Source organism: Cervus canadensis, chromosome 14, assembly GCF_019320065.1.
Source record: "Cervus canadensis isolate Bull #8, Minnesota chromosome 14, ASM1932006v1, whole genome shotgun sequence".
Lineage (NCBI taxonomy): Eukaryota > Metazoa > Chordata > Mammalia > Artiodactyla > Cervidae > Cervus > Cervus canadensis.
The window spans coordinates 12,631,818-12,775,228 of record NC_057399.1 but is presented as its reverse complement, the minus strand read 5'-3'; the positions used below and the strand labels follow the sequence as shown (position 1 = coordinate 12,775,228).

General features: G+C 40.7%; 1 protein-coding gene across 4 annotated transcripts; it reads left to right on the top strand.

Annotated features, from left to right (window-relative positions):
• Positions 1-55,757: 55,757 nt before the first annotated feature.
• On the top strand, positions 55,758-128,425 carry MELK (maternal embryonic leucine zipper kinase). 4 transcript variants are annotated; one of them, XM_043487080.1, is made up of 18 exons: positions 55,758-55,879; positions 60,963-61,058; positions 62,679-62,764; positions 64,541-64,657; positions 65,540-65,683; positions 66,871-66,939; positions 68,701-68,793; positions 73,835-73,933; positions 89,706-89,774; positions 91,305-91,403; positions 96,875-96,961; positions 104,643-104,771; positions 108,888-109,010; positions 115,245-115,476; positions 118,384-118,480; positions 119,650-119,818; positions 122,974-123,077; positions 127,900-128,425. In XM_043487080.1, the coding sequence occupies exons 2-18, from the start codon at positions 61,001-61,003 to the stop codon at positions 128,075-128,077; spliced, it is 1,953 nt and encodes a 650-aa protein (XP_043343015.1). In that variant the 5' UTR covers positions 55,758-55,879; positions 60,963-61,000; the 3' UTR covers positions 128,078-128,425. The 4 variants fall into 4 exon arrangements, with proteins under 4 accessions (XP_043343015.1, XP_043343019.1, XP_043343017.1 ...); XM_043487082.1 differs by having other exon boundaries at positions 55,808-55,828; XM_043487083.1 differs by lacking the exon at positions 55,758-55,879 and adding an exon at positions 55,899-56,062.
• The last annotated feature ends 14,986 nt before the right edge of the window (positions 128,426-143,411 follow it).

The window sequence follows — 143,411 nt, the reverse complement described above, 5'->3', positions numbered from 1 at the left end:
TAGTCAGATTCTAGTTAGGGCTAGAGTCATCTGACAAAGTTCAACTAGGATAGATATCCAAGATGGCTTCCTTACTCATCTGGTCCCTAATCTGATGGCTGAAACAGCTGGGGCTTAGCAGGGTATCTCTCTTTCTCTCAGTGTGGCTAGCCTGGGCTTCCTAATAGCTAGATGGTCTCAGGGTAGATAGGCTTCTTACATAGTGCCTGGCTCCCCCTAGAGTTAATATTCCAAGTGTCCCAGGTCAAAACTGCAAGACTTCTTATGAGACAATTAATGATTTCTTTCTCATCCAGTATGTATCATCCATTATGTCCAGCAATGGGCCCTTTAGAGGGAAAAAGAACTAAAGACCCTTCCAAAGTGGAGCGTAAAACTCATCCTTATTTTTATTGTTTCATTTTTAACTATGTGTGTACCTATATCTAACCCCAAAGCAATTTTGAAATACTCACTTTATATCAAGTCTTTCAAAAGCATTTTATAAATTAGTTTTCATACAACCAGGAAGCCTTTCCTTTAGCATTGTGCTTCTGCAGTTACTTAATAGTTAATTAAATAACATAGTTTCAGTAATAAATACAGCTAACATAAATGGTTTGGGGAACAAAGTACCAGAATAGTCTATTGACTCTTTGTGTTCAATATACAAGGGCATAAATCAGTATTTTACGTACGGAATGAGTAACATTGGTTAGTCTGGTCAATCAGTTAAAAGGGTTCCTAATTTGTCTTTTACTGAACTTTTTGAATTGGAAGTAACAGACACCACATTTAAGAAACATGTAGAATTTATTGGCTTGAGTTGGGGGCTCAAATGGTGTCACCCGCTCCCGATATTTCTCCATCTCTCAGCTGTGCTTGCCACCACGTTCAGTTCAGTCAGTTCGGTAACACAGTCGTGTCTGAGTGTTTGAGACCCCGTGGACTACAGCACACCAGGCTTCCCTGTCCATTACCAACTTCTGGAGCTTGCTCAGGCTCATGTCCCTCGAGTTGGTGATGCCATCCAACTATCTCATCCTCTGTCGAGAGCCACAGGTTGGCTTCATGCAAGATTCCATGTGGGGGCAAGATGGTAATGGCGGCTCCTAGTACAGAAGAGAAAACATGCATTCCTCTCAGCAATCCCACCAACGCTCACTACTCGTCACTGGCGAGTAGTTTTGGGTGTGCCCACCCCTGAACCAATCTGTGGCCGGGGCAATGTATTAACCTGATTGCTTAGGTTCCCTTGAAACCCAACCTAACCCCATGGAATAAGAAAAAATGCCTCCAAATGTTCCATCATGCAACTATAGAAGTCCATCCCTGCAGGAATGATTGAAGGAAGGACGATGTGCTGCTTGAGGGCAAGTATAACTTCTTGTTCCTCCCTGTATTCCCTCCCCAACTAACCAGCACCTTGCCTGTTTTCCTGAATACAGCAGTCCTTACTTATGGTGGACTAAAAATCGCATTCATCTTTCTCTTCATTTACTGTGCATCTTAAGGCAGTTTACAGAAGACTTGCCCTTGGTGTGCAAAATGCCAGTCCCCATTTGCCTGAATTTTGTTATCTTTTGATCTCTCATGCTGTCAAAAGGTCTCAAGCATAGGTTTGAATGGAGTTTGGATTGAAAGGCCCACAGAACTGAGCTCCTTATTGAACGCTCTGAGTAAAGTCTTTCCTCTCCAGCTCAGGTCTTGCCTGTTGCTCTATAATGCTGGTGAGGCAGTTTTAATTTCACCTTCTGGGTTTATACCAGAACCACTTTTAAGGACTCTCCTTGGGTCTTTCTGGTAGTCCTCCTCTCTCCCTTCCCCCTTCGCTTGGTCCCTCCCTTCCCTGCAGCCACAGCTGCCTGGCTCCAGGGCACTCAGACGGCACTGTTGCCTAGGCAACGCAGGAGGGGGCTTCAATCTCCTGTCTCCCCAGAGGGGCTGGGCTGGCCCTGAGCCAGAAAGAAGCAGGGGGCAGGGGACCCAACTGGCCCTGCACAGAGTGTGTTGGGAAGTAAACAGACCATTGGTGTGCTGCTACCAGAAGAGATGGGGAATGTCATGGGTGTGATTGCGTTATACAAGCACTCTGTGGAGGATGCTATGGCTGACCAGGAGAATAGGAATGGGATAGGAAAAAAGGAGGCCTGACACATCTTGGCCTGATGCAGTATCAGGGGGTAAAATGGCTGAGGCTTGCAATAGTTTACTGGAGCTGTGGTAAAAAGTATTACAAACCACTTCTGTATTACAAACAGAATGGTATTGTCTCACTGTTCTGGAGGTTAGAAGTCCCAAATCAAGGTATTAGATGGACCACTCTCCCTGCAAAACCTGTAAAGGCACCCTTCCTTGCATTTTCCTGGTTCCTGATGTATGAGTGCATGCTAAGTTGCTTCAGTTGTGTCTGATTCTTTGCAGCCCTGTGGACTATAACCTGCCAGGCTCCTCTGTCCATGGGATTCTCCAGGCAAGAGTACTGGAGTGGGTTGCCATGCCTTCCTCCAGGGGATTTTGCCAACCTAGGTATCAAACCTGAATCTCTTGTGTCTTCTGCATTGGCAGGCAGGTTCTTTACATCTAGCGCCACCTTTCCTGGCAATCTTGGCATTCCTTGGCTTGCAGCTCAATAACTCCAACCTCTGCCTTCGTGGTCACATGGCATTCTCCCTGACTGTCTCTTCATGTGGCCATCTTCTCACAGGGACATCAGTTATATTGGGCTAGGAGTCCATTCTACTTCTCTATGACTTATAGCAATGAATCACATCTGCAGTAATGCTATTCCCAAAGTCACATTCTGAGGTTTGGGGGGTTAGGACTTCAACACACATTTTCTTAGGGGACACAATTTAACCCCTCATGACTTCCACAGACAGGTATGAATGATGGGCTTAGAAGTGAAGTGAAGTCATTCAGTCGTGTCCGACTCTTTGCAACCCCATGGACTATGGCCTACCAGGCTCCTCTGTCCATGGGATTTTCCATGCAAGAGTACTGGAGTGGGTTGCCATTTCCTTCTCCAGGGGATCTTCCCGACCCAGGGATCGAACCCAGGTCTCCCACATTGCAGGCAGACGCTTTACCATCTGAGCCACCGGGGAAGCTGGGCTTGGAAGTTCCTGTCTTATAAAACAAAGGCCTAGAAAGGTTATTTGAGCTAAGGAAGAGATGGAACGCCAGGCTGAGGAACTTGGCCTTTATTTAGCAGAGAGGAGTCACGAAGGGTTTTGGAGCAAGTAGCAGTGAAAACACCTGTTTGACTACCTATGAGACTCGAGATTTTGAGTCCTTAGTTGCTTTTTATTTCTTAGTACCAGAGGAATGAGCCCCTTCTTTCTTCAGTGCATAGTCATGTTCCCTAACTGTCTAAGTCTCAACCTAATTACGTAGTTGAAGCACGGATAAGCCTCCAAAGTGAACAGCACAGAGTTTGAGACACGCGCACTTTTGGTCTTCTTCCCTGGCGGCTCAGCCTGCAATGCAGGAGATCAGGGTTCGATCCCCGGGTCGGGAAGATCCCCTGGAGAAGGGTAAGGCTACCCACTCCAGTATTCTGGCCTGGAGAATTCCGTGGACTATGCAGTCCATGGGGTTACAAAGGGTCGGACACGACTGAGTGATTTTCACTTGGCACAGTTCAGAAATAAGAGTGCCATCTGCCAACCATGTCAGCCTCGATTGCCTGATAGTCAAATGAAGATGATGAGAGTATCTACCTCATAATATATATCATGCGTGCGTGCATGCTAAGTTGCTTCATTCATGTCTGACTCTCTTCGACCCTATGGACTGTAGCCTGCTAAGATCCTCTGTCCATGGGATTTTCCAGGCAAGGGTACGGGAGTGGGTTGCCGTGCCCTGCTACAAGGGATTTCCCGGCCCAGGGATCAAATCTGAGTTTCCTGTGTCTCCTGCATTGTAGGTGGACTCTTTACCCAGCGAGCCACCTGCAAAGCACAATAATACATATTTACATATATTTGTAATCATATCTTAGAAGAATGCCTGGCAAAGTAAGAACTCAATAAATGTTCACAATTATGCAAAAATGGACAGTTCATTTGGTGAAGAAAGGCAGGAAAACAATTTTTATTAGTGCTCGTTGTATACTTTAGATCCTGGAACTACCATTCCTTCTCTGTTCCAGGAATAACAGTCTTCCATGTCTACACAGCACTTTTCAGTTTTCAAAGTACTCTGCATTCATTCTCCTCCTGTGTAATCTTTGTGACAATCTTGTGAGACGATCAGGGCTTTCATTGTTGTGTCCATTTTGCAGATGAGAAACTGAGACCAAGATGGAGTAAATCAACTGCTTTTAATTTTTTTTCTTCTGGGACATTTTGAGAGATGCTGCTTTCAGTTGCACACAGTTCCCACTGTAATTCTTGCCGTATCTTTATCCCTTTCTCGCCTATTGTAAAGTATTTTATGTTACACAGCCTTAAAAGAAGGGTAATAAGAACTATATGCAATTCATGTGGAACTATATCTTTGATACATTATTGATGAAAAAATCAGTTTGCAAATGTACTACCTATTGTAATATTCTATGTATGTTTACACATGTATCAAGTTATCAGTGAGCCCATATAGGAGAGAGTTCACAGTGGTTAACTCTGTAACTAAGGAGTAAAATGTGGGCAGAGTGGATGGAGGGAGCATTCACATTTACTTTATATAATTTTTAAATAATTATGTATTATTTTTATAATGAAAACCTAAATTCATTTTGAAAATAAAGTATTCAGTATGCAAAGCAACGTTATTATATGCATACCTTGAAACTGCTCTAATTTTCTTCAAGGAAATCATTCATGAATATTCATAGACTGTCTCTGGAAGGGTATTTAAAAAACTGATGACAGTAGTTGCCTCTCAAGAGGAGGAATGGGGGACCAGTGTCCGGACTCAGGGATGAGAGGAAAATGGACTTTTCACTGTACACTTTTCTATAAGATTTAATTTGTTTTTTAACCAAATGCATGTGTTATGAATTCAAATGAATGAAGAGAAAATTACTAAAAGCTTCAGTGACTTATAATTACCAATGAATAATTTGTAACTCACCTCAGGACCAATTACCACACTCCAGTGCTTCCTCCTGGGTTAGATACTGAGCGGAGTATTAAGATCCAAACTCAGGGCTCCTGACACCAAGTCTGTGACTGTTTGTATACCAGGAGGAGAAGGGGATGACAGAGGATGAGATGGTTGGATGACATCACGGACTCGATGGACATGAGTTTGAGCAGTCTCCAAGAGCTGGTGATGGACAGGGAAGCCTGGTGTGCTACAGTCCATGGGTTGCAAAGAATCGGACACGACTAAGCAGCTAAACTGAACTGATCGCTTTAAGGGCTGCACCCTGCCATTCCTCAAACCCCTAAGGCCCAACCCCCAGGCTCCAGAAACCAGGCAGCAACATCACAATTATCATGGCAGAAGAGTCAGGCCTGTGAAGTTAACTCCCCAACTAGTCTTTAACCAATCACACTTCTATATTGTTTCTTTTTTTCACAATGAGAAATAACTCACATGGGACAAAATGTGCACATGTTAAATGTTCATCTCAGTGAATTGTTAAATATGTTCAACTGTGTACCATCCCAGTTCAAAATAAACACCATACCACCTTTCTAGAAGGCGCCTCCTGCTCATACCACCCCCTAAATGTAACCCCTATTCTGGCTCCTAGCCACTATAGATTAATTGTGCCTGTTTCTGAACTTCACATAAATGGACTCATGAAACTTCTACTCTTTGGTATCTAGCTTCTTTTGCTTAACACAGTTTTGTGAGACCTATCCACGCGGTAGGTAGCAGCTGTTTGTTCATTCCAGGAATGAAAGTGCTGAACCAAAGGGTCTACACACACCTGACTTTAAAAATACGACAAACGGCTGTTCGGTGGTGGTGTAGTTTATACTCCTACCCATAATATGAGAATGTTTTAGGTGTTCCACATCCTCCCCAACACTTGATATCGGCAGTTCTTTTAATATGAGCTATTTTGATGGGGGTCACTGACTCTATCTCGATCTCCCCTCACCCTCCCAGCCTCGGTTCTCTGGTTCCCTTTCTGCTCAGTCACCTGGTCTAACTGCACCTCAGTGGCCTTTTCTGACTCCTGATCAATGTGACCAGGCCTTCTTTCCCGGAAGACAGCCGTCTTCTGCTATAACCTCCGCTATGGGTTGAATCATAGTGGTTACCACAAACAGATCTGATCTCTGCTACAGGCTAAGACCCAATTCTGGAACAGACTGAGGCCTAATGCTGATCACGGACAGGTCTCTTCCCTAGTCACAGACTATACACATGGCCCACCACAGACTGAGCCCTAATCACAGCTACACGGTGAATCCTGATACCAATCACAGTCTGAGCCATGACCCCAGTAGCAGACCAACCTCTAATGTCAGATATAGCCTGAGCCCTGAGCCTACTCAGACCAACCTGATCCAAACTCAGAGTGATAAATAAAAATAGATCAAGCACAGCATTAGAACTTACGGTTGACATTTGAGCAACACAGGTTTGAGCTGCACAGACCTTATGGCATATATTTTCTCGAATACTGTAGGATCCACTGTTGGTTGAACGCATGGTTAGTTGAATCAGATTCACTGTTTGTTGAATGAGTGGTTAGTTGAATCAGTTGTGGAACCGCAGATATGTAGTAACTGGGAGTATGAAGGAGCCCCTGGTATGAAGGAACCCCAGGTCAGGAGCACTGACTATCAGTTATAGAGGGATTTTCAGTTGTGTGATGGGTGGGCACTCCTAACTCCTGTGTTGTTCCCGGGTCAACTGTATTAGAGAAAGTGAAATTATAAGAAAATGCCTTGTGAAATGGGTTACAACCTCTATGGTCTCTTCTTGGTTCACTTCAAATTTTAACTGTAACTAAATTTTGCTAAGTTAGGGAAAAAGACTATAACCAACCTCACCCTGATGTGTTGTAAGGAACAGGTTGGAGGCGGGGGAGTGTGGCTCAAGGAAGCCTAAAGCTGAGCTAGCCCTGCAGATGGTGGTGGAAAGACGGGCAACCTTCTTCCTGTCCTCACAAGATGGCAGGTTTATTTTAAGGCTGTTTCTAACAGCTTAAAAAAACGGATTCAAAGAACACTGGGGGAAGCCTCTGATTTTTGGGCTTCTGCCATGGTACCGTTTTTTGTTTTTTTTTTAACAATGGTATTTGACTCCTAGTGAGATTTGTTCCTGCATTGCATTCTGATCATTTTGCTTTTCACATTCCCCTCCCTGCAGTGACTGTTGGAAGGGAAAAAGGAACCAGAACTTTCAAGAATGAATGCTTAGAGGTTCTGTTTGCTGTTTGTCTGCTAAGAACAACAAGCTAAGAACATAAGCAGCAAGCTAAGAACATAATTTTCGCTTCTCATACCCTTGAGAAAAGTTTTGATTTCCCCCTTAACACTAGGTGAAGTACCCTTAATGGACTGTGTTCTGTAAAGGATGGGTGGTAAGTCTGCAAAGTGGACTTTCACAGTGTTTTTTCTCCTGGATGAAAATCCTACTTGGTTTGAGATTTATGATTTTTTACACATAAACTGGATAAGGAGCCTTGTGGTACTACGGACAGGCGCTGGGCTGGGAGTCAGGAAACCTAAGTGGTTCTGCCACCATTTGTGATGTGGTGCAAATCCCTTTCTCTCCCTAAGCTTCCTCTTGCCATCGATAATAATAAAGTTTAAATGTAGGCTGTTTGTAATAGCTTTTATATACTTCATCGATTTAATCCTTATGGCAATCTTATAGATTGATAATCTTATAGAGATGAGGAGTATTATTATTCTCATTTTACAAATGAGGTAGCAGGGGTTTAATGGAAATTAAGACTTGCCCAATATAACACAGAAGTCAAGTAGTTTTATTATTTAGTCAAGCAGTTTGTTGTTATTTATCATTAATTTGCTCATTGACAAACATCTATTAAGCACCTTTATGTGCCAGATACCGTTTTCAACTCAAGGAAAAGGGACATTTTCAGACCTAATCTGAACTTGTTGGGTTTTCTATAAGGGTTAGTATGTTAGCTAAAGGGGGGTATGAATAGAGAATTTACTTTCTCCTTCTCTTAGGACCAATCTGGGCTAACTTTATAGTTCTATTCCCCTGGAAATGTAATAAAGGTGAAACGTCAGCTATAGCATTAGGCAGCATTGGTTATGGTAAAAATAACCCCTGGTTGGTAAAATGCATCTGGGCCAGGATATGTAAGTACCTGATGCGAAGCCAAGGCTTTGGGCCTCGCTAAGCACAGTGACTCTTGTAAGTAGGTTCGTCTCCTCCAGAGAACCTGAAAGTTATGCCTGTGGGACACACGATATTGATTCCTATTTGGGACAGGGTATTTCTTTTTTAAAAAAAAAAAAGATTGATTATTTATTTATTTATTATTTTTGACTGCACTGGGTCTTTTCACTGCGCCCGGGCTTTCTCTAGTTGCGGCGAGCAGGGGGCGAGCAGGGGCTGCTCTTCTTGCGTGTGGGTTTCCTGTTGCGGTGGCCCTCTTGTTGAGAGCACAGGCTCGAGGGCACGTGGGCATCAGTTCTTGTGTCCCGTGACCTTAGCAGTTCCGTCTCTCTGGCTCTGGAGCACAGTCTCAGTAATTGTGACGCATGGGTTTAGTTGCCCGAGGAATGTAGAATCTTCCCAGGGCAGGGATTGAACCTGTGTCCCCTGCAATGGCAGGCAGACTCTTAACCACCGGATCACCAGGGAAGTCCAGGGGCAAGGGCATTTCTAAGCTGAAGTTGTCACAACACATTCACTGATACGATTTTTGTCTCCTTTGGCCCGGGGAGCTGGATTACTGGATTACTACAAGAACTCTTGATGAAGAGAAGTACCAGGTACTGTCTTGCCAGCATGCTGTTTCTTATTCAGGCCCCTTGTAAATTAATCTGACGCCAAGTGAGTGTAACTGAGTGAAGCTAAATTTCCAGTCGAGCCCAAAGAGCATCTGATGATGGGACATTTCAGGAACAAAACCAGGTCATGGAGACAGGAGTCCAGTCTTATTATTTTTTTTTTTTTCTGACTCTAGAGCCATGGTTCTCAATCTTGACCACATTCTAGACTCAGAAAAAAATTATTTTTTTTACTGATTTATTTTTGGCTGTGCTGGATCTTTGTTGCTGTGTGGGCTTTTTTCTAGCTGTGGTGAGTGGGGGCTACTCTCGAGTGTGGGCTTCTGATTGAGGTGGCTTCTCCTGTTGCAGAGCGTGGGCTCTAGGGCAAGCAGACTTCAGTAGCTGAGGCTCCTGGGCTCTAGAGCGCGGGCTCAGCAGTCATGGCACACAGCCTTAGTTGCTCCGCAGCATGTGGGACCTTCCTGGATCAGGGATCAAACCCGTGTCTCCTGAATTGACAGGTGGATTCTTTACTACTGAGCCACCAGGGAAGCCCTAGACTCAAATTGAAATCTTTGAATCACTTGCCACAGTGGGCACAGCAATGGAAAAGAGCAAAATGCTGTTACACACACAACGCAGATGAATCTCCCTGACATAATGGTGAAAGAGAAAAGCACCTACAGGCTAATCCCACTGATCCGAAGTTCAAAAGCTAGCAAAACTACCCAGAATGGTACCAGTTGTTGAGGAGTGGGTATTGGTTAGAAGGAAGCACAAAGGAGCATATTTGTGCTCAGTTGTGTCCAATTCTTTGTGTTCCTGTGGACTGTACTCTGCCAGTCTCTTCTGTCTGTGGGATTTCCCAGCAAGAATACTGGAATGGGTTTCCATTTCCTCTTCCAGGGGGTATTCCCCACCCAGGGATCAAACCCTCATCTCCTATGTCTCCTGCATTTTTGCCGGTGGATTCCCTACTACTGAGCCACCTGGGAAGCCCACAGAGGAAACTTCTAGGGAGCAATAAATATTCTACGTCTTGGTCTGTGGTGGTTACATGAGTGAGTGTATATATTCATAAAATATGTGAAAGCAAAGTTAACACAGGAACTCAGAAGCAGAACAATAAGCTGGACTCAAGGCTGGGTGGGATGTTTAATGGGAGATCAGGCAAATTTGAGGCCTTGGGTTAGAGGCTGTATCTTCTAGGAAAGCTCCCACTGATTCTGCAGGGTAGAGAATGCAAGCCCCATGGTACAGTGTGTGAATAGTGTTTTGATCAGAGAGACCCAAGGCTTTGAAGAGAGGAGAAATAGGGGTACATGACCTGGATGACCAACTCCCAAAGGAAACAGGAAAGCAGCATCTGGGGCTGGAACCAAAAGGCAAACCTCCACCATGCCAGGCCCTATTTGTAGAAAACACAGGGAGATAATAGTTTATGAATATCAAGTAACAGCTTTTGGGATGGTGTTTTACTTTTCATGTGTCTCTCTTTTGCCCCCATCTGTTTTGTAAGAGTTTTAATTGCAAGGAAATTTAATAGCATAATTTATAAGGCTTCATGTCAGTCAGTTCGGAGCCCAGACAGTACCTGAAATTAAGTCCTGCCCATGGTTGTAATGGATTCATTCATTCCTGGCTTCAGGCTGGGACAAAAGTTCCATAAAACCAAACTGAGGGACTTGCATAGTGGTCCAGTTGTTAAGACTGAGCTCCTAATGCAGGGACCCAGGTTCAATCCCTGATTGGGTCACAACTAAAGATCCCTCACGCTGCAACAAAGAAACCATGTACCACACACAAGGAAGACCTAGAGCAGCCAAAAACAAACAAACAAAAATTCAAACAAAACAAAAAAGGTAAAGAATTGCTAAAAATTATGTTTAAAAAAAAAATTAAAAGGGAGAATCCAGGAGTCATGTGTTATGAGAAATGGTCCTGGCAAAGTAAAGCTATGGGGGAAGAGGACAGAACATGAGAAGTGTCTCCAGATATCTAAATGCTTGCCATGAAAGGAAAAGGTCAACCTGCTCAGGATGACTCAGAGAGGAACCAGGACAAGTGAGTGGAAATTCTGAGAAATAGAGTGCAGTGAGGAGAACCTTCCGTGAAGAATTAGAGGCCTCATAATTTTCCCCAAATGAAATTTATTCATGCACATTTTCATTTACTGTGCTAGGCTCTGGGATACAGGGAACATGACCCCCAAGGTCCCTTATGGAGTTTACTAACTGTATCAGAGACTGAAGTTTGCCTATCTAATATTTCCTCTCCTCTTCTGCCTTACTGACAAAATTCTAATTTTGTTATGGGCTTTAATATGTCCATCCAAAATATTACATTTTCCAATCTCTCTTGTAGCCAGGGATGACCAGTGAGATGTGAATGGAAGTGGCAGGCGAACTTCTAGGATATCACCTTAAAAGAGGCTCACTTAGATAACAGGGTGATAACATTATCACCCTCTTCTTTTTTTTCTGCGTAGAAAATGACTGAAGTTTGAACTGCCATCTTGGGTCCTGAGTTCCCCCCTCAAAATTGAATGCACTAAGGACAGTGGAAGAGAAAGAAATAAAGATCTTGGGTTTCTGATGACTGTGAAGTCTCCGTATCAGCTCTGTATTGACTGTCTCTGGACTTCTCTTACAAACTTCTACCTTGTCTTTAAGTTATTTATTTAGGTTTTCTGTTGTATGCAGCCAGTTCTACTGATACAGTAAGAAAAACTTTTTTTCAAAACCGAAATTGTATAAAAGGACAACTGAGATCCCTTCTAGCTCAAATAGCTGTATATTATGGCTTTTATTCTCTGAGGTCCCAATGTGGTGTCACCTTTCTATATGAAACTTTTCCAGATCCTTTGAGAAGGTTAAATCTCTCCCTCTTTGGTTCTCCTGCAGCTCTTTGGTTACTCTGCGAGGATAACACTTGCCTAATTGAGTCTTATAGCAGGTCCCTGACACACACCTTTATATTCCTGCTCGTTATTAACTGTATACGGCAGAGTATGAGGAGAATGTTTAAATGGGGAGGGCATTTGTGTTGCTGTCCAAGGTTCTGAAACTTCAAGCACGCTAGGACACGGTTGTTTTTTTCCAGTCTCTGAGACACTCAGTCTCTTTGACCAACTCACTAACCAATTCTGATGAAGCAAGAAGGAAGCAACAGCAAGAAAAAAAAACAGTAAGGGCCAAAAGAGAAAGAAAGAAATGGACAGAGAACAGAGATTTCTCAGAACATTGCTGATGAAAGAAGGCCAGAGAGCAAACAAAAACAGAAAAAAAAAATTTTTTTCTTTTGACAATTTCAAAGAATGTCATCAGAGTTTACAAATATTGGTAGTTAAGAAGAGTGATAAATATGTGTTCTAAATGATGCAGAGTTGTGCAAGTATTGATATGAGCAGCCATATTTATGCAGGCAGGGAAGCAGAACTTCCCCTAGATGGAGACGGCAGGAGCAATGATCTTCACTGTATTTACACCAGGGTGCTCATACTTCTTCTTTTCAACCTTAATGAATACTTTGTGATTTTTAAAAATAGTGCCACACAAGTAATTGGACCATGACTTATGTTTTACAGTTCCTATGATCAATTAATATTTTTTCACGATCTACCATATTTTTATTGGTTACTAGCAATGTTATCTCTCACCCAAACTTGGAGAATGGGGCATTCTGCGCAGATTCCCTCCTCCTTGCAACTCATCCCAGTTACTTACCCTCTGATTGGCTTGGCTAGCCAAGTGAGTCCCTCTTATACAATATTTTTACAGTGCTCTTGATTTAAATTCATCCTAAGTGTTTAAAAATGCATTATCTCAGTTAATCCTTTCAACAGCCCATAATATCAGAATAATTATTCTCAATACAATTAAATTCATGTCATGGATCTTTGAGGCTGTTTGTGAATTGAATAGCTGAAACAAAGAATAGTAAATCACAAGTGTCAAGGGTCTGTTCTAATTTACCTATCTCCCAAAATAGCCTGTGAAACCTTTAAAGTTGTGAACCATTTCTTATTCATCATCATATTTTCAGCAATATCTAGCATGGTTTCTGACACATAGTAGGGGTTCAAAAATATTTCTGTAATAGATGAAAAGAATTAGTGGAAATATTTAAGTGTTAGCATTGCATTTAAATCATTTAAATAGGATGCATTTATGAATAATAAGTCAAAGATACATTAAGGAAAAGAAAGGTACGTAAGGGAAATCTCAAAATAGTCTTAACTATGGTGAAGTATTAGAAAAACATCCTACATGATATTTCCACTATATGAAACAATGCATCATTGAAAATTAAAACAGGAAACAGGAATAGTGAAAAAATTCCCTTCACATCTAGGTGTCACTCCCATATTGAACCAAAATGATTTAGAGAAATAAATCTGAGAAATAAAAGGGTATTCTGAGACTGCCTCTTCTAGGAATATTCTGAGTAAGGGTATTTCTGTTTTTCTGAGAAATAAAAGGGTAAGCCCTTCGGTCCCATCTCCTTGCTTTCCCTTGAATTTCTTCCCCATCTCCTTTCCCTTCTGTTCCCATATTCAAACATTTACTGAGATCCTGCCACATTAATGTACTGTGAGGATTCCAGTGCTTCCCTTCAAAGAGTTTACTCTCTAGTCAAGAGCGGGAAACACTCACAAACAGCAACCGTGGTGATAGTATCTGATTCTGAACAATAATGTCAAATCCACAGTTTTGCCTGGAGCTGCCCTCTGGCCCAACATGAACCCTGTCTTGGAAGATTTACTGGATCTTACCTCCAGAGCAAAGGACAAAGAAAATTCTCTTCCTCGGTATCTATTAATAAATACTCATTTGTATCTGATTGGATTACAATAATAGCAAGGCTTTCCTTTGGGATTAAAAGCCGCAGAATGATATCCAGAATGACTAGAACTACTCGAAAAAAGGATCATAGTGACTAAACAAGGATTTTAAAGCTCTTCCAATTCAACCACCTTATTTTTTAGATCTGGAAGATGGAGTCCAGAGAGGGGGGAGGATTGTCCACAGTCACACGGCAAATCAGTGACCGTGTGCAGTGGGAGCACAGGTTCACAGGCTCCCATCAAACACTCTCTGCATTTTCCACTATTTTTAAGGTTTCCACGGTTTTCTCAGGGTTAATGTGTATAGCCACAGGCTGTGCCCTGACCAGCTCTGACGTGACCGTGATGCAAATGGCAACAGCCCTGGTTTCACCAAAGTGCTCCTGAGATCATTTGAAGTAGTTCAAGACAAATATTTAAAGATACTAATAGTTATGCCTTTATTTAAATGTTTAGGAAACATAAAAAGCACTTCGATTTTATGGATAGGGATATTATACAGAAATCTAGAGCTTCCTTTAAAATTTAAGTTGAAGGAATTTCCCTGGTGTTCCAGTGGCTAAGATTGTGGCTCCCAGTGCAGGCGGCTCAGGTTTGATCCCTGGTCGGGGAACTAGACCCCAGAGGCCACAGCTAAGAATTCTCATGCCACAGCGAAGATTGAGGATCTCGCATGCCGCAACTGAGAACTGGCACAGCCAAGTAAATAAAATAAATATATATATAAACAAACAAATATTAACAAAAAATTTAAGTTTAAAGGTGGATGAATTAAAATATTTTTTAAAAGATGTGCAACTGGTATAAGCATGTGATAAAAATCATGAAAGAAGTATACAAATTACTAAAGTTTAGGAAACACTGTGTTTATTATATCATGCTACATCCCTGCAAGATAAAACAAAGTACTTTTACAAATCTACCTCCTCAGGATATTGTCAGAAGGTGACTTTTTGATGTGAAAGTGATGATGGAGAGTTTGGACATATGTACCTTTAGTAGAAACAGGTTAAAAGCAGTTAGGAGAAGATATTCTATTCAAGGGCAACTAGAGGGCAACTAGAAAGGAGAGTTAAGTCTGAGTTTTGGAGTGTTATGGAAATGATTATATTTTCAAATATAACAGATTAGCAAAGGGTTAGGTAGAAACCTTGTGACTTATTTCCTATAACTGAATATGAATATTTATCAGAGGAGATAGGTTCAAATCCGACTTCTGTGACTTCTGAGCTTGTTCCCCTTGCTTAACCCTTTTGAGTTTATTTTTTTAAAAAGGCTGTGTTGTGAGGAATAACCATGAGAATGTAAAAATGCCTTGAAAGGGAGATTGAGAGAAAGACTGAAAGAGACAGAAAGAAAAAGTAAATGATGTAAGAGAGGAAGCCAGGTTGGATGGACTGTCAGAAGAATGGGAGCTGGTGAGATTATCTCAGACTTTATGTGCTGAAATAGTCATTCTTGTCACAAGCTGCTAAATTTTTTTCTTATGAAAACATTTCTAAGGTGGCAAATGAATATATTTTTAAATTTTTTTCTTGAAACATAACACTCCAACAGGATGTGTTAGAGAAATGCCAAGAAAAGAAGACAGAAGGAGGTAAAGTCTTTGGATGAGAGGAAGATAAAATAATTTATGCATGGACCTATGGAGGCAGAAGTCTTTCCTCTTCCTCGAGCCTTCCTGACCTCCTGGGCGGAGTTATTTCCTCCTGGACTCCCACTAGACTTGCACACTTTCTACTAGGGTTGGTACAATGGTTTAGGAGGTTCTCTGTCTGTCATTCCCATTAGATAATAGAGGCATGGCTTATTTTATTGCACTTCACTTTATTGTGCTTTGCAGATACTGAGGTTTTCTTTTTTTTTTTTTTTAACAAATTGAAGGCTTGTGGCAAATGTACATTGAGCAAATCTATTGGGGCCATTTTTCCAACAGCTCAGTTAGCATCTGTTTTGGTAATTCTTATAATACTTCGAAATTTTTCATTATTATTATACTCATTATGCCGACTTGTGATCAGTGATCTGTGATGTTACTGACGTAAATTTTCAGGGATGCTGCGAACTGGGTCCGTATTTAAGCCACTTGAGTACTGGGACTACATCTTATTCACCTTCTGTATTCTAAATTACTCTTACTTTTAAGTCACTCTTCTGTATTCTAAGTTATGCTTCCATGGTGGCTCAGAGGTAAAGAATCAGCCTGTCAATGCAAGAGGTACTAGATCGGTCCCTGGGTTGTGAGGATCCCCTGGAGAAGGAAATGGCAACCCACTCCAGTATTCTTGACTGGGAAATCCCATGCATATAGATACTGGTGGGCTACGGTGCATGCAGTCGCAGAGTCTGGACACGACTTAGTGACTCAGCAATAGCAACAACCTACAGAATCTGGCACATGTGTATTGCCTGACTAATGTTTGTTGAATAAATAAGCCTGGGTCAAGGGACTTGACACCATGTCTGTTGAAAGATGAATACAGCCCAGAGGATAGTTAACCTGGAGAAGAGATAACTCAGGGGATATACTCACTATTTTCCAATATTTGTAGCACTAACTTGGGGAAGTATATTTGAAATAGGCTGTGTGGTCCCCATGGCACTGCTAGGACTAAGAAAGCAATCTCGACTCATTATAAGGAATTCTAGCCATCAGAACTGGCCAAAAATGCCATGGCTTATCTCACTGGAGCAAAGGCTCATTTCTACAGACTAGATATCTCTTTTCAATGTTTTAGATACTGGATTAGGTATTCTCTGTAGTCTACCTGTCTTCTACTCTTTTATTCTTTCTTTCTTTCTTTTTTTGCTTGTTAGCTTTCTTGCTGGTTTAAAAACATCTTCCCACTGGGCACCTCTATCTAGCCTTAGAAATATAGACCTTCGTGTTGGAAGGAACCTCATAATGCATTTGATCTAATCTTTTCTTTGTACCATTCTATATATGAGAAAACAAAGACCAGGTCAAACGGCTAGATTATGGTGGAAGATAGCCTGAGGACCCAATTCTGCTGGGTTTTCTTCACTGCTTACCAAAATATGCTGCCCCTGTGTCTGAGCAGCAGGACTCTTTTCCCTTTCCTTGTGGGTGTCAGTGGGTTGTTGTTCAGTTGCTCAGTTGTGTCTGACTCTGCGACTCCATGGACTGCAGCACGCTAGGTACTTATTTTCCACTCTCCCACTTCAGAATAAAAATTGGAAAATTGCATAATTAATACACACTTATCTTGAAATAAGACAAAGATAAATGCTACATGATATCACTTATATATGGAATTTAAAAAATACAGCAAACTAGTGAATATAACAAAAAAGAAGCAGATTCACAGACATGGGGAACAAACTAGTGGTTGGCGTGGGGAGGGATGCGTGCTAAGTCGGTTCAGATGTGTCCAGCTCTTTGCGACCCTATGGACCATATCCTGCCAGCCTCCTCCATCCATGGAATTCTCCAGGCAAGAATACTGGAGTGCGTTGCCATGCCCTCTTCCAGGGGATCTTCCCGACGCAGGGATGGAAACTGAATCTCTTGTGTTTCCTGTATTGGCAGATGGGTTCTTCATCACTAGCGCCACCTGGGAAGCCCATGGAGATGGGTAGAAAGGGGCAACATAGGGGTAAGGGAGGGGGAGATACAACGTACTGAACGTAAGCCAGGTTCAAGGATGAAATGTACAACACAGGGAATATAGCCAATATTTTGTAGTAGTTGTAAATAGAAAGTAAGCTTGCAAAGTTGTAAAAAAAAAAAAAAAAAAGAAGAAGAAAAAAATACAGCCATCATAGTGAAAATATCATCATTCTTTTCATAAACTATTATTGCACAGAGGTTAAGTGGACATGGGATTGAAAGTTGAGGGTCAGAGAGACCTGGGTTCTATTGGTAGTTACTCCACATTTCTAGTAGTGTGACACTGGATAAGTTAATAGGCCCTCTAACCCCCAATTTCCTTATTTCTAATATGAGAATAACTACCCCAGAGGAGTGGTAATACTTAAGTAAAATAGCAATATAGAACTCTGAGCACAGAATCATAGTTCGTTGGGAAGATCCCCTGGAGGAGGGCATGGCAACTCACTCTAGTATTCTTGCCTGGAGAACCGGGTGGAGAGAGGAGCCTGGTGGGCTATAGGCCATGGGGTTACCATGCAGGTAGAAGGATTAAGAAATGGATTTCACCTCTGGACTACCAATAGGATCCAGTCCCAGAAATCAACGTAGTTGGAAGTGGAGAGAAGCCTAGAACAGAGTTGGTCATCTCCCTTAGCTGGAGTACAGCCTACCTTTTTAATTTGAGTGCTCTACTTCACGATTTCACTCTATTATTCTCATCTAGAATCACAGTTCCTTTAGGGAAATCCAGGGTTCAGTTAGAAAAGTACAGACTTAAAGTACACAAACTGGGTAATAAAGAAACCAAGTTTCTACGGAAACTTTGCAACAAACCCTGTCCTCATTCTGATCTCCATTTTTTCTCAAGAGCCAAGTGGCCCATTTTAATAGGGGACATAAGGTAGTTACCCTAGAGATTTATATTTAAATGTTTCAAAATTTAAAAATCAAGAATATACAAAAGGCATTTCTAGCTTCTCTGGGAATAAATACACAAAGTCCAGTAACAATGAGAGCACATTTTCTCAGGATAAAATTGACTAGGACTAAGCAGAAATTCCCTCTTAGGGGCATGAAATCTCCATCTGATCAGTCTCTGTTCCTCCTTTAGATCACTTGACTCCCATGGTCAATATCAATTTTATACTGCTAACCATGGCCCACTTCACTAGCACCTGATCCCCATAGACATGTAAGTTTATGACTCCAGGAATAGATTATAACTGCAATTCTCTATGTGTGAATCAATAATCATATGAAATTATTTGCAGTCAATTAGAAAAAAATTAAATGCAGTGAATGAGATTACAGAATGTCTAGACCTGGCATATTATAGGCATTCAACAAAGAGTAGTTGCGATTCGTAGTAATAATATCAAAAGCGTTATGAGACATCCCTGGTGGTTCAGAGGTTAGGACTTGGCGCTTACAGTGCTGTGACCTGGATTCAATCCCTCGTCAAGGAGCTAAGATCCTGCAAGCAGTGTGGTGTCACCAAAAAAAGAAAAAAAAAAGTACATTCCAGTATTAACTGGAATGTATCTTATTGCTTCGAGGACAAAATTAGGTTAGTGATGCATTAAAGAAATGCAACTTCTGAGAAACATTGAAAAGTAGTATAAATCTTTGCAGAATATCCTTGAAAACAGAGGGGAATTATATCACAAAACATACAGCTGTTTTCTGGAAATCCTTCTTACAAAGCCCTGCTCCTACAGTTCCACTCTTGAGGGTGACAGTTCATTTGGCAGTCTCCAACTCTTCTCTTCCTCAGCCTCTACTGATTTCCCTCCTCCTCCTTCCCTGCTCCCATCCTTTCTCCTGAAGAGCAGTTCTCTCTGCTCTCAGCTTCTGTTACTCTCCTGGAGAGAGGGTGAAGAGAGGAGGGCAGAAGCATTTGTAAATATTGACATTCAATTATCTCTTCTATCATCCTCATCTCAATTATTAATGTTTATCAGATGGTTCCTGAGAAACTGCAGAAATCATTCATTCTTTGTCAAATATCCCAGAAAAGAGTTCTTTTTTTTTTTTTTTTTGTTTTTTTCAGAAAAGAGTTCTTAAGATTTAGACAGAAGTAGGTTGTTAAGGCCCACGATAGAAGCCCGTATAAAGTGCATCACGAGTATAGAGAAGGGGACGTAAATGATGTCAACTGGGGAAATCCAGGCAATGTCCTTCTCCCTCCCACAACTCTGCTCCCCCAACACATCACTCTCCAACATTCATAATGAGTTCAGCGAAAAGGAGTGGGAATTTCAGGCTCAGAACATCATCCCAAGCTGGTTTCCAAGAGGAGGGAGGGGCTCTTAACGAACTACAGCTGAATTTTGCCATCCAGAAACTTCTTTAATCCTTTCCCTTCCATTTCACAAGTCTTGCACCCCTCTCCCTTCACACTTGGTTTGTTGGGATTTCTTTGCAAATAGGCTGAAAGTGTTCTCAGCAAGAAGCAAACTACTTTTAACTTCATCTCTGCCTAGGAGTCTTTGGTGAGTGCAGGCTTGGGCCGAGTCTCAGGAGACAAGAGTCTTTTGAGAAGGACATTGGGGAGTTTTGTAACAATTCTCTGTTTGAAATACAAGGATTACTTCCTTTCCGTGTGAATTTGGGCTCATTGCTCTCTTTCTCTGATTCTGTTTTCTCTTCACCAAAACGAAACTACAGTCCTATCTCTGAATGCCTCAGAAAACTGTTGGAAAAGTAAGCTATGAAGTGAGGTGTTAGTAGGGTAGTTATTGTCTCCTTGTTCTAATCCTGCTGTGCCACGCACAGTTACCCAAAGTGACATTTCTTCTTGCAGTGATACTTGAAGACTCCTCCCCGCTCTGTCCATTATTTGGGGCAGAGGTTGGCGGGGGGAAGGGGGGAGTGGGTGTTGGCAGTCTTGCCAAGTGAAAGTAGTCTCTCCCTTGGATGTTGCTATTATGAGACCTAGGTCTGGTTTTTCAGAAAGACCCTTAGATGAAGTCTCTGCTTTTTGACTTAAGAACACTGGGAATCTCCCTCACACATTCACTCCAGCATTCATTCATTTGGCTAGAAGGCAGCCGTCATTCATCCAGCGCTCTCTCTTTGAGCCTTTCATCTGTCTGCTGTGTTGGGACAGAGTTAAATGACCAAGTTCAAGGCTCAGGATTCAAGGAGCTCACAGCCCATCAGAGAGGCTGCTGAGTAACCAGACAGCCTGCAAAGCATGAGATAAGGTCAATGGTAATAGATTTTTTGTGAAATGGCAGTCAAGATGTTGGCGTGGAGGCTGGAGGATCCACTTCCAGAATGGCCTCATACAGCTGCTCAGAAGGCCTTAGATTCTCACCGTGTCGACCTCTTTATAGCGCTGCTGGAGTGTCCTCACAGCGTGGCAGCTGGCTTCCCCCAGAGTGAGAGATCCAAGAAAGAGCGAGGCAGAAGTCACACTATCTTTTATGACCTCATCTTGGAAGTCACTCTCCATCACTAGCATAACATCCCATAGATTACACAGGTTACTATTCTTTGTAGAAGGGAGTGAGGGCCAGGAGAGGAGAATCACTGGGGACCATCTTGGAGGCTAGTTACTACAACGCCCCTTGGAAAAACCTTTGGATATCTAAGTGTGTGTGTTCTCTCAGCACTGGCACAGTGCCTCTATTCTGCTCCTCATCAAACCTGGTCTTGGCTCTCTGGTCATCACCATTTTTACATATAAAGATCCAGCTAGGGTTGGGACTTCCCAGGTGGTCCAGTGGTTGACAATCTGCCTTCCAATGAAGGGGACGTGGGTTCTATCTCTGGTTGGGCAACGAAGATCCCACACACCATGGGGCAATTAAGCCCATGAGCCACAACTATGGACTCTCTGGAGTCTGCCTGCCACTACTAGACAGAAGCCCGAGGCCTGCAGCAGAGAGCCCTGTGCCATAGCCAGGACCCGACGGAACCAGAAATGAGTAAGATGTTCTTAAAATTCAATTAGACATTGTCCTAGAGTAAATGGAGATGAAGGGCTTCCCTGGTGGCTCAGATGGTAGAGAATCTGCCTATAGTGCGGGAGACCTGAGTTTGCTTTCTGGATTGGGAAATGGAGATGGATGTAACACATAAAGTGTAACTTTAATCTGTCTCTGAAACTCCATCTGACTTTTCACCACCTTCTACAAGTGCAGAGCAGTCTCAACATATTCTGTGCTAATCTTCCAGGAATTCTGAGTATAATTATTGACATCTTCTTACAGAGGTGTTTATAAGGTGGGAGTCCAGAAGAGTTATGAACTCTGTGTGAGGATGAGGGTAAACATCACAGGAACTGTTGAGGAAGGAACCTCCTTATCCCAGGTTTCATGCATTCTCATGGACGGAACACCTTAAATGGAGAAGTAGTGGCTTATGATTGGATATTCTGAACTGTTCCTTCATGCCTCATGTATTACAGGAAATCAATGATTGCTGGGAGGTGAATGAGGAGAGGGCCAGGAGGTATGTTAGAAAAGAGTATAGAATGCTTTCAGAGGTGATGGATATGTTCATTACCTTGATTTTGTTGATAGTTTCATAGGTGTACAGGAATGTCAGATTGTACACTCTAAATATGTACAGTTTAATATATCTCAATAAAGCTGGGGAAAAACTAGATAGTAAATGCAGGGAGAACAGTGAAAAAGCATTTTCTGTAATAACATCATTCTATTGTAAAAAACCAGTGAGAGTCACCTATAAAATTTACTTATGCATAGATAGCAAATGGAAAAAAATTATTAACCAGTTTTAAAATCTTCAAGATAAAGAGCATCAGTGGATTTTTAAAAACTCATTTGTTAAAATTATTGTAATGCTACATCTTGCAAATAGTTTGCAGGAAAAAATTGATTAACATAAAGGAAAATGGAAATACTAGCTAAAGTTTAAGAAAAAGCAGTAGGAGTGTATAGTTAAAAGAAGAAATCAGGTTTTGATATACATAACAGAGTCTTGGATCTACATATCACTGTGAGGCATCTTTTTTAGCTAGGACAACTTCAGAACAAACATTTAAAAAAGCTGACATGAGCATAGATCATCAAATTTCTATATCATAAATTATTTTTAAAGTTTTAAAAACACTAAAATACATTCAATCATAAGATATTCACTAAAATATTATCATTGGTAAAAAATGCTTTTTTATTTACCTAATAGGTAAAATAAGGTAAAACTCATTTTTAAAATAATGTTTGGAATAGTACCTTTAATAGATAAAAATTTTTTTTAAATGTTTGACTCATTCCATGGCCAAATATTAACAGTCATTTGACCTCAAACATAAGCTATATTCCCCAACCTAGACTTTATTAATAATAAAAATGACATGTTAATCTCAATCAGCCAGTCCCTCTGTCTACATCTCAAATAGTTCTGAACTGTGTAGGGAAAAGGGGAGAGTCATTTATTGACTTCCCAATAGTAGTGACATTTTGCTTGATTTTTGAAGACTGAATAGAAGGTTGCCAAGTAAGGATGTGGGAGAGGGCATTACAGGTATTAATAGAAGAAGAAGCATAATCAACGTTATGGGAGCATTAAAGAACCTGGTGCACCATGGAAGTGCATGGCAGGAAATTTAGGGTGTATGCTGAAAAGTGTCAGGAAAGCAGGCTGCTGAGCCATAGTATTGGGTCTAGCTCAATGCTTAACATCTGAGTCTTGAAAGCAGGCCATCATTCATACTCTCCATTGACTGTCTGCTGCCTAGAGCAGTGTCTGCTCAGGGGAAGGAATCAAGGTTATTCTCCTATGTTTAATGGATTTGAATATTTCCGTAAGAGGTGGTGGGAAACATTCCCTGTGGATGAACGTGCTGTGTGAAGTCGTTTCAGTCGTGTCCTGCTCTGTGACCCCATGGACTACAGCCCTGCCAGGCTCCTCTGTCCATGGGATTCTCTGGACAAGAGTACTGGAGTGGGTAGCCATTCCCTTCTCCAGGAGATCCTCCTGAACCAGGGATCAAACCTGTGTCTCCTGCTCTCCTGCATTAGCAAATGGTTCTTTACCACTTAGCGCCACCTGGCCTGTGGGTGATGGGTGAGTTCAATTCTTCAGCCTTTCCTTTTCTGCTGTGAGCTAGCCCATATAATTTTTTCTTAAGTTAGCCAGAACTGATTTCTGTTGTTGGCAACCAAAAAATCCTGCCTGGTTCAGCTCCCTTAACATCTCTTCCATGAAGTATATCAAGGATGTCCAAAGTGCTTTCATCAGTGGGCCCTAAGTTCAGAAATCCCTGGGCATGTGCCAGTGGCATTTGAATTAATCAACATAGAGGATAAAGAGGGTCCATATGTGTGCTAGATGAAAGTTAAGTGCGTGTGTTTAAGTCAAGTGTGCGCAACATATGAATGAGCAGAAACATTAAACATAACCTTTAGGAAAAGACAACAGGCAAGTGCAAACACAAAAGAAAGCAGAATATGCATAATTCATATTACGAAATAAATTCAAGGAAAGCAAAATCTATTTAGATATTTTACCAAAGGGAGAGCACTACATAACAAAGCTTATGGGAATGGGCCAAATCTCTACTTACAGGAAGATTAACACTCTTAAATTTCCTTATTATAGAAATAAGGAGATAGCTGAACTGAGCAATCCAGTTAAGAAACTTGACGAAGAGAAGGGAACAGATAGAATAAGAAAGGTGTTTGACTGCAGTCACGTCCATGGTAGGGGCAGAATGAGGAAGAAGGGCCTCTCAAATGCATAAATCATATGGCCAGAGGGGTTCAAGGCAACCAAAAGAGCTCAGTATCACAGAAGCAAGGGAAACATAGTTTTAGTGAAGAAGCAATGAGTTGCAAGGGGAGAAACCAACAGCATCAAATGCGAAAAAGAGATCCAATAACAAAATTACTTAAACTTCTACAATGCAAAGAAACAGAGGGGGAAAAAAAGACCAATGCAAAGAAATAGAGGAAAACAGTAGAATGGGAAAGACTAGAGATCTCTTCAAGAAAATTAGAGATACCAAGGGAACATTTCATGCAAAGATAGGCTCAATAAAGGACAGAAATGGTAGGGACCTAACAGAAGCAGAAGATATTAAAAAGAGGTGGCAAGAATACACAGAGGAACTGTACAAAAAAGATCTTCATGACCCAGATAATCATGAAGGTGTGATCACTCACACTCACCTAGAGCTGGACATCCTGGAACGTGAAGTCAGGAAGCAGCACTACGAACAAAGCTAGCAGAGGCGATGGAATTCCAGGTGAGCTATTTCAAACTCTAAAAGATGATGCTGTGAAAGTGCTGCACTCAATATGTCAGCAAATTTGGAAAACTCAGCAGTTGCCACAGGACTGGAAAAGGTCAGTTTTCATTCCTATCCCGAAGAAAGGTAATGCCAAAGAATGCTCAAACTACTGCACAATTGCACTCATCTCACACGCTAGTAAAGTAATGCTCAAAATTCTCCAAGCCAGGCTTCAGCAATATGTGAACCATGAACTTCCAGATGTTCAAGCTGGTTTTAGAAAAGGCAGAGGGACCAGAGATCAAATTGCCAACACCCGCTGCTTCATCGAAAAAGCAAGAGTTCCAGAAAAACATCTATTTCTGCTTTATTGACTATGCCAAAGCCTTTGACTGTGTGGATCACAATAAACAGTGGAAAATTCTTCAAGAGATGGGAATACCAGGCCTACCTCTTAAGAAACCTATATGCAGGTCAGGAAGCAACAGTTAGAACTGGACATGGACCAACAGACTGCTTTCAAATAGGAAAAGGAGTACGTCAAGGCTGTATATTGTCACCCTGCTTATTCAACTTATATACAGAGTACATCATGAGAAATGCTGGGCTGGAGGAAGCCCAAGCCGGAATCAAGATTGCCGGGAGAAATATCAAAAACCTCAGATATGCAGATGACACCACCCTTATAGCAGAAAGTGAAGAAGAACTAAAGAGCCTCTTGATGAAAGTGAAAGAGGAGGGTGAAAAAGTTGGCTTAAAGCTCAACATTCAGAAAACTAAGGTCATGGCATCCGGTCCCATCACTTCATGGCAAATAGATGGGGAAACAGTCGCTGACTTTATTTTTCTGGGCTCCAAAATCACTGCGGATGGTGACTGTAGCCATGAAATTAAAAGACGCTTGCTCTTTGGAAGGAAAGTTATGACCAACCCAGACAGCATGTTAAAAATCAGAGATATTACTTTGCCAACAAAGGTCCGTCTAGTCAAGGCTATGGTTTTTCCAGTAGTCATGTATAGATGTGAAAATTGGACTGTGATGAAAGCTGAGCACTGAAGAATTGATGCTTTTGAACTGTCGTGTTGGAGAAGACTCTTGAGAGTCCCTTGGACTGCAAGGAGATCCAACCAGTCCATCCTAAAGGAGATCAGTCCTGGGTGTTCATTGGAGGGACTGATGTTGCAGCTGAAACTCCAATACTTTGGCCACCTGATGCAGAGAGCTGAGTCATTTGAAAAGACCCTGATGCTGGGAAAGATTGAGGGCAGGAGGAGAAGGGGACGACAGAGGATGTGATGGTTGGATGGCATCACCGACACAATGGACACGGGTTTGGGTGGACTCTGGGTGTTGGTGATGGACAGGGAGGCCTGTTGTGCTGTGGTTCATGGGGTCGCAAAGAGTCGGACACAACTGAGTGACTGAACTGAACTGAAACTTCTACAGAATTTGGCAATTACCAGTAAGAGTTTGTGAGAGTTTCTTCTAGCTTCTCACAGAAATAAAAGACTTGAGGAATTTCAAAAGACATGGAGTTAGTGGTCATTTTTCACGCTTGCCATCCAGCATTTTATTAGCCTTCTTACAGTAAGTGACTCCAATTTTGTTACAGAAGACACAGCCCTTCTTATTGGAGCCATGTGATTCAGATGAAGGTGACAAGTCTGGGACTGAAGTGGGTTGAATAACCTAACATCATTCCCATCCCTCTTCTCCCTTGCTTACCCCCTGCCCCATACTCACTTTCCTGATTGCTTTTACAGCAAGCAGTGGCAATGTGATGTGAGACACAAAGGAGTCATAATGTCTAGTCAGACATGATGACTAGAGCTGGGGCATCTATCTTTTGAGAAAAAGTAGAAAGATCAAGAGAGTCACAGCTCTACCAGCCCTGAATCATTTCCCACTGGATGGACACCAGTAGCTGTATGACTCTAGGCTTTTTATTTTTAATCTTTGGGCCATGCTGCATGGCTTACAGGATCTTAGTTCCCCAACCAAGCGTTGAACCCATGCCCCCTGCACTTGCAGTACAGAGTCTCAGTCACTGGAGCACCAGGAGAAGTCATGACTCCAGGCTTTTTATGATGTGAGAAATATAAACTCCTGATGTCTGAGAAGTATAGCCTCACTTTTCAGTGGGTGGTGTATCAGTCACATTGCAAGAAGAGAGTGTGCAATGAGATAAATAGATGGATGCAGCCATCTTTGGAATAAACCGTCTGCTGCAGACTCTAACAGTTTCATGTTACAAAAAACCCAAGACTAACTGGCTTAAACAAAGAAGAAGTGTATTGACTCACATATGTGAAAACTCCAGGGGTAGGGATCATTTAATCTCTGTTGCAGAAGACTTGTGACTTTGGGTGATGCTGACCTTGCCCCTAGCTCCAGAGGTTGGATGTGTGACTCAAGTCTGAGCTGGTTCATACAGAATATTTCCTTGACAACAGTAAATTGTTCAGGGATGGGCACAAGCCAAGTCCTCAGGACAATTAGAGCCAAAGAAACTCAATTTCCTGGATATTTGTGTGAAATATCAGAAAAGCAGACTTTTCTTTTCCTGAAGTAGTTGAGCAAGAGAGGATATGTGGATGGAAGATGTGTGGCAGCATCTTGTCATTATGAGGGGGGGATTCTGAGACAAAAGCTAGTACAGAACATGCTGAGCCCAGAGATGAAGAAAGAGAAACCAGGTTGGAATGACAGGCCCACCCCTGGAGTTTTCACATATGTGACTCAATAAACTTCTTCATTGCTTAAGCCAGTAAGTCTTGGATTTTCTACAACACAAAAGCTAAAGAGTGTAGCAGATTGTTTTTCTCAAAGATGGCTGCATCAGTGTATTTATATCCTATTGTACATTCTCTACACGCAATGTGACTGTGTCTGTGTTCCCATTCCTTGAGTCTGGGTGGGGTTTGTGACTGCCCTAACCAGTGGAGTTTGGCATGGTGATGCTGTGTGAAATCCTATGTTACGGTATGAAAAGGAAAGGATTCCACCTCACTCTCTCTGTTTGCCTCTGCAACCCACCCAACTATACTGTAAGGGAACCTAAGCCACTTGGAGAGGCCATGTGTAGATATTCTTGCCAACAATCCCAGCTAAGGTCTCAGCTGACAGTCAGATTCAATCACTAGACATGAGTGAATGAGCCTTCAACTGATTCCAGCCTCTAGTCTTCAAGTCTTCTAGCTGCAACTCAAGACCTCATAGGGCAGAGACAAGCCACTCTGGTGGTTCCCTGTCTGATATCCTAATCCACAAAAAACATGAAAGATAATAAATGATTATCACAGTTTTAATGAAACTGAGTTTGGGGTAATTTGTTCTACCGTGCTAGATAAACTATTACAGAGTCTTAATTAATAGGGTTAGCATTCTATGAGAGTGGTTTAAGAATAGTGGAAAGAGAAATAAGATTGCAGAGTGTGAGGGATGAATTGGAGATGAGGAAAATGGACTCAGAGTATAAGCTTCTCGGGAAAATTTCCATCAAAGCATCTCCCTGGTACTGAGAAAGGATTAAACAAGTCTGAATCCAAAGCAAACAGCAGCCTTCATGCTTTTGCTCATCAGCAGAAGACTAAGGTTATGAGTTTGATAGAATCCAGGAGGAGGAACTTCGGCTAATAAGTTTTATGAATTCCTTTGAATTCAAAAAGGCATTAAGGAAAATGAAAGGTGAATCAGTGAAACCTTCAAGAAGAAGGCATTTATTTGAGAAACTCTCTGCTCAAAATCTCCAGCAGACTCCATCACCTATGGTTAAGATCAAGTTCTTCAGCCTGGCATTCAATGGCCATTTCTGTTTCCCAGCCTCTCCTTTACACACCCCAACCTCCAGCAGAACTGCAGAACGGCATACTTGATAGACTCTGATTGCTCCTTCGCTTTGCCACTGCTGGGTTCTTGCCCTTATGTGGAGGAAGATTTGGGACCCCAGCCTTGCCCAGAGTGTTGTTCAGAGCCTGTGCCCATCCTCACCTCAGAGAAGGTCGAGAAGCCTCCTGAAGAGAGGAATCAATGATATGTGGTCTTAGGGACTGCAGCCTTCTTCTTTTATGATTTTTCACTTGAGGTACAATGTATATACAATAAAATGCATGGATCTAAAGTGTACAGTTCTATGAGTTTTGACAATTGTATTCACATGGTAAATACCAGTCTAATGAAGCTTTAGAATTTTTCTATCACTCCAAAAATTTCACTCATTCTCTGGCCCCCTTTCCAGTCAATCCTGTGCACCTCCCACCTCCCAGAAAACAACTGCTTTGGTTTCTATTACCATAGATTAGTTTTTCCTCTCTTTGAACCTCATATAAATAGAACCACACAGAACATATTCTGTGTCATGTTTCTTTCACTCAACATAATGTTTCTGAGTTTCACCTGTGTTTTTGCATGCATTAATTTTTCATTCTTTCTTATTGCTGTGTAGTATTCCATTGTACAAATATAGCACAATTTGTCTATCCATTTCCCTGTTGGTGGATATTGGAGTTGCTTGCAGTTTTATTGTGAATAAAGTTACTATGAACATTCTTGAGTATTTCTAGTGGATATTTATTTTGATTTCCTAGGAGTGGAATTGCTGGTTCATGGGATAAATGAGGGTTTAAGTTTAGTAGTTGTGCCATTTTATGCTCTCATCACCATTGTACGAGAGTCCCAGTTGCTATATCCTTGCCGATAATTAGCACTGTTAGTCTTTTGGTATTGTCAGTAGTTGTGAAATTATATCTCATTTTGGCTTTAAAATGTATTTCCCTGATGACTAAAAATGTTGGGAAACTTCTTATGTACTTATTCATATACCCTCTCTTGTGAAGTGTCTGTTCCAAGTCTTCTGCTATTTTTTAAATTGATTTGTACATGAAGAATTCTTTGTTGCCAAGGTTACCCATAATCCAGAAGACCGCCTGGAGTTCACCTGGAGCTGGCACACAGGTTCAAGGCCAGAAAGGTGTTTATAATCAAAGAATCTGAGTATACTTAGGAGTTAGACTACACAAGATTATGGAAGCACTGCAAATTGTGTCTTTTGATATCAGACATGACACAGTGCACCTGGTAAAAGAGAAGAAATTCTGAATATTATGCCATAGTAATGGTTCCCAATGTTGGATACACATTCTCCAAAATTCTGAAGTCTTCATCCCAAGATTCTGGTTCAATGATGGTGGTGTAGCCATGGAATTCGGAGCTGTAAAAGTTTCTAGGTGACTAAAATGCAGCTAAGGTTGAGAATCACTTCTCTAAAAGGAATGACATTCATTCACTATGGGACATCTTATATGTTACTTTGCTAAACCTTTAAGCTCATTTAAACAGAATATTAGGTGTCTTTTTCACATAGGTAAGTTATTCAGAGAATAACATTTATCACTGTCATTTATCAATGTCAAGTATCAAACTGCAGATCATGGTCAGTTACTTTTCTTTCTTGGCTTCGTCATTCTCTCAAAAATGCATCTCATCTATAATAATAATGTTTGGAATAAAGTGAGGATTTAGCCCTCAGTTCTAGATACATTCACCACCCAACAGTTAAAGTGAGATGAAAGAGTCAGCTTTATTTCCTGTCCTAAGCTGGTGAAGGACAAGGAAGCCTGGCGAGCTGCAGTCCATGGGGTCGCAAACAGCTGGATATGACTGAGCAACTGGACAACAAGAAAGCTGAAGTGGACGCATCCTGTTACTGAGTCCAGGCTCACTCTGCTCGCCGCACAACAGGCCAGTGTGTCCAAGAGATGAAATGTGGAGGCAAGGAATATGACTTTGTTTGGAAAACTGGCTGACCAAGAAGATAGCAGACTAATGTCTCAGATTAACCATCTTGTCAAGGTCTGGAGGCCAGGTTCTTTTATACAGTCAGAGAGAGAAAAGCAATGAAGAACTAAAGTCAAAAGGTAGAATAGAGAGGGAGAGACAGTGGGTAAGTAAAGTGAAAGCATCTTCAGTCTTCCAAAACATTTCTGGGAATGGCCAGTCTTTGGAAGGGGGTTGTTAATCTCTTCTTCTTGTTGTAGCTGTTCACAGGTGGGCAGGGTGAGATTATCTCTCTAGGAGCTGAACGGGCACTTTACAGTCAGGCAGAGGGGCAGGGTCCTCTGAAGCAGGCCCTTATGTATGATTATCATAACAGAAACAATGAAAAGCAAGTCAAAGAAACAATTTTCGACAGGAAGTCAGAACTGGCTTCTTCTCTGCAACAATCCCATGTGCTTGTGACTTACTATCAAGTTCAAGTTCCATCCCTAAAAAAGCCAGATTTCAAGTTTGGGAAACGTCGTGCAGAAGTTATGATCTAAGGTTAATGGTGAGCAAATTATGGCCAGTAGGCCAAGTTCTTCCCATGGCCTAAATCCAATCCAATCAGTGCCTGTTTTTGTAAAGTCTGTGAGCTAAAAATGATTTACAATTTTAAATTATTAAAAAACTCAACATGAGACGAATAAGGAGACCTGGCTTTGACTTCTGATCCGGGAAGATCCCACAGGCTGCGGAGCAACTAAGCCCCTACAGCACACCTACTGAGCTCGGGCTCCAGGGCCCAGGAGCCGTGACTACCGAGTCCACGTGCGGGCGCAGCAACTCCCGGAGCCCGCGCACCTAGAGTCCGTGCCCGGCAGCAAGAGAAGCCCGTGCAACTAGAGAGGAGCCCTTGGTCTCACAACTGGAGCAAAGCCTGTGCAGCAGCGAAGACCCAGCACGGCCAAAAATAAATAAAACTGTATTAAAAAAGAATTAATCAAGGTCCATAACGTTTTTTGAAATGTAAAATCACAACTGTTCATCTATCTAGTGTTAATGGCTGCTTTTGCACTCCAATAGCAGAACTGAGTAATTACAACAGAAACTGTATTGCCCACAAAGCCTAAATATTTATTAGCTGGCCTTTTACAGAAGAAATCTGCTGATTCTTGGTCTAGATAAAGATTCTCTGGATGGGAGAGGAGGACAGCTGGTGAACTGAGAAAAGGGTAGATTTTTGGGTCTTTCACAAAGAGTGACCCCAGTCTCCCTACCTCCCCGCTAGACCAAGCCGGGGCAGGTAAGGAGTAAAGAGTATCAAATAACAGAACTTCCAGTTTGGGTAATCTGAATGCAGGCAGTCGACCCCGTTACTGGTGAGAGCCCCAGAGAGGGGTAAAACTGGAGAATTTAGTGACTGCCTAGTAAGTCCAGGCCCCTGGTTCTCAAAGCCTTATCTTCATACATGTAGCATCAACATCCCCTGGAAGCTTGTTCGAATTGTAGATTCTTCAGCCTCATTCTAGACCCACTGAATCAGAAGCCCTCCTGGTGGTGCTAAAGCACCAAAGAATTTGAGAAGCTCGGTAGGCAGGGCCTCAGCCAGCAGCTCAAAGTCCTTGTGACTCTGCATGGCCTTGAGATGCTGCCTGATCCCCATGGACCTGAGAAGGGGACAGAGGCAGCTGAAAGAGAGTTGAGTTCAAAGTCACATGATTGGGATCAAAGGCAGATGTGATAGCAAACGTGGGACAAGGACTGCAGCTCAGCGGGGCAGAGACACATCTCAGTGAGGGCAACATTTAGAAAAGGAAAGATGCAGGATTCCCAGGTGACTGAGAGTGGCTTTTGACAAACAACAGAAAAAAACAGAACTTAGGTGCAGAAAAAATAAATTATTTTTTTTCCCCTAAGCCTTACTGAGGTATAACTGACACGTAAAAATTATATATATTTAAGGTATACAATGTGATCATTTGATTTACATATTCATTGTAAAACAATTACCACAAATAAGCTAAGTAACACATGCATCACCTCACATAGTTACCTTTTTTGTTCTGGTAAGAACATTTAAGATCTACTCAACAGATTTCGAATATACCATATAGTGTTATAGTGTGTGTGTGCATGCTAAGGGCTTCAGTCATGTCCAACTCTTTGCGACCCTATGAACTGCAGCCCACCAGGATTCTCCAGGCAAGAATACTGGAGTTGGTTGCCAAACCCTCCTCATAGTGTTATAGTGTTAATAGCTATAGTCACCACGCTGTACAGTAGACTGCCATAACTGACCCATCTTACTCATCAGTTATGAACGTTTGTGCCCTTTGGCCAATATCTCCCCATTTTCTCTACCCCCAGCCCCTGGCAGCAGCCATTCAACTCTCTGCTTCTCTGAGATGAACCTCTTAGATTTAAGTAGAAATGAGGTCATGCAGTACTTGTCTTTCTGTGTCTGGCTTTTTTCACTAGGCATGTGTCTTCCAGGTTCATCCATGTTGTCACAAATGGCAGGATTTCTTTCTTCTTATGGATGAATAACACTTCCCTTTATAGAGCTGACTTGAACAAGGCAGATGTTAAGGACACCAACCCTCTTGCTGTCAAGAACATGCACATAGCTTTACAGTCAGCCCTCCTGGTGAGAGTCCCTTCAGATTCAACCGATCACAGATCAGGTAGTACTGTGGTTGTGGTTGCTTAGTCGCTCAGTTGTGTCCAACTCTTTAGCAACCCCTCTTTAGTGACCCCTTTGACCATAGCCCACCAGGCTCCTCTGTCCTTGGAATTTCCCAGGCAAGAATAACAGAGTGTGTTGCCATTTCCTTCCCAACCCAGGGATTGAACCCACCTCTTCTGCATTGGCAGGTGGATTCTTTACCGCTGAGCCGCCAGGAAAGTCCAGTACTGTGGAACATATTTATTAAAAAAAAGAATCTAAGTTTAAGGGTTAACTTATATGTGTAAATAAACATATATGTATATATCTCACAGTTTCTTTATTCATTTGTCTGTTGACCTGTTTCTTTTTAAAAATCACAAGAGAAAAAGAATAAGAAAAGTCCTAAGTATTAAAACTGGTTCCGTATCTTGCTTACTGTGAATAATGCTACAATGAACATAGGACTGTAGATATCACTTTTAGATCCTGACTTCAGTTTTTTGACTATATACTCAGAAGTGGGATTACTGGATCACATGGTAATTCTCATTTTAATTAATTAATTTATTTTTTTGGCCATGCCACGCAGCTTGAAGGATCTTAGTTCCCCACTATTGATTGAACCTGGACCCCTGCAGCAAAAGTGCTGAGTCCCAACCACTGGACTGCCAGAGAACTCTCAATTTTTAATGCTTTAAGGAACTTCCTAATGACTGTGCTAACTTACATTCCCAGCAACAGTATACAAGTTTTCCCTTTTCTCCACTCCCTCACCTCACTTTCAGCTCAGTCGCTCAGTCTTGTCTGACTCTGCCACCCCATGGACGGCAGCACCCCAGGCCTCCCTGTTGCCATCCTAACAGGTGTGAGGTGGTATCTCAGTGAGGTTTTGACTTCCAATTCCCTGACGATTAGTGACATTGAGTACCTTTTCATTGACCTATTAGCCCTTTGTATGTCTTCTTTGGAATAAAGTTTCTTTTCTTGAAACGTAAATTTGAGAACTGAAGTTTCTACCTGCCATCTCCTTAATAAATGTTGTTTGGTTGTTCAGGGGAAATGTGGGGATATGAGGACTACTCTGGGGGAAAGTTCAAGATCCTAGGCAGTCAGCTGGTAGTGAACTGTTTTGGAACTCGGATCCCAGACTCTGAATTGAAAAACAAGACCTTGCTATTTGTAGCACCTACACTGCAAGAAGGGAGGGAAGAAGGGAATGCTTACTAGACAGAGGTTAGGACTATGAAGTTTTAATTCCCTAACCCATCAAAATAGAGACTTCCCTTTTATCCAGTGGTAAAACCTCAGATTATCCTCCAAAAGCACCTGTGATTGTAGTATCAAACTGCAGGAGGACCCTTGTGACATAAGCAGGGCAGATGAGGCATTATGACTCTCCGTGGTGGACATATAGCCAAAAGTCAGCCAATTTCAAAAATTGTCATAAGTTAACCAATTTAAAAAAGACTATTTGATTACAAACACTATAGATAATTGGTCCTATTTCTTATTAAAAATCACAAGAGAAAAATAATAAGGAAGATCCTATATACTAAAAGAGATTTTAGAAACTTGCCACCAACTACAAAGTATAGATCTTTATACTTTGAATCCTGATTTGAACAAACTGGTAAAAATGAGACAATTGAGGGAATGTACACTCTGAATATTTGATTATATTAAGTAAGTTTTATAAACTTTTTTACATGTGAGAATAGCATTGTGGTTATGGTTTAAAAATAATTCTCATTTTTAGAGACATCTAAAATATTTATATGAAAAGATATAATATCCGGGCAAGGGTACTAGGCAGGCATACAGATGAAACCAGAATGACCATGAGCTGATAAGTGTTGTAGCTTGTTGATGAGTGTATGGGTTCATTATACTATTCTGGTCCATTGTTGCACATATTTCAAAATTTCCAATATAAATAGTCTAGCTTTGTTTTTTAAAAAGCATTTTTGAAAGAGTAGCAATAACATTAACTTGAAAGAAGTCACAGTCATTTGCCCAGAAAAATATTTAGAATTTCTATAAAAGCATTACAGTATTTGTGCAGGTGAGTAAAACATTAGAGATATTTTTGACACTTGAGTTTTGCCAGCCTGATATTTTCCAATGTTTCATTAGGGAAGGGCTGCTTTCCCCATCATTTTCTCCCCTCTTGGGATAGATCAATCCACGAATTCATATCTGTGCGTTCACTAGGCTGTGGGTGTGCCTTTCTAGGGATAACTGCTATTCACCATCACTGTATGATGGGGAAGGTGAGTGGGGGGAAGGAAGACCTTCCACGTAGGCAGCAGCAAACTACCATCACAAGTAAGGTAAAGACTGCAAGGAATCCTATAGGCAGGATTCTCTCTGAGGTGTCCCAGATCACACAGCTAGTCCTCGGGTTATTTATCTGCATATCCACACAATTCTCCAAGAACTCTTCACAGTGGCTATTTCCTAGTTAGTTATGGATGTCGCTTCTCTTTCCCGGTGAAAGCTACTACAGAGCAGTGAAAACTGAGGAATTCCCTTTCTGGCTCTCATAGTCCTGGACGGTACTGTGATCTGGAGAGGACTCAGGAGTACTTGGTTTTCAGAGCGTTTTGATATGGCTGTGGCTTCTCAGCTCTTAGGACTTTTGATGTGGCTGTGGCTTGTCTCCAATCTCCTGGCAGGCTTGCAAAGAGATGCGCGTATCCACATGGGTGGTCTGGTACAAAGTACAGTCACGGGAGTGGCCAGAAGAATTTCATAAGGTGGAACAAATCGCCTTGGCAGGTCTTTCTCAATAATTCCAGTTGTGTACCTAGTTTCCCTTTCTGGAATGAATCTGCTGAAACGGAGTCCAATTTTGACCTGGAAGCCTCCCAATATATTACATGCCTCCCAATAATATATCTATATATATATTATATTATAACATACAATATATGTTGGAAAATTTTTACCCGTACCTGTTTATTAAAGTAATAGTACTTGCTTTTCAGCAGGGGAGGCCTCGAGCCATTGAGAATAGCTATTTCTTGCTACCTAACACCCCAAAACTCAATGATTAAAACAATAACATATTGTTCTGAGGTCTGAGATCACAGTCCACCAGAGGATTAGCAATGACACTCTCCTGCTCCTTAACTTAACTTTACACTTTTAAATCTTCCCATCCCCATCTTGCTTTGTCCAGACTCTCTTTTCCATCCTCAGCTGCTATGAGCAGGTGACTTTCAGAGACTCAGTTTTATTTACCTACAAAATGGACACATTAATCCCTGCTCATTTCATAGTGAAGGTCCACGAGGATGAGGACATGCTCTGGATATTGTCAAGGGCTGGGCGAGGTGGTGTTGAGGTCGTGGAAGACACTATAGGGACCTGCTCAAGGCCACCTCGAGGTGGCGAGTGAACAGGTCTCCACCTCCCATCCCTGGGTTCTGGCCAGGAACTGTGAGTGAGTCAGTGAGAGTATGTGAGGGAGTGTGAGTAGAGATCTCCCTCCAGGGGACTCTCGGAGGGGAAGAAAACCCCCTCTGCTTCCAATTGTAAGACTTCAGATTTATTAAATTAAAAAGTAAAAAAAAAACCAAATCATTCTCATGAGTCTATGGGTCGGGAATTAAGTCCAGGCTTGGCTGGGTGGTGCTTCTGTTCTGCATGATAATAGCTGGGTCACTCAGGTGCGTTCGGCTGGCAATTGGGCAGTGGAAGCAGCTTCAGCGCTCCTCCACAGTCTTTCTCCAGGTTTCCTTGGGTTTCCTGTGAGGAAAGGTATCTTCACAGGATGGTGGTCTCAGGTGAATCTCATTCTTACATGGTGGCTGGCTTATAAGAGGGCATCAAGCAGGTTCTGCTAAAGTGGAGGCTCAGTGACACACTTCTGCCATATTCTTTTGGCCAAAGCAAGTCTCAAGGCCAGCTAGATTCAAGGGGTGAGGAAGCAGAATTTACCTCTTGATAGAGGGATGGCATGCAAGGACAGGGAGGAAAGGAATGAATGAAAGCCACATTTAGAGACCATCTACCAGTCACTCCTCTGACCACAACAATTCACATCTCTCCCGCACATAAAACAGACTCACATCCTCCCCGCAAAGTCTCATTCTATTAAGGCCTTGGTTTGAAGTTTAGGAGCTTATCCTTTAAATCAGGTCTAGCTGTGAGATGTGCAACTCAGAGTGGTGAAGTGGGGATAAGAGGGATAAGATAACCACATCAGACCCCATCCATCATAGAGACAGGGATCAGTACGTGGCAGTTGTTGGTTCCCTTCAATCCTGAAATTCAGCCAGGACACACATCTCCAGATCCCCCAGAACATACTCTCTCTCATTCCTTCTATATATACATACAGATAGATACAGAGAGAAAAACATATACATATATATATATATGTATGTATGGAAAGAGATTGATTTATTATGAGGAATTGGCTCGTGCAATTATGGTGGCTGAGAAGGCACATAATCTGCAGTCTGCAAGCTGGAGAAAAAGGACAGCCAGAAGTGTAATTCAGTCAGAGTCCCAAAACCTGAGAAGAGGTGAGCTGATGGCATAAATCCTAGTCCAGGGGTAGAAGATGAGATGGGACATCCCAGCAGTTCAAGCAGTGAGGCAGGAAAAAAAGGGCAAATTTGTTCTCCTGTGGCCTTTGTTCTATTCGGGCTGTCAGTGGATTGGATGATGCCCACTCAAACTGGGGGAGTGGGGGGGAGGGGTAATCTGCTTTGAGTCCACCAATTCAAATGCTGATCTCATCCAGACACAACCAGAAACAACGTTTAATCTGGGCACCCTGTGGCTCATCAAGCTGGCACATAAAATTAGCCATCCCGCATGGTGTGGATGTACCCCAGTTTATTTAACCATTCATCTGTTGAGAGACACTTGGGCAGTTTCCAATTTAGGGCTATTGTGAATAAAGCTGCTATGAACATTTGAACATTCATGGACATGATTTTGTGTGAAAATAAATAATCGTTTCTCTGAGATAAATGCTTAAGAGTGAAATTGCTGGGTCACATGTTAAGTCCATTTTTTATTTTAAAAGACACCATCCAGCTATTTTTCAGAGCAGCTGCATCATTTTGCATTCTTACCAGCAATGTACGAGTGATCCATTTTCTCTGTATCCTCACCATCACTTATTTTAAATTTTAGCCATTTTTAATATTTTGGCAGTCAAAATTCCTCCACAAATTTCTGAAATGTTTCTTAGGTAGCCCTGCTTCCAATGAGAATAGCTAGGTCACTTGTTCTCAAACTAGACTGCCCATTGGGATTGCCTGGGGAACTTATGCTTGGGTCCTTCCCTCAGAGACTAATCCCACTGGGAATTTTTAAAGTTCCCCAAGGGATTTCAACACACAAATTCATGAAACACTGATGTTATTCTCATAACTTACTCGTTTTAATCCTAAAGTTTCAAGATTCTGTGAATGAGATAAATTTAAGGATTGAGGTAATTGTCTTTTGAATAAAGAAAGATTGAAAAGCTGGAGCTGCATTATATTCCCAGCAGGGTGTCAGTAGAAAGCAAAGGGGGAAGTAAAAATAACTGGTCCAACAAGCCCTATTATAAGAGGAAACTTCAAAAACAGACGTATAAAAGACTAAAACCCAAATCAAATTATATAAAAACAAACTACAAAAACCAGGGAAACATTTCAATTCCTAGAATTATAGTGTAGTGGTAGAAAGAGAAAGGGTTTTGGAGTTAGAAGTCCTGGATTTTTCCACTTAGAACCTGTGAGATCTTGGATGAGTCACGTGGTCTCTCTAAATTTTATTTTACTCACTGCTGAAATCTGTAGCAAAAGGTTACTTTAGAGGTTTTTTGCAAAGATTAAATATACTGATATGTGCTATATTTTTAACCATAACACACTGAAGTTGTGACATATTTATTTTTTATAAGAAAATTAGAAATATTTGCTATCTGAGCAGCATCTGGTTCATCCCAACCAATATCTAATGAGCATCTTTGATGTAATACTTGCTATACAGTACACATTTTCTTTTTATAATTTCTTAGTTTTTACATTTTTACCGTGGAAATCTCAAACATACACAAAGTAGAAAGAAGAATGTAATCTGATGCTTCTTAAGCATTAAGTGTCCCTATGATTCACCTGGGGAGCTTGTTAAACTGCAATTCTGACTCAGCGGTCTGGGGTGGGGCCTGAGACTCTGCATTTTACATAGCTTCCCTGTGACTGACATGTTGCTGACTGCAACTACCGTATGTTTGCACTGCCCTAACAAAACACCATAGACTGGGTGGCGTAAAACAGCAGACGTTTATTTCTCATAGTCTTGGAGGCTAGTCCGTCAGATCAGGGCGCTAGCGTCGTCGGGCTCTGGTGAAGGCTGTCTTCCTGGTTTGCAGACGGCGGCCTTCTTTCTGTACCCTCACCAGAGGGAGATCTGGTATTTCTCCCTGTTCTCATAAGACCACTAATACCATCATAGGAGCTCCATCCTCATGATCCCCTAATACTCCTTAATATTATTACATCATAAAGGTTAGGGCTTCAACATAAGAATATCGGGGAGACACAGATATACAGCCCATAACACAGGGATATAATAAACCTCCAGGTACACCGCTTAACTTCAACAGCAGTTAACTCATGGCCAATTTTGTTTTCACTTCCTCATCCATCTCCTCTTCCCCTTGCCCTCTACAGATTATTCTGAAGTGTTTGCAGACATTGTTTCATTACATCTATATTTCAGTTATGTATCTCTAAAAAGAGATATTAAAATACTCCCTTTGAAAAAATATAACTACCAGACCAACACTCTCCCCCCTCCAAAAATTAACAGTGATTACTTAATATCACCCCAGATCCAGTCAGCATTCACATCTCCCTCAGGGCTTCTTTATTGTGACATGTTCAGTTTGTCTCTTCCGTCCCTTTTAATTGGAAGATTCTTCTTCCAGCCTTGCTCTTTCCTCACTTTTTTTTCCTTTAAAGAAACCAAGGTGTTGGTTTTGCTGCTTTGCATCCTCATGAGGTTGATTAACACGGCTCTTTCTTTCCTGTATTTTCTGTAAATTGGTAGTTGGATCCAGAGCCTGATTTGGAGTCAGGTTTGCTTTTTTGGCAAGGCTGCTTCAGAGGTGGCGCTGTGCACGTCATCAGGAGATCCATAATGTCTGGCTGTCCTTCTGTTCAAAACCTTTTATTTTATTTTACTTTTTAATATGTGCATTTTATTTTTTAATTAGTTAATTTACTTATTTTACTTCACAACATTGTATTGGTTTTGCCATACATTGACTTGAATCCGCCATGGCTGTACATGTGTTCCCCATCCCGAACCCCCTCCCACCTCCCTGTTCAAAACCTTTTAAAAGGAGTCGGCTCTTCAAAACAATGAAACCGTGATTGGGGCATGCTGCCCCCAGGCGGTAGCAGGACGCATAGCCGCAGGTTCAAGCAGCAGAACAAGAGCCACTATTGGGCAGAGATCCCAGAGGCGGGACATGGTTTCCTCATTTTGAACCTACATTAAATCACTGTGATTTTTAAACATGATACTAATGCTTTATCTTTATAGCATGTTTATAGCATGTAATAATAGCTACACTTCACTGAACTCAAGAACCTTCCATCTACAATCTCATTTAATATTCACAACCCCCAGGAAAGTTCATCACTGCGTCAGTAGCATAACAGTGGCGAGGCTGGGGTTTGATGTCCACACTGTTCTCTTGAACATTTCTGTGCCTTGCTGCATTCTCTTTTGGTTTGTGCTGGAGTCACCTGTAGTTGCTGTCCTCTCCCTCCCCGAACTTACAGCTCTGCTAATTTTTTTTTCCAGCTCCCTTCCCACCCTCTCCTCCATTCTCTCTCCACCCGTCCCTGCCCCAGGAAGCTGGTTTCTGTGGATTTTATCACCAGGCTTCCTTACCTGCTGGCTTCCAATGGCTTCCAACTGAATTCACCCCAATTTATACTTTGTGCTTCTCCCCCACCCCACGGTTTCCAAGGGCTGCTTCCCTCAACTACAACTTCTGCACCAGACTGCCCCTCTTCCATGGCTTTTCACCCAGCTTCAGTTAATACAATCTTCTCCTGCTCCTTAGGCTTCAGCTTCTCACTGTTCTATTTCCTGGGAGTCTCAACTTCCCCTTTAATAGGCTGACTCCACCTACCTCCGTAAAGCGCATCTTCATGACAACCCCCCAGCTGCGGGCCTGTGCTTCCTTCTGGGACTCTCTCATATTCATTGATGTCCTCACCTTTCATTTTCTTCTCACTTCACTTCAGTGAGGCAAGCTCCCTAGCGCTTCTCTGAAAGGTTGCCACCGTTTCCACCTTCCCTAGTGAACAGTTAACTCTCCATTCTCATCTTATTGTTACCTCCTAGCAGCTTTTTTTTTTTTTCCCTCCTAGCAGCTTTTGATGCACTCCTTGAAGCACTTCCTCCCCAGGCTTCCCAGTGACCACATGTTTGTCCTTGTACCCTCTCAGCCACTTTTTGTCTTTCTGACCACATCGTGGTGGCATGTCCTGGTGTGCAGTTCACAAGCCTCTTCATCTCCACTGTCTTCCTACTCGTCTCATCTAGCCCTGGAGCTTAAATACCACCTCTGCACAATGACTCCAGACTGTGTGTAGTCTCAACCTATCTCCCGAGCTCCACAATCATGTATCTAGCTGCCTACTTGTTGTTCCAAAATTAACAAGCCTCAGATAGAATTCTTGATTCCAGACCTCCTCCCACCCCGCCCCTATATATAACCATCTCAGTTGATGGTATCACGATTCACCCAGTTGCTCAGCTCAAAAACCTTGGAGTTATCCTTGATTCTTCTTGTTTCCTCATTCTTCAAAAAGTTTCCTCTTTCAAAATATGGAAAGTGAAAGTGAAGTCACTCAGTTGTGTCTGGCTCTTTGCGACCCCATGGACTATAGCCTACCAGGCTCCTCCGTCCATGGGATTTTCCAGGAATGCTGGAGTGGGTTGCTGTTTCCTTCTCCAGGAGATCTTCCCGATACAGGGATTGAACCTGGGTCTCCTGCATTGTAGGCAGACGCTTTACTGTATGAGCCTCCAGGGAAGTCCTTCAAAATATACCCAGCGTCCCAGAATCAGAAGGCAGCTGTGTAAGCGATCAACTGGAAGGGGTAAGAGTTTAAGCAGTAAGACAATCAAGAAAGACCACTACTGTTGTCCAAGTGGATGATAGTGGCTTGGATCTGAGCGACAGTAATGGATGGTGAAAAGCTTTTGGGACGCTGGATATATTAAAAATGTATCCAGTTGATTGCCTGCACAACTGCCTTCTGCTTTTTAAAAAACGTAAATCAGGTCATATCACTCCCCAAGCATGACTTTACATCACACGTGCAGTGAAGTCTGAAGTACTTCACTGGGGCTTCAGGGCCTTATGCAATCTGGTGGCCCCACCTCGCCACCTAACTGCCAGCCTCTCGGCTCTGTCCACTCCAGCCACACGGGCCTTTGAACGTGCCGAGCCTTGTCCTGCTTGGAGCCCGCCTTTGCTGTCCCCTCTGTGTGGAATGTTCTCTCCCATCTTCACTTGGCTCTCTCTATTTCTTCCCCTTCTTACCTCCACTCTCCTGTCATCTCAGAGGGGACATTCTGGATGGCCTTATCAAAAGCAGCAGCTCTCTATTTTGCTACACACATTTGTCTCTTTTATTTTTTAGATTGCACATGTAAGGGATATCACACAGTGTTTCTCTGACTTATTTCACGAAGTATAATATTCTCTAGGTCGATCCACACTGCTGCAAATGGCAGAATTTCATTCTTACTTTTCAGCTAATGTTCCATTGTATATGTATATAGCACATCTTTTTTTTTTCCCGGCCACACTGTGAGGCATGTAGGATCTTAGTTCCCTGACCAGGTATCACACCTTCACCCCTAGTATCGGAAGCTTGGAATCTTAACCACTAGACCACCAGATAAGTCCCCACCATATCTTCTCTATCCATTTGTCTGTTGATGGACGCTTGGGTTGCTTCCATTCCATGGCGGTAGCAAACAGCGCTGCTATATATGGCAAAACATGAACAGGTTCAAGATACAGAAAATAAACCAGGGACCACCAGTGGAGAGAGGGAAGGAGGGAGGGGCAAGATAGGGCTGTGAGATGAAGAGACACAAACTACTGTGTATAAAACAGACGAGCAACAAGGACATACTGTATAGCACAGGGAATTATAGCCGTTATCTTAGAATAACTTTTAATGGAGTATAATCTGTGAAAATCCTAAATTGCTATGTTGAACACCTGAAACTAACATTGTAAATCAACTATATCTCAATAAAAATAAAAAAGAGCAACTCTCTCTTTGCATCACTTTCTATTCTTTCTCCCTACTTATCTTCCTAGTCAACAAACGTCACCCTCTGAAATGAAATCACTTATGTGTGTGTTCTCCGAAGTGGGTATTTGTTGAGTGTGTTAATGAGTGAGCAGAATCACGTTCACCTCCTTCTCTGTCCACAGCAAGCGCTCAGCACACGCCTGCTCACTGCAGAATCTTAGAGTCCAGGCCCTGATTCGGAAACCTCCAGGCCTGGCGCAGCCCCTTCTGGACTTGGGGGTTGATGGTGTGTGAGCTCCCTAGGATCCCCCTGAGGGCTCTGCATGGCCTTCTACAGGGCAGGGTGGGTATCATGACTACGGGATTGGAGGTTTAAAAAGACTGTCAATGAGGCTTCTTACTGCGGCCACGGCCGTTTCTTAGTCACAGCCCTTCTCTCTGTCCTTCAGCTCAGATCTACATACATCCCAGAGGATGCAGAGTGGAGGAAGCTCTGCTGGGATGAACTCATGACAAGGAGGGGTCCACAATATCTGTTACAGAGGACTCAGTGCACAACAGAGGCCAAGGAGACAGGCCAGAGTGCCTCAGCCGCAGCCCGTCTGGTCCTAACGTACTGGCCCGGATCTTTCTGCCCTGGGACCTGCTGCCTTGCCTGAACCTGGAAATATTCTTCAGAATGAACAAGTTGGGCTTTCCCCCCTACAGCCCAGTTTCAGGGATTCTGGGACTCTTGGCTGGCACGAATAGCTTCTGAACGGAGAGTTAAAGCTATTTTAAGAAGGCTGCTCTGTGGGCTCGGGTTACTGAAGATGACCCTCCAGACAATCTGTTCTTCTGAAGGCCATGATCTCAGGCACACACATAGTACTGCAGCTGAATTGGAGCTGGGAGACAATGCAAGATCCCTGTTTCCTTGGTAGGTGTGGATGTTCATTCATTTACATGTCATTTAAAATGCATTGAGGTTTTTAAAAAAAATTATTTAAAAAATTGAAGTACAGTTGTTTTACAATGTTGAGTTAATTTCCACTGTACAGCGAAGTGACTTCAGGTATACACATATATACATTCTTTTTATATTCTCTTCCATTATGATTTATGTATTGAATTATTACGACCTAACACTGCAGATGGTGACTGCAGCCATGAAATTAAAAGATTCTTGCTCCTTGGAAGAAAAGTTACGGCCAACCTAGACAGCATATTAAAAATCAGAGACATTACTTTACCAATAAAGGTCCATCTGGTCAAAGCCATGGTCTTTCCAGTAGTCATGTGTGGATGTGAGAGTTGGACTATAAAGAAAGCTGAGCGCCGAAGAACTGATGCTTTTGAATTGTGGTGTTGGAGAAGACTCTTGAGAGCCCCTTGGACAGCAAGGAGATCCAACCAGTCAACCATAAAGGAAATCAGTCCTGAATATTCATTGGAAGGACTGATGCTGAAGTTGAAACTCCAATACTTTGGCTACCTGATGCGAAGAACTGACTCATTGTAAAAGACCCTGATGCTGGGAAAGATTGAAGGCGGGAGGAGAAGGGGATGACAGACGATGAGATGGTTGGATGGCATCACTGATGCAATGGGCATGAGTTTGAGTAGGCTCTGGGAGTTGGTGATGGACAGGGAAGCCTGGCGTGCTGCAGTCCATGGGGTCACAAAGAGTCGGATACGACTGAGCAACTGAACTGAACTGAACCATTTTTGTGATGTTTAACGATATTCCTTTCTCCATGTGGTTTACTATTCTCCCCTCAACTCATCCCCCCCAACACCCTCCTTCATTCAAAGTGCTGCCCTTTTCTGTTGTTTATGTCCCTAGGGAAGGAATATGATAGATATGAAAGAAAAATCAAAGGAGTCTCTCTTGCTTTTGTGTCCAAAAATGTGTGCCTTTCCATAAAGAAGACTTCAAGAATTGATAAAACCTCTGCGGGAGACAGCAGGGCTTCGCAAACCCCTCCCTCAAACAGAAAAGAGGTTTCCCTAAGGCTGGAAGAAAGAAAAGACAAAGCAGAAGTCCTGATGATGCAGATTTTGGTGGCATTCCAAGAGATAAGACCTGCCTTCTGTACAGAGCCCCAAGAGGCAAAGCTGAAGTCTGGAAGGAGGGAGCAGCTTGATTCCCCTACTGTTAGATGGCACAGAGGGGAAAAGAGCTTCTGGGGTGAAGGTCCTGGCTCTCAGGAAGGAGAGCAGTAGTGACAGTCACTGGCACGGGCTGTCACTATGATGACCAAGGCTGTCATGATGACCAAAGGTCAGATGCTCACCTCCATCATCTTGATGGGATGGGGAGAAACTGAAGGGTGGATTCTAAAGGACTATGTTTCTGCTACTTTGGCAGAATGGAGATTTAAATTAAAAATTAAGCTGAGTTCTCTTTCACACACACACGCACTATTTAAAAAAGAAAGTTGACTAAGCTTCTACCGTGTATCAAGATGGATAAGCCACACAGACATGGATTCTGGTCTCTAGAGTTAGAGTCTCTCTGGGGGAGCACCATTCAACCAGCTGACCTTGCTACCAAGTGCACTATTGGAGATGTGTACATAAGGCTATAAGATCACAGAGGTAGAGTGTGCATTCTCCTAGGAACTACAACTCAGGCGCCACAGACTCAGAAGACCCCAGTTTTGGGGTGCTTACAATAGTCACCAAACTCCTACAAGACTCCTAGAGAAAGCTGGAGCTTGCAGATTCCTTCACAGGAGGACAGCAGACATGTGGGGACTGGCCACTCTCAGCTTCCAGAAAACTGCTCAGAGAGGGCAGGTTTTGAGAGAGGCAGGGGGACGGGAGGCTGCTGTGGGGCGGTCCCTCCTGGCTCTGAAAGGGTTCAAAGTCCTCCCTGCCATCCTGCTCGGCCTCTCCTCTGGGGACAAGTCTTCCAACCACGGGCACTGGATACACAGTGTTTATTTCTTAAATGTTGGTCTTCTTTCCTTGATGTGACACTCAGGTCCCTTTCCTTCTCCACTTCTAAAAGAAAATTGATGTGTTATTTACAATATTATATGGTTTTAGGTATGCAATATAGTGATTCAAAATTTTTATAGATCCTACTCCATTTAAAGTTATTAGAACATATTAGCTATATTCCATGTTGCTATACGATATACCCTTGTAGCCTATTTTATACATACTAGTTTGTACCTCTTAATTCCCTACCCCTATCTTCCATCTCCTCACTGGGAACCACTAGTTTGCTCTTTTTATCTGTGAGTTTGCATCTTTTTTGTTATATCCACTGATTTTATTTTTTAGATTCCATATACAAGTGATATCACACAGTATTTGCCCTTTTCTGTCTGACTTATTTCATTAAGCGTAATACTCTCTAGGTCCACTATGTTGTTGCAAATGGCAACTTTTCATTCTTTTTTATGGCTCAGTAATATTCTACTGTGTATACATATCACATCTCTATCCATTCGTCTGTTGATGGACATCTAGGTTGCTTCCATATACTGGCCCTTGTAAATAATGCTGCTATGAGCACTGGGGTTCATGTACCTTTTTGAAATAATGTTTTGATTTTCTTTGGCTATATACCCAGGAGTGGAAATGCTAGATCATATGTAGTTCTCCTTTTAGTTTTTTGAGGAATATCTCCATACTGTTTTCCACAGTGGCTGCACCAAGTTACAATTCCCACCAACAGTGTACAAGGGTTTCCTTTTCTCTGCATCCTCACCAACATTTGTGCTATTTTTGATGATAGCCATTCTGACAGGTGTGAGGTGATATCTCATTGTGGTTTTGATTTGCATTTCTCTGATGATTACCAATGTTGAACATTTTTTCATGTGTTTATTGACCATCTGTATGTCTTCTTTGAAAAAATGTCTATTCAGGTGTTCTGCCTATGTTTTTAATCAGGTTGTTTTTTTGATACTGAGTTGTGTAATTTCTATATTTTGGATCTTAACCCCTTATTGATCATATCATTTACAAATATTTTCCCCCATCCAGTAAGCTGTCTTTTTGCTTTGTTGATAGATTTTTTTTTTTTTTTTGCTGTGCAAAGATTTTAATTTTAATTAGGTCTCATTCATTTATTTTTACTTTTGTTTATCCTCCCCCACTTTTGTCACTGATAACTTATGTTTCCTGGATTAGTGTTTCTCTGATCATTGTGACCATCTTAATTGGCTGGTTTCTGTTCTGGTAAAGATTTGAGGAAAACATCTTTATTTTGTTGGCAACACACACAATTTAATGCCTTGAGTGGGCAAGATTTCTAAATTTTGGTGATTTTCATAAATTCTATTAATTCCAATCAGAGCAACAGTTCCTGCCCAGGTTCCCAGGTTCTGGGAGTGCAGACCATTCAGAGAGGATAATCTAGTTCTGAAACCACTGTCCACATACAGGGATTTTTCTGTTGTTTATTTCATACAGAAGATTACTCATACACATTAAAAATTTTTTTTAAAAATATGTACTAAGTCGCTTTAGTCACTACTCTATGGACTGCAGCCCACCGGGCTCCTCTGTCCATGGGATTCTCCAGGCAAGAACACTGGAGTGGGTTGCCTTGCCCTCCTCCAGGGGATCTTCCTGACCCAGGGAATGAACTGTGTCTCTTGTCTCCTGCCTTGGCATGCAGGTTCTTTACCATTAGCACCACCTGGGAAGCCCCTGTAATTTTTTAAAAGTAAAATTATTTAAAAATAATTTTCTTTCTTTATTTTTGGCTGTGCTGGGTCTTTGTTGCTTCCCGGGCTTTTCTCTAGTTGTGGTCTTCGGGGGTTGCTCTCCAGTTGCGGTGCACAGACTTCTCATTGCAGTGGCTTCTCTTGTTGCAGAGCACGGGCTCTAGGTGCCCAGGCTTCAGTAGTTGGGGTGCATGGGCTTAGTTGTTCTGTGGCATGTGGGATCTTCCTGGATCAAGAATCAAACCTGTATCTCCTACATTGGTAGGCAGATTCTTTACCACTGAGCCACCAGGGAGCTAATAGCCCCAAACTGTGATCATCCCAGATGTCCTTCAACAGGTGAATGGTTAAATAGATTGTGGCACATCCAACCATGGAATGCTACCTGGCAATAAAAAGGCATGTACCACTGATACATGTGACAACTTGGATGAATTTGTTTTGCAAAATGTTACCACTGGGGCAATGTGACATAATAAGAAATACATATTTGGTGTCTGCCTTCCTCACTTCCTCTTTTCCTGGCACACAGCTCTTAAAAGCCTTGTAATCTCTGAAGAGATAAGTGTATTTTTGTATGTTAATGAGATGACTTGTGGCTGGAGGCATCTAAAAAAGCTCTTAAGGATGGGGGACTGATTTCCACTTGGAAAATCAACCACATGATTAGAGGGTTGGAAGTTTGAGTCCCAGTCTCCTAACACCCAGGGAGGGGACGAGAAGCTGGAGGTTGGGCTAATCATTAGTGGTCAATAATTTAATCAATCATGTCTACATAGAAAAACCTCTATCAAAAACCCTAGCTGAAGCATTTACAGTAGCTGCTGAACACATCAAGGTGCCAGGAGGCTGATGGTCCTGGAGGGGGCATGGAAGCTCCGTGCCTCTTCCCACACATCTTGCTCTATGTTTGGCTCTTCTGTTTGGCTGGTCCTGAGTTGTATCCTTTAATAATAAGTCAGTAATGTAGTAGATAAACTATTTTTCTGAGTTCTGCGAGCTGCTTTATCAGATTATCCAACTCAAGAAGGGGGTCATGGGAACCCCTCCTTTACAATTGTTTGGTCAGAAATACAGGAGGCCTTAACTCCAGACTGGCATCTGAAATGGGACCAGTTTTATGGGACTAAGCTCTTACGCTAATGCTAATTTCAGGTAGAAAGTGTCAAAATGGAATTGAATTGTAGATAATTAATAGGTGTCAAAAGTGTTCAGAATAAGTAGCAGTCTAGAAAAAAAGAGGGATTTTTTTTTTTCCAAGTTAGAGAGAAATGGAGCAAAGCATACAAGAGAACTCTCTGCATTATTTCTTACTGCTGCATATGAATCGACAATTATCTCAATAAAGATTTCAATTAAAATACATGCAATATAGTAAGCCTCAATATAGTAGTATGGAAAGTAAAAACTAAGTCTGTTTTCCATACCTTACCCTAATTCCATTTTCTGGAGAGACCATTAACACTATAACGTATAACCTCCCAGACATTTTCCTATATTACACATTCCTCTAAACACAAATGGCACTGTACAATTTGTTTAAGTAAGCAGCTTATTTTGTTTACTTAAAAAACAGACATCATTTCATGGCATTTAGGGTTGCCAGATAGAGCAAATAAAAATACAAAATGCTGTTAAATTTGAATTCTGGATAAATAATGGATTTTTTAAAGTGTAAATATGTCTCCAGTATGTTGCAATTTTATCTAGCGAACCTAATGGCAATATATTTACCTAATTCTTTTGAAAAACTGGTTATGTAGTATCCTACTAATACTTAGCCTTTGCCTATTGATGAAGGTGCTCTTTAGGTCAGAGTGTTCATTATCATTCTCAGTAATTCATAAAGTCTCTTGTATTTGTATGGCACCTGAAATTGTTCAAACTTCTCTAAAATTTCATTCAGCAAAAATTAACTGAGAATTATAGCCAAAAAATCCTGGGCTTTGGATTCCTGACTCATTCTTATCAGATATCTAAACTTCTTGAAACTTAGTGTCCTCATTTGTAAAATGGGAATAAGAATACCTATTCTGCAGGATTAGAAATAATGTATATACAACCTATAGTACACTGTCTAGCAGAGAATGGAATTCAAGAGCTAAAAACATTGTAGGGACTTCCTTGGTAGTCCAGTGGTTAAGAATTCGTCTGCCAATGCAGGGGACACAAGTTCGATCCCTGGTCCAGGAAGATCCCACATACCACAAAACACTAAGCCCATGCACCACAGCTACTGAAGCCTATGCCCTGGAGCTCGGGTTCTACAGGAGAAGCCACCCCATTGAGAAGCTGGAGCACCACAAAGAAGGGGAACTCCCCCTTGCCGCAACTAGAGAAAGCCCGTGTGCAGCAATGGAGACCCAACGCAGCCAAATCAATCAATAAACACACACATCAAATCTTTTTTTAATATTAAAAGAAAGTGATAAAACATTTTTAATTATAGCAATTTTAAGACCCTGTGGGAAGTGCTAAGGGATAAACAGAATTAAGAAACATATTCCTAAAAAAAAAAGAAACATATTCCTGGGATTTCGCGGTGGTCCAGTGGCTAAGACCCTATGCTGCCAATGCAGGGGGGGCCCAGGTTTGATCCTTGGTCAGGAAACCAGATCCTATATGCTGCAACTAAGAGTTCGCACGCTGTGACTAAAGATCCTGCATGCCAACTAAAAGATCCTGCGTGAAAAAAAAAAGATCCTGCATGTTGCAGATGAAGATTGAAGATTTCGAGTGCTGCAGCTAGGACCTGGTGCAGCCAAATAAATAAATATATAATAAGAAAAGAAACATTGTTGACATTTGGGGTTACTTTTAATTTCAAAATAATTTCAAAGTTATTAGAAAGTTGCAAGAATAGAACAGAGCAAGGAATTCCCATATACCCTTTCCCCAGATTCACTAATTCCACATTTTGTCCTATCACCACCATCATCTTCCCACCATGCTTTCCTGTGAACAAAGACATTCTCACACACACCCACAATTTATCAAAATTAGGAAATTTAACAAAACTCCCAAAGTAGCTTTCACATTCAAATTCCTGAAGTATTTTTAACAAGTTTTTTGGCGCTATCTCCTCTTCCAGCAGAACGATGGCCCCAAACTGAATTTTGTGTGGTTTCCCATTTTCTCTTGGATTGGATATAAGAATCAAGGCATGATTTGTAGCCGGAGGTGTGCTAACCTCAACGGATTCAGAAGAGAAACAACACTGTAATGAACGGACCTTTGCTTCCCGTCCCCACTGATGACTCAGCCACAAATGGTGCTGACACTCAGGCATTCATTCCTCCACCGGGGAAGCACAGCTCTAGGCACGGATACTCATGTGGGCAGAGGGGATGCCTGGGCTTTCTGTGAAATGCACAACTGCTCATCTCTCTTTGCTGGTTACACCCCTCCCGACTCAAGCATGGCACCCAAGGCCGGCCCTTCACCAGGAGTGCCCTGATTACTGGCTCTTCCTCTCCCGCCACACCCATTTCCTGTACTCCATCCAACAGAACTTTCTTCCAGGAGACTTGTGTTTCCTTGCCTCTGTGCTTCTGCACACAGAATTCCCCATCTGGGGAATGCTCTTCCCTCGTCAAAATTTTCTATTTTTTCCCCCAAGGCCTAACTCCAGTACAAAATACTTCAGTCCCTTTGTTAGAAATAATTGCTCCCCATTTGGAGTTTGAACCGGCATGAGTGAGTGCACTGGTATTAACAGTGCTTCTGTCTGGTCCTTTGTTAGAGTTGGTCGCTCTGTGGATCTGGCAATTCTGCGTTTGAGCTTCCTTGTGCAGAAGCCATCTCTCTTTTCTTTTTCCTTAGGCATTGTCCTGAACAGGGTGAGGCACAGGGTAGACACTGGTGACTGATTATAGAATGAACAGCATGAATTACCCTGTGTGGGAGGGGCAGACACTTGGTTATAGAGATGATGCATATAAATGCATATTAATCATTCAAAAAATTGTAGAGGGTTTTATTATTGCTGCTAATGGTGTTAATATTGGTAGAGATGTTATACTCCAAATAGCCTGACCCACCCATTTAATGGCTCAACAAACAGGGAGCAGCAAAATCATATCCAATCTCCTTACTGTCCACTTGAGGAAACGGGTTGACAGAGGGGCAAGCACTTCTTTCAGGCCAGGTCCCACAGTCAGGCCCTGCCTCCCTGCACTGAACCCTTTCCTCTCGCAGCGTAATTACTCTCCTTAATTCAGCAACACTCAAATGCTTTTGAATACGCACACTCAACATGATTTTGAAAAACTTTTAAGTAGACATCTAATTTTTCACACCATACTTTTAATTATAACCTCCTTTACTTATATAGAATTTTAAGTTAAAAATGGTTATTTTCCTTAGTACTCATAACCATATGACACAGACAGCCTAGACTATATTAACCCCATTTTACAGGTAAGAATGGGAACATTCTCATATTTAGTATAAGATCCAGAATATAAACCCTGGACTTCCACACTTGCAACTGCTCTTTTCCCATGACTTTTTGATACATCATTTTAAAAGTAACCTGATTTCACAATGCTTCACAGTATAAGAGTAACATCTGTAACATGTAATCCCGGCAGGTTAACTCTGGGGGTAACCAACATAATTACTTCATAATCTGACACATTTTAAGGCACTGTTAATACCTCCAACTCAATCTCACAGCTATGTGTGTAACAGGGAAGAACATTCTGTATTCTATTACAAGTTCACCACTAAAGGGATGTTGCCTATAAACTTAAATTATACATAACGGCCCATGTCTGGGAATCTGCTCCCAGGTAATGAGCATTAAGCTAAGAAACCTTTGTTTGCTGACCAGGCCCACCTGTGAACAACTAACACAGCCCCTTTGAAGGCTGATGGGAACCCAGAAATACTTGACTTTACTCCCTCTCCTATCAATATAAAAGAAACCTGAATTCTAACTCAGGCAAGACAGTTTTTTGGGGTACAAGCTCACCATCTTCTTGGCTTATTGGCTTTCTGAATAAAGTCCCCATTCCTTGTCCCAACAACTCATCTCTCCATTTATTGACCTGTCAGGTAGCAAACAGTATGATTTTGGACTAACACGTTTGAGTGCTCCATGAACCCAAACTGCAGCAGAGCTGATCTTAAAGGACCAGGGAACACAATAGTTAAGCATGTTTTTAGCTCTTAAGCTTGGCCTGGCACACTCTCACCACCTACTTAGATGGCAAGTTGAAGCAACTATGAGTGATAGGAGCAGAGGCAAGGCCCATTTAGGGATGGACACCAATGACAAACACAAGCATGATCAGAACTCCTTTTTAGGTCTAACATCTCCACGAGTGGGCAGAGGGCAATACTTCTGGATTCTAGAATATATAAGGAAAGGGTCCAATTGTGCTGCTTGTCCGGGGCCTGAAAGACCAAATGGTGCTAATTTCATCCATACCAAACCAAGAAACTGGCTCACTCTTTCCTGACTTGGGTTTTAAGAAACCATCAGGAAAACCAGAAAATTCCATCTTGAAACCCAGCAGAACTAAATGGTGGGCATTTCCCGGAGTCATAGATGGCACAGGGACTCAGTAATCTACCATGGCATTCTTTATTTTTTTCTTTTTTCCTCCCCACCCCTACCATGGCATTCTTAATAGGTTCAAGTACGCCCCCTGGGGTTGGTCCACTGCTGTCTTGTATTCATGCTCAGGTATTCATTCATTAACCCCAGGATACAAGATGTGACAAAGCGTCCCTCCTCCATGGCATGAGTCTTTGGCTGGTTTCAGAGGTGGAAAGCGACCAACACAGAAAACACACAGGAATTTTTCCTTGCAAATGGGGTGCCAATATCACCATCTTTTCCCTGAACTTTCCCCCTCCAGTTTCTGAAGATAGAGGAGAAAATAAACTCTAAAGATATTGGGTAACAATTCCAGAAAACAAAAACACATGCTTCCAAATGCGCTATGATTTCAGATATTCTGGGTTTATTTAGTTCAGCTGCTGGTTCACCTGACTTATGCGTTCACTTCCATAGATGAGTTTCGGAACAGACTTCAGATTTGGAAATCCCCAGGCCACATGAGGTTCCACAATAGGAAGGGTTTTTATGGTTTGAAGGGTTACTTTCACAAAGACATCACTGAAAATCTTATTCAGGCTGTCTTGCAATGGTCCACTGCACCAGTAAACTCACCCCATTAATCCTCTAGATGACTACAACAAAGGCCAAAGAATGTTTACCTGGCACTTTCAAGCCAAGGTTTCACTTTCAGTTGTCACACAGTTCGGCTAGGAATCATGGAGGAACCATTTCAGTCGCTAAAACTTGACCGCTTTTCCATTCCTCTGTTCCTTCTTTTGCAAAAGCTTTGCCTGGATGGCTCCGAGGACCTGATAAAACTTCCACTTTTTCAGGAGGTTTTCTAGAACCAAAAGGATCTTCCCTCTTAGCTCCTCCTCCGCCATCTTTCCGGTCTGCGACTACTGCTCATGCGCAGGTGGGGAAGCGAGGACCCGCTCTCTGTTTACTGGACCATAGAAACGTCTGTTCCGGCTCTTGGCTGGATGACCAGGACCGTCCGCGCCCTCTTAGCAGCGCTGAATCGCTGCGATCTTGCTAACCCTAATTCCTGGCGAAAGTTGCATAAAACTGCCTTTACAAAGCTTCCAAACTTTTTAGAGCTGTGCCATCTTTAAAACCTAGCCCTTTAGGTTTCAACTGTATTGTCATAATGCTGGGGCGAGGCTGTAAAACCGAATTGCTTTCCACCGCGCACGCTCTCTTCATGATTTTCATAGTCCACAAAAGTTTTAATTTTTGGGTTAATTGTATTTATGTATTTTAGAACAACTGTTTACTGTAAACCTCAGAAAATGAAGCAATAACTCCTTTGAAGATATCCAATGGATTGGAAATACCAGATGATTTGATACCTACTATTACTTAAAAAATACACAAAATATGCGATTTCTTTTTTAACTTGCTTATTTTCCCTCTAACTCATATTTCGGTTCCACACATGTTATCTTAGTGTAATTTTTTTTTTTTTTTTGCTTGAAAATCTTTTACTGTGGTATGCCGTGCTGTTAGTCGCTCCGTGTCAGAGTCCTTGTGACCCTGTGGACTGCAGCCCACCAGGCTCCTCTGTTAGTGGAGTGGGTTGCCATGCCCTCCTCCAGGGGATCTTCCCAACCCAGGGATCGAACCCAGGTCGCCCGCATTGCAGTCGGATTCTTTACCGTCTGAGCCACCAGGGAAGCCCCTAAAATCACGTGTATAAATTTATACTTAATACTTTTTCTTTCCTCTTGCTATAATGTTTTTTTACGTCAGGATCGAGTTATCATGACAACCGTAATTCATACATCGGGTGAAAGTCACCTAAATAATGACCAAACGGTAAAACGCATTAGAAGGACTTTACAGTGAAGCTAGGTTGGTGTTTCTGGTACCTTGAGTTATCTAATGGCTCCTGGGGATTTCATTCCTCGCGGCAACACAGTTGATAGTAAGATGTGGAGAGGGCAGAGGTACACTTGTCTTTCGCTGGATGAGCGAAGGGCCGTGAGGCTAGAGGAGGACGAAAATGAGAACCTTCACCACTAGTGACTTCTCTGCAGATTAATTTTAGGAAAGAGAACTTAAGAAAGCTTAAATATGTGGAAACTCTGTACGTCCACCCCACCAGGTAAGTCTTCCCGCGCCCTCAGTCACACTCCAGGCTGACCACAGAGACTTGAAGTCCCCTCTCCGCCGGCGAGCGACCCCGCCCCCTCCTCTCAGGGGCCGCCCCGCCCCCGATGAGCCCCGCCCCCGCCGCGCCCCCGCCCCTTCCGGCGCGCGAGGTTTGATTCCCTTGGCGGGCGGAAGCGGCCAGAACCTGACCATCCCAGAGGTTTTCCGGGATTGCGGTCCGGTGCGTCTGTCTTTCTGCCTGGTTCAGCCCCTCCCAGCCCTCCGCCCTCAGGTCAGTGCGTCCCGCGTGGGTGAGGGCCGAGGTCCCGGCAGTGCGCAGCGCGGGGGACAGCGGCTTGAGCCCACGGTGCTGCTGGCTCACCGGAGTTTTGGGGAACTTCCTGGAGCCCCCGCCTTACGAGTTCGGTTCCTTGGATGAGATAATTAGCCTTTCCGACCCCCGTTTTTCTCCGCTGTAAGTGGGGATAGTGATCGTACCCGCCTCCGGTTATCGATGAGGTATGCAGTGGAAGCGCTTGCCACCTAGGAGGCTGGGATAGATGTGAATTCCCATTCCACGTTTGCACGACCTTGACGGTCTCCGAGAACGACGTTCAAAGAAGGATTTCAAGTTGTTTCTGTTCCTACAACTCAGTTTACTGGGGCAGTTCAGTGAAAAAGGAAATGTGTTATGTCTTATCACCCCTCTTTCAGAGTCCAAAGGCTTCCTCTTCCTTCACCTTCTCAAAGTAGTGGCTTAAGAGACTTACACTAAAGGGGAGTATACACCGAATGTTATAGGAGTAAAAGAAGTGGCCCTCACCGAAAGACCAGGGAAAGGGAGACTGCCAAAGGAGGGCGTCCCAGGGGCGTGGTCCGGCCCCTCTCATTCCTAGGATGAGTAACTATTGAGCGTCACCATTGGTATTTCTCTTTGGTAATGCCAAGGTAAAGGGGGAAGGTGGGGCAGCATCACAGGTGCCTGGAGTTTTGCTCAGAGACTAGTGTTCCTCACTTTTTTGTTCATATTTTGGTTTCTATTTCTGTGCTGTGTGGGATAAATCAGAAACGCCCTCACTGCATCTTCATGGGCTTGTCTCACCAGTGGATCCATCCTTTCAGTATATCCACTGTGGACCAAGGAGATGATCAGATCAATCTCTTACTGCCTTTGGGAATGAATGCCTCTCTGTTGGTGCTCCCAGAAGCCTCTGCAAGGGAGCAGAACTGGATGTTAATTAAATGTATTACAAGGTCACATTGTAAGACATTCTATATTCTGCTTCTCATGTGAAATATCCTCAGCATCAATGTCTTACCAAGCTCACTAGATAACGTAAATGTACTACACAGCAGGTAATAGCATAGCCCAAATAAGACTATGTTGGTAAGAAAATACCCCCAATTTGTTGCTATCCTATAAAATTTACTCATAAACTTCCTCCCACTATCTAGGCAGTTCCTTGTTTCCTCAGAAAAGTTCAGGTCCACAGTTTTATATAGCTCCAGTTCTATTTAGTCACATTCAGAAGGACAATCAGGTGTCTGATTGGGGTCTAGTCCCCTTCTTTAACCACAGTTCGGAGGTTCCCTTCCACATTTAACTAATCATATACCTCCTTTAGCAGCAGCTGGATAACTCCAGTCACATGTCCTTATTCTGTATTTCCAGACTCTAGAGGATAAACAGCGAGGAGACTTAAGAATATTTAGAACCAATTCTACTTCCACAAGCCAAGTAAAATCTGCTATCCTTATAGCAGTTTGCGATATAAACACTAGTTTTCTTTTTTTTTTTTAACATTAGTTTTCTTATACAGTAGCAAAAATAATGTTAGCTGGATTAAATAGATATAATTTAGGCCCACATTAGTTTTACTTCTCTGAAGAAATGGTATGATTTGAGGGAAGGGAGTAGATAAGCAAATGGAAGGTAGAAAAAAAGAGGAGGTATGTGATTCAGTCTTAAACTGATGCAGTTCGATCTCTGCTAGTTGACTGAAGGCTATAACCTGAAAGTTCAAAACTCATTTGGGAAAAATCTGTCAATACATTGATTAAGATGCTCTTATGTCCTTTATCTGGGAAAATCAATTCCAACATCATACCAATTGCTTTCTTTTTCTGAGTGGCAATTTAAAATAGCCCAGTCTTTGGTATGGAATTTAGGCTTGTGCATGGTGGCAATTAGAATCTTATATTTCCTAAGACCTGTTTCTTTTCCTTTGTCTATTTTCATCTCATGATCTTTTGTTAGTTTGTTTTTTGGCTGTGCCATGCGGCTTGCAGGATCTCAGTTGCCCATCAGAGCTTGAACCTGGACCACAGCAGTGAAAGGCTGGAATCCTTATCACTAGGCCACTGGGGAACTTTTTCCATTTCATGGTTTTTAAGCTCCATAATGTCTGTTTGTGTTTCCTCTTTAACCCCTATGTTCTGAATACACCAATACTGCATTAGTTGGGGCTCTGCTCTCTAAGGAACATGATAGCCTACTTTTATATCAGACAATTTTCTAAACAGGTTTATAGCCTAACATCCCTCCATTTCCAATATCCTGGTCACTCTCTTCTCCCTCATTAGGATCCCAGAGATTTCTTAGCCTTGTATTGACCTCTGTATTTTACTGCTATTTTTACCTGTTTTAAAAGTTCTTAGTCCTGTAATTCCTGTCTTTGGGGGTGTGGTTCCACTTTATTCCCAATTTGCTCCAGTGACAAATGCGCTTTTAAAGGTTTCTGAATTAGTACTGCTGTTAAGGATATTTCTCATCCTGTATCTCAGGTGCCCAGGAAGAATAAATATGTCCTCTGTACTGTCTCCTTGCCTGGAACAACTTTTGCCACTCGAATGGAAGCAGAAATATTTCATTTTATGTCACCAGCTTTCTATTAGCATCAGGATCTGACTCTCCTTCTTTTGTTTGCCTACGCCATTCGTGCAGATTCAGCTAGATTAAAAGTTCAACCTGCTTATTAAGTTGGTCCAATGCCAGTTCTTCCTAGAAAATGACTAATATTGTTTACTGGATCTCGGTCTTTTTTCCATTATCTTTATCTTTCTTGCTATTTCAACTTTGACATTGCTACTAAAACCATTTTTTAAGCTGATTGTTTTCTTGAGTTTTGACATTTTTCCCTCCAAAACTTTCGCTCTAGGGTTTATTTCACTGACCAAATTTTTGAAGGTTTTTTTACTTGCTAAATAACCTACCTTTTATCTCCAAGTAAAATGACTCATGGAATCAGAGTGCTTTAAGCATTTTAAGAGGATATTTAAAGAGATATTAAAAAAAGATCAGTGGCTCTTGGGCTTTTGATAATTTCATTCAGTGTTTTCTCCACCTCAGTTTAAGAAGATGGCCAATCTTCACCATAGTAAAAACCTTCCCTGTTACTCTGTCTTTTCCTTTATAAACTCACCATAGTCCTGAAGTCGAGACTAGACCATGCTCTAGGTCTTCCAAAGTCACCACCATTATTAAGATTTAATAACATGCTGGTCACTCAGCTCTGGAAGAACCAGGATGAAGGACAGAGAACTTAAAAGTTAGTGAGCATGATGCTGGCCACATAACTGATCCCAGAGCCTTCAGCAGATTTGCTAAAACTCTCCGTGTTGGTAAGGGAGGCTATCTGGCTCTAGAAAGGAGCACCAGCCCCAGGTTTCCACTACGGAGTGGTAGCAGTTACGATAGGCATGAGTTCTGTCCTCTCCAGGTGGAACTTTACCCGAGCCCCAGTTGGCTGTGCATATACTTACCTAAGTGGTGCAGAGAGGGGGGTCCTGGGGTCTTGAACCCTGTACTGCCATACCCAGTCCGCTGCTAGGTCGCAGGAAGCTCTGGGCTCAGGAGTCATACCAGCAAAGGAGGCGTTCATCACTAGCTAGGTCTTGGCTCAAAGCCCTTTGTGATCTCTAGATCCCTTGGTGTGCTGTGCTGGTTTACCTGTGAGAAAGCTCCACTTCGCAGCACCTAAACTCAGGTCCCAGGACTTGACCTGTATAGGAGCGCTTCCAAATTTATTTAGAAATCGGCTTCCTAGAAGTTTTCTTTTACTAGTTTTGCTTTTTTCCCTTCCTTCTTGGCTTCCATGAAGCTATATTCTTCTTACTTTTCTAATTGTCATCTTCATGCTCTTCCTCTTGCCACTCCTAGCTATAGGTCTGGTATGAATAAGGCCTTATCTGTATATATTTTAAACGTTTGTCTTTAAAGTCTTTACTGTAATTGATTTTGTGTGTCGTGTGTGGTACAGTGTTCTTTTTCCCCACATGCCTAACCAATTGTCCCAGTACCACATCTGCGTTTCTTTATGCTGGTACTTCTGAAAGCAGCTTCAGTTCGGTACATGTCAGCCTTTTCTTCCTCTGGGATCTTTGCATCTACATTCTTTTTTTCTGGAATTCTCTTCCTCTCATTCTTTTCAAGTTAGCAATTTTTCTTAAGGCCTATGAACTACAAAACCATTAGGAACACATCTGTAATTTAAAAACATTAGGTGTCCTTAGCTTGCTGCAGCAAGAGGATCCCTGCTCCCTAGGATCTTGGACATCTCAATAAGAGTGAGTTGAAAGGGGCTTATATATAGGTTTGGGCTTGTGCTGGGGAAACGAGGACCAGTTTTGGAATGGATTCTATCAAAGAGCAGGAGCATTTCAGCTTTTGTCTATCTGAGGAAGAAGAAAGTGGGAGCAATGAGATAGTGCTAGGGGTGTCATTGGTGAGAAAGCAGCAGTCTGTCAAATAAAAGGACATTATCATTTTAACTGCTTCAGGGACTTCCCTGGTGGTCCAGTGGTTAAGACTGTGCTACCGATGCAGGGGGCCTGGGTTTGATCCCTGGTCAGGAAACTAGATCCCACATGCTACAACTAAGAATTGACATGCTGCAACAGCTAAAGATCCTGCAAGCAACTAAGACCCAGAGCAGCCAAATAAGTAAATAAAAATTAATGTTAAAAGAAAATAGTTTTAACTGCTTCACATAGGAACATTCTTTACATGGTCATGGATAAGTCCTGTGGGAAACATTGTTCAAATTTTGATGAGAACATCCCAGTCTGATTATTTTTATGATTAACCATTTCTCTGCCTACTTAAAGGACCCTTTTCTATCCTGAAATGATAACAATATTCTATTAAAAGTTTTTAAAGATTTACCTATCATATTTGTCTTTATTTGATCTGGAATTGATTTTTATGTATGGAGTCAGAGGAATCTAGTTTTATCTTGTTTTGTTTTTTCCTATGGCTAATCAGTTTTCTCAATATGGTTTATATGCCTGAGACTTATTTATATTTGTAGTTACAAGAGTAAGGAGATAATCTCTTAGTATTTCTCTTTTTGATTGTGTACTGTTTTGTCTTACAGGTTCTTTTTATAATTTTGAGTAAACTTCCAGGAGGACCATGAAAGATTATGATGAACTTCTCAAATACTATGAATTATATGAAACTATTGGGACAGGTAATTAATTTTTTCTTGAAGAGAATAGGTCATCCATTTGAGAGTAGAGTGAAATGGGACAGCCATGAGCTGTTTTTCTTTTTTTTTTAATTTACTTATTTTTAAGGAATCTCCATACCATCTTCCATAGTGGCTGTATCAATTTACATTCCCATCAACAGTGCAAGAGCGTTCCTTTTTCTCCACACCCTCTCCGGCAAACAACAAAATTAGGTAAAGCAATTATCCTTCAATAAAAAATAAAAAAAACAAAACAGAAGCAATATTATAAAAAATTCAATAAAGACTCTAAAAATGAAAAAAAAAATTTTACTTATTTTTAGTTGAAGGATAATTGCTTTACAATATTGTGTTGGTTTCTGCCAAACCATGAGCTTTTTAGCCTAACTTACATAGTTTAAAAATTTTTGAACTTATTTTAGTAAGAAAAAGTTGAGCAAGAGAGGTGAGTTGTAGGAAAGGTCTTGCAGTTCATTTTATTAAGAATAAAAGTCACTGGAGAGTTTTGAGCCAAGGAGTGATCTGACCTTTTGTTTTTAAGGATCACTCTGGCTACTTGATTGTGGAAAAAATGGATGGGAGGGGGCAAAGGCAGAAGCAGATAGATGTTAGGAAGTTACTGCAGTAATTTAGGTGAGTGATACTGGAGATGCTGGTGACGTGGATGGTGATAGAACTGAAGGTCGTGGGATTCTGTGTATAGAAAGGGGTGGGCTTCTGCATACAGACACACATGTGTGTATATATAAATATAATTTATTGAGACATAACACACAGTAAAATAAGCAAAGTGTAATACATTTGGTGGTGTTTTGGCTCACATAGCCCATATGTTCAGATCAGGACATAGAATGTTTCCATTTAGTGCCTGCCCTCTCTCCCCCAAGATAAACATTAGTAAGTTTTTGAAGACAGAGCCAATGGGCTATGTTTTTTTTTGTTGTTGTTGTTATAGTGCCTAGGTCAATGGGCTATGTTAATGGGTTGGGTATGGGGTGTGAGACAAAAGAGAAGGGCTAAAGATGACTTCCAGGCTTTTGGCCTGATCTGGGAAGATGAGTTTGCCATTTACTGAGATGGGGAACACCATGGGAGGGACTTTTGGGAACTTCTTTTTAGAGGTACTAAGTTTGTTTCTTTCAGATACCTGAATGTAGATATTTACCCAGCTTTTGAGCCAATTTTGAAACATAATTGCTTAGTTTTTCAGTTTTAAAACTGAATAGAAGTTTCATATTATTTGTCTTTTGTCTCTGCAACTTTATATGGTGTTTTGACAATGTTAATTAAAAAGCAGCGTTAATTGCAATGTTAATTATAAAACAAATTTCTAAAGAATTATAAAACAAATCTCTACTTCTTCCTAATTGCAAAATTAAAGATGTCCTGTAATGGCAAAAAGGAATCTTTAGCCAGTCATTGGATAAAGAGAGGTTAGGATCATGGCTAACGCTTTGGAAGCAATATGTAAAAAAGGGCCACAAACTTCAGGAAAATATAGCTCAAGAGAGCTTTATAAAGTCCATGGAAAGGTATTTGTGCTTGAGTTTTCAGTTTGCTCTGCTGATGATATTTAAGTTAGTTCGCTTATCTCTTCATAATACATTTTCCTTTACTTAGGTGGCTTTGCAAAGGTCAAACTTGCCTGCCATATCCTCACTGGAGAAATGGTAGCTATAAAAATCATGGATAAAAATGCACTAGGGGTAAGTTTAACATTATTTTAAAAATATTTATGGATCAGTTTTGTGCATTACAACCTGAATTTTCTCTAATGTTCTAGTTATTGCCCTTTTATTAAAATAACATTTCCACAGCCAGTTATGTATAAATCTGTGGTTTTAAAAGGGTTTCCCTGGTGGCTCCACTGAGATAAAGAATATCTCAGGTAAAGAATATTGGCAGGCAGATAAAGAATCTGCCTACCAATGCAGGAGACCCAGGAGATGCAAGTTCGATCCCTGGGTTGGGAAGATCCCCTGGAGAAGGAAATGGAAACCCACTCCAGTACTCTTGCCTGAAAAATTCCATGGACAGAGGAGCCTGGCAGAGTTTAATATGAATTGTTACTTTATTTTTAAGGATGTAAGTGCTGATTAACATATATAAATAAGTTGAAGAGAATGTCGTGTTATAGTAGTATCACTCAATTCTCTGAACTCCTTCTGAAATACATGCCAAAAATCACGAAGTGATCTATATCAGAATTATTTTAAATAACCTGTCAATTGACAATTCAGACTCTCCTTCAGTATTTTTGTTTTCAGTGCTCAATACTATGTTTATTAAACTAATAAAAAGATATTAAAAATCATTTGTCTTGATCATTTAAACGTTGGTTATAAAACTGATTAATTCCCTTAAGCAATTTAAACTTCGGTTATAACTTTGGTGTACCTTATTTACTTGACCCAGCAAACACCTTAATAGCAGATAAAATGTGAATTGTTATTATCAAATGTAACATACTAGTACTCAAAACTTATTCTAAAGCATCAATATGATGATATTAATTCATTAATTTTAAACTGGCTTTTATATTTCCTTTTGTTATTATGCTTATTTACTTCCTAGGACTTTAAAAATATTTTGATTACTTTCAGGGTTTTAGTCATCAGATTACCACATCCCCCCCAAAAAGAAGAAAAGATCATCATATCAGAATAGTTAAAGTTACAGCTTCTTGGTTAAGAGCTAATATCAGGTTGCATGGCCCTAAGTTAATTGGATCTTAAACCACTGATCATTAGACTGAGTCCCTTTTTTTAATAAAATATTACTTGTTTACTCCATGGATATCTGGATTCTTACCTTTACTATGGACTTTAAAATTTTTTCAACTTGGCTGTCCTCCTCCCAGCCAACTTATTTTGAAAGATTTCAAGCTCTTTGAAAAGTTGAAAGACTGAGATAGTGAATACCTTTTATCTACACTCACCAATTTTTAACTCAGCAGGCTTCTTTTTTTAAAAATTTATTTTTGATTGAAGGATAATTGCTTTACAGTATTGCACTGGTTTCTATCAAACATTAACATGGATCAGCCATAGGTTTCATCATGCTTCTTTTTTTTTTTTTTTCCATCATGCTTCTTAATGGACATTGCGGAGACCGAAGGGGTAGCCTAGACACGCACACTGGATAGTGTTCCTGTCATTTTCCTTGTTTGGAATGCTAACCTTCTAAAGGGAGTGAGGTTATTTTATTTTTTCTGGATGTTGTATTCTTGCCTCAGATTAAACTTTAAACTTTTCTTTTGTAAAACCCTCAGGTCCTCTTGAAAATGTACACAGAAATAAGCCTTTGTTTTCTTTCTTTTTTTTTTTTTTTTTTAGCCTTTGTTTTCTATTTCTGTATTGTTGAGCAAATTGTTTTGAGGCCATTGACTGCTTTTGCTACTTAGTATCAGTATTGTTGAGATTGAGGCTTGGAATATTTTCCAAATAAGTTTATTGCTCGTTTAATAAAATGTTTTGTCACAGAGTGATTTGCCTCGGGTCAAAACAGAAATTGATGCCTTGAAGAACCTGAGACATGAGCATATATGTCAACTCTACCATGTGATAGAGACAGCCAACAAAATATTCATGGTTCTCGAGGTCAGTAATAAGTTCCAGAGACCTGAAGTTATTTGTCTCTGTCTTAGTCTGTTTGGGCTGCTGTAACAAGTATCACAGACTGAGTAGCTTATGAGCAACAGCAACTTATTTCTCACAGTTCTGGAGGCTGGGAATCCCAAGATCAAGGCACCAGCGTGGTCGGGTGAGGGTCCTCTTTCTGGTTCGTAGCTGGTACCTTATTGCTGTGTGCTTACGTGATAGAAAAGGCTAGGGATCTCTCTGGAGCATCTTTTATGAGAGCACTGATTTCATTCACGAGGACTCTGCCCTCATGTCTTAATCATATCCCAAAGGTTCCACCTTCTAAAATCACCATCTTCAGGGATTAGAGTTTCCACACAGGAATTTTTTTGGGGACACAAATGTTTGTTCAGGTCATTCTCTTTCACTTTATGATAGTTATGAGAGAGGTATTAAATTCATTTCACTTGCAAGATTAAATGCTAAGTGGCTTACCTGTTTAAGTTCTATCTGTAACCATTTAGACCAAGTAGACATGTATAATAAATTGGAGATACATAGTAAATATATCCTTTGTGATATCCTCCTCATGTGATGGTGTACTTTAGTGGACAGAATAGGTTAGAATTTGTTCCTGGAGAAAACCTGCGTGAAGCATCAGAGACCCAGTGCAACTAAAAAATAATAAATAAGTTAATTTAAAAAAAATAGCTCAAGACCAAACGTATTCCAAACGCTGAAATACTGAGAGTGTATTTTTGAATATACCTAAATTAGTTCATTCCTTTGCTTGTAAATTGAATTAACAACATCTCTGAGTTAAGTATGATTTTTTAATTTTAAATTCCTCTGATTTTTGCAAGTAATAATGATATTTATGTGACTCTGCTGCTCTTGCAGTATTGCCCTGGAGGAGAGCTGTTTGACTACATAATTTCCCACGATCGCCTGTCAGAGGAGGAGACCCGTATTGTCTTCCGTCAGATAGTGTCTGCAGTCGCTTACGTGCACAGCCAAGGCTATGCTCACAGGGACCTCAAACCAGTAAGTGACTGCATCACAGATGCTCACCTGAGAATTTGACATCATTTACCTGTCATCACTGTTTCCAAATGTTCTTTCTGCTTAGAATTTATCTGGGCTTTGCTTATTTTTTTGTTCCATTCCTAATGTATCTTTCTTTTTCCTTTTTGACTTTTGACTCCTGCTAGGCTCTTCTGGATGGACTTACTGGCGTTCTATTTCTTTGTCAATTTTGTGTGACATTATAAATGTCTTTGTGATCAGCTGCAGAATATAAACCTCAGGTTTTATTCCTAAGAAAAAAGAGTTTTGAGTATTTTCTTTGAGAATATTGTATTTGAGTATCTTCCTCTTGATACTCTTTTCCTGACATCATCTTCCTTTAATTTTAATTCCATTGTGCTTCAGAAATGAACAGTTCAGTGAAATGGGCAGACTCTGCTTTTCAAGGGCAGAATAAGAATTTGCTACCCTTAAGTGTGTAGGCTCTGACTAATATGCATGCTGGTGAACATGAATTTCAATGTAATTTGGTACTAGGGTTTGAGATCTAGAATTGCCCTAACAAGATATGGCAGTTTCTGTCCTTTTCCCTTTGTTTTTATCCAACTCTTTGATTTGAGTTCACCCTTTCTGTTCAAACTTGCTTTTGGCACATATTATGTTTTCTTGTAGTTGAACCTCAGAGTGCCAAGGAGAAAGTGGTTTATGCTAATGTGTCTTGAGGGGAAGCAGGATAGTTATCAACATTCCTGTCTTCTTCTCTTTCCTTCTATTCTTGTCACTTCATTGTTTTTTTTTTTTTTTTAATTAATTTTTTTACTCCGTACCCAACTTTAAAGTGCTTTTAGGAGCTAGAGGTAGGATGTTGGAGAAGGCAATGGCACCCCACTCCAGTACTGTTGCCTGGAAAATCCCATGGACGGGGGAGCCTGGTGGGCTGCAGTCCATGGGGTCGCTAAGAGTCGGACACGACTGAGCGACTTCACTTTCACTTTTCACTTCCATGCATTGGAGAAGGAAATGGCAACCCACTCCAGTGTTCTTGCCTGGAGAATCTCAGGGACAGGGGAGCCTGGTGGGCTGCCGTCTATGGGGTCACCCAGAGTCAGACACGACTGAAGCGGCTTAGCAGCAGCAGCAGAGGTAGGATGTGATACGAGGAAGACTGTATATAGTTATGAAAATGTCTTTTTTTTTTTTTTCAGGAAAATTTGTTGTTTGATGAATATCATAAATTAAAGCTGATTGACTTTGGTCTCTGTGCAAAACCTAAGGTAAGTGCAGAGATAAAAATGAGTTTATTTCCTTTGCCAGTGTACCTCTTACCTGTTATCTTATACTAACTTCCATTTAGTATTTAGTGAACCTGGTTGCATCCATTGAGAAGAATGCTAAATTTCACACTTTTTATAAGTTCTCTTGATGATTTTAACATGTAGCCAAGGTTGAAAACCACTGCTCTGGGTCCAGGGTTGGTCCTGCTGACAACCCCATGGGTATGCTGAGAGAGAATTTGCAGGACTGAGGTGTCAGGAAGCCATCACAGTATGAATGCTGAATTGACCACGTGTTTGCAGTTGGAGTATGTTCCTGTTAGGTGATGCCTTTCTTTGTTTAGATATGCATTTCAGGAAATCTAGTGAAAATCTGTTCTTTATTATCCAAATGGTTATATAACTAACCATTAGTTACATTTAGAGAGACAATCCCCTTTCCTTATAAAAGAAGAAGGAAAAAGTCCATATGTACTTTAAAATTTATACCGTAAAAAAAATAAAAAATGAATAAAATTTATACCGTGAATGGTTTCCTTAATTTGCACTCCACAGTTAAGCACTGGTGTTCTGCAGCATACCTTCTCTTTGAGGTGACTTTGAACCTTCTCCTTTGTGGCTGCTATTGGAGGCTTCCTCTTGAGTCCTCTAATGATGGTACTCACAGTCTCTAAAATGAACTGTCTACCCTCATTAAGAATGTTGAAATTTCAGACTTGACTCAGCCCCTTGGTTATTTCCTGCCCCAATCAGAATTAGCTGGGTGCAGAGGGAGGCAGATTTGCCCCTTTGGCTGAATGTCTGATTCTTTCTGATTTTCCTCTCCTTCCCTTGGCTCTTCAGAGATTGTCAGTCGAGTCTTGTGTCTGGGAACCAAATGCAAGAAGGCATTTTTCTGATCGACAAGCAATAAAGATAAAGCTTACTTTGAGCCGATAAGCTGGTTTAAGTCATGTTCATCACAGGAGGCGGTGGAGAATGTTTGTGACAGACTCCGGCAGTCTTTATTTATGGCTCCACAGATTCAACCCACACAGACTCCATCTCACAAAGCAAGACTTGACTGGGAGAAGGTGGCCTCAGCGTTCTGCTGAGGAGCTATCTTCTGGGTGTCCTGTTGCAGTTGTAAATGAAATCTTACAATTTCATAAGTCATTTGCCATTTGTGGAACTCTGTGGAAGTGTTGGGCAGTGGTATCATTTGCATTATGGCTCCACATTTGTGTGGGAGACCAGAGGGTCCTTATTTGAACAGATCTGGAGGCTGAGGTCATGGTCTGTGTTATAACCAGGTCTAGAAAACCGGCTCCCAAGGCTTTCTTTTGTGTAGTGTTTGCTCTCTTCCCTCTTGGGGAAAAGAAACTTAACGTATTTGTAAAAATTTGCTATTAGAGATAGGCTCCTTTAGAGAAATAATCTTTTTCTTGAGTACTTGGGAGTGGGAGGACTTGGGTGCTTGGATGTATGCTAAACTGATTATTATGCAAATGGATGCCTAGGGAAGTAGAACTTGACTGAGCTAAGGGGAGAAGGATTTTTTTCCTGCCAGGTCTTGGTGGTATTGGAAATCCAGAGAAGAGGAAGCCACACATGCATGCATGCACATGGGCAGAGTATTGAGTTGGCGGCAGAAAGTCTCTTTATCATTTGGGGTAACTCTTATCTAGCATCTCTTTGCTTATATTGGAAGAATGTTTATCAGGGTTTTAATTCTCTTAAGGGCTGTAGTTAATGAGTGTTTCATTTTTATCTTATTGGCAGGGTAACAAGGATCATCACCTGCAGACCTGCTGTGGGAGTCTTGCTTATGCAGCACCTGAATTAATACAAGGCAACTCCTATCTGGGATCAGAGGTAATTATTCAGTGATTAATTCAATATATAATCAGTATGTGTTTACTGGTGATCTGCAGTGAGTCAGGCACTGTGTGTTGAGGATGTAACGAGGTAAGAAATAAACTTGTTAAAGAGTTGTCTAGTCAGAGAGTGAGATATGTACGGTAATAAGGGAAATGAACAGCTTGCAATAAATATAATAATACATAGTATTCTTGTGAAACAGGGATATATTTCTGGTATTTTGTGTTTAACAGTGCCATAATTTAGACTGATTAGTCCAGCCAGGTAGTGTATGAGGCCAGGATTATAGGCTTAGTTTGCAGAGATGGTGTTTAGCACAGAGAAAACCTGTACTTCATCCGAGGCCTGCAGTCCCGTGTAAGAGGCCCAGGCTCAGAAAGCCCTGGGCATTGCTGCTTAACTGCTGGCTACCATGTGTGCTGGTCAGCCCCTTACACTCTTTGGAGTCCTGATTTTGCTGATACTGTCATAAAATGGAAAAGGTTTAGTTGTCAGAAGCTCTGAAAATACGGGGTTGCGCAGTTTTCTTCAGTTCAGGATGTTTCTGAATCTTAACGTGCTCCTGTGCAGTGTCCTCCGGGAGGAGACCGGGGCAGAGGGCAGCTGGTCTGCTTCAGGCGCCTGCAGAGTCCACTTCTTATGTGGAGCATCTTTTGGAACTGGTGTTAGTTATGTGGGAGAAACTTTGAGATATGCCAGTTTACTTAGTTTGTAACATGAGACGATGAAGACTAACTTGTTTTTGGTGACCTTTTATTTGGATATATTCTCAAACTTACAGAATAGTTACAAATATGGAATGAGAAGCTTCTGTATATATTTTGCCAAATGTACAGCTGTTTACATTTTTCCCTATTTGTTTTGGTGTTTTCTATACACATGTAAATTATGTTTTGAACCAATGGAGAGTAAGTTGGAGACATCATACCCCTTTATCATTAGATGCTATGTATATATTTCCTAAAAGCAAGGGCTCTCTTACTTATTTATTATTTTTTTGGCCATGCTGCGTGGCTTGTGGGATGATCTCAGTTCACTCACCAGGGATTGATTGAACCTGGGCCTCAGTAGTGAAAGCGCTGAATCCTAACCATGGGACTGCTGGGAAATTCCCAAGGTGTCCTTCTTTTAGTTATCAAAATAAATTCACTTAGTTATCAAAATCAGAGAGTTTAACATTGATACAATTTATTTAACCCACAATTCATGTTCAGATGGTGTTAATTGTACCAATCGTGTCTTTTACAGCTCTATTTTCCCTCCAGTCCAGGATTCCATCCAGGATCATGTGTTGCACTGTTGCATTTCTTTGTTCTTTAATTTGGAAGACTTCCTTAGGCCTTCTTCATCTTCATGACCTTGAAATTTGGGGGGAAGCTGGTTATTTTATAAAATGGCCCTCAATTTGAATTTGTTTGATTAATTTTGGGTTATGCATTTTTGTCAGAAATACCACAGAGGTGATATTGTGGCCTTCTCAGGGCATCATAAGAAATGGACAGACTTTTACTGAATATGTATTATAGTCCTGGAATCATGCTAGATCTTTTTTTTTTTTCTTCCAATTGTGGTAAAATACACATGACATAATATTTGCCATCTTAACCATTTATAAGGATACAGTTCCTATTTGAACTATTTTTAAATGTGCAATTCAGTAGTGTACATTCATATTATTGTACATTGTACATTCATATTATTGTGCAGTCAATCTCTGGAGCTCTTTTAACCTTGCACAACTGAGACTATACCTATTAAATAGTAACTCCATTCCCCACTCCCTGCTCCCCTGGTAGCTATCCTTCTACTGTCTATCCGTGTGAGTTTGACTAAGCTAGGTACCTTGTATTGTGGACTCATACAATATTTGTTTTTTGTGTTTTTTGTGTGACTGCTTTATTTTATTAGTGTAATATCATCAAGGTTCATCCATATTGTGGAGCATGTGTCAGAATTTCCCTCCTTTTTAAGTCTGAGTAATACACCATTGCATGTATATACCATATTTTATTTATGCATTTATCATGGGCGCTAGGATTACTATTATCTTTTGGTTATTGTGAATAATGCTGGTAGACACACATATCTCTTTGAGACCTTGCTTTCAGTTCTCTCAGATATATACCCAAATGTGGAATTGCTAGATCATATGGTAGTTCTATTTTTAATTTTCTGAGAAACTGCCATACTGTTTTCCATAGTGGCAGCAGCATTTTACATTCCTGTAATAATGCACAAGGATTCCACATGGTAGATCCTTTTTATAATTTTCATTTAATCTGCACAAAAATCCCGTGGAGTGGATACTGTTACTCTGTTTCATAAGATAAAGATGATGAAGATACTGGGGCTCAGAAATTAAGTGCCTTTGCAGGATCACAACTAGCAACTGTGGGTCAAGATTTGAACTGAGTGAAGCTTTACCGCCCACCTGTACGCTTTCTAGTCTCCTAGAAGGAGTGGTAATCACATGCCTGATGCTCACAAGATTCCTAGAGGTCTGGTGATGAGGCTCTGCTGGTTTGAATGCATCAAGGTTTTCCCATAGGATCTTGTTTTCTTATCCATTTTAGTTCAGTTTTCCATCCTTCTAGGATAATTTCTTAAGGACAGTGTACCAAGGCATTGTCTGGGGGCACTTGTTAAAATATGCAGAACTCAGGGCAGTATATTTAGAGATTTTGGTTTTGTTTTCTAAGGTGGGGCTTTAGGAATCTTCTTTTTTAAATAAGTAATTTAGATTATTCTGTTGCTCATGGTTCAGATCATGCTTTATGGAATGTTCCATAGTAAACATCTCTAATTCCTTTTGTAATTTCTCAGAGGAAGTCTCTCTGTTGACCTCTTATGGCATTTGACGAGGCCATATTAGCCCACTCTTTCCTGTGTAGCCTCTTTCTTTGTGTTTAGTCTTTGTTAGTTTCATTAGTATGTGTCTTGGTGTGTTTCTCCTTGGATTTATCCTGTATGGGACTCTTTGCACCTCTTGGACTTGATTGACTATTTCCTTTTCCATGCTGGGGAAATTTTCAACTATAATCTAGTCAAAAATTTTCTCATACCCTTTCTTTTTCTCTTCTTCTTCTGGGACCCCTACAATTCAAATGTTGGTGTGTTTGATATTGTCACAGAGGTCTCTGAGGCCATCCTCAGTTCTTTTCATTCTTTTTACTTTTTTCTGCTCTTCAGAAGTTATTTTCACCATTTTGTCCTCTAGTTCGTGGATTCGTTCTTAGGCTTCAGATATTCTGCTATTGATTCCTTCTAGAGTGTTTTTAATTTCAGTAATTGTGTTGTTTGTCTCTGTATGTTTATTCTTTAATTCTTCTAGGTCTTTGTTAATTGAGTCTTGCATTTTCTCCATTTTGTTTTCAAGGTTTTTGATCATCTTTACTATCATTCTGAATTGTTTCTTAGGGAATTTGTATAGTTCCTCTTCATTTATTTGGACTTAATGTGTTTCTGGTATGTTCCTTCATTTGTATAGTATTTCTCTGCCTTTTCATTATTTATTTAAACTTACTGTGTTTGAGGTCTCTTTTCCCCAGGCTTCAAGATTGAATTCTTTGTTCCTTTTGGTTTCTGCCCTCCTAAGGTTGGTCCACTGGTTTGTGCAAGCTTCGTTTAGGGTGAGATTTGTGCTGAGTTTGTTTGTTTTTTCTCTGATGGGCAAGGCTGAGTGAGGTGGTAATCCTGTCTGCTGATGACTGGGTTTGTATTTTTGTTTTGTTTGTTGTTTAGATGTGCTGCTGGTGGTTGGGTGATGCCGGGTCTTGTATTCTTGTATGCCAGTGGTTTCCTCTGTGTGAGTTCTCACTGTCTGATACTCCCTAGGGTCAGTTCTCTGGTAGTCTAGGGTCTTGGGGTCAGTGCTCCCACTCCAGAGGCTCAGGGCGTGATCTCTTCTTCTTCCTGGTCACTCTGCTCCAGCCCCTCTGGCCTCTGCTGTTCCACCTCTATGCCTGTTGCCCCCTCTGCCACGAATCTCCTTTCCTGTCCTCTTAGCCTGCTTGATTTCTCTCCTTAGCTGTGTTACCACCTGGCAGAACAGCTCTCTGTCTCCCCCTCCCCCACCCGGTAGAGCGTCAGCACTTTCTCCACTTCCGCTCAGAGTGTGGTACCCAATACAGTTTTCCCACCCGTGCCTCTGCTGTGTGGCCTCTTTACCGTAACTGTAACACCCCGGTCAGGAGTGCCATGCCACCACGACTCAATTTACAGATGAAGCATTTGACATCTTTCAGGCATAAGTGGTTAATTTCTGACCTCCTGCAACTTGGAAGAAAAATCAGTTGTTCACTTGAAAGTACACTATTCATCCAGGGGTTCCTTGTAGAGTCCTAATAATAGGGTGTGATTTGGTAGGCAGGACTAGGTGTGAGGTTGGTGTTATTTAGTATAGAAATTAAAGTTTTCCCAAGGCTCAAATGAGGGGGGGACTGTGACTTCTCAGCCAGTGGTCAAATGGCTATCTTACGGAAAGGTTAACTCCTTCCTGGGATTTTGAGATTTGTAGGTCTATTTGTACTGGCAGGCTACTTTCTAGCCTTGATCCTTGAAAAGTCATTTGTTGAACTTTATTAAGGTTTCTCTACATAGAGAGGACTTTACAGTGCAGCTTAGTCACGTTTGCAGATTATCAGCAGTAAATTTTAAAACTTGTTTTGATTTTCTCATGCATGTTTGCATAAGCCTCATATGTAGTAAACCCTCAGTAGCACTATAGTTTTCTCTTTCAGAATCAGAGACTTAGCCTCATCTTCTTCTGTATCATGCCCAATCCAGCCAACTGGAAAAGATTTTCTATTAAGCATTGGAGGGGGGTGCACTGAACTGGAAGTCAATAGACCTGCCTGGGTGGCCTGCTGTTGGCTGGGTGACTTTGGATGAGCCTTCCTTTTCTGGGCTTCACATTGTAGAATGAGCTGGTTTGAATTGGATGATCTCTGAGTTCTTTTCCAGCCCGGTAAAGATTCTGTGTGCTGCTATTTTGAAATGTGTTCTAATTTTTTGTCTTTTGATTTTTTTCCCTCAGGCAGATGTTTGGAGCATGGGCATACTCTTATATGTACTCATGTGTGGCTTTCTACCATTTGATGACGATAATGTCATGGCTTTGTACAAAAAGATTATGGTGAGTATTACAAGGCATAGAATTTCATTGTGAGAGTTCATTATACTGCAAACTATAAGCTTCTATTTATAAACATACAGAAACAGGGGGAAGTAATCTATGCTGTTAGAAGTAAGGATGGTGGTTACTCTTTGGAGGTGGGTAGTGACTGAGAGATGTGGTGGAAGCTTCTGTTTGGCTTTTGATCTGAATGCTGATTATACTTATGGATTCAGTTTTTGAAAACTTATCAAGATATACCCTATGATAGGTGTCCTTTTCTATATGTATATTATACTTCTTCAATAAGAAGCTTAACAAAACAAAAACAAATGAGAAAGTAAACATGTAGGCTGATTTTTCTGGTAAGAATTTTTATTTTGTATCCTGAAATGATGCCTTAGTAAGTTGCTGTATTAAATCACATTTTTCTTTTGAGTTATGTTAAAACGAGAGAAGCTTTTTTTTGAAGGTAAAATTGACCTTAAGGTATAATAAAACCACAATGAAGAGTGTTGTAAGTTTTGTTAAAATCATATATATTAGAGATAGTAGATTGAGATTATGGGGCAGTGGCAGGGTGACTACTTAAGGGTAAAGGGTTTCTTTACCCTTTGATGAAATGTTGATGAACGTTGGTAATGTTGATGAAAACATTATAGAATTAGACAGTGGTGATGATTACACAACTTGGTGAATATATTAAGGAGCACTAAAGTGTATACTTTAAAAGTGAATTTTATGTTATATGAACTATATTCAATTAAAAAAATAAGAAATCATATGGGCAGGAAAGTAGTAAAATTCTTTTTAACGAGTTATATTCAAAGCACGCTAACAAAAGAAGACTTGTAAAGAGGAAGAGCTCCACGTTGTGTCCATAGCAAACCAAGGTCAGACCAGCAGAGCAGCTTCTCAATGCAGCTGGAATTCCATTCTGTTAAACAAATACTTCCTGAAGGTCTTCTTTGAGATACTAAAAAGCATGAACAAAGATCTATGAAACTTGGTCATTTTCCCCCAGGGCCAGATTTCTTGCTGGAGACAGATATATGGCTATCTAAAAAGGGGAAAAGCTACATATATGTGTATCCACTTTTCCTTCAAACCCCTTCCATCCAAGCTGCCACATCATTGAGCACAATTCCCTGTGCTGTATGGTAGGCCCTTGTTGGTTATCCATCTTAAATATAGCAGGGTGTGCATGGCCTCCCAGACTCCTTAACATGTGTATATGTGGCTGAGTCCCTTCGCTGCTCACCTGAAACTGTCACGACATTGTTAATCGGCTATACCGCAGTGCAAGATAAAAAATTCAAAAGGAAAAAATGAAAATAAAAAGGGGAAAGGGTGAGGGATGCCATTTTTATAACAGAGGTATAAGTGAAGTTAATGCAGGAGTGAATGTGGGATTTGGGAGAACATCTTACAGGAAGTGAGGTTTGAGCTGGGCTTTGAAAAGTTAGAAGCACTTGAGAAAGGGATGTGGGAGAGAGCGTGTCTGGTGGACAGTATCAGCAAAGGCACAATGGGAGTAGCATGGGGAGAAATGACCAGAAGTTTTCTGTGTCTGGACCATTAGGTCTCTAACTCCCTTTTGTAGGGAGGCTGCCTACACCAGCTCCTATTTCTGGGAAGTAGCACACAGGGTTGAAAGTGGCAGAGGCGGTTGGCTCATTGCCTGCTCTATAGAACAACCAAGGCTAAGGGCCCAGAGTTCAGTCTGCAGTTATTTATTTGACTTAATAGTTTTTCCTGTATCCCACCCTGGAAAACGCTTTAAAAATCAGTGCCAAAACTATAAGAGTAGTTTGGGGAAGTGATGGAGTTGTAGTAGTTCCATTTTCTTGAAGGCTGAGGAGCTCTGATTCTGCAGGATCAGGGAGAAGTGGTGTTAGCAGCAGCTGCTGCTCATGGTCTGGGGAGCTGCGAGCGTGTGTGCTTCTCCTCGGAGAGGGGCCTGGATGGGGCAGCGGGCTGGAGCCTGCCAGGGTAGCCGAGACAGCACGTGCTTCTCCCCAGCCCTTCTCACAAAGCCTCCTCTAGACTTTGCGGGGTAGCAGTTGGTGCCTTGGCTCTACTAGCGGCCTGGGACAGCAGTTCTGGCCTCACAGCAGGATACGGGGAGAACAGTGTTGAGATCCCTTTGTAGCTTCGGCTTTAGTTAACATGTGGGGGAAGGAGGCTTGGTCTTTGGGCAGCTCAGGGACAATTTTCCAGTTATACTTTTGAAAAATATTTGGCTGACCTTTTGAGTTATTCCTGCTTTTTGCTACTCTTTCTTTAAAGTAGCACTCTGTTTTTTGTTCTGAAAATAACTTTAGTATTATAAGCTGCTAGTATGTTTTACCAAACTCTTTTGGGGGTCGGGGGTACTCTGCGCTAAAGAAATAAACTGACAGACAAATTTCTCCAAAGATGGAGAAGAATGGATCTGTTAGGTGTTAATAGCATGAAATCTTAAACCTTCTAGAATTCTAGAAAGACAATGTGGGGACACACGGTCATAGAGTTACCCTGTTTTCTCCTCTCTGTTTCTTGTTTCATATTTAAATTTTCACTAAAATATCTCTCGCCCTGGCTGTGTCCATGTATCACTCTCAGGGTGGGGGAAGCCTTAGCTATGGACTTTGTGCCCTGGTTTACAACCCTGGCAGCATAACAGCATCACTTGGGGTGCTTTAAAAACATCAGGTCCAACCCCCAGAGAAGTTAAGTCAGAATCTCATTGATATTTTAAAAATCCAGGATCTCAAAAAAAAAATAAAAAAAAATAAAATAAAAATCCAGGATCTCTACTTTGTGCCTATGGACTTCGGCAGATTACTTAGCTTCTGTGTGTGTGTCGGCTTCTTCATCTGTAAAATAGGTGATAGATTCACAACACAGGGTTGTCAGGATTAAATGCGTTAGTCCATTTAGTGTAATGCTCAGTAAATGTTAGCTATTATGACTGACATACATTTCTAAATTTGGTTTGCCAACATTTTGTCCAGGACTTAACATTTGTTCAGAGATTTATATGTAGTTTTCCTTTCTAGAACTCTTTTGGGTTTTTTTGGCTTCAAGATTTTACTAGCCACATAAAGTTAATTGGGGACTATTCTTCCTTTTACTGTTTATTTTGTGTGTGTGTGTGTGGAGAGGTGGTTTAAGCTTGGAATTTTGGGGTGTTATGGAATATGCTTGAAAATCCATCTCCGACAGTGACTTCTTTATGGGAAGATTTTAAAATAGGAAGATCCCGTTACTTTACTGAAAGCTCTCCACTTTACTCAAGCCAGAGTGTAAGCGGTAGGCATCATCCTAGGTGAACTGGCTTCCCAGTGTCTCAGCGTCCTCATTGCGTACTCATCTTAGGATGAAGTTCTTAAATCTTAAACAGTTTCTGAACACCTATCTGTGCCAGGCACTTTTCTAGATGCTTGGAATATGTCATGATCTGTGAGTAAAACAGATGGAAGGTCCCTGCCTCCATGGAGTTTATATTACAGTGGCAGGGAAAAAAATACTGATAGTGGTAGAAAGAGATAATAGGTATAATAAATAAACTATATTAAAAGATGATCGACTTCCCTGGTGGTTCAGACAGTAAAAGTGTCTGCCTACAATGTGAGAGACCCGGGTTCAATCCCTGGGTCGAGAAGATCCCCTGGAGAAGGAAATAGCAACCCACTCCAGTATTCTTGCCTGGAAAATCCCATGGACGGAGAAACCTGGTAGGCTACAGTCCATGGGGTCGCAAAGAGTCGAACACGACTGAATGACTTCACTTTCACTTTCATGTGCTTTAGAAAAAAGAGAAAAATTGAGCAGGGTAAAGAGGAATCAGAATAGATGAGGGGGTGTAAAGGGGAAAAGAAGGGCATTCAGTTCAGTTCAGTCGCTCAGTTGTGCCTGACTCTTTGCGACCCCATGAACCACAGCACGCCTGGCTTCCCTGTCCATCACCAACTGCTGGAGTCCACCCAAACTCATGTCCATCGAGTTGGTGATGCCATCCAACCATCTCATCCTCTGTCGTCCCCTTCTCCTCCTGCCCTCAATCTTTCCAAGCATCAGGGTCTTTTCAAATGACCTTTTCAAATGAGTCAGCTCTTCGCATCAGGTGGCCAAAGTATTGGCGTTTCAGCTTCAGCATCAGTCCTTCCAATGAACACCCAGGACTGATCTCCTTTAGGATGGACTGGTTGGAGCTCCTTGCAGTCCAAGGGACTCTCAAGAGTCTTCTCCAACACCACAGTTCAAAAGCATCAATTCTTTGGTGCTCAGCTTTCTTTATAGTCCAACTCTCACATCTATACATGACCACTAGAAAAACCATAGCCTTGACTAGACGGACCTTTGTTGGCAAAGTAATATCTCTGCTTTTTAATATGCTGTCTAGGTTGGTCATAACTTTCCTTCCAAGGAGTAAGCGTCTTTTAATTTCATGGCTGCAATCACCATCTGTAGTGATTTTGGAGCCCAGAAAAATAAAGTCAGCCACTGTTTCCACTGTTTGCCCATCTATTTGCCATGAAGTGATGGAACCGGATGCCATGATCCTGGTTGCATTTTTAGATATTAAATAAGGTAGTCGGAGGTGAGATTTGAGCAAGATTTGGTGAGAAGGAGGTGAGAATGTTAGTCAAGTGGTCATTGAGGCAGAGATAGTTCAGGCAAGAAAGCAGAGCAAAGGCTAGTAGGTAGAAGCATGCCTGGTGTGGTCAAGGGAGAGCAGACGGCCCGTGCCCCTGGAGTGGAGTGAAGTAGCAGAGCCGTAGAAACCAAGTCTCAGGGGCTCGGAGCTCCAGCTGCCTTGGGCTCTGTAGCTGTCAAAGATTCTGGCTTTTTCTCTAAGTGACAAAGGGTACCACCAGAGGGTTCTGAGCAGAAAACAGACTTGGTCTTGTTCAGATTTTATCAAGACCACAGTGGCTACTGTGTGGAGATAGGCTATAAGAAGCAAAGAGGAGAACCAGGGCGATGGGTGAGGGGATGTGGTGGTCGTTCTCAGACAAGAGTTGGTAGCCATTGAAGTAGTGAGAAGTGGTTGGATTCTAGGTGTCTTTTTTTTTTTAATTATTTAAAAATGAACACAGAGTAAAATAAAAATTTTGTGTGTAACAGTTCTACAGATTTTAAGAGTCTCATGCTCTACCGACTGAGCTAGCCAGGCTACAGATAGTTCTACAGATTTTAACACACAGAGATTCGTGTAGCCACCTCCATAGTCAGGATATATGTTTAGACTAATCTGTTGTCTTTTGAAGGTATTGCTAGTGTAATTTGCTGATGGAGGGGATGAGGGGAGTGACCTGAGCAACTAGAAAGTTGGAACTGCCGTCAACTGAGATGGAGAAGATTCCTGGTGGAGCACGGATGATAAGGAGTTCAGTTTTGAGCATAATGAATGTGTCTGTTTTGTCTAAATTTTTGTGGCATAATGTTGTTTACTTAACCCCTTACAAAGTGCATATCAGATTTTTATGTATTTTTTTTCCAGATTAATCTGTACTATGTAAGGAATCTTTTATTTTATCTCTTTATGCTACCCCTTTCCCAGTTTCGTCATACAGATGGTAGCATGCCACAAACACTGTTCTGTATCTTGTCTTCTAACGGTAGGTGTTGGAAATCGTACCATTTCATACCCAGCTCAGAACTTTTCATAGATTTCTTTTTCTTTTTTTAAATTTTAATTGGAGGCTAATTACTTTACAATATTGTGGTGATTTTTGCCATACAGTCACATGAAGCAGCCATGGGTGTACATGTGTTCCCCATCCTGAACCCCCTCCCACCTCCCTCTCCATCCCATCCCTCTGGGTCATCCCAATGCACCAGCCCTGAGCACCCTGCCTCATGCATCGAACCTGGACTGGCGATCTGTTTCATATATGATAATATACATGTTTCAGTGTCATTCTCCCAAATCATCCCACCCTCGCCTTCTCCCACAGAGTCCAAAAGGCTGTTCTTTACATCTGTGTCTCTTTTGCTGTCTTGCATATAGGGTCATCGTTACCATCTTTCTAAATTCCATATATTCATAGAATTCACTTTATAGAATTGCAGTGTATTGTAATTTAATTTATCTAAACCAGCCTTAATTTATGTACCTTAATTTAAATTATGTACCTTAATTTATCTAAAATATAAATTTAAAAATTTTAAATGATAAATTATGTACCTTAATTTATCTAAACAGTCCTAGGTTAATGGGTATTTAAGTAGTTTCTAAGTAGTCATTTTGTACATTGTGCATATATCTATAGGAAAATTCCTGGAAGACTTATGGGTCAGTTGTTGTTCAGTCATGCCTCACTCTTTGCGACCGCATGAACTGCAGCACACCAGGCTTCTCTGTCCTTTACCAACTCCTAAAGTTTGCTCAAACTCACGTCCATTGAAGTCGGTGATGTCATCCAACCATCTCATCCTCTGTCATCCCCTTCTCCTCCTGCCCTCAATCTTTCCTAGCATCAGGGTCTTTTCCAGTGAGTCAGCTCTTTGCATCAGGTGGTCAAAGTATTGCAATTTCAACTTCAACATCAGTCCTTCCAGTGACTATTCAGGGTTGATTTCCTTTAGGATGGACTGGTTTAATCTCCTTGCTGTCCAAGGGACTCTCCAGAGTCTTCTCCAGCACTACAGTTTGAAGGTATCAATTCTTTGGTGCTAAACCTTTTTATTGTCCAGCTCTCACATCCGTACATGAGTACTGGAAAAACCATAGCTTTGACTATACAGATCTTTGTTGGCATAGTAATGTCTCTGTTTTTTAATACTCTGTCTAGGTTTGTCATAGCTTTTCTTCCAAGGAGCAGGCATCTTTTAATTTCATACCTGCAGTCACCATCCACAGTGATTTTGGAGCCCAAGAAAATAAAAGTCCATCACTGTTTCCATTGTTTCCCCATCTATTTGCCATGAAGTGATGGGACCAGATGTCATGATCTTAGTTTTTTGAAGATTGAGTTTTATTTTAAGCCAGCATTTTTGCTCTCCTCTTTCACCTTCATCAAGAAGCTCTTTAGTTCCTTTGCTTTCTACCATAAGTGTGGTGTCATCTGCATATCTGAGGTTATTGAAATTTCTCTCTTGATTCCAGCTTGTGCTTCATCCAGCCTGGCATTTCACATGATGCAATCTGCATATAAGTTAAATAAATAAGGTGACAATATACACCCTTCACGTACTCCTTTCCCAGTTTTGAACCAGTCTGTTGTTCCATGTCCAATTCTAACTGTTGCTTCTTGACCTGCAAACAGGTTTCACAGGAGGCAGGTCAGGTGGTCTGATATTCACATCTCTTTAAGAATTTTCCACAGTTTTTTGTGATCCACACAGTCAAAGGCTTTAGCGCAGTCAATGAAGCAGAAGTAGGTGTTTTTCTGGAATTCTCTAGCTTTTCCTATGATCCAATGGATGATGGCAATTTGGTCTCTGGTTCCTCTGCCTTTTCTAAATCCAGCTTGTATATCTGGAAGTTCTTGGTTCACATACTGTTGAAGCCTGGCTTGGAGATTTTGAGCATTACTTTGCTAACATTTGAAATAAGTGCAATTGTGCAGTACTTTGAACATTCTTTGGCATTGCCCTTCTTTGGGATTGGAATGAAAACTGGCCTTTTCCAGTCCTGTGGCCACTGCTGAGTTTTCCAAATTTGCTGGCATATTGAGTGCAGCACTTTAACAGCATCATCCTTTAGGATTTGAAATAGCTCAACTGGAATTTCATCACCTCCACTAGCTTTGTTTGTAGTGATGCTTCCTAAGGCCCACTTGACATCATAAGATATCTGGCTCTAGGTGAGTGATATACTGTCATGGTTATCTGGGTCGTTGAGATCTTTTTTGTTTAGTTCTTCTGTGTATTCTTGCCACCTCTTCTTAATATCTCTGCTTCTCTTAGGTCCATACTGTTTCTGTCCTTTGTTGTGCCTGTCTTTGCATGAAATATCCTCTTATATATGGGACAGAGGTATGTGAATTAGTAAGTTTATTTGATATTGCCAAAGTATTTCCCAGCAAAGTTCTATCAATTTATACAGTCACAAGCAATAGCATGAAGATGTGTATTTCTTCATAATCCCATCAGTATATTATATCACCTTTTTCTGTGTTTAAGATTTTTTTTTGGCTATGCAGGAATTGTTTTTTTTTTTTTGTTCAGTCAGTTTTTTTCTTTTTTGCTGCTCCATGCTGCTGGAGGAAACTTAGTCTCTTGACCAGGGATCAATCCCATGCTCCCTGCAGTGGAATCGAGGACTCCTAATCACTAGACTGCCAGGGAATTTCCAATGTTCCTGATTATTAAATGTATTGTTTTACCAATACACATACTAACATACAAATTTAGTACTAACATACAAATTTCAGTGTTCTGTACTTTTATTCATTTATTGATGCATTAGTGGATTTTGGGTGAATCCTTTGGGAGAGAGGACTTACCCTCAGAGAACATAAAAGTGTTATACCCTAATAGTAGGTGTTAGATCCAAGTTTTGATATTTGGGGTAAATCAAATATTTCTGCCATGCAATGAGTAGAAAATGTCTAATTCTTGTTCAATAGAGATTTAGCCTTCCTAATTAATATTATTTACTAAAACTGTATACTCTTTGTTTCTGTTACTCTGAATTTCATTTTTTAGTTTTTCATGTATTTGCAAGTTGAAAATTGATTCAAATTAGGGCTCTTATGCATTATTGTGGAATTTAATTTCACACATTATAGATTTTGAAATTTATTGTAATCTTGGCTCAGAACTATTGTTCCGATTCCCAGTGTAACGCAGTCTGCTGGGTGAATCTAATTAAGGTGTCGTCTCACTTGCATGCAGTGTGTATCTTTGCCTAGAATGTTCTAAAATTCCTCAGTTGGGAATAACGCTTCCCTCAGTTCTTGGTTTGATTGAAAAACCCAGCAGTATTTGACATACTGTATGTAACTCTTGTTTAAAAGGCAGACTTTGTTTAGCTTTTGTTCTTTGACTATTTTAACCAAAATGCTAAACTGCAGTTTCCAGCAGGGTTGCTAATAGACTGAGTATTCATCTTATTAATGTCACCTATATTCATTCACTATCACCGCATTCAAAGACAAGCATGACTGTACTCCAGTTCTGGGTACACAAACATTAAGGAAATATAACTAATTTAGTAAATGAAAGTTGAGTAGCTTGAAAGTAAAATTGCTTTCTAACAAGTATGGTTTATAATTTTAAAGAAGATGAGCAAGTTGTTTCTTTATGAGATAATACTTTACAGTTATGGAGCTGACTCCAGTACTGTTATGTGTTGGAGAGATCACCTGCCTTTCTTAGTACTGTGTGAAAAATGAACAATTCCAAGCTCACCAGTATTCCCAGGATTATCTTGCTTATTAGCACACAGATCTTTTTCCCTTCCTCCCAATTGGTTTCACCCTCTAATACCTATTTCTTGCTCTCATTTGCAAGGTAGTCAGCTCTTAAATAAACAAGAGTTCTCCAAAGACTGGACATAAACCAGGGTTGAGGGGCGCAGGCGTGGTTGACACAGGGCCTTTTGTTGGAGGTGCTCTTCCCCAGCGAAACTGTTCCTTTAAGGCCTTTTCTGTTTGACCATTTATAGATACATACTTTGAATATTTAAAGATGGAACCTTTCTCCCTACTTCTAGGTACCCTTAGACTTTCTAGCCCAGTACAGTACAGTACAGTAAGTATTATATCTTTCCTTATTGTCTCTGCCCCTTTATCACTCTCTAACAGTGTTTCTCAACTTTGGCGCCACTGACATTTTGAACTGGATGATTCTTTGTGGTGGGGGATGGTCGGGTGCATCTCAAGGTGTTCAGCAGTATCCCTGGCCTTCACCCACTAGATGCCAATAGCAGCCTCCAAATCACAGCAATCAGAAATGTCTCCTGACACTGCCAGATGTCCCCCGGGGGACAAAGTCACCCTCGGTGGAGAACCAGTGCCTTATAACATTGAATGGGTATTTGATTTCCTGGCTGAGACATAGCTTCCTCACCTGTGTGATGGGTTAGTAACCCCTGCCCACCGCACAAGGTAAAATATGTGTACAAGTGCTTTGTGTGTTTTTGAGTACTGTGTACACATAAGCGGGTGGGGTGAGCCTGGCCGCAGAGCTCAGCTCTGGACTCTGTTTCAGTGTAGAGGATGGAGCTGAGGATGTTAGGTCATGGTGCTGGGGCACAGGCTTCACGCTTCCTGTGTCGATGGCGCTCTACAGAGCTGTTCTGTCCAAACTGGGCAAGTGGGTGGGTGGTGTGAGCAGGACTTGACTAGTTGGTTTGTTCTCACCAGGTAATCCCGAGATCCTGAGGCAGCTGCGATGGGGCAGAGCACTCCTGAGGGGGCAGGTACATCCTCAGAGTGACTCGCCGTTTTTACTGTACTGAACGTTGAGCGCCCTGGCGTGTGTGGCTTTGGCCGCCGTGCCATCTTTGGTCTGGCTTATCTCTCTGCCCTTTGAGCAGCTCCCACTTCTTTTTATTTCCGTTGAACAAACATTTATTGCCTCTTGTGCAAGCCACTTTACCAAGTGCTTTCCCATACCTTCTGTTTTACTCCTTTTAGTGGACTAATCCCACATACAGTAATGCCCTGTGAGGAGCGTCACTGTATTTGGTTCACAGACAGTAATAGCAGTAGCAATAATAGTAGTGAAGGCAGCCTTAATAGTACAAACTAGCAGATACTGAGTTCTTAATTCTGCACCGAGCCCCGTGCTAAGTGCTTTATGTGTATTAAGTCATTGAATGCTAGCAGCCGTTTGCGGAGTTGATACTATTATTGTGTTTCTTTTTCAGATGAGGAAACTGAGGCACAGCGAGGTTCCATAGCCCATCCACACAGCTAGTAAGTGGTAGGTCCTCCATCTGGATATAGACAGTTTGTCTCCAGAGCCTACTCTTAGGAAACAGGGTCAGAAAGATGACCTAAGTTGTACAGGTTCAAGGAGCAGATGAGAGGCAGACGGGCTCAGATACAGAGCATGGCTCCAGGCGCTGCCTGTTTGCGGTGCGCCGAGCACCGTACGTCTCGTCACTTGTCCTCCCTGCCCCCCTGCGGGCGGTGTTGCCTCTGTAAGCACTAACTTATAGCTCAGCACAGGGGATCTGTGAAGAGAGACTTCATGAATTCAGGTTAGGGTGATCAAAGGGGTGAGAAATAAGAGGCGAAGGGAAACTTGGAATCAGCCCGGTGGCTCTTGTCATTCAGTTCTTTGGTCTGAAAACCCATTTTTATATCTGATTTCTGTAGAATTCTGCTATTTTTAGTTGAGAGTACTTGTGTTTTGGGTGATAGTTTTGGGATTTAATGGCATAACATTCATTATCGTGGTTCTGGTTAGGAACTGTTACTTGTGTGTTGGAACAGACCAGAAAGGGCTGGAATCTGGAACCAGAATTCTCCTTGGGTGGGTGGTGATGGCAGGAGAGAGGTATAGTGCAAGTAGATTAGACCCTTAGACGGTCCGTTCGTTTTCTGCGGTGGGTGTCAGAGTACTACAGGGTGGTGGCTTAACACGGCAGATATTTATTCTTTCGGTTCTGGAGACTAGAAGTCTAAAGCCAAGGTGTCAGCAGGCCATGGTCCCTCTGACGGGTCTGGAGAGACTCCTCTTGCCTCTTGCTAGCGTCTTGTGTTTGCCTGAAGTCCTCGGCGGTCCTTGGTCTATAGGTGTCTCACTCCGGCCTCTGCCTCTGTGTTCATGTGGCCTTCTTGCCTGTGTGTTTGTGTGTCTGCGTCTAAGTGCCCCCCTTCTTATAAGAATACCCCCCAGTTATTTTGGATTTAGGGCCCAGCCTAACCCAGGACATCTTAACTTGATTGCTTCTGCAAAAGCCCCTATTTCCAAATAAGGGTGTGTTCACAGGTTTCAGGTGGACTTAAGTCTTGGGGGGACACTATTCAACCCTGTGCAGTTGGTGTCCAGAGAGCAAGCAGTAGATGGCTCTGCATCCAGTCAGCATGAGTGGAGACCCACTGGAGTCCATGGAGGTTCTGACCCGTGAGCAAGACAGAGGACGCTTCAGGCCGTGCAGGCTGTGATTGCAGACTCAGATCACGACCCTCTGATCATTATAAGTGGATAGTAGAGACAACCCCAGGCTGTCTCTGTTTTCTACAGGACCCTGGTAAGAGCAGGCTATGGAATTTGAGGTACCAGGCAAACGATCAGTTTACCAGGAAAAAGAACATGTCAGGTACCCAGGGTTTGAATCATGAGAGACATCTGGATGCAGGAATAAGGAAAAGCTGAGATAAGAGAGTGGGGCCAGCCAAGTCACGGCCTGTCCTGCATGTGACTTGGTGCTGAGTCCCAGCAAGGTGGCTGAAGCATCTGAAAGTCCCCCTTCCCAGGGGTAAGCCTGAGCCTAGGCAGCACTGAGTCTCAGTGCTTGGTGGATGAGGGGTAGTAAGGAAAAGTGAATTAGAGGCTTCTCATTACGGTCAGAAACAGACGTCAGCACCTGACGTTGGCGTGTGTGTAGGTGCCCTGGCAAGGCATAAATAGGCGTGGGATCTCCGGGTAGCAGTGAGTGCTTTAGCTAAAGGAGAATGAAAAACTTAATAACATTAAATGTCATTTGTAAAATGAAAGCTCTTGCCCTTCCTAGGAAACACTTTGTAGGTCAACCGGTCTGCTCTCATCAGAGAGGCTGAGTTAGAGGTTGAGTTGCTTTAACATTAGCACCTTTTCTTTTTAAATAAATTGCTTGATAGCGTTTCTTTGGAACTTTGACTGTTTCTTTAACACAATCAAAGTCCAGCCTGTCATGTAGGTCTCAGATTCTGAGTGATCTGTACTGTCCATTCCTCGCCTCACCTTTAAGCTGGACTGGTTCCTGTGAGAACTGTGTCCTAGACAGTTCATGAGGACAGAGGAGGCAATGCAGCTGCTAGCCGATGGCTTCTCCACCTGCCCGCCTCTGCCGTCCCAGCCTAGTTCAGTCATTGCTGGGTGTGGGTGTGTGTGTGTGTGTGCACGCGCATGTACCTGCGTGCATGCGCATGTGTGCACTTGCCGTGGTCAGGGGAGTCTGTGATTTCCTTGGTTCTGTCTCACCGCAGCAAACATTTGAAGCAATGGAGGGACCAGTGTTACAGCCTTTTTATTTGGCAAGCAAAGGAAAATACATCCTCGAGGCATGAGGGCGGGCTGACCCAGAAGATGCTAAGAGAAGAGAGGCCAGGGGCTCGATTTTGGCGCCTCTTTTTCTGTGTTTTTTCTCCTCCCCCTGAGCCTGCCCTGTGTAAATTGGGCTGGCCAGGAGGGCTGTTTGTTCCACCTGCAGTCCTCACTCCCGTCCCTGGACCTTCCTCTGTTCCATTTTCCAGGGCTTTTCCCGTCTTTGTCCTTTAGCCACCGCCATTCTGGACTACTCTTTCCTATTCTAACTACCTAACACCCTCGTCTCCCTGGACCTGTAATAGATTTCTAACTCAGGATCCTTATTCAGGTAATTTTGTCTTTGATTAGTTTTGGGGACCCTCTGGATTCTCCCAGACCATGTTCCTTAGTCCCCATAGTTGTATCACAAACAATTGTGTGATGAATATTACTATTCATAACAGTAATAACTTTTTTATGCCAATTTATTTGCTTAGGATAAATTGCTAGAAGTGTAATTGCTGGATCAAGGATATTTGATCTTGAATGCTTTTTAAACATATTTCCACAGTACTCTTCAGAAACGTTTATACTCTCTCGTTGTATATATAAGTGCTCTTGCCTCTGAACTCGAACACTGGATAATTTTTTTGAAGTTTATCAATTTAGATCATATTTTTGTTTAAATTAATTACTTTTTTATTACTAGATTAGTTGAACATGTTATCATGTTTATTGACCATTTAAAAGCTCTTGTTTTTGGAATTGTGAATATTCTTTGTCCATTTTCTTTTGGAGTGTATGCTTTTATCCTATTTGTTCATTTATTCAACAAATATTAATTGAGCACCTTTTATGTTAGGGCCAGACAGTGTTCTAGGTGAACAGTACAGACAAAATCCCTGTGATTTTTTTAAAGAGTTTATATTCTAATGTAAATAGAATACGTTAGAATATTTTCTAATGTATAAACAAATATGTAGTATGACATATTTATACACAAATTTGTGTTTATAAATAAACATGTAGTATGACATATTTAAACAAAATAAATATGCTGGGTGTGTGTGTGTGCACAAAATAAACAAATAAATATGTACTATGACATATAAACAAATAAATATAGAGAAAATAAACAAATAAATATGTAGTATGACAAGTGGAGATAAGGACTGTACAGAAGGTGCCTTGGAAGGGTGGTAAGGATGATGGTGCATGAGGATGCCATTTATAATGGTGGTTTGGGGAGACCTCATTGATACCACTGGTATTTAAGGGGAGACCTGAAGCAGGTAAAGGTACAAGCTCTGCTGATATTGAGGAAAGCACGATGGTGGCGGGAACAAAGTGTGCACAGGACCTAAGGCAGGCCTTGTGTTTGACTTGTGATCATAGTTTGGTGAGTGAGGGAGAGAGTGAGCAGGTGAGTTTGGGAGGTAGCAAGGAGTTGGTGGATGTGGGGCACAGACCACGCTGGGCCTGAAGCCAGATCTTCACTGTGGCATTGAAGTTCTTTACTTGAGAGCCAGCAGGATCTTTAGTAGTGGCGTGCAAACTCTTAATTGCAGCATGTGGGATCTAGTTCCCTGATGGGGATTGAACCCAGGCCTCTTGCGTTGGGAGTGTGAAGTCTTAGCCACTGGACCCCCAAGGAAGCCCATGATCCAAGGTTTCTGACCTGAGGAGTGGGTAAGGCAATCGCCATTTGCTGTGAAGGGAAATGTTGGGAGAGCAGGATCGGTGGTGATCTGTGAGAGCTCTGTACATGATAAAGTAGGTTAGTCTTTTGTCATCTAGGTGGAAAGGCTTTCCCCCTTCTCACTGTGTTGTTAATTAACTTTGTTAGTTGTGTTTTGCTCTACAGAAATGTCAGTTTTTAATTTTGTCATCTGTTAATCTTTATAGTTTTTGGTATTGCTGTCATGTCTAGACAGGTTCTAAAAACTAATCACCGATGCTTTCCGTATTCTCATGGTTTTGTATTTGCATTTAACTCTTTAATCTGGGTAGAAATAATTTTGATGTAGATTTTGAATTACAGTTCAATCTTAATTTTCTCATACAATTAACCTGTTATCCTAGCATCATTAAACAATTTGTTCTCTGCTAAGAAAAATGATTCTGTCATTTCCTATGAATTGGGAAAGAAGGGTGTGTGACAGGCTGCGTGAAGAGGTACTATTCTGTCACGTGTTAGTGTTTAGCAAGCCCCTAGTCTTGTTTTGGTTGATGACTTAGTGACTGTAATGTCTAACAGGTTGTAAGCATTTGTCTCCTGAGTCTCTTCCATTCCCCAAAGGGGTGGCTTTCTTCAGTGCCAGTTCTTCAGTGATAGTGAATTCTGCCTTGTAGATGACACGTGACCCGTGGGTAACCACAGCCTGTGTCCAGTTACCAAATACGCTTTTATGTGACCTAACTTTGTCAACTGACAGTTCTTCTGGGATTATAAACTAAAATTTGCTTTAGCAATATGAACATTGTCTACAGTGTATACTTCTGTCCACTAATAATACTATAGATTCCAAAGGCCTGTAAGATATATGTTTGCCATGTCTTAAAGTTGGGCGAAGTCTTCAAGCTTGGAAGTAAATCTCTAGCATGTTGTTAACTGTAGAAATTTTTGTTAAGGCTGGTTGAACCTAAATCTCTTTAATGCTTTTCTTGTTTTTTGTAGAGAGGGAAATATGACGTTCCTAAGTGGCTCTCGCCCAGTAGTGTTCTACTTCTTCAGCAAATGCTACAGGTAATCTTTGTTATTTATTTTTAAATAATAGAAGTCTATTGCAGTTATTTGATATTAAGATGTCTGTGCTACTACATTTATACATCACCTTTAAAAAATTCTATTCATTATATCTATTCTGCAAATATTCTTTACTAGTGCTTTCTTTGCAAACGCAGCTTTCTTTTTTTGGCCATACCACATGGCATGTGGGATCTTCCCTGATCAGGGGTCGAACCTGCGTCCCCTGTAGTAGAAGTGTGAAGTTTTAACCACTGGACCTCCAGGAAAGACCTGCATTTTTTTTTTTAAAGACAGCTAATATATGTCTGGTGATTTGGTTTTTCTTCCCTTTTCTTGAGAATTGTCAGTTTAATCATCTCTTGCTCCACTGTTTTCTGGTTTCTTGCTCCCACTCTTTGTATGCTAGACATATAGTAGATATGGAATAAACGCTTGAATGAGCTGATGTACAGCTGAGTGGGCCCTTGATCTAGTGCTATGGTTCTCAAACTTTAGCATCTACCAGAGTTGCCAGATGGGCTTAGTAAAACCCAGATTGCTGGGCTTCAAACGGAGAGGGTCTGATTCTATAGATCTGGGGCAGGACTAAGAGTTTGCATTTCTAACAAGCTCCCAGATGACACTGATGCTGCTGGCCTGGTGGGGGCCACATTTAAGAATCACTGATTTGGTGTATTGACCTCTGAAGGTGAAAGATGGGAGTGCTGAAGGCTAGTTATCCTCCCTACAGATCAATAGGCATGCCACCTAACTTGGTTCTGACCTGAAAATGGGGATTCTGAGCTTGGCCTCACTGCTGCATCGTGTTATGTGGATAAAATGAGATTAATAGGAAGCACTTTGAAAATATGAGTACCTTATTAGTGCAGTATGTTTTTCATTATTATGTATTTCAGTTTTCCATCTATTAAGCCATCTCTACTTTTTATTCAAAATTTACTTCAAGCTCACCCACCTTGATTAAGTAGACCAGACCACCAAATCTCCATAATGAGATTGAAAACACCTCATCCTTTCTTCTAAACTCCCCAAAACTTAATCTGTGTTGATTAATTTTCCTTTCCTCACATTTGAAAATTACAAATGGAAAAGAAAGGTATGCTTTTCAACTTGTTCTATGTGATTGTAAGCTCACCGGAGGTAGAGATTGCATATTCAGTGTGAATGCCCTGCATTGTGGCTGCTTGAATATTAAATTGGTGAATATTTCCTGTGAATAGGTTTTCCAGCAAAAGACTATTACATCATACAATAGATTGACTGAACTTCATGAATAATGTCCATACCAATGAAGTTCATGTTTGTTAAACATTTATCTTCTAAGCCATGTTGGTTGCTATAGTTCTCTTGCTTCTATTCCCCTTTTAAAAGAATTTATTCCAAGGCCATTTTAAGGTCTTTGACAGCATTTTTGTGATGATAAAAGTTTACATCTGTTCTGATGAATTTTGAGTTCTGAGGAGAAAAAGGTGTTCTATGCTCTCCATTTGAAATGTTAATCTCCAGCTACCTCTCAATGGCCACTAGGTGGACCCAAAGAAACGGATTTCTATGAAAAATCTCTTGAACCACCCCTGGATCATGCACGATTACAACTGTCCTGTTGAGTGGCAAAGCAAGGCTCCTGTAAGTAGAATTAAAAAGCAAACAAACAAAAAACTTTGTGTGGATTCAGGATGTACAGTGATGTGGTCTAAGTATAAAAGAAAATATATTTTGTAGACTTATTCATCAGATTGCTGTTTAGGAGACTGTAACTGAATTTTACATTCACCTGTTAACCTCCCAGACAGTGGTGCCTAACCAGGCCGGCACATGAGAATCACAAGGACCCTAAAAAGTGCCTGTGCTCCCTCCCACAACAATTAATGGATATTTAAAAAGCTCCCAGGTGTCTCTGACATAGTCAGATTGTGAACAGTGCTCTGAGAATCTCGGGCAGGTTACTTAACTTTTCCAAACCTGTACATTCGTCTGTAAAAATTAGGTTAAACCTGTTATTTGTCTACTTTCCCGAGTAGTTACAGTGTTGCAGTGGTTCTCATACTTTTAAGTCTGAGGCCCCCTTTAATGCTCTTAATATTAATTTATTAAAATATTTATTAATTGATTCACTTAAAAGTAACAGTACTATACCTGTTAACAGTTTATCACAAATGAATATTTTTATGAAAAATGAATATTTAAAAAATAAATGTGGGAAGAATAGCGTTGTTTTACATCTTTGCAAGTTTCTTTAAAGCCTAGCTTAAAGGAGGGCACTTGGATCTCACCAGCTTCTGCATTGTCTCTTTTGTTATATTGTTTTGATTGGAGATTCTTCGGGGTCTGCAGACCACACTACACCCTGAGAGTTGGTTTAATATATATATATAGGAAGGAACTTTAATACAGGGTGCTATGCAAGTTTAAGCAATTATATTAACAAGTATTCCTACATTACTGTTTTAAAAATATTTTTTAACAATTGGCAGTTTGAACTTGATAAAAATGTGAGCGTTACTAAAGAATATGTGTAATTAAAAAAATTATAGTTAATTAAAAATATTGTGTTAGTTTTAGATGTACAGCAAAGTGATTCAGTTATGCATGTATATATATATTTTTTCAAATTATTTCCCATTATAGGTTGTTATAAGATATTGACTGATAGTTCCCTGTGTTACACAGTAAATCTTTACAGTTTATTTTATGTAAGGGGTAGCCACATTTTGCATATTAATGAACTATTGCTACATTGAAAAAAAACAAATTTAGTGATTTAAAACAATAATTTACAGTTTCCGTGGATCAGTAATTTGGGGCTCAGCTGGGCTGCTCTTGTGTGGGTCTTACCTGAGGTCACTCGTGTGGCCGCAGTCAACTGGGGACTCTAACGTGGCTGGATTGTATGAGATTCACTCAAAAGACCAGCTCCTGGGACTCCCCGGTGGTTCAGTGGTTAAGACTCCATGCTTCTATTGCAGGAGGCTCGGTTTTGATCCCCGGTCAAAGAACTAAGATCCTACATGTGACATAGCATGGCCAAAAAAACCCCAGCTGTTTATGCTGGTTATTTGTTGGGTCACATTGCGTCCAGCAGGCTACTGTGGGCTTCCTGATATGGTGGCTGGATTCCAAAAGAAGCAAGAAAGCAGGCAAGCCCTAACGCTCAAGCATTTTTCAAGCCTCTGCTTTCATTGTACTTACTAATGTCTGGCCAAAGCAAGCCACAAGGCAAAACCCAGAGCCAGTATGGAAGGCGTAGGCATCAAAGTTGGTACAATTCTTATCCCCTTTTCATAGACAAGGAAATCAAGAAGTTAAACATAACTATTTAAGAAATAAATGTAGTGAGAAGAGTGGCACTGCTTTACGTCTTTGCAAATTTCTTTAAAGTCTAGCTTAATAGAAGACACTTGGGTACTCATCTCCTTCTACACTCTTTTGATACATTGTTTTGGTTAAAGCATATGAAGAAAATGTAGCCTCACACAGGTATGTAGTTAGAAAAACATTTTAATGCTTTAAAGGAGCAGTATTTTAATAGCCTTATCAGATAATTGGGGATGTTTTCTGATAATCTAAAACGTCTACAGTGAAGTGGAGTTTGTGCATGGGTCAACAGAACAGTTTGGAGACACGCCACATTGTAGACCTGATACAACTGTAGGATATTTGCTTTCTGGAAGAATCACACCAATAAATATAGATACCTGGAAAAATAGGCTGTTTGTTTTTAACCCCTTCTCACTGGTCTGTCCCCTGTGAGGACCACATAGCCTGACCTCAAATCCCTCCTGATTCTCCTGTGATTGTCAGTCTCTGAAATTTCTCTTCTCCCTGTTTTCTTTCACCTTTTAAGACATCTTCAAGCAGCAGCTTAATGCTAATAGCTGAGAGCCTACAGACAGCAGAACGTTTGCTGGCCGAGCAGCGTGGCCTCCGGGCCAGGGAGCTATGCTGTGCCCCTTGCGGGATGGTGACCATGCGTGCTGCCAATGCCTGTTTTCAGCCATTGGGGGTCATCGTTTCTCCACGCGTGGGAGGGCTTTGCATGTCTTCTCAGCCGTGATCCTTAACAGGGGAGGATATGCTACTGTTTGCAACAGAGTAGATGCCAAAATGAAGACCGTCTCTGATTTCATCAGCACGAAGATTATTTTAAACTGTGGCATTGTGTAAAGTAGGATACATAGTTTTGAGTGTTCTGAAAAGGTATATGATTTCCCTTACATATTAGTATAATAATTGCTCATGTATATTGAATGCTTACTATAATAGAGAGGTGTGCAGCCATAGCGCTGTAGTATAACAATAGAGCCCTTAGGATAGAACCCTTCAGGGCTTTTTGTCTTTAACTCTCTTAATTCCTTTAACCCTCATATAAACCCTCTGAACTGGGTACTGTTGTCCCCATTTGCAGATGAAGCAGTTGAACACAGAATCATGAGATAACTTGCCCAAGGTCAAATAGCTAGTAAGTGTAGAACCAGGATCTTAACCCAAGCAGAAGGGCTCCAGAACATAATGGATCTGACAGGTCAGAAGTTGAAACTCAGGTCCTGTATACTGTGTAGCGGTAGCCTTTGTGATGAGCATTGCTTGTCTGGTCTCTGTTGGAATAGCTATTGGGACAGAGTCTCGGAGAGGTGGCGTTGTGGTGTGGTAGGAAGAACCCTAAGCTAGGGTGAAAAATGCCCATCTTGGGCAAATGGCATAAATTTTTCTGAGTCTTTCTCACCTCTAATGTGGGTGGGTATTCTAATGTCAGTCTCTTCTGTATGTTTGGATTATGTTTTGTCGTTTATAAAGTGCTTTAAATGCAATGTCATTCATCTGTTATATCTGCCTTACTGAGCTATTGCAGGGATCAAATGAGTTATATACAGAAGAGCTCTAAGGGATTATTGCTTTTTGAAGTATTTGCTTGTCTGCCTCAGTATTGTCTTTCATCAAGGGTGAACTATAAAAAATAATTCAGATTTACTTGGATATTTAAGGTGGAGATGCTATTCTGTAACTGTATGCATGATCTTCTATCATTTTCACACGTAGCTGTAGTGCTCAAGTATTGTATAAAATAGAAGTTATATTCCGTTCCATTTTCTGCCCTACTGAACAGGGAATGTCGTAGGCACGGATAATCCACAATAATTGGCTAGCTTTTGGCGCACATTTTTGATTTAACTGGAGTGTGTATGGCTGAGAATTCAGAGTACTTAAAGTATTGAACCTCTTTGAAAAACCCAGTTTGAGAAACCGTATTTTTCAGACTTTGGTGTTTTGTCCCACTCTTTTCATTCTTTCCAGTTCAAGAGCCCAGCAAAGAAGATCGCATCGAGTCCCTTCCTCCACATACCGTGTGATAAAAGTACAGAGCAAGAGGCTGTGGGGGAGAGGTTTTTGTTTTTATGAGAGTAACTTAAGGTCATGGTGGGAACCCCAGAAATCCCGTCTTTCATGCTTGAGCAGTGATATCAACAAGAAGATACCCAGCTGAGTTGTAAAATGTCTGGGCTTCTGAGTCTGAGTTCTCCTGAAGTGGGAATCTACAGTTCGGGGAACTGCTGAGGTCAAAGAATCACGAGGAAAACTTACTTGTGGCATTGGTGACTTTCCTGGAACCATCAGTATAAACCTCTGTGGTCTCCACATTCTCCATAGCCCGTGAGGAACCAGCCGGTCATGCAGGTCATTGTTTGTACCGTCCCCGCGGTTTCATGGTGGCGCATGGTTTTCCCTTGAGTCTGTTGAGACAACTATGGTGTCCAGAACAAGGGAAGGTCATGGTAGTGCTCTGCCTTCTGCTGGGCAAACCTCTCTTGGATCTTGAGGGTCAGTGACAACCTGAACTATGATCTAAAGAAAGGACCAGATGGTTGGGAGGAGTTAATCATTGAAATGGTGGTTAAAGGGACTGGAAAAGAGAATGCTTGGAGAAGAAAGGTTGCTGATAATAGGAATATTCAAATTTATGAAAGGCTCTTATACCAAAGAGGAAACAGAATTAAGACTGTTAGTAAAAATAGTTCACCATTGTTTGAGGGCCTCTTCGTTTAGGTACTCCACATAGCTTGCATATGTTACATGGCAGGTGCCATCTCTATTTTACAGGACGGTGTAATAACATGCTCAAGATCACACGGTTCTTTTGTGATAAAATGATGAAAACCAAGGTCGTCTACTTCTAAAGCCTGTCAGCTGTCGGACTGTACCGGTTCACAGTGGGTAGGAATCAGAAGGAGACAAGTTTTAGGGGAGGAGGACAAAGCTAGCCATCCCAGCTGTTCTGGAGATGAAGACTAAGTAGAAAGTGAAACCTTACTTACTGGGGCTGTTGTGAAGTGAATTCTTACATTGGAAATATGACTTTATAATTACATTCCTTATAATTCTCTTCCTATGTGATTTTCTGAGCTCCTGTTGGAGGGACAGGCCAGACCCTGCCTGCCTTTTCATTCTCAGTGATCCTTGTTTGGTTCCGAGAACCTATTTCTGGTCCCATCTCTGGTGAGGTCTCATCCTGCAGAGATGCTTTGGATCATTTCTGTCCTTAATCAAAAGAATGTTTGTGTAGAGGCAGTATTACTTCTTCCTTTAACACTTGTGCTTTGCCAGGACCTTCATCATAATGATGATTGTGCAGCATCTGTGGCACCATCAGAAGGGCTCCTTGGCTTGTGCTAAACCCAGACATAACCTGGGAGACTATGTGCTACAAGTCTGACCCACTCTTTACGCGGTCTCTTGTGCAGACACTAGTTTTTGATGCCTAGATATCTGTTCTTTGGTGCAAATGCCGGTCCCTGTGTTGCAGGAGGGGAAGAGAATAGAGTCCCTGGGCTGCACCGCAGAATTGTAGCAGTCGTTCAGATGATGATGGGGACGTGAAGAGCTAGGAAAGAGAGCTCATCACCTTCTTGAACTGCTTATTGTTATCTGCTTATATCTCTAAAAATTGTGGAGGATGTTTATTTTTACCTAAGAGTTTGACAAACTCATGTTGTTTTTACATGTTGGTGTTTGATTTTACAAGGTAATTATCATAATTTAAAGGTTTCAAAGCCATAAATATTTTATTAATGTTAATAAAATCAATAAAAATTTTTTTCTAGCTTATTCACCTTGATGAAGATTGTGTAACGGAGCTTTCTGTACATCACAGAAACAACAGGCAAACTATGGAGGATTTAATTTCACTGGTAAGAAATACAGCATGAATTTGAAAGTATTATCTTTTGTTTCATCTTTTTTTTTTGTTTTATCAGTACATTAAAAATAGTATAGCATTTTTCAGGCCTAAGATTTTATTCCAGGTGAAAATACTGTATTGCACTTAGTTTATGTTTGTGTATATTTTCAACTCTTTTCTGATGTCTGCTAGATATCCTCTTTAGAAATGAGGTTGAACAAAGAGAATTACAGTGGAAGAAAAATTAAGAAAGAGATCAGATGAGTCCAGAGAATTTTCAGAGTTCCAATTCTGACAACTTTAAATTCTTTAACACAGAAGTGTGATTCTGCCGCAGCAATGAGCTTTCTTTCATTTTACCTAAAAGCATCCCATTAGCATCACATTACCCCCAGTGTTCTGAACCAAATACATGAGATGATTATCATGATTTCTGGTGTTGGGTCATTTTTAGCTGTTTCAGATGCTTAACTGGATCCTATATGTAGTTCCTGCTGGAAACAGGCTGTCTCCGGGTACAGTCTGGTGTGATGGGCGGGGCCGCGTCCACCTTACCTCCTGGTTCAGTGCCGTGTCTTTCATCGCCTATGAACTGTGTTTGCTTTTTCCTCTTTTCTAACTTGAAAGGTAAAGGCCTTGAGCAGGTTTTTTTTTTTTAAAGAACTAACCAAAGCTTTGCTAAGCCAAAAGTTTTTTCAGTGAGGAGACACAAAAGAATTCTTTTGAATGACACAGTAAGTCTTTTGAAAGACAATTTCAGACAAATGGAACATATCTGGAAACCAGAGTGATAATTTACTTTTTCAGTGGAATGAAAGGAAACGGCAAAAACTGGGAACTGCTGCTAGAGGTGTCAGGTCCTTCTTTTTTTTTTTTTCCTAAGTATTTATTTATTTGGCTACACCAGGTCTTAGCTGCAGCCTGAGAACACCTAGTTATGGCATGTGGGATCCAGTTCCCTGACCAGGGATTGGATCCAGGCCCCCTGCATTAGGAGAGGGAGCCCCAGCCACTGGACCACCAGGGAAGTCCCAGGTCCTTCGTCTTTTACAGTGAAAATTTGAAGTTTTCACATAGACAAGTTTCATATGAACATGAATTTTTCTTTGGGATGATCTTTAATAGAAAGCTATATTTTGGATTAAAGAAATTGCTTTTCAATTGTTATTATAGAAATTTTCAAATATCTATAGAGGGACTAGTGTAATAACAATGATTTTCCATGCACTCATCTTTTAGCTTTAATGAATAGGTGTTAACGTTTTGCCAGTTTTATGTATATCCCAGCACTGTCCTCCATCTGCCCTTTTTAGCTAAGACATTTCAAAGCAAATCCCATGTATCATGTTGTTTTATGCAGAAAAACTTTGGCAGGAGATTCACAAACTTTTAAAATCTGAATCTGAAAAATAACATACTCAAAACGTCAAGAATCTTTGGGTAAAAAGTCTTTAAAATAGTGTCCTTTATGTGGTCTCTACATATAATTTTCAAACTTGAAACTGAAATGGAAATAGGAATTATAAAGCAATATAATAAAGCATCATAGAGACGGTTTTCTGGTATTACATCTCTCTAAACATCTCGGTTGTCTTGAAAGCTGGGCGTGACCAACGTCAGGAATGTGTGAGGAGAGCAATCGTTTTCCTCTTGTGTACTTCCCCTTCATTCTTAAATGCCTGTTTGTACTTACTTTCCAGTCCTGGGGATGAGTAGACAACCTCTTCAAACCCTTGGCCGAACATTAGAATCACCTAGGAACTTTAATCCTGATGCCTAAACCCCAACCCCAGAGATTATTATTTCATTGATCTGGGGTGTGGCCTAAGCATCAGAATTTTTAAAAAGCTTCGCAAATGATTGCAGTATGTAGACGGGCTGGGAGGTACTACTCTGGGTTCCTCTCTTCAGAGTGTGATCTGTGACCGGCAGCATCAAGCATCCCTTTGTGCTTGTTAGAGATGCAGCTCACTTTGTGCACCTCAGACCTACTGAATCAGAACCTGCATCTTCGTAGAACCCAAGTGATTCATCGTGAAGCACTGGTCTGAGTCGGTGGTTCTCAGCTGGGAGGGTTTTGCTCTCCAGGGACGTCTTCACTTGTCACAACTAGGGTGTGTGTGTGAGCTAACATCTACCTGGTGTTAACCTCTACCTGGTGGGTAGAGGCCAGGGATGCTGCTGAATATCCTATAGTACACAGAATAGGCCCTGGCCACAAATTACCCAGGTCAGTTATCAACAGTGTTGAATTTGAGAAATCCTGGTCTGGGACGTCTCAGAGAATTCACATTGGTTTTGGGTACTTTCCAGTTTAAAGAGCCTTGGGAAAACCAGTTTTGAGATCAGCCATGGTTTGTTAAATTTTTTTTTTTCTGATGTCTTGGGCACTCTGCTGTTACTTTTCAGGCTGGCTAGACAGGACAGAGATCAGTTTAATGTGATCCATGCTGGGTATGGAGCTGCTGATACTTTGTGTAAAGAGAGAGGATATTATTCACAAACATTCAGCTTTCGGAACTACCACTTATATATTATATACCTGAGCGTTCTTAAACTGCTTTTTGTATTGGAAGTGAGAATCTCTCATGTGTCGTGATTTTGAGCCATCTTGTTTTAACCCTCTTGAGATTTCCTCCAGTGGTTCTAGAGCTTCCACTTCATTGCTTTCCTCCCTTTCTCCCTCGTCTTCCAGCTGTGAGTGGCTCTGGATTGTGGAGCAGCCAGTCATCTGGGTGGGGAACTTTACTGAAGGTCCCATGTGCACACGAGGACCTGCAGACCAAGACAGATCCTTTCCCCTCACCCCTGTGGTGTAAACTCTTATGTATTCTGGTGACGGAGGTTTAAAGATTGAGGGCCCCATTGTAGGCATATAAATGTTGTTCCTTTCTCAAGACCCTGTTTTCTGGAGACTGTTCTGTCTGACTCTTTCCTTACGTGCTGTTTCTCATGCGCTTAAGACAGATGTCTTGGCTGACACGTCAGCCTCAGCAGGTGTTGTTCTGCACGTGGAACAAACTTGCTTACCTTCAAAGCCTTACTGCCTGACTTCCTTGTCCAAGAAGGAGACTCAGTAAATATGCACTCAGGATTTTCTCGGCAGTTGCTCTTTCGTGAGCAGTCCTTCACTGTCTGTCATAATCCTGTGTGGTTGTGAGAATTAATTCAGGACAACACCGCTACACCCCAGGCGCAAGGTCAGGGGAAGGAGACTGAGCCGTCCCTCAGTTTATCAAGCCCTGTGATCCAGTGGCTGCCTGTCCTTAGCCCAGGCGCCCAGGCTGTCCTTTAACAGTTGGTTTGCGTGAACAATAACTGGGGATTTTAACATGTTTTTCATTTCCTGGAAGTAGAACCTTCTTTATAACAGGTAAACCTTTTGCTTTACTCTCAGACATTTGACTTTCTAAAGAGGGAGCTGCTTAAAAGATAAGAGAGACATTGGTTGTGTTAGACTTGAGGATTGACATCACCTGGAAAGCGTAACTAATGCATTGATTTATCTGTTATTAAACACAGAACTCCCCTGTGCATATTATCATAATAAGTAGTATGCAATGGCTATGGCAAAAAAAGTTATTAAAAGGATGTTTTTTTGCCTAGGGGAATAGAGAGTTTCCAGGATGATTATTAAGCTCTGAGGTATGTTTAGAAAACTCCACCTGAAACTCAGCATTTTCCCAGTATTGTTTACAATGCCTGGGTTACCCCATTGTTAACAAGCAAGTGGCAACTTATTTCTGAGACATTGTCTCTAACCAGTTTATGGCATCCTTTTCAAAAAGGCATTTATCTAATAGGTTTTATTTATCCTCCCCCATGTAAATGAAAATTCAGTAACATATATTATAATAAAATACTTGCCATTTCATGCAGAGAAAATACTGGACAAATGGAAACATACAGAAATAGTAGAAAGACCTTTGAAAGACTCAGCAGTATTTGGAGAATGATGATACAAGTCTTAGGGTATATTGTGTATAAGTCTGAGGGCACAGGGAGACACAGGTTCTTTGTGTCTGAAGAATATTTGAAGAATGCTGATGCAGAAAAGTATTAGATTTGCTCAATAAGGTACACATTAGGAACCAAGGGATTCAAGAAGATATGTGTTTTAGTTGCTAAAAAGAAAACTTTCTAATACAATTCTTTAAAAATGGAAAAAAAAAAAAAAAAAGGCATTTATCACACAGGAGACCATAGATGTGGAAGGTGCGAAAAAAACCTTTAACATGGAAATTATCTGGTGGTCCAGTGATTATGACTTGGTGCTTCATTCCTGGGGTGTAGAATTCAGTACCTGGTCGGGGAACTAAGATCCTACAAGCTATGCTGCTGCTGCTGCTAAGTCACTTCAGTCGTGTCTGACTCTGTATGACCCCATAGACGGCAGCCCACCAGGCTCCCCCATCCTTGGGATTCTCCAGGCAAGGACATTGGAGTGGGTTGCCATTTCCTTCTCCAGTGCATGAAAGTGAAAAGTGAAAGGGAAGTCGCTCAGTCGTGTCCGACTCTTAGCGACCCCAAGGACTGCAGCCCACCAGGACCCTCTGTCCATGGGATTTTCCAGGCAAGAGCACTGGAGTGGGGTGCCATTGCCTTCTCCCCTACAAGTTATGCCACACGGCCAAATAAATAAATGAATAAACAGTTAAATAAATAAAATCTTTAACATAACTTTTGGAGAGTAGAGAGTTAGTTGTCACCTAGTTTCCAAGTACCTTCTCCACGAAACCTTTCCCATCCTTCCTTCTCCCCAACCTATCTGAATGAAAGGTAACAGTCCATGATAATTTATCACAGTGTTACACTTTTTCCACTAGATTGATTTGTCCATTATGTAAATTTCAAACTATATACTACAATTGTGGCTATCTAAAATGCTAACAGATAAAACTTATTAATAAAATCAGAGGTGATAGTAGACCTCTTTGGGTCATATGAGAGATGACATGTGAGACATAACCTCTTTGTGAGAGATGCACAGCATAAAATACTATTTAATTTTAAATTTTAACACTTTTACAGGGCAGAGAGTCTCTTAGTCTTGAGTACATTATTTAGAAACTTTTAGTTTTTCATGAGGATTGAACAGACATGTTTATATTCAACACCTCCTAAAACCTCACTAAAATAGTAATAAAGGAATAAAAAGGCAAACATTTCACAATGAAAAGATTGAAAGAGGAGAAAAAAGAAATGTCAGTAAAATTTTAGAAGTTATAAAATAGCTAAGTGGCAGCTGACATAGCATTTTGGAGAAAACTGAAAGCAGAGTGCATGGAGTGGGAAAAGGCAGTAAGCAAATTGTTAGAGCCCTGGACCTCCAGAAAGGCTCAGGAGCCAGAGGTCCTAGGAACCTCTGGAGTCAGGTTGGTTGGAGTCTCTGTTAAGAGCAGTTAGGCTGCTGGGTCCCGTTCTTTACCTTGTGCTGTATGATAACCTTCCCCCCCCTCCAGCAGAAGACTGGAGAGACAGTGAACAAGACATGCTCTTGTACCAGATGCCGCTCAGGTGGGGGGGTGATGAGCCATTCTGAAATGGATGCATTGACACATACAATCCCCTTACTGAACAGTGAACCGCCATCTCTTACTCCCTTCCCTACTCAACTCTGAGAATGCTGGGATCAGGATTTTATCCTAACTGCAGTGGGGTTGAGGAAATTACTGGGAGACTCATCTTTAGGGAAAAGCCAAGAGAAAAGACCTACTATACCAATGGTTGGGAGTTCAACTTCCTGCCTGTTAACCTTACAGCAGGGCTTCCCAACGCCTGGGCACAGACTGGTGTAGTCCATGGCCTGTCAGCAGCCAGCCCACACAGCGGGAGGTGAGCAGCAGGCTGGAGAGTGAGCACGTGAAGCTTCGTCTGTATTTGCAGCTGCTCCCCATCGCTTGCATTACTGCCTGAGCTCCTCCTGTCAGATCAGCAGCAGCAGCATTAGATTCTCATGGGAGTGTGAACTCTACCATGAGCTGCATATGTGAGGAATCTAGGTTGCATACCTATTAGAGTCTAATACCTGATAATCTGATCCTGCATTATGGTGAGTTGTATAATTATTTCATTATGTATCACAATGTAATAATAATAGAAATAAAGTGCACAATAAATGTGCTTGAATCATCCAGAAACCATCCTCCCCTCACCCCTATCTGTGGAAAAATTGCCTTCCACAAAACCAGTCCCTGGTGTGAAAAAGGTTGGGGACTGCTGTGTTAGAGAGAAGCCCCCAAGGTAATGAACTGCCCCAAACTACACATAGAGTCTTTTAGCTGTGTAGTATGCTCTTTGCTTCTAGAGACAATCAGCCAGAGATCACCAGACCTTTGAGGACATCCTCTAACATGAAAGTCAAAGATCAAAACAATGGGGTCGGGGAGAGAGTGAAGCAAAAGTATAGATACTCAGAAAAAAATCAGATAATGCAGGGAGTGGAAGAAAATGGCTAAGAAACAATAATTACTATTCTTTGAGATAAGAGAAGCTATTTCTTTTTCGAAATAGGAATAAGATGACTTAAAAAGAACATTTTAAGAGATAGCTCTTGAAGATTTAAAATATGACCAGAGAAATGAAAAGCTCAGTAGACATATTTCAAAATGAAGTTAATGTGAAATCTTTCAAAGGTAGAACCTGAAGACAAATAGATGCACAAAGAGAAGAGAAGGTAAGAAAGGTCCAACATACACATAATAGAAGCTGCAGGAAAATAACAAACAGAGGAGGGGAAGGAAACCAAAGAAACAGTATGAGAAAAAATATCCCAGAAGTGAAAGTGTAAGTAACTAGGGCTTGGCAAAATGGATGAAAATAAATCTGCACAAAAGCCTATTTTAGTAAACTTCCAGAAAACTAGGGGTGAAAAAGGAGATCCAGATTTTCTAGAGACAGGAAGCAAAAGGTCACACCCAAAGGTTTGGGAATCAGAAAGACTTGATTTTTCGGTAACTGTACTAATGTGAGAAGACCATGGGACAGTCAGTGCCTTCAAAGCTGTGAAAGTTATTGTCAGCCTGGAATTCCATACCCAGCCAAGCCAGAATCAAGTGTGTGAGCAACACGCAGTCATTTATCAGACATGCAGAATCTCAAAAAGCTTACCTCCCATTCATCCAGTAATTAAAAAGTTTAGTAATTGGCGTGGCAGGGGTTCCCCTGGACTCTACTCACCCTCTGGCCTCTGTTCTGATTGATGTAGGGTACCAATTAAATATTTTGGACATTACCTTTACTTAGTCGTAAGGACTATTTACATGATTATAATAACATAAATGTGATTTAACTAAAAATTATGATAAAATTGTAGTAGGAGGGTACAGGAAGGAGATATGTTGGGGGAAAAGGAAGGAGTTGAAATAGAGCTAAATAGAGCTTTTTTCCATAGCAAGAAAGCTAGAGACAATATCTGACACTAAACCAAAATTTAAAGCTGTATAATCAATTGATTTAGAAATACAGAGAAAATAACTGAAAGTGTTAAAAAGTCGTACCTTTTAGGGAGTGGAAATTGTGTGTGGGGTATGGTGTAGGGGATTGCTGTTTCTCATTGTATGCTTTGTAAAGCTTAAAAAAAAGTTCTAAACTCTGAATGTCATGACATTGGGGAAAAATATTAATTTAAAATAAAGATGATGTCAAGAGCAAGTTTAGTCTTCTAAACAACTGGATTTTCTTTTCTCCAGTGGCAGTATGATCACCTCACGGCTACTTACCTTCTGCTTCTAGCCAAGAAGGCTCGGGGAAAACCGGTTCGTTTAAGGCTTCTTTCTTCCTGTGGCCAGGCCAGCTCAACGCCAGTCACGAACCTGAAGGTGAGTGTTGGAACCTCTGTGTGCGTGCCATCCACTCTTGCCATTTGCTCACTGTTTGTGAATGGATACACGCCAGGAAGGTGAACGTTGCTGATGTCAAGGACCCAGAGGCAAGGCATTTTATGATTTAAATATTTTTGTTAAGGGAAATGAGAAATTCTGAGCTTGAGTGCTAAAATTTTGAATGTCTGCATGGCATTAAAAGAAAAATTTCTCCCTTCCTCCTTTTTTCCCATGAAAGTAACTCCTGATTGTTGTAGAATAATTTTAAGCCACAGATAAGCTAAAGGAGAATATAATTTATCTATAAAGTTACTAGCACCTATAGATAAAATAGTTTATATTTTACTGTCTTCCCAGTCTTTTTTAGTATGCTTGTTTATATCTAATGTAAATTATAAGACAAATTATATATGCTTTATGTAAATGAAGTGTTTCAGTGAATATTTTTATACTCTTTTATGTTAGGGGTTTAGGGTGTTTTGAATAGTAGATGTTGCTCATGCAGCTCAGATCTCTGGTATGACTTGTAACCAGTTTACTTTTTTCTGTTCTGTGGTCTCGGTCTCATTTTCCTTCGTCATGAAGGTGTAGAATGGCGGAGAAGCCTCACCTGTGTGGAAGCACTGCGTCATTCCTAAGTGCTCACATCTGTCTGTTTTCTGTGTGATTCTCTGTATTTCCCACGGCTTAAAATTCTGCCTTCTAAATACTCTGCCGCATGGATGTGGAGCTTTGTAATATAATCTTCCTTCCATGAGTTCAGGTTGCAGTGTAAATGATTTTAGCACTGGAAAACCGTACTTTTGTTCTCAGAGAGGGGGAGTGTGCCCTCTCTGTGGAATCCAGGATGTGTGCTCAGTCTCCCAGCTGTGTCTGACTCTTTGCGACCCCATGGACTGTAGCCCGCCAGGCTCCTCCGTCCGTGGGGTTTCCCCGGGCGAGAATACTGGAGTGAGCTGCCATTCCCTCCTCCAGGGGAGCTTCTCCTCCCCGGGACTGAACCTGCGTCTCCCTCATCTCCTGCGTTGGCAGGCGAGTTCTCAATCACTGTGCCACCTGGGAAGCCTGGAATCCAGGATAGCCCAAATGGTTGTGTGAGTGCAGTGATTTTTTTTTTAAATTGGAGGATAATTGCCTTACAAGGTTGTGTTGGTTTCTGCCATACAACAATGTGAATCAGCCGTAAGCGTACATATGTTCCCCGCCTCTTGAATCTCCCTCCTACCTCCCAGATATTTTTTTCTTTAGATCTCAAAACTGTGTTTTAAAAATCTTCAAATGCTACCCCTCTCATAAGCTTTTGTGGAATCCGCCCGTACCCGGCGGCTCCTTTAACAACTCACGCAGGCCTCTCTTTGGCACTTGTCAATCATGTACTGCACGTCCAGTGGTTCTTTTGTCCCTGTGAGACCTAACCTGTCTCCCTTCTCTCCCTAGTTGGTCTTTTGACCAAATTAAAAACTGAAAGTGTTAGTATAAGGGGCTGTTGTGTGAAGAAATCTCTAAAGTGAGATAATCTTACTGCTGGGCTGTTTTTCTTTTACAAAAATGTTTAGCTTTGTATTGGAGCATGGCTGATTTACAGTGTTGTGATAGTTTCGGGTGGACAGCAAAGGGTGAGCTGTTTTTCTGGTCTGTTCTCAGTTATACTGGGTTGGTGAATATCCCACGCCCAGGAAGATCTTTTATCTACCAACTCCATGAATCATCCCATCCCTCATCCTGCTTACAGAGCAAACTCTTTAAAGCCTGATACTCAAGTCGGTACCTTTGGGTTCAGGAGGACGCAAAAACATAAACTTTGCTTCTGATCAAGGTAATTTCAGAGAGATGTTAGATACCTCCATGCTTAGAATAAACCTCAGTTTAAGTTAATTTTATTTATTTTTTATTTTTTGGCTGCACTGTGTGGCACGTGGGATCCTAGCTCCCTGACCAGGGATTGAACCCAGGCCCTCAGCAGTGAACGTGCAGAATCCTAACCACACTGGACTGCCAGGGAGCTCCCTAAGTTTTTGAGTTTATGACACCCTAGTTAAAAGATCTTAGACATTTTCCTGAGCCATTAGATTTTCTTATATCTGGATTGGCCTGGTCTCAATTGATATGCTTATATGAGGCATAGAGTATCCAAGTAAAAATGATCTGGGAAGGTATTTAATCTTTCATCTAATGAGCATTTACCCAATAATTTAATTATTTGGGCATTTATATTATTGAGTCAATTTTTATGGCCAATAAAGAGAGTTTTTAATGACAAGAAATGAAGTAGAAATCAAAAATTTTTTTTTCTCCCTGATCTTTATGCAACTCACTAAGGCTTGAAGCAAGCTATATAGTCTCTTCCTGCTATTCTGCTCCTTGATAGAGTCACTCTTTTTTTCTCTAGAGTGTTCTTTATAAAAAAAGTAAGTAATTCTGAACTATTAATCAATGGATGACACTTTCAGTGAAATGATAATACAGTCTGATCTGAGAATCACAAAAAGACCACATATTTTCAACTTCATTAGCATTTTCACGCCCTGTGCTAGCTCTTGGGAAACAGTCTATATGAAGGAGAGCGCTTGCTGTCTAACAGATAAGATGAGGCAAGTCACATATAAGTAACACAACATCATAGTAGATGGTGGGTACCAGGTAAGTGCTAGAGATGTATGGTGGGGGCTTTATAGAGCATGGGAATGATCACTATGGGTGATTCAAACTGGATCCATTGTTACGTTTAGGAAAGCAGAGAAGAAGGAGCACAGAATTTAGGGCAAGATAAATGGAATTAGCAAAAACTCAGTCTCCTAAATGTGCTTGATGTATTCTTTTGACAATGATTAGATTTGTTTGGTTAAAATAGAGTTCAAGGGGGAAAAGTAAGAGAGGGAGAGAGAATGGGTGATCTGGAAGGGTAGCTGAAAGCTAGATTGTAGAGAACCTTGAAATGCCAGATCAGAGGGTTAGCCTTTATGCTGTAGGTAGTGGGAAACTGGGTTTTTGAGCAAGCCATGACAATGGCAAATCACCAGCTTGACTGATTTTCAGAATTCATCCATCTGTGTACAGGATTGTTCAGTCAGGGACGTGTATGTGCCTTTACTCCCTAACGTAGCCCTCATTCACACAACGCTGCTTCTCGCCACTAAGCCCAGACTTAGTTTTTTATTGTTCTCAGCCTGGCACTCCGTGTAACTAGTTCTAGTTGATGGTAATTGACAGCCCTGGAGAACTCTGTCATCCCTGGTTGAGAGGGTGGAAAGACTAGTGGTGGGGATTGTATTGTCTGCTTGAATAGTTTAGATATGAGAAGATTTGTCCTTGAATTAGAAAATTAGAAAAGAAGGGATTTTGGGGGTGTAAGAAATTCAAGTACAGTTGCCTGACCAGGTTAAATAGATGTTGAAGGAAAGAGAAATAAAAAATCCAACTATACTGCCTAGTCTTAGAATCTAGGGTGAATCTAGTGTGTTTCCTAGTTTATTTAGCTTCCCAGGTGGCTCAGTGGTAAAGAATCTGCCTACCTGTTCTTGCCTGGGGAATGCCATGGACAGAGGAACCGGGCAGGCTACAGTCCATGGGGTTGCAAAGAGTCAGACATGCCTGAGCAACTGAGCAGTTTATTGAGGAGGAAGAATGAAGGAAAGTAAGTGACTCTGGTGGCATTATTAGCATAGGATCCCAATATCTTGTCTCCAGGAGATGTTTCATAAGGCTAACTTATTCCTAGTAGAAATTGCTAACTACTCAGTATGTTCTTGCAACCAAGAGACCTTTATTTCAGAGTCCCTTCCATTTTCTACTTTGTCAGAGAGCTGCTTATTTGTGGATTTGCAAAGGAGTCGTTTGTCTGGTGTTGTAGTGATTATCTGATAATGATAAGCTACTTAGCCATATAACATAAGAACATTCCGAGGCATCTTGTTTGAGAGTCAGAGATTCTCCTATCTAATAATTTGAATTAAAGACTTTTGACTTCTTGTTTTCAGTTTTGGATGTGAGCTCCTTCTATATACTGTCTCTCATTTGTTTCTGCTTCCAGGGCCTTGCCCTGTGCCTGTAACATACCCTTTTAAAACTGAATCATGGTGGCATTGTTTTCTGAGTTCTTCTGTTTTTGAATAGTCAAAGAATCTGAGTCTAGAAGATATGATCACCAGTGATGAAAATTATGTGGCTGGATTAATAAACTATGAATGGTGTGAAGACATTTCATCAAGAAGTGTGGCTACTCCACAAACACCACAGGTTGGTTATTTTTATTATTTAAAGTAGAATATGTTGTCTCAATTATAAAAAATATCTAGGCTATGTAACATGAGATCTAATTTGTGCTTGCAAATTTCATGAATTCCTAAACCACTGAAAATATTAACAGGAGATTGTTGGGATATAAATGAAAGGAAGCCAATTATTTCCAAGTTGAATTCTTTTCATTTTGGAGCACTTTACTGTTCTTTTTTTTTTCCTTTCCTCCCCTCCCCTCCTCTTTACAAAATGAGGTATAATTTAAATGTCCCTGTTCCACAAACTTGTCAATACTTGATATTTTTTGTATTTAATATTTTCTAATCTGATGAATAAGAACTGATATCTCAGTGTGGTTTTAATTTGTACTTTTTTGATTATGTTTGTATCTTTTCATATGTTGATCAGCCAGTCTTTTTTTCTGCTTTATGAAATGTCTTTTTGTGTCTTTTGCCTATTTCCTATTGGATTGTTTCTTCTCTCTGGTGGTATTGAGGGAATTCTAGGTTTAATTCTCGCCCTTCGTTGGTTGTGTATTGCTGGTGAACAGGTATCTCATCTGAGTTTGTCACTTGTCTTTTTACTTTGATGGCAGGAGTCGTTAATTTTAATGAGTTGTCAGCATTTTTCTTTATGGTTTGTAGCTTTTGTATCTTTTAAAAGAAATCATTCTCCAAAAGTTATGAATGCATTCACACATATTGCTTCTCGAGTTTTAAGGTTTTTTCTTTCATATTTACGTCTTTGATCTATGGAGAATTAATTCTCTTGTGTGGTGTGAGGTAGGGAATCAGTTCTTCCTCTTATAACCAGTTATGCCAGCACCATTACAAAGCCCAGTCTTTCTGCATTGATCTACGGTGGCACTTTTGTCAGATATCAAGTTGTTCTATGTATGTCTGCTTCTGAGAAATATTTTGTTTCATTGGTTTATTTGCACCAATACCATCTGTCCTACCTCTTCAGTTTATAATATTTCTTTAATCTGGATGGCCAGTTTCCTCCCATCTTAGGCTTCTGTAGGGATATCTTGGCTATTTCTTGTTCCTTTGCATTTCCTTGTACATTTTAGAGTCATTTTGACAAATTTTTGATAAATTGATATATTTACATACACTTAAAAATTGAAATTACATTGGTTCTAAGATTCAATTTGGGAAAAAAATGAGGGCTGTACTCTCAAACCCCCTCATCTGTAGACATAGTGTACCTTGCTATTTATTAGGTTTTAGTTAATTGCTTTCAATAAAATTTTATAAATTTCTCCCAAAAGATCTTATATATCTTTTACTAGATTTATTCCTGAGTACTTTTATTTTTTGTTGCTATTGGAATATTAGGCTTTTTAAAGTCACATTTCCTAACTGTCTAATACTGGTCTATAGATATGAAATTGATTTTTGTGTATTGATCTTATGTTCAACAGCTTTCATAAACTCTTAAATTCTTATACTTTATATGTTCTTTCACGCATTATGAGAAATTAGCTGTGAATGATAGTTTTGTTACTTCCTTTCAATTCTCATGCCTTCAGTGTCGTTTTATTACTGTACTTAGTGGTCCTAACAACATAGCGGACATTCTTGTGTTCTTCCCAACTGTAGAATGATGCTACTAAGATTTTATCATTCAGTATGCTGCTTGTTTTTTCTTTGTCACTCCCCTTCCCCCTCCCTTTCTCTGTTCTTCTTTCCCTTTTCCCGTTACCCTCCTTTTCCCTCTCTGTGCCTCCCACCCCATATTTTTCAGACTAAGAAAATTTTCTCATCTATCCTGGTTTGCTTAAAAATTATGGATCTCAGTTGCAGGATAAAAAGATTAGATAGAATTCATCTGTTGATATAATCACCTGGCTTTGTTCTTTCCATTTGTTGATGTGGTATATGTTACATTAATAGATCTTATTTTAAAACAATTTTGCATTCTTTAGATAAGCCCAGTTTGTCATGATGCATTGCTGTCTTTTTTACACGTTGATGGGTTTAGTTTACTAATAATTTTCATTTAGAATTTTTGCTTCTATGTTCTTAAGTGAGATTGGCCAATTCTTTCTTAAATGACTTTTTTTTCTTTTGAAAATTTTAGTTTTGTTATGCATAAGTAATACATAGGTATATTCTTCTTGTAAAAAAATTCAAACATTACAGAACTATGTTAAATAAAGAATGAAAGGCTTTCTTCCCCTGTTCTTGCATCCCATCCCATCTTATATTAATTGTATCTGATTGATATTAAGATTATAATTTGTCTTTTATTTTATTTTTTTTTAATTTGTCTTTTAAAATGATTTGGAACATAGTCTCTCTTTTTTATTCCCTGAAATGGTATTTAAGAGCTATTAATTATATTTTCCTTGAATGTATGATGGAGCTTATGTAACTATCTGGGCCTGGAATTTTTCTGTGAGAAGCTAGTCAACTACTGATTCAGTTTCTTTTGTGTTTATAGGACTACACAGTATTTCAATTTCTTCCTGTCAGTTTGGTGAATTTTTTTTTTCTAGTGTCCACTTCATTTAAGTTTTAAAATGTTTTGGCATAAAATCGCTGGATACTATGGTCCCATGGACCTTTCACTCATTTTCCTCCAGTAGTTAATTTTGCATAACTGTGGTACAATTTTTTTTGGCCCTATACATTTTTAATTTCATAAATTACATTTTTAGAATGTAATGCTATTGATATTTGTTTTGATTGACTCACATTTTCCTTCATTTACTTACCCTTCTTATCTCTCAAATCCTCATTCTAGAATTATTTTTTTTCTTCCTGAAGTGTATCCTTTAAAATTTCCTTTAGTGGAAGTCGCAATTGATAGCAAACACTTTCTAAATTGTCTTTTTTTCACTTTCATTTTTGGAATGCAGTTTCTCTGTATATTGATTTCTAGTTTATCAGTTATTTTACACTCTTCATTTTGAACATATTATTCCACTCTCTTTTTTCCCCCCTCTGTTCTCCTAGAGATCTGTTTATTTTTTAATTAATCAAGAATTGTTTAATTGCTAAGTCATGTCCAACCCCATGAACTGTAGCCCACCAGGCTCCTCTGTCCTTGGGATTTCCCAGGCAAGAATATTGGAGTGGGTTGCTATTTCCTTCTCTACCACTGTCTTCTTCCTTCTGCAGTTACCATTGAGTAATCAATGTCAGCAAATTTACCAGCAAATTTGGAAAACTCAGCAGTGGCCACAGAATTGGAAAAGGTCAGTTTTCATTCCAATCCCAAAGAAAGGCAATGCCAAAGAATACTCAAAACTATTGCACAATTGCACTCATCTCACACGCTAGCAAAATAATGCTCAAAATTCTCCAAGCCAGGCTTGGAGAACCATAAACTTCCAGATGTTCAAACTGGATTTAGAAAAGGCAGAGGAACCAGAGATCAAATTGTTAACATCTGCTGGATCATTGAAAAAGCAAGAGAGTTCCAGAAAAACATCTACTTCTCCGTTATTGACTATGCCAAAGCCTTTGACTATGTGGATCACAACAAACTGGAAAATTCTTCAAGAGATGGGAATACCAGACCACCTTACGTGCCTCCTGAGAAATCTGTATGCAGGTCAAGAAGCAACTGTTAGAACTGGACTTGGAACAACAGACTGGTTCCAAATAGGGAAAGGAGTACGTCAAGGCTGTATATTGTCACCCTGCTTATTTAAGTTATATGCAGAGTGCATCATGAGAAATGCTGGACTGGATTAAGCCCAAGTTAGAATCAGGATTGCCAGGAGAAATATCAGTAACCTCAGATATGCAGACACCACCCTTACGGCAGAAAGTGAAGAACTAAAGAGCCTCTTGATGAAAGTAAAAGAGGAGAGTGAAAAAGTTGGCTTACAACTCAACATTCAGAAAACTGAGATCATGGCATCTGATCCCATCACTTCATGGCAAATAGATGGGGAAACAATGGAAACAGTGAGAGACTTTATTTTTGGGGACTCCAAAATCACTGCAGATTGTGACTGCAGCCATGAAATTAAAAGACGCTTGCTCCTTGGAAGAAAAGCTATGACCAACCTAGACAGCATGTTAAAAAGCAGAGACATTACTTTGCCAACAAAGGTCCGTCTAGTCAAAGCTGTGGTTTTTTCCAGTAGTCATGGATGGATGTGAGAGTTTGGACTATAAAGAAAGCTGAGCGCTGAAGAATTGATGCTTTTAAACTGTGGTGTTGGAGAAGACTCTTGAGAGTCTCTTGGACAGCAAGGAGATCCAACCAATCTGTCCTAAAGGAAATCAGTCCTGAGTGTTCATCAGAAGGACTGATGTTGAAGCTGAAACTCCAAAACTTTGGCCACCTGATGCAAAGAACTGACTCATTTGAAAAGACCCTGATGCTGGGAAAGATTGAGGGTGGGAGGAGAAGGGGACGACAGAGGATGGGGTGGTTGGATGGGATCACCGACTGGCATGCCATCGCATGGCATTCATGAGTTTGGGTGGACTCCGGGAGTTGCTGATGGGCAGGGAAACCTGGCGTGCTGCAGTCCATGGGGTCTCAAAGAGTCGGACACGACTGAGTGACTGAACTGAATCAGTGTCAGTCAGGTTGCGTTCTAGTTAGTCTTTTCTCCCTGGCTCTTTTTAGGATTTTCTCTTTGCTTTTGGTGTTCTGCAGTTTCATTGTTAGGTGTACTGTCTGGGTGAGTAGTGTCTTCTAGAGTTGTACAACCTGGTAAATATAGATAGGGATTTCTTTTTGTTTGCTATTCATTGTGTTTCCTATATTTGAGGATTTGTATTTTTAATTAGTTTTATAATATACCTTGAGTAATTACTGCTTTTTCATTGTCTCTTTTACCTATCTCTGGAACGTATAATAGATACATGTTAGGCCATAGAGCTTCGTCTTCCGTTTATTTTAAATTCTCTTTCATATATCCCATATCTTTCTCTCTAAGCTGTATTCTAGATCACTTCAGATTTATTTCACATTCACTTTCTTTTTTCATTTCTATCTATCTGCTATTTGACATGTCCATTGAATTTTTCATTTTGATCATTGCATTATTTCTAGAGATTTTTATTCTTTTTTCAAAATTGCTTTAACATTTCTCTTTTCATGTTTTTAATTTTTTATTATTTTGAACATATGAACATATTTATGTTCTGTACTTGATAATTTTAATACCTTACATCTTTTTGGGTCTGTTTCTTTTGTTTCTTTTTTCTCCTGACTTTTGCTCATGGTTGTTTGTATCATTTGTGGTTTTTTTTAATAGGCTCATTTTTCTGGAACTCTTTGGGAATGCTTTGAGGCTTGGATTAAGGGTTGAGGTCTTAGGTTGTGCTGGATTGAAGCTTTTCTTTCAGATAGGAATTGTGTTTCCTTTTGTCATGTTCCTGGAATACAACCATTTAGGACTAGAACTATTTTAAATTAAATTCTAAGGCTGAAATTTCTGGGATATGAATTTGAGCTCCAAACCAGTGTGAAGACTGTCCTGTGGTTACTTAGCAATTGTTAAAGGAAACTCTCTTTTCTTCCTCAGAGCCATAACCAGGACAGACAGGTTTTTTTGCCAACTCCTTTACAGGGCAGGTCTGAATTTATCCACCCTTTCATTTTCGTTCTGGCCCCTCCTGGCTTACCTGGAAGCTTGGCTCTAACTCAGCACCTTGCATAGGTCTCATCTCCTGCTGTAGGTTATGCGAGAGAGTGGGTAGGTGCCCTTAGGGCAGCAGACAGTTTCAGCCTTGATTACGTTTCTGCATTCATGTTCCTGTTTTTCGTTTGACCTCTGAGGATTTTCCTATGTTTTTTGCAAGCTCAACCATAAATTTGAAAGGATTAAGACATATTTTCTATGCAACATTTCTGTTAGAACATTTTAACATAGTTTTTCTGTGCTGGTCATTGACTAAACTTTTATTTCTTGGTACAAATTAAAAACAAACTGGCAGTCTAGATATGGGAAGCAATTTTTAGGGATTTATTTGTGGCCATCCTCAATTGCCTAGAATCTGAGTGTGTTTGATTAAATACAGCTTGAAACATGTTGAAAATTACCTGTCAATAGACCAGCCTAAAGCGATCTACATGTACTAACTAAAGGGAACTGAATATACATTTTCACATTTCCTGGTTTCACCAATAATATCCTTTTGATAGTGTTTCATTTTAATAAAAATGGTGCAAGGTAATTTGCAAATGGTTAAGGCATGTTGTAAAGAAATTGACTTTTCTTCTTCAATGTGCTTTATCCAGTAACTTTTTTTTTTCCAGTTTGCCAAGCATTGGACAGAATCAAATGGCCTGGAATCTACATCATTAACTCCAGTATTATGCAGGGCATCTGCCAATAAATTAAAGAACAAAGAAAATGTATATACTCCTAAGTCCACTGTAAAGAATGAAGAGTGCTTTGTATTTCCTGAGCCAAAGACTCCAGTTAATAAGAACCAGTATAAAAGAGAAATACTCACTACACCCAATCATTACAGTACACCCTCAAAAGGTATTTGCTGTTTAGATTCAACAGTAGCAAAATATCTCAAAATTCCTTCTTCTTACCTTGCTAAATAAACATATAGCAGATCAGAAATGGCTAGCATTGCCCTCAGGAATTATAGGAGAAGCCAGGCTGTTTTTTAAGCGTATGTTATTTGCATTAGTTGGAATGAAAACATATTAATCAACTTCAGATTTTTCTCAAATGTTATTAAGTTTTTCTCTTTCCCACATTTATAGAGTTGAATTATAGCATCATAGAATATCAAAGGTGAAAGGCAAGTTATTGCTGATTTAATCCCCTTACCCTTTTCACAGCTGAGGAACCTGAGGCTCAGATGAGTGAAGGGGTTTGCCCAGGGTCGTACATGTAGGCTGAGACCTTGCTTTCCCCTCTGCCCCCTCATAGAAGGACTCCATTCAAGTCTTTGCTGAGCCCTTCTTACTCGTCTGGAGCTCCAGTTCTGGTGTCTGATCCTGTTCTGCCTGTTCTATCACTGATGCCCTTCTGGATACCTAGAGCTCCGTCCATATTACAGATCTCTCATTTACCTTGATTTCCTCTTCATTTTAATCATCACCAGTTATTCAAGCTGTTTCCTTGGTGACATCTCCGTGTTTTGATTGCTGGTCTTGTCTGGGCACATTCTGTTTTGTCACTCTGTTTAAAACACAGTGCCTAGAACTGAGTCCAGCGTCTAGTACATGGTCTCACCAGGATGAGAGGGCTCTGCCTCCCCATGGCGTGGCGTGGTACGTAGCTGGAGCCACACTTGGTATCTGTACCCACTCGGTGCCTGCGTGCATGCCAGGTTGCCTCAGTCTGTCTCCTCTCTGCAACCCCATGGTCTGCAGCCCTCCAGGCTCCTCTGTCCATGGGATGCTCCAGGCAAGAACACTGGAGTGGGTTGCCATGCCCTCCTCCAGGGGATCTTCCCAACTCAGGGATCAAACCTGTGTCTTTCATGTCTCCGCATTGGCAGGCGGGTTCTTTACCACTAGTGCCAGCTGGGAAACCTACTGCCTGGTATATAATGGGGGTCATTTCTGTTGAATGAAGAAATGAATAAATTAGAGAGAGCCTGAAGGGATTTTATTTACTGTGATCTAGCCTTTGTCACTTTAAAGAAATGACACCTAAACGTTACAGTTTTCTTTCCAGCAACTGTGACCTACTTGCGTGTTAAGTTAAAACCTTAATGAATCCACACTGTGAAACATTGCCTTGTGAATGGCTGCCCACATCCTGCCATTGTGTTTCCAGTTTGCTAACTGACTGATAGCCAGTTCTAGAGTCTACTTCTTATACATAAAGATATTATGAAACACTTGGTGAGAATATTTGCTGGAAGTTCTGTTGATAGCATTATCCAGTTGAATATCCACTTTCCCTAAAATCATGAGACTGGTTTGGTGTGATGTGTGGAAGCCTGTGGTTATTTATGAGTGTTAATGAGATAATATTTGCACATAGTAGGACCTCAGTAATTGCTGCTATTGCATCGTATCGCTTTCTCTTATTTCTCTTAACATACCTACAAGGTCCTTTGTGAGTCATGAGGTTGGGCAGGGAACTAGAATGGATCTTTAACTCATCTTAACCCATTCAGGGCTTTTTTTTTTTAAATTATTTAAAAAAATAGTCCCTTCTATTATTGACTTTAAATAAAAAATTTATATAATTCTGAAAGTTTTGAAAATATAGGTAGTTTGGAATTTATAATCTTAAAGTGTCATTACTTTACATATCTTGTCCCTGTGAGAGATTACGTTGGTCAGAAGCTGTTTTTGGCCATTTTTCTTTAAACATAAGGGCTGTCAAGAAAAGCAGTGGCTGAAGCCCCAGTTGATAGCCTCCATTAGCACTTTGCATTTTACTTTTGCTCTGAGTCATTTTCTTAATATTTATTTTTTATTATTATTTTGCTGCTCTGGGTCCTCATTGCAGCATATGGGATCTAACTCCCTGACCAGGGGTTGAACCTGAGCCATCTGCCCTGGAAGCATGGAGTCTTAGCCACTGGATCACCAGGGCAATCCCTCTGAGTCATTTTTTGACCTAAGAATTAGTTTTATTTTTCTGAATCCTGTCTAATCCATTTAATGAGAGTTTGTTGAAGGGTAACTATGTATGGTAGTAGATACCCACAGTACACAAAGATGAAAACTCTTTTCATAGGTATTGCTGATTAATCTTATTTTCTTGTTCTTGGGGAACCAGTGAGAGTAATGCTATATAGTCATAAATAAAACAAAACCCCTGATCTCTGTTTAAAACCATGGTATCTTATATTTCTAAGCAGTATACAACTTTTAGATCATGAACAAAAAGTTAGCTAATTAGCAGTAACCAGATTGTTAATGCAGATTGGTCACAAACTATATCAGTTGGAAATACACTGCTAGAATAAAACCCCAAATTCTGGAATGTGGAGTATAAAAATAACTAAAGCTTACAACCTCTGTAATAACTTTTGTCAGCTTTCACAGGGGACTGTTCTCTTTGCCTGAAAGGAGTTGAAATGGCTATGAATTGAGTTAACACCTCTCAGTAATATATCAATTAAAGGTATAAATACAGATTGACTTTTATTTATAGAAAGGAGAATCAGTAATCATGAAGTATTATTTATATGTTCTATTTAGATTTGTTATGTGATATTTATAACAAAATCATAAGCATGGTTTTACAGTGAAGAAAAAGCAGAGTCACACTTGTAAAGCAAGATGATTTTGTTTTTATTATAAATCACATGGAAACATTTCTTTAAAGAATTAGAGTGTTAACATCACTGGGCAAGTGATTACAATATTTCTGAGCCAGTGAATGAGGTGATACATGCATTATTGATAAAAATTTTGAAACCATAGCATATAAGCTACATATGGTTTGTATTTGTTGTTTTTCTAATAGCTGGAAACCAGTTCCTGAAAGAAACCCCAATTAAAATGCCGGTCAATTCAACAGGAACAGAGAAGTTAATAACAGGAGTCATTAGCCCTGAGAGGCGGTAAGTGTTCAGTTTTTAAGACTCTTTTGCTCTTTAGTATCTGTAACCAGATTTCCTTTTTTCCTATATGATAAATCCAACTAAGCATGTGAATTCTGTCGAGGACTGCAGGAATGTCTGTGTAAACGTCGTCTGTGGTCATTACTGAGTCTGTTGACCCTGCCTCCCTCGGGGGGCACTTGTGAGACTCGGCAGCAGGAGGATTGACACCTTGACTTAAAATACAGCAGGGGCTTCCTTGGTGACTCGGTGGGAGAGCACCCCCTGCCAGTGCAGGAGACATGGGTTTGACCCCCGGTCTGGGATGATCCCACAGGCTGCAAGGCCGCCAAGCCTGTGAACCACAACTACTGAGATTGTGCTGTAGATCCCGGGAACTGCAGCTGCGGAAGCCTGTGTGCCCGAGAGCTGTGCTCCCCGACAGGAGAAGCCACGTTCAGTGGGAAGACCATACACTGCCGCTGGAGAGTAGGCCCTGCTCGCCACAACGAGGGAGAAGCCCGCGTCGCAGTGCGACCCCGGCACAGCCAAAAATAAATAGATAAAAAAACGCAGCCGGCTGGGAGGCTGGGGCCAGGCCTCCTGTGCCGAGGCCCGTCTTCCCCTACACTTCTGCCAGTGGGGTGTGGATGTCTACTAACAGAAGCAAAGGGTCAGACCCGATGGAGCAGGCACGCATGGCATTGTTACTCATTTTCTTGATATCATAATGAGATTGTGGTTATGTAGGAAAATATTGATACATTGATGATGTGTACTGAAGTGTTTTAGCATAAAGGGTTGTGATATCTTTAGATGGGTTACTTTCATGGCTTATTTTTAATATATTTATTATATATACTTAAAGCAAATGTGACAAAATATTAATATAATATTAATCTAGGACTGGTTATTATGTGAGTGGTTGTTATGTATTTTGCTCAACTCTTCTACAGATTTGACATTAAAAATAAAAAAGGTAGGGGAAAAGATAATCTTGGCATTTGGCTCAGGGGACAGGTGATGACTGCCCTCGGGTGGGAGATGGCTGTCGTGCTGCCTGCAGAATAAGATGGCCCGGCCTGGGCATACCTGCACCCGTCAGGCTGGACAAGAGCACCTCAGTGAGGGGCCAACAGGTGGAAGTCCAGCTCCTACTCAAGAGGTTTTTGGTTTTTTTTTTCCCTCAGGTGTCGCTCAGTAGAACTCAATCTCAACCAAGTACATGTAGAGGAAACTCCGAAAAGAAAAGGAACCAAAGTGTTTGGGAGCCTTGAGAAGGGGTTGGATAAGGTTATCACAGTGCTTACCAGGAGCAAAAGGAAAGGCTCTGTCAAAGATGGGCCGAGAAGACTAAAGGTAGGTGGGCTGAAATTCTTTAGTATGGATTTTAGAAGCTGACTGCTAATTGTACTATTTTTTTTTCCCCAAAGAAAAACTGAATGCATGCATTTATTAGTATTTTTAATGTACTTATTCATCTGTTTAGCTAATATGTACATATTTTTTGAGCACCTAAAGTATACATGTTACTATGCAGTGGGCTTAATGCAGAGGTAAATTACATACAGTTGGTCTTTTGGGGGGACAAATAACTGAAATTGAAATATTCAGGTTCAGGTAGGGGGACTAATCTCAGAGGCAACGTGGAGATGAGGAAGCACAGGGCGTATGTGAGGAATTGTCTTAACGGTGGGAGCTTGTGCTAAGTTGTCCTGTTTCTGGTACACAGAAGAGTCCCTGACACATGGGTGTGTTTGTAGGCCCTCACAAAATATTTGAACGCAGGGGAAGTTAATTTGAACTTTGAGTGTGGTGTGTGTGAGGAGAATAGCAACAGGCCCAGAAGGGAGGCTGGGTGCCTCAGGGGAGAATGTTCTGAGATCCCATTTATGTTCTGTCTTAAAGTGAGAGAAGATAGGACTTCTCCATTAGTGTCTGTTACCTTGTAGAACTTACATAATTCACTGTAGTTTTATGTTTCATATGACTGTTTATTAGGCATATTTTATCCTTTTATTCTGAGATTTCTCTAGTTGGAGACAGTTGTGAGGTATTTCAAACCCTGACACTGGGATTATGAAGATCATATGTCATTTCTATGAGAATAGTAAATAAAGAAGATTAAGGAAACTTGTCCAATTATATATGTTATTGAGATGCTAAGCAGTTATCAAATACTAATGGATAACATCCTTGAAATGTTCATTCATCTATGTAAACTGTTTGGAACTTGAATGCATTTTTCAGTAGGAACTGCTGTGGTATTAGTTGGTTTTCTAGGCATTTCCCAGTGCTTCCAGAATGTAGGAGAAAAGTGACAGGATAGGAATGAGAAGCCTGGGTTGCAGCCTCAGCTTCATACAGTGTAGCTTGGCTAAGTCATTTGATCTCTGACTTTCTCAATGTCTTTATTTGTAAAAACTGGAGAGAATGTCTACTCTGGCAGCTTCACAGAGCTGGGATATGTAAACAAGACTGTATGAAATGCTACATTGCATATGAAATGCTTTATTGATATAAGGTGTTCCAGTGTCAAGTATTGTTATTTTTGTCAGTGTTGAGCATTTTAACCCCAGTGTAGCAGAATCACAGTTCTAATTAGCACATGCTGAGCTTCTAAAACTTTATATAACTTTGGATCTTTAACTCTTTCTAATGTTTAAAGTTTTTCAGAACTGAAGGACTTGCTTTAGGAGATTAGCCTCATTTTTCCACCTGGTTGTTAAGTTAAAAATTATAAACTACAGAAAATTAAAAGGATGGTACAAAGGGGATTTTCCTGGTGGTCCAGTGCTCCCACTGCAGGGAACATAGGTTTGCTCCCTTGGAGAACTAAGATCCCACAAGCTTGTGAGATGGGGCAAAAAAAAGGTAAAAGATGGTATGAAGAACACCTTAGTTTTTTAAGATAGCAAACCGTATGTAGTTAAGCCCTCTTTTAGAAAGCAGTCTTTATAAATCTGAATTTTAAATAGATAAAATAAGATCACTTCTTTATTTTACAAAAAGAATCACTTGAATTGTGATTTGAAAGTGTGTAGTTTGTTATTATCTTGAAAAGACCGAGTTAATTTGGTGAAAAAAGTCCTGAGCTGGAAGCCAAGAGACAGAGGAGCTTGTCCCAGCTGTGCCTCTTGTTCCTTTTATAACCTGAAACTGAGGTTCCTGAATGCCAGTCATTTGACACTCACCTTTATATTGGCATATCAGTGTATAATCTGCACTGTTATTTTTCTGATACTTTATATGATGCATTTTAGTATATGTGCTGCCAAAGTAAGCATTATGTGATGCAGAATTAAAATAGATTTAGAGGTATAAAATGACATGCAATAATCTGCATATATTAAAAATGTAAAATTCATATACTTTGGCATACACAATGTACTTGTGAAACCACCACAATCAAGATGACTAACTTTTTAAAAGCTTGTATTTATTTAAAAGGAAACCATATATTATTAGTTTTTGCTAATTATATTTTTCTAAATCAGATTGGAACAAATACATAAAAATGTTTATCTGGGGACTTCCCTGGTGGTCTAGTGGTTCAGGCCCCATACTTCTGCTGCGCTGGGTACAGGCTTGGCCTCTTGTCAGGGAACTAAGATCCCGCATGCTATGCAGTGTGACCCAAAAAAAGTATACATGTACCACTTACAGGTATAAGTCCAGTTATAATTTTTTATCACATTTTGGGAAACCCCATCTTAAGAAACTTGTATTTCTTCTTTGGGTCATAGGTTCTTCATTTGAAAAGTAAGGTAGTGGGGTCTTTTCCACCTCAGCATTTTGTTATTTATGAAAAGAACTTAAATCTTAAAGACACAGAAGGTATAATTTTGTTTGACAGTAAAGGTAGTACTAGGAAGGCAGGGATTCTTGTCTCTGGGACCTTTTAAAACAGTGCCTGGCACCTAGTAAGCCTTCAATAAATAGTTGTTGAATGAATGGATGGACAGTTACCAATTAGGAATGAAATTATTTCTGAGAAATATGCTGTGAGTGAATGAGAAAAACCTGTTATATTCATTCCTTCATGGAATTGTCATAGAATCAGCTCCTGGGATTCTATAAAATTCCTTAAGTAATCAAGAAAGAATTAAGGAAACACATCCAACTATATACAAGTGGAATTTTCTAGGGCATTTGTTTTCTCACAGTTTATACTGCAGGACTCTATCACAGTGTAGGAAGGGGGAAATAGGCAGAGCTCAGAGAGATAGACATTATTTAATATTTATTTACTTATTTAAAAAGCTGGTAGGAGAGGAAGATGCAAGTATAAAAATAATGATATGGAGGTTATTACTAATAAACATGATTTCTCTAGGCTCTCCCAATACCATCTCAGTCCAACGTACTGAGAGTTGGTTGTAAATTCTGTTTGTCTTGAAATACTTCCATTGAAGTGGTACTATACTGAGGAGTTTGGGATCTCTAAATCAGATAGGATGGTCTTTGTGTTGATGTAAGGATTTACTTCTCACCCTTCCTTTTTCTTTTTTAAGCCTCACTATAATGTGACTACAACCAGATTAGTGAATCCAGATCAACTCTTGAATGAAATAATGTCTGTTCTTCCAAAGAAGCACGTTGACTTTGTCCAGAAGGGGTAAGAAGCATGTTTGCATCTATTACTTGAAGTCTTTTGAACTCTGAGAAAATACAGTTTGAGTCCCCTCTCCCCTTATTAAAAATATGTATTTCTTCCATCTCATTTTTTCCAAAAAAGCTTTTTTGATAGTGTCTGTGTTAATAATTTATTCTCTTTTGTTTTATATGGACTTTAGAAGTTTTTTAAGTGACCATATTGTCACCATGTTCAAACTTAGACTTTTCAAAATAGAAAAATCTGAATTTCTTCCAGTTTTCTTTTGCATCTTCTATTTTTCTTTAATGTTCTGCTTAACAATAATATTTATAAGTTGTAATCTAAATTTATGAGATACCTCAAACAAATCAAGGTGATATATATATATATATATACACACACACACACACACACTCTTTTTTTTTTTCCCATTTATTTTTATTAGTTGGAGGCTAATTACTTTACAATATTGTAGTGGTTTTTGTCATACATTGACATGAATCAGCCATGGATTTACATGTATTCCCCATCCCGATCCCCCCTCCCACCTCCCTCTCCACCCGATTCCTCTGGGTCTTCCCAGTGCACCAGGCCCGAGCACTTGTCTCATGCATCCCAACCTGGGCTGGTGATCTGTTTCACCCTAGATAATATACATGTTTCGATCTGTTCTCTCGAAAATATCCCACCCTCACTTCTCCCACAGAGTTCAAAAGTCTGTTCTGTACTTCTGTGTCTCTTTTTCTGTTTTTGCATATAGGATTATCGTTACCATCTTCCTAAATTCCATATATATGTGTTAGTATGCTGTAATGTTCTTTATCTTTCTGGCTTACTTCACTCTGTATAATGGGCTCCAGTTTCATCCATCTCATTAGAACTGATTCAAATGAATTCTTTTTAATGGCTGAGTAATATTCCATGGTGTATATGTACCACAGCTTCCTTATCCATTCGTCTGCTGATGAGCATCTAGGTTGCTTCCATGTCCTGGCTATTATAAACAGTGCTGCGATGAACATTGGGGTGCACGTGTCTCTTTCAGATCTGGTTTCCTCAGTGTGTATGCCCAGAGTGGGATTGCTGGGTCATATGGCAGTTCTATTCCAGTTTTTTAAGAAATCTCCACACTGTTCTCCATAGCGGCTGTACTAGTTTGCATTCCCACCAGTGTAAGAGGGTTCCCTTTTCTCCACACCCTCTCCAGCATTTATTGCTTGTAGACTTTTGGATAGCAGCCATCCTGACTGGCGTGTAATGATACCTCACTGTGGTTTTGATTTGCATTTCTCTGATAATGAGTGATGTTGAGCATCTTTTCATGTGTTTGTTAGCCATCTGTATGTCTTCTTTGGAGAAATGTCTGTTTAGATCTTTGGGCCATTTTTCGATTGGGTCATTTATTTTTCTGGAATTGAGCTGCAGGAGTTGCTTGTATATTTTTGAGATTAATCCTTTGTTGCTTCATTTGGTATTATTTTCTCCCAATCTGAGGGCTGTCTTTTCACCTTTGCTTATAGTTTCCTTTGTTGTGCAAAAGCTTTTAAGTTTAGTTAGGTCCCATTTGTTTATTTTTGCTTTTATTTCCAATATTCTGGGAGGTGGGTCAAGAGGATCCTTGCTTGTGATTTATGTCAGAGAGTGTTTTGCCTATGTTCTAAAACTCGTAGGAGTTTATAGTTTCTGGTCTTACACTTTAGTCTTTAATCATTTTGAGTTTTATTTTTGTTGTATGGTGTTAGAAAGTGTTTTTTAGTTCATTCTTACCAAGTTGGTTGACCAGTTTTTCCCAGCACCACTTGTTAAGAGGTTGTCTTTTTTCCCATTGTATATTTCTTTTGCCTCCTTTGTCGAGATAAGGTGTCCATAGCTTGGGGTTTATCTCTTGGCTTCTATTCTGTCCATGGTCATATTCTGTTCTTTGTGCCAGTACCATTACTGTCTGATGACTGTGGCTTGTAGTATAGTTTTCTGAAGTCAGGCTGGTTGATCGTCCAGTTTCCATTCTTCTTTCTCAAAATTACTTTGGCTATTCGAGGTTTTTGTATTTCCATTACAAATTGTGAAATTATTGTTCTAGTTCTGTGAAAAATACCGTTGTAGGCTTGATAGGGGATTGCATTGAATCTATAGATTGCTTTGGGTAGTATACTTATTTCCACAATATTGATTCTTCCAACCCAAGAACATGGTATATTTCTCCAACTATTTGTGTCCTCTGTGATTTCTTTCATCAGTGTTTTATAGTTTTCTATGTATAGGTCTTTTGTTTCTTTAGGTAGATCTACTCCTAAGTATTTTATTCTTTTTGTTGCAATGGTGAATGGTATTGTTTCCTTAATTTCTTTCTGTTTTCTCATTGTTAGTGTATAGGAATGCAAGGGGTTTCTGCGTGTTAACTTTATATCCTGCAACTTTACTATATTCGTTGATTTGCTCTAGTAATTTTCTGGTAGAGTCTTTAGGGTTTTACACACACTCCTCTTTATGATGTCTATGTGATAGGATTGGTTTTCAGTACTTTAGAAAGTATGTCACTTTCTCTCTTTCCCACTGTTGAATGAACTGCCATCAAAACCTCCTGGGTCATGATCTCATGGTTTGGACAGCCAGAACTCTTCTGGTTACTTAAGATGTTCATATTTCTAAACATTTCCACTTAGTTATGTCTCTCTAAAATTGCATTATTAAAGCACTAATAGAAGAATGAAAGCAATAAACTAGAAGGAAGAAAAAACTGACTTAAAACTCAGCATTCAGAATACTAAAATCATGGCGTCCAGTCCCATCACTTCATGGCAAATAGAAGGGGGAAAAAAATGGAAACAGTGACAGATTTTATTCTTGAGCTCCAGAATCACTGTGGACATGACTGCCACCATGAAATTAAAAGACTCTTGCTCCTTGGAAGGAAAGCCATGATAAACCTAGACAGCGTATTAAAAAGCCGAGATATCACTTTGCCAACAGAGGTCTGTATAGTCAGAGCTATGGTTTTTCCAGTAGTCATGTACAGATGTGAGAATTGGACCATAAAGAAGGCTGGGTGCCAAAGAATTGATGCATTCGAATTGTGGTGCTAGAGAAGACTCTTGAGAGTCCCTTGGGCTGCAAGGAGATCAAACCAGTCAATCCTAAAGGAAATCAACCCTGAATATTCATTGGAAGAACTGATGCTGAAGCTCCAATACTTCGGCTACCTGATGCGAAGAACTGACTATTGGAAAAGTCCCCAGTGCTGGGAAAGATTGAAGGCAAAAGGAGAAGGGGGCAACAGAGGATGAGATGGTTGGATGGCATCACTGACTCAATGGACATGAATTTTAGCAAACTCTGGAGATAGTGATGGACAGGGAAGCCTGGTGTGCTATAGCCCAAGGTTGCAAAGAGTTGGACTTGACTTAGTGACTGAACAAGGACAAAGAAGAGCCACTAATAAATTAACAAAAATATTTAAATGGAACAGTCAGTAGAGAGATTTTAAGAAAGAATCTTTTGCAACAGTAATTTTACTTTTCATTATCTCTTAAGTGTTGGCAAGCACTCCTTATGTGAACCCTGGCTTTCTTCTTCAGATGTCATTAGAACACATCTAACCCTGACTTGCTCTTCATGCTTGGGGTTTATTCACAGTTGCAGAACCTCTCACCGCATCTATATGAGAAAGCTTTCAATTATTTTTCCTTTAGCATATAATCTGTCAGATCATTAACTGGCTACTAACCAATAATCTGTTCCTTGAACTTCCTGATCCACCCAAAGGTCTGCCTTGATCCCTTATTTTTCTTTTTGTCTTACCTGTTTTTACTTTCTTTGTGACAAAACAGAATAACGAACTTTTCAGTGGTGTGGTGTCACTAATCTCTGTTATATTCCATTACTGTCTTTTTCCAATGAGGAAGAATCACTTTTTATCTTTGATGTGACTACATCGCTCTGTGCTTCCTCTTCCCATCAGGAACCTTAACTGCAGGGTATACCTTATGGCATTTCTGGTATCAACTGCTAATTTTTAATAGATCAAGCCCCAAAGGACGCAAGTAAGAAAAAGAGCGATATATTTTATAACTCTGCCCTAAAGTGTTGTAATGATCATAACCTCTTATTACTATTAGAAAATAGGGCTTCCCTTGTGGCTCAGCTGGTAAAGAATCTGCCTGCAAAGTGGGAGACCTGGGATTGATCCCTGGGTTGGGAAGGTCCCCTGGAGAAGGGAAAGGCTACGCACTCCAGTATTCTGGCCTGGAGAATTCCATGGACTGTATAGTCCATGGGGTTGCAAAGAGTGGGACACAACTGAACGACTTTCGCTTCACTATTAGAAAAACCTCAAAAACGTGTTTCTTACTAACCAGTTGGTGGCTTCAGCTTAATTTGTATGAAAGACAGAAGTTTCTGATGAAGTGCACAAAATAAAATATTCTTCATATTCCCTCTGCTTTCTTTTGTTGTCAGCATTGTGGAAATGGCCTAACGTTTACAGGTTACCATTGAGAGAGTTGCATAAAGGATGCCAAAAGATTTCTTAAGCATAAATGGCTTGTGTAGCTATGAATAAAGCACTTTATTTGGAGCGAGGGAGAATTCTGATATAAGCCTTTTCAGCTTTTCTTTTTTTTTTTTTTTTTTAAAGATTCTGGTTCGGCTTTTGGGAAAACACTAGTCATACTCCATCACTAATGCATAGCTAGGTCATCTGGAAACTCTAAGCAGTACTACATTGCTTAATATGAAATCATGGTTCATTTTCCCCACTGGCCTCCTAGAGGCTTAGAAATCTCTTGTATTATACAGAATATTCATGATCCTCCTGCTAACTGGCTCCTTATCTTGTTTTTCACAGCTATACACTGAAGTGTCAAACACAGTCGGATTTTGGCAAAGTGACGATGCAGTTTGAGCTAGAAGTGTGCCAGCTTCAGAAACCTGACGTGGTGGGCATCCGGAGGCAGCGGCTTAAGGGTGACGCCTGGGTCTACAAGAGATTAGTGGAAGACATCCTGTCTAGCTGCAAGGTTTAATTGATGGATGGTCTCCTTCCTGCTTGATGAGTGTGGGTGTGATACAGCCTATGTGGAGCCTGGTGTGACTGGTTTGATTTTTCAAGTCCACTGGAAGTACAAACTCATGTCTAAAGAGCTGTCTCAAAGACCAATATCTTTGTTTTTAGACAGAAGATACTATTTTGTGGGTGAACCTAAGGCAAGCCCGTCTGTCATTATCTATTACTGTCTTTTTAAATCATGCGCTTTATATATTAATAACTGTTTACTTTCTTAGAGTCACTTTCATACATGAATGTAAGCTCTTAACTATGTCTTCTTTTTAATGTGTAATTTCTTTCTGAAATAAAATCATTTGTGAACATAGCAGGCTTCTCCTCTTCTTTGATTTTGATCCAAATAAAACCTCAAATGGCTTCTTGACTATTAAATAGAGACTATTTGGAGTATGTTTTATCTGTTATCAAATATGCCTTGGGCAGAAAAACAGATAAGAATTCATTTGCATAATTTTTTCCTGTCTCTGATTTAAGTAGGATTTATTGAGATCGTTAACTAAGTCACAGCTGTGGTTACCAGAGTTAAACAACACATTTAATATGTTGAATAAAAGAGTGTTGACTTCAGTAAGTGTGTTCAGTCAACAATGATAAGTATCTGAACTATGAACCCCAATGAAATGTTACTTTATAGTAATTTTCCATAAGTCTCAAGATTGGCCTCAAATTTGTCTTTTTATTTCATTTTACTGGTCTCTAAAGGTCAGCGCTAAAGTTATATTTGTATGGATTTTACGAGTTAAACTAGTTGGAGAAAAAAATAGGAGTGTTTCTAGTCAGTAGTGAGGAAATGTTTTATCATTCATTTGTTCAGTAAACATTTACTAAGTATTTATAAGCATTAGGTTCTAGTTCTGAATATCAAACTGTCTAATAAACTCAAGTTTCAGTCTGTTAGCAGGTTGTGTATGTGTGAGTCACTTCAGTCATGTTCATCTCTTTGTGACCCTGTGGACCGTAACTTGGCAGGTTTCTCTGTCCATGGAATTCTCTAGGCAAGAACACTAGAGTGGGTTGCCCTTCCCTTCTCCAGGGGATCTTCCTGACCCAGGATTGAACCCCCATCTCTTACATCCCTACATCCTAGCGCCACCTGGGAAGCCCATTAAAAGGGCAGATGCATATAAATCAACCAGTACTTACAGTATAGAGGGCATGATCAACTTTGTCTGGAGGAGTAAGGGGTGACTTCTTGAAGGAAATTGTATTTGGTCTTGAAAGATACATGAGTTCAATAGAAAGAGAAGACCGTATGACATTCTTGGCAGCATGAATGTGCAAAGGCATGGGATGATAAAATGGCTCGTGTGTTTAGGGTACAGGCAGAAGGTGCCACAGGGAGGATAGCGGGAGATGAGGATTCAAAAGTTTAGCTGGAAATAAGTGATAAAAACTTGAACGAACTTGAAGCCTCCACTAAACTGTTTTGATAAAGGAGTGCTGTCAAAGAGTTTAAAAATTTTTTATAGCAGCTTTACTGAAATACAGTTCACATCCTATAAAGTTACCCCTTTAAAGTATACAGTTCAGTGGTTCTTAGTATATTCCCATTTGTGCAACCATCACCACAATCTAATTTTAGTTTTCACCACCTGAAAGAGAACCCTTGTACCCATTAGTGTTGACTCCCAATTCTCGACACACCCCGCCAACCCCACAGCCCCTGGCAACCACTAATCTACTTTCTGCCTCTATGGACTTGACTATTATGGACATTTGATATAAATGAAATCTTATATGTGTTCTTTGGGGTCTAGCTTCCTTCAGCTTAGCATAGTATTTTTAAGATTCATCATGTTGTAGCATATTTTAGGACTTCTTTCTGTTTTACTGCTGAAAGATATTCCATTGTATGGATATATCACATATTTATCCATTTATCAGTTGATGGATATTTGGGTTGTTTCTGCTTCATGGCTATTATAAATAATGCTGCTCTGGATATTTATGTACAAGTTTTTGTGTGGACATAGGTGTTCAATTCTCTCGTGTGTATACCTAGGATTGGAATTGCTGAGTCATCTAACATTTTGAGAAAGTGACAAATTGCTTATCATTTTATGATTCCACCAGCAATGTATGAGGGTTCTAATTTTTTCACATTTATATTCTAGCATTTCTTATTGTCTTTTATTTTAGCCCTGCAAAGTGGTACAAAGTGGTATCTCAGTATGATTTTCATTTGCTTTTCCCTAATGACTAATGATATTGAGCATTTTTTCATGTGCCTGTTGGCCATTTATACATTTTTTTTTTTTTTTGAGAAATATCTATTTACATCCTTTGCCCATTTTTACTTGGGCTGTTTTTCTTTTTACTGTTGAGTTGTAAGAATTCTATGGTTCTAGATATAAGTCTCTTTTCAAATACATGATTTGTAATTTTTTAATTATTGTGTAGGTTGTCTTTGTACTTCTTGATGGTGTCTTTTGAAGAACAGAAGTTTTAATTTTTTAAAGCCCAATTTATCTATTTTTATAAGACATAAGAGAAGGATCACTCTTCTGTTTCTATAGCAGATGGCATGGTCTAGAACAGTGATTCTCAATAACTTTTGACCATGAACCATAGTAAGAAGCACATTTTGCTTTAGGATCCATCACATAAACACATTTTAAAAACACTGCTTAACCTTAATATAAGAAATACTATTTTATATTTTATTTTCTTTTTTGAACATCTGGTCTACAATTGCAATCTTTAAATTGGAGTTTTTAGTATATTTACCTTTAAAATTTTTTAAAAATTAAAAATCTTTTTTGGGGGATCAATTCAGTCTAGAAATGCTGTTATTAGTTCTGCTCCCCATCAGACTGGATCAAGTTAAAATAGGTTCCCTGATTGCTATTTGGGCTAAAATCTTCCTTTTCTTTAAGAAAAAATGTCAATAGTTGCCGTATCATCTAAAAATCTGTCACTTAGTTCTAATTCTGTAGAACCATTTGGAGAATTAAAGGGATATAGGTGTAGTTAAGTAAATGAGGCTGGGTTAGTTCTCAAGAGGCAAATACGGTTTAGATTTTTGACACTAAATCTACAAAGTTGTAAGTTGGCTTTGTTCTCCATCATCCAGCCATAGTTGGGCTTCTTTGTAGGGCCTGTGTGATTTTATGTCCAGAGGAAGGCAGTGTAAAGGAGAATGAGGGAATTTGTAAAGGATTGTTGAAGGAATTGGGAGTTTGAAAACTGGAGGACTCAGAAGGGGAGAGAGTATGTGTCTTGTTTTAGTGAGAATAACAGGCAAAGAAAGTCCAGTGAAGAGTTGGAGGTAGAGGTCATATCTTATTCATCTTTGTGTCTGCAGCATGTAGTAGTCTCTGGAATATAGTAGGGGCTCAGTACATGCTTATCAAGTTTAACCGCATTGAACTCCGTGTTTGGCCACACTGCGTGGCATGTGGGATCTTAGTTCCTGGGCCACTGACTGAACCCAGTCCCTGTTCAGCGGAAGTGTGAGTCTTCACCACTGAACCAGCGGGAAAGTCCCTGAGCCGTGTTGAACTTAAACTCACAATAAAGAGCTTTCAGAAAAACTCCAAGCTACCAGACAAAAGACACTTAGACTACTGCCCTACTGCCCAACTTAGACATGTTGGACAGCTATTTGTGAGATGGGTCATAGAAGGGATTTAAGTATGAGCTGAACCAACAGTCCTGAAGTTCCTGTCTGCCTTAGCATCTGCGGTCCAGTAACATCATGGAACACCAAACAACATCCAGTTGTTTGGATGTTGGCAGCAGAGAGAGAGCCCCAGAAGCTTTTGCGGCATCATTATAGGTAGTTTTGAATATTTTGGAAGTTAGGAATGATAGAATGGTGACTGAATCTCAGGAGCCATAAAAGATTGTGTTTGTTGACTGTGATAGGGAGAAACAAAGCGAAGATTACAGAGCTGTCAGCTACCGAGGGCCCACTGTGTGCCGGATACTGTGCTGGATGGTCTGTATCAGGGGTCAGCAAACAGGCTGGTGGGCCACCCTGCAGTCTTTCTGGCACAGTTTTATGGGAGCATGGCCAATGTAAAATAGCTCGTATTGTCTATTTTTGTTTCTTAGTGGCAGGGTTGATTGGTTTTTATAATGTATGACCAAGAAAACAGAAAGTATTTACTATCATAAAGTATTTACAGAAAAAGTTTGCTGACCCCTGACTTAGTGTTGTGTTTTCAAATCATCATAACATGTATTACACACATTAACTCATTTAGCTTTACATTAACTCTGCAAGGCCGGTGGTATCCCTTTTCACAGAAGGGAACACCGAGGCTCAGAAAGACAAATTAATAACTCTCTTCAGGTTGTATAAAGCTTAAAAGTGCATTGGATTTGAACCAGGCATGATGGGCTCCAAAGTATAGAGGTAATACCTCTCCTGAAATTGTACCATGTAGGAAAGCATGGTTGTATTATAAATGTAATATATAATAGAATTATAAATATAAAGCATTTATTATATAAGCTATGTATTAAAATATTGCTTTCTTATAGCAGCAATTTTACACAAAATGGTTAAGACATAGGAAAACATCACTCTTTCAGACTTCTTTACAGTGTAATAAGTGTATTACAGTTGAGTGTGTTATGTGATTCTCTTCAGTAAAAGTAACGAGTTCAAAGTCTTCCTGAGTAAGGAGAATACAGTCTATTAAGGGAATAAGAATTGAATGATTTTCAGCTTCTGGATTCCACAGTGATTTCATGTATTTTTAAAGAGCTTAGTTTTATAATTATGATTATTGTGTAATACAGGCCTGTAGAATTGTATATTTAAAAGCCTTTCTTATAAAGTAGGATCCACTTCCTTTCCTTTTCCAGTTTCTAGAGACTGCTTGCAATTCTCAGCTTGTGGCCATCAGCCTCCATCTTCAAAGATGATTCCATTGGGTCTACCCAGACGATGCAGGATTATTTTCCTATTATAGGGCCAGCTGTTTGGCAACTTTATCTGAAAGCTTTATTCTCCTTTGACATGTAATATATCATCTTCATATATTCTAGAAATTAGATTGCAGTGTCTTTGATTGGAGGGCATTCTTCTGCCTATCACAATGGTCAACTGATTTTTGACAAAGAGGTCAAGACAATTTGATGAGGAAAGGATAGCATTTTCAACAAATGGTGCTCAGATACTTTGATATCCACATGTAAAGATGAAGTTGGACTCCTACCTCAGTTCACTTCAGTTCAGTTGCTCAGTCGTGTCCGACTCTGTGCGACCCCATGAACCACAGCACACCTGGCTTCCCTGTCCATCACCAACTCCAGGAGTCTACCCAAACTCATGTCCATCGAGTCGGTGATGCCATCCAACCATCTCATCCTCTGTCGTCCCCTCCTCCTCCTGCCCTCAATCTTTCCAAGCATCAGGGTCTTTTCAAATGAGTCAGCTCTTCGCATGAGGTGGCCAAAGTATTGGAGTTTCAGTATCAGCATCAGTCCTTCCAATGAACACCCAAGACTGATCTTGAGGATGGACTGGTTGGATCTCCTTGCAGCCCAAGGGACTCTCAAGAGTCTTCTCCAACACCATAGTTCAAAAGCATCAATTCTTTAGTGCTCAGCTTTCTTTATAGTCCAACTCTCACATCCATACATTACCACTGGAAAAACCATAGCCTTGACCAGATGGACCTTTGTTGGCAAAGTAATGTCTCTGCTTTTTAATGTGCTATCTAGGTTGGTCATCACTTTCCTTCCAAGGAGTAAGCATCTTTTAATTTCATGGCTGCAATCACCATCTGCAGTGATTTTGTAGCCCAAAAAATTAAGTCTGACACTGTTTCCACTGTTTCCCCATCTATTTGCCATGAAGTGATGGGACCAGATGCCATGATCTTAGTTTTCTGAATGTTGAGCTTTAAGCCAACTTTTTCAGTCTCCTCTTTCACTTTCATCAAGAGGCTCTTTAGTTCTTCGGACTCCTACCTCACACCATATAAAAAATAAAGTGTATCAGTGACTTAAATGTGAAAGCTAAAATGATAAAAATGCTTTAAAAATACAGGATTAAATATGACGTTGGATTTGTTTTGTTGCTGTTCAGTCGTTCTGCCATGTCCGCCTCTTTGCGACCCCATGGACTATAGAGTGCCAGGCTCCTCTGTCTTCCACTGTCTGCCGGAGTTTGTTCCAATTCATGTCCGTTGAGCCGGGGATGCTATTAATATCTAACTATCTCATCCTCTGCTGACCCCTTCTTTTGTCTTCATCTTGGATTAGGCAATGGTTACTTAGATATGACATGAAATGCACAAGCAACAAGAGGAAAAGTTGATACTTTGTCAAAAAAACTTGTTTCAAAGGACACCACCAACAAAGTGAGACAACAACCTACAGAATGGGAGAAAACATTTGCTAAACACTTTTCTGGTAAAAGACTTGCACCCAAAAAATAAAAGAATTCTTATAAGTCAACCATAAGAAAATAACACAACTTAAAAAATGAATGAAAGATCTGAATTGATGCTTCATCAAAGATAAACAAATGGCAAATAAATATACGATAAGGTGCTTAACATCATTTGTCACTGGAGAATTTCTAATTAAAGTGAGATACTATTGGCATGGCTGAAATCCAGAAAAGATGTGGAGCAGCAGGAACTCTTATTCATTGCTGGTAGAAATGCAAAATGGTGCATGCACTCAGGAAGACGTTTTGATAGTTTCTTACAATGCTAAATGTTATCTCATTATATAACCCAGTAATTGTGCTCTTAAGTCTTTACCCAATTGATTTGAAAACTTAGGTTCACAAAAAGATCTGCATGTGAATGTTTATAATAACTTCATTCATAATTGCCCAAAATTGGAAGCCACAAAAATGTCCTTCAATATTTGACTGGATAAACAAACTGTGGTACACTCATACAGTGGAAAATTATTCAGCAATAAAAAGGAATGAGCTATCAAGTCATGAAAAGACATGGAAGAACATTAAACAGATTGCTGTGTGAAAGAAATCAATCTGAAGAGACTATCTACTGTGTGGTTGCAGTCGTTCTGGAAAAGGCTAAACTGGAGACATTAAAACGATCAATGTGATGGCAAGGAGTGTTGAATAGGCGAAGTGCAGGGAATTTTTAGGGTGGTAAAGCTACTGTATGATACTTTAGTGGTGGGTACATAATATGCATTTGTCAAAATCTATCGAACTTTCAGCACAGTGAGTAAATATTTGTTGTAATCTATTCAGGCTGCTGTAGCCATGAACCATAGGCTTAAACATTTATTTCTCACAGTTCTGGAGGCTGGAAAGTCCAAGCTCAAGGCACTGGCAGATGCTTGCTTCCTGGTTCAGAGACAAATGTCTTCTCGTTGTGACCTCACATGAAGGAAGGAGTGAGTGAGTTCTCTGGGGTCTTTTGTAAAGGCACTAATTCCATTCACAAGGGCCTCATCCTCATGACATAATCACCTTCTAAAGGTCCCACCCCCACATAGCGTCGCATTGGGGATTAGGTTTCAACATATGAATTAGGGAGTAAGGGACAGACACAAGCCTTCATTCTATAGCATGACTGTAATATGAATTTGCAAAAAATCGTTTAGAAGGTGGGATAACCCAGGAAGAAATGTACACTGTGACAAGAGGATCTAACTGTATTATAGATATATGAAACAACCTCTTTAAAGGGAATGGAGGAAAAGGCGCTGACCTAAGTAACTTTGGAAATGAGGGATGTGTGTAAGACTCAGTGCAAAAGGAACCACACAGAAGCACTCTACTCTCAGTGATAAAGTTGTTTCTCATGGGAACACAGGTTAACACTTTCGGTACTTGTCAAATTCTGATACTTCTGATATTGGAACTGAAGTAAATGGATTTTGGGTGGTGGAAGCCAGATTTCTCACCATTGGAGTAAGAATTTACAGATAAACAAGGGAAGGAAACTAGAATGATCTATGCAGTGTTTACCTTAGTATAGATACAGATGGTTACATATAGAAATACATAAACCTATATATAAACACACAAGTTCATATTCCTATGTGTATTTCTTCTGTCAGCTGAGAAAGTTTCAAAGACATTTGGGAGCAGCAAGCAGACTTAAGGCTCAGATCTCAGCTCCTAATATTATTCTCTAAAGAAGGAACTAGGGCTCCTTGGAGAACTGGCTGATTCTGGGGCTGCGGCTGGAAATGTGGAAGATGAGTCTGGATCATCTGTTAGTGCCAGAAAGTGGGGAAGTGCTAACAACAACAGTGACACCCACATTGATAAGGGTGTGTCATTAAGTGGAAGCATTGGAGTTGTTGGCAAGTTTAAATATTTAAGATGTTTAAAATGGCCATTACTATAACAGCTCTGTTTATGGCCTAGCTGGGAGACTGAGCAATTGCTTGGCCTCTGAGAGATTCTGGTTCTCAATTGTAAAACGGAAGAAATAATGCCCTCCATGAAGAGGGATTACAAGAATTGTTAGACTATGAGTACAACTCGGCACAGGGTCCCCCGAAAAGGTCCACAGACAAGCTTCACAATGTCCTCCTCACTGGAATCTGTGGAGTGGCCTTGCCAAAACAGATCTGATACACACGGCCAGCCCTAGTCCTTCCTCTACCAAATTTAACACCCCCAAATGATTAGCCAGTTAACCTCATGCCATTTGTTGAATATTCGTTATTGACTCACTTTAAGAAATTTTTGATCAGCCGTGGGTGTTCATCAGAAGGACTGATGTTGAAGCTGAAACTCCAATACTTTGGCCACCTGATGCGAAGAGCTGAGTCATTTGGAAAGACCCTGATGCTGGGAAAGATTGAGGGCAGGAGGAGAAGGGGACGACAGGATGAGATGATTGGATGGCATCACTGACTCAATGGACATGAGTTTGGCTAAACTCCGTGAGTTGGTGATGGACAGGGAGGCCTGGCCTGCTGCGGTCCATTGGGTCGCAAAGAGTCGGACATGACTGAACAACTGAACTGAATTTATTTTAATTGGAGGATAATTGCTTTACAATATTATGATGGTTTTTGTCATACATCAGCATAAATCTGCCACAGGTATTCATATGTCCCCCTATATTGACTCACTTTTAACTTCATTTGGTTCAGCTACTCAGTCAACATTGAATTTGAACTTGGACTAGGTGGGATGTGGGAAAGAATTCATGTATTATCTTGCCATCAAGGTGCTACGGGTCTCAATGAAATATACACTGGGCAGCACCCAGATGCACAGAAGTTCACAATGGCTTCTGGTGTCTCCTTCCTGCCCAGTCCTCGTCTAAGTCAGTGTTACAGAAGGCACCTGTTCCTCATGGCATATTAGAAGGGCCCGGCTGTGACCTCTTATTTGAAATTTGAGGCATTGCGAAGACTTCTCTACGCCCAGCTGTGGTGTTTGTACCACTGTCTATGAGACTGGGCACTTTAGCAGGAAGAGCACTGGATGCTAGGACTCAGGCCCCGGGAGAACTCTGCAGACCTGAGACGGTTGTGTGACCTTGGGTAAGTCACTGTTTGTCTCCAGGTTTGATTCTATAAACATGACATGTACATGGAAACACAGACCACAAAGATGTACAGACCTCTTTCAGGATCCCTCTTAGCTGACACCAAGGTTTGCTGTGTAATTTGGAATGATGGATTAAAATTTAGCCAAGAAAAGTAGCTCTGATGGAGTGGCTACAAACACCTCAACAGGTGATATAAACATAAGGATACTCTGACTCGGACAACATGCTGACTCTGTATTCAGATGTCCATTCTGCTGATCTGCTTATTTTTCTGAATTCCCATTCTGGCTTATACACTCTAAAAAGCCTCAGGCATTTGCTTGATGGAGAGAAATAGCTTCCACAGAAAAGTGTTTTGAATTACCAAACACAGAGTTATAGAGCAGAAAGGTGTAATTACAAAGGAGACTGAGAAAAGTTTGGTGGTTAATGGGAAATTTCCTTTTTTTTTTTTTTTCTGGCTGTGTCACACAGCATTTGGGATCTTGGTTCCCTGACCAGGGAACCCCCTGCAGTGGAAGCCTGGAGTCTTAACCACTGGCCCACCAGGGAAGTCCAGTGGGAAATTTCTGACATGTTTCCTGAGACATGTAAACCATACAGAAGGCCAGGGTGAGAGTGGAATACTTTGAGTCAAGGGTGCAAAAAAAAGGCAAGGGAGTGTCCCTCAGGATTTAATCTTTTCATTTTATTTTTATATTTTACTGTGTTTTAAATGTTAAATTTGATTCTGTTTGGGGCTCAACATTAGAATTAGGAAACATTGATTTGTAGAGTTTCGGGGACCCTTAGATAAGTCTACTGCCTTCTCTCCACCCTTGCCCTGTCCCTGCCGTGTCCTTAGCTGAGAGGAGGCTCTTTTTAGAGAGAGAGATGGAAAGAAATCATAGGGGACAAGTCCAGGGTGACAAGATCCACCATCCATCATGACTCCTGACCACGAACAGTTGGAGCCTTTCTCTTTACTCTGTGGGTTTTTTTTTTTAATTAACCTTTTTTCATTTTTCCTACTTTAGAATTTCACATTACAGTCCTTTGTTCATTCTCCTCTTTTCTCTCGATAATGAAAATGGATATAATATGAACTTAAACTCACTTGCCCTGGGTCATTGCCAGTGCTTAATAAAAGTGTATTAGTATTTGTAGTAATGGTAATAACCCACAGATAATGATGTCGCTAAAGACCAAAGGGTCCCCTTGCGTGAGAAGCCCCCCCTTTCCAGTCGTCTAGCTTTGCAGAATTTAATGGAGACCTTGACTGCTTCAGATAGTCATTGTCCCTTTTAAATTATCAAGGTTTCATGGAGACAAGCGTTCTTCACTTAAGGGTTTTCCAGACTGTCTGATGTGCTGGGCTCTGGGTAACCTTGTTCCTATGTCATCATATGTCATGCTGCCTCTCGGAAATTGTTCCCTGATGTTTGCAAAAATGAACTACTTAAAGGAAAACTAAAAAAAATTCCTTTTACTCACTTACACACACACACACGCACACTTTACTATTGGAAATGGTTACTTTCAGATAAGTGGGTCAGGGTCATGAGGGGAATTGAAGCTGTGTGATGTGAGGAATGGTGGAAGGAAAGGCCAGGCTTCATGGAGACAAGAATGAGATGTGACACGCATCTTCAGAAATCTGAAGATTTATGGAAGAGAGATTTGAACTTTTATGGATGGGCCCGTTAGGTATAGAGAAGAATACCACCAAATGCACAGGTATAAGAAGCAGCTGGTCTTGATTTGCCATGTGCTGTGCTGGGTTGCTCAGGCATGTCTGACTCTTTGCAACCCCATGGACTGTAGACCACCAGGCTTCTCCATCCATGGGATTTCCCAGGCAAGAACACTAGAGTGGGTTGCCATTTCCTTCTCCAGGGGTATCTTCCTGATCCAGGAATCGAACCTGGGTCCTCTGCATTGCAGGCAGATTCCTTACCAACTGAACTACAGGGGAACCCTTGGAGGTTTGCTATGAGGGAGGCCTTTCTCCTTAGCCATTTGGGAAGAAAGATGCTTGCCTAGAAGTGGCCAGTTCCCTATCCCTGGCGTGCTGCAGCAGAAACAAGCAGCCCCTCAGCTGGGACCGTGTGCTGTTCAGTTGCTGACTGAACTCTTTGCAGGCAAGAATACTGGAGTGGGTTGTGCCCTCCTCCAGGGGATCTTCCCAACCCAGGAATCAAACCCATATCTCCAGCATCTCCTGCATTGCAGGCAAGTTCTTTACCCACTGAGCCCTCAGCTGGGAACTATGAAGGAAGGATTATAAGCATTTGGTGACTTTTGCATTAAATCATTTGAGAATCCCTTGTAACCCTGAGAAGCAATAGTTCTATGTGGTTCTTGACATGAGAATCTAGGATCTGATTTTTATGTTGCAGAATGGGAGCCCCAGGGCTTTCTTGATAGAGAGTTCAAGTCTAGGATCTGGCTTTAGGAAGGAAGAAATGGCCCTTTCAATGGCCCAGCATATCCCCAGGCCCCAGGGTGATACTGTCTCACCTCAGGCAAACTGTAGCTGGATCTAGCCAGTGTCAACTACTTCTCTGAAAAACAGGTAATGGAATTGAAAAGAGATGGGAAAAGAAACAATAAGCCATTCTAGTCAAGAGAGAAGACCTTTGAAAGAGGGATAAACAGTGGTGCTTGATGCTACAGAGAGGACAAGGACGCTAAGGAATGAGAAGAGGGCGTTAGATTTGTCAAGGAGGAACCAGGGGCAGCTTCAAGAGTGTGGTGGGGCAGAAGCTTGACCTCAGGGCCACAGGAACACTGATGAGAAGTAAAGGCAAGAAATTCAGACCACATGCTCATGGATTTGATGGCAAGAACAATTGGAGCCTAGACAGGTAAGACCTATGAAGATTGAAGTCACAAGGGAAGGAGAATGAAGATGAGGACAAGTAGTGAATCTTGGAGGCAGAAAGGATGTTGGATAGGAGAAAAAGAGAACCTCAGTATGATATTTCTGGTTTGCAAGGTGCTTTACAAGTAGCAATTCTTGATGCAATTTGATCTTTTAAGTAATAGTATTCTACAGTCTTCAGATATCATCTCCATTTTTTCAGGTCCACAAATAGACTCCAAGCAGATGGGATGAGCTTTAAGGAGAAATCCTATGGTCAGAAGGGGATATTAGAGTGTGGCTATGGAGGAAACTGCCCAGAGGTAGAGTCCCCAAGGACACCACCCCTGAACACCACTGCTGAATTCAATGACCACCTTATTCCTGTTCCCTGACCCTGTTGACCACTTCCTCCATCTGGAACCCCCTTCTGCTTTTGATTATCTTCTCCTCTGGTTTTCCCCCCACTCCTCAGTCTTCTTTCCAGCCTCTTCCTCTGTCCCTTAGATGTTAATTCTAGGCTTCTGGCTTGGCCATTTCTCTTCCTGCTCTTCACACTTTTCCAGATGCTCTCATCTGTCCTGTGGCTCATGATGCTTCTCACATCTAAATCTCTGGCCCAGTCCTCTTTCCTCAGCTCCCAGCCCCTGAGTCCAACTTCCCATTGTCCTCCATTTGGATGTCCCATAGGCACTTAAAAGGAAACATTTCTAGACCTAAACTTATTATGTCCACAAACTCTATTTTCTCCTATAATCCCCGTCTTTAGAGTGACCATACATCCCAGGTTGCCTGGGATAGTCTCAGTTTAAATCTGTTGTCCCAGCATATTAATAATATTTAATAATATTAATTATTAGATAATAATAATAATATTTCCACATTATTTATTGTTCATCTCACTCCAGTAGACTGAGACTCTGGAGAATGGAGATGGTGTCTTTTTCACTTTGATATTCCCACTGTCAAACAAGAGTCTAGGCTATAGAACACACTCAATAAATGTCAAGTAAAGACCATGAGGGCTTCCCAGGTGGTGCTACTGGTAAAGAATCTACCTGCCAATGCAGGAAATGCAAGAGACTTGGGTTTGATCCCTGGGTTGGGATGATCCCCTGGAGTAGGTAGGAAATGGCAACCTACTCCAATATTCTTGCCTGGAAAATTCCGGAGACATAGGAGCCTGACGGATTACAGTCCATGGAGTCACAAAGAGTTAGACACGACTGAATGACTAAACACAGAAAGACCATGAAGATGAAACTAAGGGATAGAATTGGAACCATAGAATATTAGAGCTGAACAGATAGGCCTTTAGACTTGTCTTCTCATTTTATATAAGTCAATTGAGGCCCAGTGTGGTCAATGAACTTGACCAAAGTCACATGGCCAATTAGTAGCAGGGTCAGTGTTAGACCCCATATCTGTCAGAATTTATCTAAGGCTCTTGTCTAGGTGGTTTACATGTTCTTCATTAAATAGAGGGACAACTCAGCAATCAACCTTCAGTAGGTTTTCGGGTGTGTCCTAGGGATTTGGGGTGTGGCATGGAGGGGCAAGGGCTTCTCTGGTGGCTCAGTGGCAAGAAATCTGCCTGCAATGTAGGAGATGCAGGAGATACGGGTGTGATTCCTGAGTGGGGAAGATCCCCTGGAGGAGGGCGTGGTAACCCACTCCAGTACTCTTGCCTGGAGAGTCCTATGGACAGAGGAGCCTGGCGGGCAACATACAGCCCGTGGGGTTGCAGAGTCGGACACGACCGAAACAGCTAATCACGCATGCATGCACGGAGGGACCAGTGTAGATATTCTTACTCCCAGTAATGTTCAAAACGGCTGAGCAGACCTTTCAAGACCTATTTGAGAGGCATTACCCAGTTTTCTCTTGGAGACATTTTTACCTTCTTAGCATTGCCAGACCAAGTGAAAATAAAATCTGATCTGACAGGAGCACAGGTGTTGTCTTTTGTTCGCGTTTTTAAACTGAGAATCAGATGCTGTGAGATATCCTCAGCACAGCAAGTGGGAGGCTATGATATCCTTTATTGCTCTGACTCTTGTGTTGGTGGATGTGGGGATTCTAGAAAAGAGGCTATCTGACTGCCTTTAGTAGAATTCTTACCCCCTTTTTAGTTCACTTCTGATTCTTCTGTTACCCTGGTCTTGCTAAGACATCATTTGATTTTGAAAAAAAAAAAAAAATCATTCCCTTTTCTACAACTTTAAGGCTCCTCTGTCCAATCCTTGGAGCAGATTTGGACATTCATATCATATATATGAGATGTATATATATATACACACATATATATATATATATATACACATATATATGTATATATATCTGTCCCTAGTGGCTCAGATGGTAAAGAATCTGCCTGCAATGCAGGAGACCCAGGTTCAATCCCTGGGTCGAAAAGATCCTCTAGAGAAGGGAATGGCAACCCACTCCAGTATTCTTGCCTGGAGAATCCCATGGACAGAGGAGCCTGGCAGGCTATAGTCCATGGGGTTGCAAGAGTCATATATATATATATATAAGATGTATATATATTTGTCAGAGAAGGCAATGGCACCCCACTCCAGTATTCTTGCCTGGAAAAATCCCATGGACAGAGGAGCCTGATGGGCTTCAGTCTATGGGGTCGCTAAGAGTTGGACATGACTGAGCAACTTCACTTTCACTTTTCACTTTCATGTATTGGAGAAGGAAATGGCAACCCACTCCAGTGTTCTTGCCTGGAGAATCCCAGGGACGGGGGAGCCTGGGGGGCTGCCGTCTATGGGGTCGCACAGTTGGACACAAATGAAGTGACTTAGCAGCAGCAACATATATATTTGTATGATGTATATATGTATACATACACCCCCCCCCAAAAAAATTCTATGTCTCTGCTTTGTTCTTGGCCAGACTGAATTTCTCTCCTCTTCTTATACTTTATACTTAAATTCATCATTCCTTAAATGTCTAATCCTCTCTCTTTTCTAAACACT

Excerpts from the sequence above, each read along its gene's own strand:
- MELK (XM_043487080.1), top strand. The coding sequence starts at position 61,001 with ATGAAAGATTATGATGAACTTCTCAAATACTATGAATTATATGAAACT. Across the intron at positions 64,658-65,539 it reads AAATATTCATGGTTCTCGAG|TATTGCCCTGGAGGAGAGCT; the intron begins GTCAGTAATAAG and ends CTGCTCTTGCAG. Across the intron at positions 66,940-68,700 it reads GTCTCTGTGCAAAACCTAAG|GGTAACAAGGATCATCACCT; the intron begins GTAAGTGCAGAG and ends TCTTATTGGCAG.